Raw genomic sequence first — 144,179 nt, forward strand, 5'->3', positions numbered from 1 at the left:
GGAAGCCGGATTCACTTAGCAACCACATGACTAATTTAACCACGGCGGCAATTCGCTTGACGACGGCAGCAAGAGAGGTCGTGAAATGTAGGCAGAAGTTGGTTCTAACAGCTGTCTCGCTCAGAGACAGAAATGTTGGGCTCGATTGCGGTGGTAAGTTGAGGACTTCCTACCTCAACTCTAGCAGAGGCTGGATTTTCATCGCGCCACCGCGGGCAGGCTGCAAAGGTCGTAAATGTGAAAAGCAGTCGTAAGTCGCTTTTTTCAGGGATACTGTCCTTTCGAATGGTCACTATGCGAATGATTGAAAGTCGAGGACTAGCTGTACTGGAGGCCAACAACAGGGAGAGGAGACCCCACTTTTGAGTTTCCTGAGGGCATTAACCTATTTGTTAATGTGAGGTGGAGAGGAGTCGATTTTTTCTGGAGGTGCCATGATTGGATCCAGCGAGCCAGAACAACCGACACGGTTTCCCCAGGACTTAAAGCTGGATTTTCCACCACCGTTGCACCAGACGTGGGGGGGGGGAGCAGCACGCAGCAAATTCTTTCTCCTCTGTGCAAGGCTGAATGTTCAGGGCCACCAGCATGAAACGGATCTGCAAACAATGAGAGGAGGCTGACATTTGCACAACCATCCTTGCCTTAAAGGTGAGCTGAGGATTTCTGGATTGGGCTTTGTCCAAGGAAAGCGAGCAGGCTGCAGAGAAGAAAGGGAGTCGGAATTGGGAAGCCCGGGGAGGAAGAAGGGAGGGGACTCCTTCTTCCTATAGCTGGCAAAGTTGGGACCACGAATCGGGGTCTTTTTTTCCCCACTGCCATATGGAGTTTTGACAGCCCAGCTTCTGGTAGCAAAACCGGTTGTTCTTCTGTGGCTATTGTCAACATTCTCTTTTTTTCAATGGCCTAAGGCAGGAATTGGCAAATTTAAACACTCAAAGAGCCGCAAAGGTCCTAACCGGAAGCCCCCCCGTTCAATTCTAGAGTTCAATTCCACAAAGTCTCCTCCTAGCATGGCATCCTTTTTCCGCTACCTGTCCTAACCGAAAGGCCTCTCCATTGTGGAGCGGACCGGAGACAGGGAGCCACAGCAGAGGGATGAAAGAACCACATGCAGCTCCAGAGCCGCGGGTTGCTGACCCCTGGCCTAAGGGGAAGAAGCAGGCACTGCCGTTTGGCACAAGAAAATGATCCCTTCCATGCTTCGGTCACAAAGGACGCCTCCCTGCATTCTGTCACAGAAAAAGGAGACCTGGAGTAGCCACACATCCAAGCTAACTTGGATCAGGAGATGCTTGTTTCTTCTTCAGTGCTCTCTCATCAATCCTATGGGTCTAGACTAGAGATGGACAACTATGGCCTTTTTATGACGTGTGGACTTCAACTCCCAGAATTCCCAAACAAGCATGGCTCGCTCAGGAATCCTGGGAGTTGAAGTCCACAGGTCCTAAAGAGGCCATCGTTGCTCACTCTTGGTTGACTCAGGAATTCTGGGAGTTGAAGTCCACAGGTCGTGAAGGGACCCTAATCGCCTACCCCTAGCCTAGATGATTTATCAATGCGTAACAAAACTGGGAACCAATGATAGGAAAATAAAAGCCACATTTTGGAATCCAATACTACAGATAGTCATTGACGTACGACCACAATGGAGTCAAAAGTTCAGTTGCTAAGCAAGACAACTGGTGAGTGAGCTGTGCCCCATGTTATGACCTTTTCGCCACAGTTGTTAAGTGAATCATACGGTCGTTAAGTGAATCTGGTTTGCCCCCCATTGATTTCGCTTGTCGGAAGGTGGCTGGGAAGGGGACACATGGTGGTCACATGAACCTGGAACTGGCACAAATACACAACAGTTGTCAAATGCCCAAATTTTGATTATAAGCCAAATACCACTCACTCATCACGAAATCTCCAGAACTGAATCCTACAAACTTGAAATTTGGCACGTAGGTTCCCTTGGCTTCTGGGTACTCACTAAGAAAGGATTTGTCAAAAATCAGATCATCAGTATTTCTTATACAGTATTATATTAACAAGCTCTGATGCTCAGGAGTTAGCCCTTCTACTCCCCCTCCCCACCTGAAAAGAACTCTGTTCCAACTGTCAGTTGTCTTATATTAACATGCTCTGAGGCTTCCCCTTCGCTAAATCAGAAGTGGGCGTGGCCAGAACGTGACTCATCTGGCCTGCGGGCTAGGAGTTTAGACATTCTATTCCTCCTCCCCACCTGAAAAGAACTCTGTTCCAACTGCCAGTTGCCTTATATTAACCAAGCCCGATAACACGTGGTTTCGTAGCGAAACACAGGTATCCAGCTAGTAGTCTATATTCTGATTATTCAACGCCAGCTCCAATTAAGGATTGTGCCTCCCAGCAGGCATTTACGCTGTTCAATAAATCCGTTCTCCAAAATGTGCCTCCAAAATTAATTAGAGATTCATTTTCACAACAGTCTCCAAACTGAATTCCAGAACCAACTTCCAGGAGTTTTCACACCGAGTCTTTCCCCCCCCCTTTTTTAATGATTTCTTTCATTTGCATGTTGAGTGAAGATGAACTCCTGGCAAAGCCCCTAGCAGAGCTGGCATCAGCAGTTGGCACTGTTGGGGCCTTGCCAAGATGCATTGCTCAGCAGGAGCCCACTATTAAATCTTCCCCCCCCCCCCCGTGGCACCCCTCCCCCCCCAGCCCCACCGCTCTTCTGCTTGATTTTGAGGCCTGGCCTCTTGAGTGAAGAAAAAAGACGGGGAAAAGCCAGTTTGGCCTAGTGGTGAAGTTAGAAACCAGGAGACTGTGAGTTCTAGTCCGGACGTTAAGCATGAAAGGCAGCTAGGTGACTTTGGGCCAATCACGAGGAGGTGGTGAGTTCTAGACCCGCCTTAGCTGTGAAAGATAGATGGGTGACTTTGGGACAGTTAGTCCCACCTTAAGCATGAAAAGTGGCTGGAAATGAGTTGAGGTCCAATCACCAGGAGACCGTGAGTTCTAGTCCTGCTTTAGCCAATAAAGATGGCTGGGTGATTTGGGGCCAGTCTCTCTCTTTCTCAGCCCAATCCATCTCCCAGAGTTCTTCTGGTAGGCAAAAATATGAGGAGGAAGTAGATATCCACTTCCTTGAATTATTCATAAAAATAATAAAGGTGGGACTTTAAAAAAAAAAATCTAAGTGTATCCAGTCATCTATCCTAACAGCATTTGCAGATCTATCCTAATAGAATTTTCAGGATGACTTACTATAATACATTTAAAGCTACCTCAGCGAATTTACCTTCCCCAATTCTGCCTACAAGACTTCCTTCCATCTTAAACTGCTGTCTTCAGGTTGATGGCAGCCAGTGGTGGGATTCAGCCAGTTCGCACCACTTCGGGAGAACCGGATGGTAACTTTCTAAGCAGTTTGGTGAACTGGTTGTTGGAAGAAATCATTAGGGCAGAGAACCGGTTGTTAAATTATTTGAATCCCATCACTGATGGTACCTGAGCACTGTTATCTGACCACCAGGTAGATTAATGAAGACAAAATGGCAACTGATATTGCTTGACTGTGGCTTTACACCTTTCATAACCTTTAATTGTGGTGTTTCAGCCACCCAACTATGGCCATCCTCTTGACTAATACAAGAGCACGCAAGCCCATGGTTGCCTTTGTCCCAAACATCTGAAAGCTAAGCCTTCAAAGAAGGCCTGGGACAGGGGTGAAATTCAGCAGGTTCTGAACAGCTCTGGAGAATCAGTAGTGGAAATTTTGAGTAGTTCGGAGAACCGGCAAATACCATCTCTGGCTGGGCCCAGGGTGGGGTGGGAATGGGGATTTTGTAGTATCCTTCCCCCAAGAGTGAGGAGGGAATGGGGATTTTGCAATATCTTTCCCCTAGGAATGGGGAGGGAATGGGGATTTTGCAGTATCCTTCCCCCAGGAGTGAGGAGGGAATGGGGATTTTTTAATATCCTTCCCCTGGAGTGGGGAGGGAATGGAGATTTTACAGTATCCTTCCCCTGGAGTGGGGAGGGAATGGAGAATTTACAGTATCTTTCCCCTGGAGTGGGAAGGGAATGGAGATTTTACAGTATCCTTCCCCTGGAGTGGGGAGGGAATGGAGATTTTACAGTATCCTTCCCCCAGGAGTGGGGAGGGAATGGAGATTTTACAGTATCCTTCCCCTGGAGTGAGGAGGGAATGGGAATTTTACAGTATCCTTCCCCCAGGAGTGGGGAGGGAATGGGGATTTTACAGTATCCTTCCCCCAGGAGTGGGGAGGGAATGGAGATTTTGCAGTATCCTTCCCCCTGGAGTGGGGAGGGAATGGAGATTTTGCAGTATCCTTCCCCTAGAATGGGGAAGGAATGGAGATTTTACAGTATCCTTCCCCTGGAGTGAGGAGGGAATGGAGATTTTACAGTATCCTTCCCCTGCCACATCCCCCAAGCAGTGCCCACAGAACCGGTAGTAAAAATAATAATAATTTCAACACTGGGATATTGCTGTTGGTGGGGTCTCCCTGACCATGAGTGACCATGTGCAGAGTGCCTTTTCTATCAGTTTGTGAATGCCTCAAAATCTGAGAGAACATGTGACATGATTGCTACTTGCCCCAAAGAAGGCAAGCGCATTGCCCATCCTAGCATTATCTAGGCCCAAAGCTTTAGACCGGGAGGTGTCCAACTATGGCAACTTTTAAGACTTGTGGACTTCAAGGATGGTTGGGGAATTCTGGGAGTTGAAGTCCGCAAGTCTTAAAGTTGCCCAGGCTGGAAACACCCCCCCCCCCCCCACTGTCCTTTAGGCCAAGGCAATAAAGGAGGAACTGCTGTGAGCATCTTCTCCAGCCTGGCTCGACTAATGAGGAAAACAGCCTCTTGGTACCACGTGACTATGGTTGCCAGGCAACCAGAAGCTGCTAACAAGGATGCCACGGTTGCTAGGCAAAGCCATCTGCAGTGCTGCGGCCCTTCCCAACCGAGTTGCCCCTTCTCTCGTCCAAGGGAAGGGAGTCCCTTCAAAGAAGGAGGAACTGGGGCCCACCATGAGGTTGGAGCCAGAGAGAAAGTCAGGCCTTCATTTTCCTCCATTGGCTTTCCCACCCTGTGTCCACCAAGGACTCCTAATGGGGAAGGATGGGGAAATGAACTTCAGGTGTGATTTCTGGACAGACACCTGTCTGGAATGGTATAAGGCAGTGTTTCTCAACCTTGGCCACTTGAAGATGTCCGGACTTCAACTCCCAGAATCCCCCAGCCAGCATTCGCTGGCTGGGGAATTCTGGGAGTTGAAGTCCGGACATCTTCAAGTGGCCAAGGTTGAGAAACACTGGTATAGGGTCTCCTGCTTGAGCAGGGGGTTGGACCAGATGACCTCCAAGATCCCTTCAGAGTCCGTTATTCTATGTTCTGTTTTTCTCTTTATCAGCCTTCAAATTTGGCCCAAATTCTATAAGAAGTTCTAGAACAGTACCTTTTTTGGCGCAGGTGCCGAAAGTGTGCATGCCCACGCCCATAATTCAATCCCCCCCATGCGCATGTGCACACGACCCCCCCTTCTGAAACCTGGGGAGGGCAAAAACGGCCTCTCCCGGCCCATTTCCAAACTTCCAGTAGGCCCGGTAGGCCCGTTTTTCACCCTCCCTAAGTTTCGGAGGCTTTTCTGAAGCCCGGGGATGGCGTAAACAGCCTCACCCGGCCCTCCTGAGGCCCTTCGAAGGCCAAAAATCAGTTGGCCGGCGCGTACTGGTTAAGCATGTGGCCTAGAAACCGGGAGATTGTGAGTTCTAGTCTCAGCTTATGCATGAAAACTGGCTGGGTGAATTTGAGCCAATCTTCAGGAGACTGTGGGTATTAGTCCTGCCTTAGGCATGAAAGCTGGCTGGGAGCTTTGGCCCAATTGCTAGGCGACTGTGAGTTCTAGTCCTGCCTTAGGTATGAAAACATGTTGGGCAATTCTGGGCCATTCACCAGGAGGTGGTGAGTTCTAGTCCCGCCTTAGGCATGAAAGCCCTGCTGGGTGACTTTGGGCCAATCAGTAGCTGACTGTGAGTTCTAGTCTTGCCTTAACTATGAAAACCTGTTGGGTGACTTTGGGAGCCAATCACCAAGAGACCGTGAGTTCTAGTCCCGCTTTAAGCATGAAAAGCAGCTGGAAGACTTTGGGCCAATCAGTAGGTGACTCTGAGTTCTAGTCCTGCCTTAGGTATGAAAACCTGTTGGGTGACTTTGGGAGCCAATCACCAAGAGACCGTGAGTTCTAGTCCCGCCTTCAGCATGAAAAGCAGCTGGAAGACTTTGGGCCAATCGCCAGGAGACTGTGAGTTCTAGTCCTGCCTCAGATACGAAAGCCTATTGGGTGACTTTGGGCCAATCACCCTCCTTCACCTCAACCCACCTCACAGGATTATTGTTGTTGGGGAAAGTGGAGGCGGAAGGAGTATCAGGTCCGTTCGCCACCTTGAGTTACTAAGGCAGGATAAAATTCAAACAAGCAAGCAAATAAATAAATATAAACAAGGAGGGAAGAGGGCAAAGTTTTTGTGCAGGGAAAACAATCTTAATTCAGACTCTTCTTTTATCCTAGTGTTTGGCGAGCTCTCATCCTCGGTCCCCGTGGTTATTCTTATTTTTTTTAGAATTTTTTTAAAGTGATCATCCTGTCCTCCCAGGAGCTTTTCAGATTCGACTAGGCTCTGCAAATTTTCGTTTCCTTCTAAAGGTTTGGGAGCCCTCTGCATACAGCGCCTCGGGCCAGCCTCTGCCTGCAGCTTGGAAATTTGGGGCTCCGTTTTCAGGTGCTGCTTAACGGAATATTTAAATGCCGAGTTCTTCCTCATTGACTTGCATGAGAGTCATTCGTATTCGCAGCACATTTAAAACACACACACACACACACACACCCAGAGTGTTTCCATCCAAAGTTCAAACAAGCAATAGACCCAAGTCAAATGCCTTCCCTCACACCACCCACACCCGGTCACAATCCTCCTGGCAGGTTAACAACATTGAATGCTTAACTTAAGTGCATGTAAACAAGGTTACAAAAAGAAAAAGAAAAGAGAAGAATAAAATAGAATAAAAGAATAGATTTATGGAGCAAATCTAAATACTCCAACCTTCTAAATTCTAAATAATTCTGCCTGCATTTTATCCGCCAAAGGTTTGAGAAAGGTACCTTTTGAACAACCTCCCTGGATCATGCTAACACCGTGTCTGTGTGTGTGTGTGTGTGTGTGTGTGTGTGTGTGTGTGTGTGTATACATACATACATACATACATACATACATATATACATACATACATCGATAGAGATAGAGATAGAGATAGAGATAGAGATAGAGATAGAGAGGTAGGTAGGTAGGTAGGTAGGTAGGTAGGTAGGTAGGTAGGTAGGTAGGTAGATAGATAGATAGATAGATAGATAGATAGATAGATAGATAGATAGATAGATAGATAGATAGATAGATAGAGGAGAGAGAGAGATGATAGATAGATAGATAGATAGATAGATAGATAGATAGATAGATAGATAGATAGATAGATAGATAGATAGATATGATAGATAGATAGATATAGATGATAGATAGATAGATAGATAGATAGATAGATAGATAGATAGATAGATAGATAGATAGATAGATATTAAGCAAACTACACAAGATCAGTGGTGGGATTTTTTTACTACCGGTTCTATGGGCGTGGCTTTGTGGGCATGGCATGGCTTTGTGGGCGTGGCTTTGTGGGCGGGGCAAGGAAAGGATACTGCAAAATCTCCTTTCGCTCCCCACTCCACTAACCTGCTTTCCAGCTCCGTTCTCCTGTTCAGGGCAACAAAAGAAGATCAACTGGGAGGCTGGGAGGCAGCAGGGGCATGGCCAGCCTATTTGCCGGTTCTTCAAACTACTCAAAATTCCTGCTACCGGTTCTCCAGAACCTGTCAGAAATGGCTGAATACCACCTCTGAAGTAGATGGATTCATGCGGCATGGTATGTTTAAGTCTTATAAACCATGCTGGTTAGGTCCAACCAACAGACTAAGCTGAAACAAAACCAAATTAATTCTAGATTGGGGATTTGGTTAAGGCATGATGTTAGAAACCAGTCAACTGTGAGTCCTGTTAGGCGTGAAAAGCTGGGTGACTTTGGGCCAATCGCCAGGAGACTGTGAATTCCAGTCCCGCCTTAGGCTTGAAAGCCATATGGGCCAGTCACTCCCTCTCAGCCGAACCTACCTCACAGGGTTGTTGTGGAGAAAATAGGAAGCGGAAGATATGTTAGATGTGTTCTCCACTTCGAGTTATCGTAAAAATTAATGAAGGTAGATTTCCCCCCCCACACTTTACAATGGGTAAACAACTCTTCGGCTTTCTCTTGTCTTTATTTTAATTTAGATTGTAGTCTTTAATGATGTTTTTATGTCGTCTTTAATTATGTACACCACCCAGAGACACTGTACGGCTATATAAATGTAATAAATAAATTCCCAGAATTCCTCAGCCAGCATAGCGGCTGGAGAATTCGGCGGGAGCTGAAGTTCGTACTTCTTAAAATCGCCAAGGTTGAACAACACAGCTCCAGATTGCGGCTTGATGCAAATATGTGACTTTCCACACAGACAATTGTAGATTTAATCCCAGGAGCTGCAAGCGGGTATGAAAAGGCTCCCTGCCTCAAAACCCACTGTAGCCATTACCGGCCAGTATGGGCGGCACTGGGATCAGAGAGACCTAAATACAGTTCTGCAGAGGAATGATTGAGTCTGTCATCTGCACCTCTATAACGGTCTGGTTTGGTTCTGCAACCCAACAAGACAGACACAGACTTCAACGGATAATCAGAAGTGCAGAAAAAACAGTGGTTACCAACCTGCCTTCCATCGAAGACCTGTTCACTGCACGAGTCAAAAAGAGGGCTGGGAAAATATCTACAGACCCCTCACATCCTGGACATAAATTGTTTCAACTCTCCTACCCTCAAAATGATGCAATAGGGCACTGCACACCAAGACAACTAGACACAAGGAGAGTTTTTCCCCCAACGCCATCACTCTGCTAAACAACTAATTCCCACAACACTGTCAAATTATCTACTAAGACTGTATTGCTATTATTATTCTCATCCTTCCTAATACCTATCTCTTCCCACTTATGACTATAACCATTTTGCTTGTATCTTTACAATTTATATTGTTCTGTTAGTTTCCTAGAATGATTTGATTGCTTCTTAGTAACCTTGACTATCACTAAGAGTTGTATCTTACGATTCTTGATGAATGCATTTTATTTTTCTTTATGTACACTGAGAGCCTATGCACCAAAGACACATTTCTTGTGTGTCCAATCACACTTGGCCAATAAAGAATATCTATCTATCTATCTATCTATCTATCTATCTATCTATCTATCTATCTATCTATCTATCTATCTATCATCTACCTACCTACCTACCTACCTACCTACCTACCTACCTACCAACCACCTTTCTCCAAAAATAAGGCAGGGTCTTATTTTCTTTTGACCCCCGAAATAAGCACTTAGCTTTATTTTCGGGGAGGTCTTATTATTTTTGAGGTGCAGGAGGCAGCGAGCGTGGTCATCTCATGGCTGCTGCTCTTTTGCAATATTTTCGGGGAGGGCATATATTCGTGCATGCGTTCAAAAGCCCAATTGGGCTTATTATCTGGGGGAGGTCTTATTTTCAGGGAAACGGGGGTGTCTGTCTGTCTGTCTGTCTGTCTGTCTATCTATCTATCTACCTACCTACCTACCTACCTACCATCTACCTACCCACCCACCCACCCACCCACCCACCCACCCACCCACCCATCCATCCATCTATCTATCTATCTATCTATCTATCTATCTACCTATCAGCTGGCTAAAAGGAAGAGCAGGTGGGAAGGGGAAATTTGCCATTTTCTCCCCACCAGGCCTGCTATGTCTCCAGAAGCCGCCTAGCAAAAATAAAGTAAATAAACCAACAGGTGTTCTTCACACCAGCAGGACACTGGCGGTGATGAGTAAAATGTTAGATTTTAACTCTTTGCCTATCTACAGGTATTAAAATACGGAAGAATCCCGCTGAGGGAAAAGTGAAACATCTCCACTGGGCGTTAAACAGATACCACGGCATCTGTAGAATTGCGTGCTCTATCCGCCATTGTGTTCTGAATACAATGCGGGGGGTGTACAGGCAGTGCTCGAGTTACGACCGGTTGCTTTGTGAGCGAAGTTACAACGGATTCCCCCCCCCAAAAGGGATTCAAGCATCCAAACAGCTGCCCTCCCCCCTGCTGTCACATGGCTGCGTTTTGGCAACTCGTCCTGCGTGTATAACCTGTTGCAGCGTCCTACAGTCACAAGACCACAATTTACACAATTTTACCATAAAAACCAGCATGTATTTCTGGCTTCGAGCAAAAAAAACAACACCCTTCATAGCGAACCATGATTTAGCTCAGTGTTTCTCAACCTTGGCAACTTGAAGATGTCTGGACTTCAACTCCCAGAATTCCCCAGCCAGCGAATGCTGGCTGGGGAATTCTGGGAGTTGAAGTCCGGACATCTTCAAGTTGCCAAGGTTGAGAAACACTGATTTAGCTTAATGAAAAAGATCATAAAAATGGACGGGGTCATATGGTGATCTGCTTAACAACTGAAGCTGTGGGCTCAATTATGGTCATAAGTTGAGGACTACCTGGTTGGGACAGGGGAATACAGGTAGTCCTCCATTTACAGCAGTTTATTTAGTGACAATTCAAAGTTAAAACATTACTGAAGAAATAACTTTGGACTGTTGTTCACACTTATGACCGTTGCAGAATTCTCACCGTCACGTGATCAAAATCCAGATGCTTGGCAACTGACTCATATTTATGACGGTTGCAGTGTCGCGGGGTCAAGTGATCCCCTTTTGCGACCTTCCAATGAGCGAAATCAAAGGGAGAAGATTCACTTAACAACCATGTTACTAGTTTAACAATGGGAGTGTTTCATTTAACTACCGCGGCGGGAAAGGTCATGAAACGGGGCAAAATTCATTTCACTGTCTCCGTTAGCAACCATGTTGGGCTCGATTGTTGTCGTAAGTCGAGAACTACCTGTATTACCCCACCTTTCGCCTGCAAATTGAAAAGGTGAGATGTTTTCCCCTCTCTCCGATGTTTTATCACAGGGCCAACCACAATCTCATCTGTAAGTCCAACTTTCTGAAGAAACTTTTCCACGGCCCTCCAAAACGGTGCATAAAACACTGGATAAATTCATTGTCCTCACACAACCTTGCAAATCCATTACTAACACACACACACACACCCCTCCTTTTAAGTATTCTAGGTTCGTGAAACAGAAGGACTCCACAAGGCTATATATGGAACGAAACTTAGCCATCTCCACTTTTCAGCTCCAATTTACACATTCAGCAGAGAGTGAAGATTTGAACTGCACCCTTGAAAGTGGCAGGGAAAGTGACTAAAGATTTACTTATGTCTTGTATTTATTCATTTGTGCCCTGCCTTTGTTATTTTTTTACAAATCACTCAAAGCAGTGATTCCAGAGGGACTGGGTGCGTTGTTCTGTTTTCTAATCGTCTGTTGCCCAAGAAACATTTGAAAGGCTGAAAGTAATGTTAATATGGCTAAATATCATACCCCCCCTCCTCCTTCCCCCCACCCCAATAGCCACCTTGACTAAGGTGGGACTAGAACTCCCTGTCTCCTAATGATTGATCCAAGTCACCAAGCTGGTTTTCATTCCCAAGGCGGAACTGGAACTCCCAATCTCCTGGAGGACTGGCCAAAGTCAGTTTTTGTACCTAAAGCGGGACTAGCATTCCCAGTCTCCTGGTGATTGGTCCAAAGTCACCAAGCTTGTTTTCATGCATCAGGCAGGACTAGAACTCCCACTCTCCTAGTTTCTAGGCCAGCAGCTTAACCACTTAACATTCACCCGTCTTTTAAAAAATGGGGGTGGGGAAGCCAGTGTGTCAGATCAAAGGATTCCATTCAATGTCCTGAGGGGGTCTTCTTCCCACACTCCACAGAGGCATAATCAAATTTGCAAACCTCCCTCCCTCCTTCCACCCCGCCTTGCAAACTTGGGAGAGCGAAAGGATGCAAATTCGCACTCTACGCTTTATTACCGGAAAAGAAATATAACCCAACCTACGTGCACGATGCGCAACGACACCCAAATCACAGAGATTTAATTCAGGCCTTGCTTGCAACTAATCAAGAGATTCCCCAGCCCCGGCACCATTCAGGATGGCTGTTAACACAAGCAACAGCCCTCTGTTGAGGCAGGCGGCGAAACCGAGCAAAAAATTAAAAATAAAGAAAGCAAGGATCTGCTGCTATTTAACATGAGTAGGTGGGGAATGAATTAACATTCTTTGACATGTTTGTTTTCTATTTATAATGCACGCTTTGTGGTGCGCCTCCATGCCTCCGCCAAACCGTCTTGGTCTGTATTTATCTGACAGTTCGGCCGTATTAACGGTACTTTTGGCACATCAAATGCTTCCTGGGCAAAAGGAACAATTAGAAAACAGAACGGCACGCTCAGCCTCTGTGGAATCGATACGGAGCAGGGGGAGGGAGAAAATATGAGAATGAAAAGATAATAAAGCTTAACGGATTAGCCACCCCCCTCTTCATCTTACCCCCTTTCTGCAACGCAACAGGACAGACAGAGACTTCAGAGGATATTTAGAACTGTAGAAAAAAACAATGGCTGCCAACCTGCCTTCCATTGAGGACCTGTACACTGCATGAGTGAAAAAGAGGGCTGGGAAAATATCTACAGACCCCTCACATCCTGGACATAAATTGTTTCAACTCTCCTACCCTCAAAACGATGCTATAGGGCACTGCACACCAAGACAACTAGACACAAGGAGAGTTTTTTTCCCAAACGCCATCACTCTGCTATGCAAATAATTCCTTCACCACTGTCAAACTATTCACTGAGGCTGCATTACTATTAATCTTCTCATTATTCCTATCACCCATCTCCTCCCACTTATGACTGCAGGACTATAACTTTGGTGCTTGTATCCTTACGATTGATACTGATGGTTTCCTAGTATGATTTGATTGCTTATTTGTACCCTATGATTATCACTAAGCGTTGTATCATCTGATTCTTGACGAATGTATCTTGTCTTTTTATGTACACTGAGAGCATAAGCACCAAAGAAAAATTCCTTGTGTGTCAAATCACACTTGGCCAATAAAGAATTCTATTCTTTTCCTATTCTATTCTAATTTCTATTCTATTCTTCTCCTATTTCATTCTAATTTCTATTCTATTCTAATTATTCTTTTCCTATTCTATTCTATTCTAATTTGTATTCTATTCTTTTCCTATTCTATTTTATTCTAATTTCTATTCTATTCTATTCTTTTCCTATTCTATTTTATTCTAATTTCTATTCTATTCTTTTCCTATTCTATTTTATTCTAATTTCTATTGTATTCTATTCTTTTCCTAGTCTATTCTATTCTAATTTCTATTCTAATTGCTATTCTATTCTTTTCCTATTCTATTTTATTCTAATTTCTATTGTATTCTATTCTTTTCCTATTCTATTTTATTCTAATTTCTATTCTATTCACCTCCTATTTTATTCTATTCTCTTCTAATTTCTATTCTATTCTAATTATTCTTTTCCTATTCTATTCTATTCTAATTTCTATTCTATTCTTTTCCTATTCTACTCTATTCCTTTCCTATTCTATTCTATTCCCTCTCTTCATTCTATTCTTATTCCTCTTCTCTTCTTCTCTTCTTTCCAACTGCCCTGGGAGCCCAGAGCAGTCTCCCTATCCCTGCTCGATGTCTGGCAGGTGTCCCCAAGGAGAACTTTTTCCCAAAAAAAAAAAAAAAAAAAAGCCGAAACCAAAATAGCTGATTTCATCGAGAGACCTTCAGAGGCAGGGCAAAAAGCTTCCTTAAATCTCTTTCTTCTTGTACAAAGAGCTGATGGAACCCTTCCAGCCTCTGAAGGTTTGGTACACGGGGAGGAAGCAACTGAGGACGCCGGGAGGACTTCAAGGGGGCACTTCGCCCAGGCCTTAACCAACACCGCGGAATCTGCCATGGACACACACAAAAAGCAGTGAAACAGACTCTCTTGGGATCTTCACACTGGCAGGGATGGACCAACGTGCCTTTCAATTTTTTAAAAAAATGCATGATTTCTTTTACTGAAGAAATGTTTGACAAGATAAGAACAGCGCAAGGGTTAGGAGGAAACAAAATACGAAAGAATTGGGGATGTGGAAAGGGGAAAAGGGGATAGGATAAGGAGGAAGGGAGGGGAAAGGAAAAGAAGAGGAGGAGGAGGAAAAGAGGAAAAGGAGGAAAAGGAAGAGAAGGAGTAAAAGAGGAGGAGGAAGAGGAGGAGGAAGAAGAGGAGGAGGAAGAAATGAGGGGGAGGAGGGGGAAAGAAAAGGAAGAGGAAGAGGAGGAAAAGGAAGAGAAGGAGGAGGAAAAGAGGAGGAGGAAGAGGAGGAGGAGGAAGTGAGGGGGAGGAGGGGGAAGGAAAAGGAAGAGGAGAAGGAGGAAAAGGAAGATAAGAAGGGGTAAAAGAGGAGAAGAGGAGGAAGAGGAGGAGGAGGTGGGGAGGAGGAGGAGGAAGGGAGGGGGAGGAGGGGTAAGGAAAAGAAGAGGAGGAGGAGGAAAAGAGGAAGAGGAGGACAAGGAAGAGAAGGAGGAGTAAAAGAGGAGGGGGAAGAGGAGGAGGGGGTGGGGTAGGAAGAGGGGGAAGAGGAAGAGGAGGAGGAGAAGGAGAACAAGAAGGAAAAAAGAGAAGGAAAAGCAAAAGAGGATGAGGAGAAGGAAAAAAAGGAAAAGAGGAGGAGGCATCTTTATCTTTTTTACATTGGATATAAATGCATTTATATTTTATTCCCTTTTTCTACCCCTTCTAATCTTGGTTGGGGTGAGTGGGACACAGTCTAAACCCTTCAGCTTGTACCCCCTTGCTATGCAAATTGTTTTTGTTTTAAATTGGGAATTCCACTAAGCTCCCACGCTATTTAGTCCTCAGCTTATAACCATTCGCTTAGCAATATTACAACATTACAATGGGAAACAGGGAGGGGGGGGGAGCGGACTGATGACCCAAACAGAGCAAACTCACTTAACACCCATTTCACTTAGCAAAACATAGATTCAGGGCTTCGTCGCAGTCGCAACTTGAGGACTACCCATATCGCCGAACCTTCAACCGCCTCTGGATTATGTAGCTGCAGAAGGAAAATCCCGATAATTTAATCCGGGTGCCCAGCAGATTCAACCCAACGGCCAGCTACTTAAGGATGAGCAAACAACAATGATGTGTACCTCGGTTTTCCCGCCCCGCGGAGCAGCCATTGCCCATCCTATTGACTAGGAACTTGGATTATTCCTCCTGTCCTTATGTTTAGCACCAAACCTGTATTACAGCCCTTCTCCGTAGGAATCCCCGATTAGCTGCGGGCAAAGCCTTACTAAGAGTTTAATGGGATCAAAGAACTCCTGCCTACAAAGCCTACGATACCAGCACGGGAAGGGTTGCTGAGATAATCAGCTTACCGAAACGCCGGTTATGCCAGCTGCCGTAGCCTTTTTCCAGATCCAACTCTATCTTCCTCGAGCGAGACAGAGGTAAGAAACTCGCGGAGTACTTAACCAGTCTGCTGCGTGTGATCTGCGTCCACCTGGGGGTTTCCGAGAGGTTGAAGGCTTACTTAGCTTTGGCGCTTTGGCGAGGCTGATCTCCCAAAGGTGTTTCTTTTTTCCCCAAGAGGAAACTGGACTTCCTTCGTTTTGCCTTGAGGACTTCGCTTCTTGTCCAAGAAGCTTCTTCTGTTCTTCAGTCAGAACAGAGGAAGAGCGAAATGTCTTCGAGGAAAAACAAGAAAGTCCAGTGGGAAAAAAAGCATCTTTGGAACAACCATGACCTGGATGGCTCAGAATCTCCACCGATCGCCTTTACTTCCCCTTCCCCGTAGGGGAGGGGTGCCCCCCCCCTTTCTCTTGGCTTCCCAAAAGGGGTTTCAACATGGCTCTGCGCCCTTGCACGGGGAGCCCAAAGAAGCACACCATAGTAAGGTTGGTTGGCGCCACGAGAGCCCCCTCTTTGCCTTTACAAACTATTTTTCAATAGGGTTTAATTAAAGCACTGATGATGTTACCCAGTTGGGTAATGAAACGTCTGCAAGAAAACAACCAAGCTCAGAGAGCACCGAGGACCCTTTCATGCCCACCCTGAGCTACAAATATCCTCCTTTATAAGGGTTTAATTCAGTGTTTCTCAACCGTGGCGACTTTAAGTCCTGTGGACTTCGACTCCCAGAATCCCCCAGCCAGCTGTGCTGGCTGGGGAATTCTGGGAGTCGAAGTCCACAGGACTTAAAAGTCGCCACGGTTGAGAAACACTGGTTTAATTATTCTTGCTTCCTTAAAAACATTGATACTTCTTACGATTTTCTGAAATTTTAACGTCCTATTTAGCTACGTTTTCAAGCCCTGCGCATGCGTGCAAGCCACACGCACGATCAAAGAGCATGCACGGAGAGCCGAACATATGCGTGGACGCTTAAAATTGTCAACCGGTAGGGAAAGTAAGTGAATACCACCCCTGCCTAACGGTCATGTGATCAAAATCCAGGTGCTTGGCAACTGACTCACATTTATGACGCTTTGCCGTGTCCTCGGGTCGTGTGATCCCCTTTTAAGATCTCCCGACACTCAAGGTCAACAGGGAAGCCGGTTCCACTTAACAGCGGAAGTGATTCACTTAGCAAACCGTGGCAAGAAAGTATGTCTATTGTCATTGTGCAAAACAAACAATGAAGTTGGTTGTTAAACGTGGGGGCAAACTCACTTAACAAACCTCTCACTTAACGACAGAAATGTTGGGCTTAATTATGGTTGTGAGTGCATTTCGTTTGATGTTTTATTGTGTGCCACCCAGAAATTGGTGAGATTGAAATGAAGAATTAAATATAAACCCTGGCTGAGGAGCTGAGCATCTAGCATAGTGATGGCAAAGGTTTTTTTCCCGCTGGTGCCAAAATTGTGCGCGTGCCGACACCCATAATCCAATGCCCCCCCCCCCCACAGGCCTCACCCTCTATGCATGCATGCACGAGCCCCCTGCACTCTCTCGCCCCCCAGGCGACTCCCATTTTGGTGCTAGAAGCCTCCTGGGACCACAAATAGGACGGAGGGGGGCGCCGCACCTCCCCAATCTGTTTTTGGTCCAGGGAGGCCTGCTAGCACCAACATTGGGGATGGGGGCACGCTGCATCCACCTCCCCAACCCCATGGATGCGCGCGCCTCTCCCAGAAGACACCCGAAAATCAGCTGGCCTGGCGGGGAGGAGCGCACGCATACGCAGTGGAGCTGACCTGGGCGATGGGCTCCGCTTGCCACCTGCGCCATCACGGATCTAGCAAGTCGAGCAGACGCCTGCTCTTTTCAATCGCCCAAATTCTCCCCCGACACCCCTGGAGAAAAGCAGACACTCAAGGTGAAGGATCATTTGTAGCTCCCCCCATCCTACAGGCATAAACCTATTTCTGAATTGTGCCACGGGGGAAAATCCCAGACAATCTAGTTAACAGGAAGAAGCCAGTGATAAAGCAGAACAAACATTTACTCAGTGCTACACAAGAACTAATGCATTCTGACTGATGGCGGAGGGGAAATGAAAATATCGGGGAAAACATGTGGGACAGCTCATTATCCCCAAAGTCTCCCTTTCCTTGGTCCTTCCAACTAGAGAAGGGCTGAAGAGCATCGGTTCTTCAGATCACACCTGCCCACCAGGAGTTCCATTCTGTCTTTAGATCAGTGTTTCTCAACCTTGGCAACTTGAAGATGTCTGGACTTCAACTCCCAGAATTCCCCAGCCAGCATTCGCTGGCTGGGGAATTCTGGGACTTGAAGTCCAGACATCTTCAAGTTGCCAAGGTTGAGAAACACTGCTTTAGATCATCCTGATACACAAGTCAACGGAATGAGCTTCAAAAAAATGGGGGTTGGGTTTCCTCCCATTTGTAATACAACTCTCAAGATGGAGACCTATAGCCTTCTAGAAATTACTCTCCTAAATTCCCATAATCCCTCTTGGTCTAGTGGTTAAAGCACCAAGCTAGAAAGTGGGAGAGTTTAGCCTAAGCCATGGAAGACAGCTGGGTGACTTTGGGCCAATCAGCAGGAGACAGTGAGTTCTAGTCCCGCGTTAGCCGTGAAAGCCAGCTGGGTGACTTTGGGCCAATCACCAGGAGACAATGAGTTCTGGTCCCGCCTTAGCCGTGAAAGCCAGCTGGGTGACTTTGGGCCAATCACCAGAAAAGAGTGAATTCTAGTCCCGCCTTAGCCGTGAAAGCCAGCTGGGTGACTTTGGGCCAATCACCAGGAGACAGTGAGTTCTAGTCCCGCCTTAGCCGTGAAAGCCAGCTGGGTGACTTTGGGCCAATCACCAGAAAAGAGTGAATTCTAGTCCCACCTTAGCCGTGAAAGCCAGCTGGGTGACTTTGGGCCAATCACCAGGAGACAGTGAGTTCTAGTCCCGCCTTAGCCGTGAAAGCCAGCTGGGTGACTTTGGGCCAATCACCAGCAGGCAGTGAGTTCTAGTCTTGCCTTGGTATGAAAGCTGGCTGGGTGACTTTAAGCCAGTCCTTCTCTCTCAGCCCAACCCACCTCATAGGGTTGTTGTTGTGGGGAAAATAGGAGGAGGAACGTTTATTGAATGTTTGCTGCCTTGAGTTGTTTGTAAAAATGGTAAAGACAAGATAAAAAGTAAATAAATAAAATTTAAAAATCCCTCTGTACAGCAATGTCGGCTGCAGCTTCTGGGAGTTGTGGCAACATCTGGCAGGTTTTAGACTCCCAGTCTCTGCTATATCTAGTCACGCTCAGTGCTGCTTCTTCCCGATTAGATTTCCAGGATAATGAACCATCCTTTGTCACCGTTTTCCTTCTTAACCACACAGACAAATCCACAGACTGGGGTTGTTTTGTTTTTTTCATTTTGACAATAGGAGGATGGTCCTTAAGCAAAATCGGACACTACTGTACACAAACACACCGTGCCGCCATTCCACAGAATCCCAATTGTACGAAGCAGATAGGACATTTTAACTTTCCGCCGGTATTATTCATCTACAATCCCAGAAGTAATGTGGACATGGAAGGCGGCAATACTTATTTTCTCTCCCCGATACCAAAATTCGGGTGCGTGTTCTGAAATATCCTTCTTTTGCTTCAAATGAATGGAAATGTTTGTTTCTGAAACCTTTTCTCCAAGTCCTTTGATTTTTCCGCCAGCAGACTTCTGCTTTTAAAAAAAAATAAATTAAGAGTGTGAACACGTAACTCTATACAGCAGTGACGGAGAACCTTTTCGGTGCACCCTCGTCGGGGCCACAAGCCGGAAGAGGAGTGGCCAAAGGGGTGCCAGAAACCGGAAGACCAGCGGGCCGGTGCACATGCATGTGCCGGAAACTGGACGTTCATTTCCTGGCACGCACGCGCCAGGAAATGAACATCCAGTTTCCGGCACGCGCATACGCACCGCACCGCTGGTCTTCCGGTTTCTGGCACCCATGCGTGCAACAATCAGCTGGCCGGCATGCACGCGCACACCAGAAACCGTAAAACTAGCTCTTTTGGTTTCCGGCACTGTTGCACGCATAAAGGCCAACATGTGCACCAGAAACCCAGAAGAGGAACGGGCAACGCCGCAACTGCCAGACTCCGCTTGTCACTTCAGGCATGCGTGCCATGGGTTCACCGTCATGGCTATATGGCATGGAGTTCTGGGTATTTGAGGAGCCGCGTCACCCCAATGGGACTAGCCTGCCCCACTCCTGCCAGGGAAAGAGGCCTGCTACAGATCCCCTCTGCTAAGGAATTCCGATAGGCAGATTCAAGGAGAAGAGTCTTTTCTGCTGTGGCCCCTGTCCTGCGGAACACGGCACCACTGGAGGTGAGAACTGCTCCCATCCTTGTTGCCTTCCTAAAAGGTCTTAAAACTTGGGTTTGCCACTTGGCCTGAGGCCTTGAGGCTCACCATTGGAGGTGATGGATGGGGTAAGAAGAAGAAGGCCTCAACTCATGATATCTTTCTCTTAGTTCTGTTTTTTTTGTATACAGTGGTACCTCGGTATTCAACTGCTTTGAAACTCATTGAATTTGGTACTCAATGCATTTTGATCTGAACATTTTGCCCCGGTAGTCATCATTTGTTTGGTACTCAAAGCACTAGTTAGAACTTGTCAGTGTGGGCTGCCTTGTGACTCACTCACTACATTATTTCTTATGGGAAAAAATATCTCTGGTACTTGTCATTTTTGATACTCATCGCGCCTCCCGGAACCAATTAATGAGGAGTACCGAGGTACCACTGTAGTTTTAAATTTTTAATTAGAATTAAAACACTTTATTTGGCCAAGTAAGATTAGACACACAAGGAAATTGTCTCTGGTGCAGAAGCTCCCAACGCACACGGAAAGCAACAAAGCCATAATGATACCAATAAGAGACGGTAGTAAAGAAGATGAGAAGAATAAAATTAATACTACAGCCATACATCAGCGTGGAAAAATATATTCACATAGAACAATATTGGGGGGGAGTTTAGGTGCTCAGAAGACTGAGCAGCTGGGTGGCATTATTTTAATATTTTAATTATTTTTGACCTTTTTATAAATCTATAAACCACCTTATAAGGGAGTCACATTGTAAGTGAGATTTGTGGCATAAAAATTTAATAAATAAACCGTTAAAGGGAAATGCGTCTCTTTCCCAAGTGCCTTCCTCCGACCTCCGAACAGACGTAAATGCACTTTGGAGTAGAGAGCCCACCGCACAAAAATTTAACGTCCTAATTATTTCACTAAGTGCTTACTTAAACACGCATCGCCACTTCCTTACAGTCACTGTTCCCCTCCATTCTTCTGGCCTTCCACTAGGGATTTTTTTTTTCTTTTCAAATCACAGCCCACAGTTGCCTTGGCTCTCCTCAAGTGTTGCGTAGGAGATACTCCTTGCACAAAAGGAGAGTTCCTTGCTGCAAGCTACTCCAGCCTCAGTGGCTAAAGACGGCAGCCATTTCTGACACCCAACTTTTTCTTGGCTAATGTCTGAAGCGCCCTTGTGACCTCCAGACTGGACTACTGCAACGTGCTCTACATGGGGCAGCCCTTGAAGAGTATTCGGCGACTTCAGCTTGTCCAGAATGCAGCCGCGCGAGCGATTGTGGGTGCACCTCGGTTCACCCATGTAACACCTATCCTCCGCGAGCTGCACTGGCTGCCTATTGGTCTCCGGATACACTTCAAGGCGCTAGTCGTCACTTATAAAGCCCTTCATGGTATTGGACCTGGGTACTTGAGAGACCGCCTGCTGCCAATTACCTCCACTAGACCGATCAGATCCCACAGACTAGGCCTCCTCCGAATTCCATCCGCCGGCCAGTGTCGACTGGCGACTACCCGGAGGAGAGCCTTCTCTGTGGCTGCTCCGACCCTCTGGAACGAACTCCCCGTGGAGATTCGTACCCTCACCACCCTCCAGGCTTTCCGCATAGCCCTTAAAACCTGGCTGTTCCGACAGGCCTGGGGCTAAAGATTCGCTGCCCCTATCTCGAATGGTATGATTGTTGCGCTTTTTAACTATGTATTGTTTTGTGTTGTTGTTAAACTGTCTGTATCCCCCTTTCCCTTCTTTGAGTTGTGAGCCGCCCTGAGTCCCCTTAGGGAAAAGGGCGGCATACAAATGAAATAAAACTCAAACTCAAACTCAGTCTTATTTCTAGAAAAAGAGTTAATTTCACACACGCGCCAGTTACAAAGATACCCTTGGTGGATGCAGCCCCCTGCAGAAGCCAAAATCAAAATGGCAGAGCAGCTGCCTAACGCTGCCAAGGTTCTTTAACTAGCCTGGTTTTTCCACCACCACCCCTCCCCAAATGGTGTGAAGCTGGCTTTAAAAATCAGCCTCTGAGCTAAATGACACTTTTTAGAAGTGTAGATGGATGGCCCTGTAATCTGCCGTCAGCCAGATCCTTTTTTGCCTCCTACTTTTCAAGCCGTGTCACCGCGCAGACATTAAACAACAACAACACCGCACAGCCCAAAGGAATAGAGCAACCTCCTCTTCCCCACTCTGGCTTCACTCTCCCGGACAGCCCCAGGACAACTGTGACACCGAGGCCAGGCTCAGTCTGCTGGAACTGTCACACCAATTTGATCCCTGACTCGGATCCCTCCGCATCTTCTCTGTGGAGCTGGGTGTCCTCCCCGGTGGGATAGAGAGAGAGATTAATCCAAGCTAGCAAGAACACAACTATAACCTTCGGGGGGGGGGGGGGGAACTGACAACTGGTGGCCCCAACAGCTGCTCCTCAGCTGGATGCCCTTGGGGTGCTGGGTTCAAAGGGGAAGGTGCACAATTTGGTCCAGTGGTCAAGGCACCAGGATAGAAATCAGGCAACTGTGAGTTCTAGTCTCACCTTGGGCATAAAGGCTGGCTGAGGGGCTTGGGCCAATCGCCAGGAAATGGAGAGTTTTAGTATTGATTTAGCCATGAAAGTCAGCTGGGTGACTTTGGGCCTATCACCAGGAGATAGTGAGTTCTAGTCCCACCTTAGCCATGAAAGCTGGTTGGGTGACTTTGGGCCTATCACCAGGTGACAGTGAGTTCTAGTCCCGCCTTAGCCGTGAAAACCAGCTGGGTGACTTTGGGCCTATCACCAGCAGACATTGAGTTCTAGTCCCGCCTTAGGCATGAAAGTTATCCAGGTGACTTTGGGCCAATCACTAGGACTCTGGGAGTTCTACTCCTGCCTTAAGCATGAAAGCCAGCTGGGTGACTTTGGGCTAATCACCAAGAGACCCTGAGTTCTACTCCCACCTTAGCCATGAAACCCAGCTAGGTGATTTTGGATCAATTCCTCTCTCTCTCCCAGCCCAATCCACCTCACAGGATTGTCATTTTGGGAAAACAGGAGGAGGAAGGTGTGGTGGATATGTTTGCCACCTTGAGTTATTTGTAAACATGATAGATGATAGATAGATAGATAGATAGATAGATAGATAGATAGATAGATAGATAGATAGATAGATAGATAGATGGATAGAGAAGATGGATGGAAAGAGAGAGAGGGAGGGAGGGATGGTTTGGATGGATAGTGAGAGATAGAATGGATAGAGAAGATAGATGGATGGATGGATGGTATAGAGATAGATAGATAGATAGATAGATAGATAGATAGATAGATGGATGGATGGATGGATAGAGAAGATGGATGGAAAGAGAGAGAGGGAGGGAGGGATGGTTTGGATGGATAGTGAGAGATAGAATGGATAGAGAAGATAGATGGATGGATGGATGGTATAGAGATAGATAGATAGATAGATAGATAGATAGATAGATAGATAAGATAGATATAGATAGATAGATAGATAGATAGATAGATAGATAGATGATATAGATAGAGATAGATAGATAGATAGATAGATAGATAGATAGATAGATAGATAGACAGACAGACAGACAGATAGAGGATAGATAGATAGATAGATAGATAGATAGATAGATAGATAGATAGATAGATAGATAATATAGATAGATAGATAGATAGATAGATAGATAGATAAGATAGATAGATGATATAGATAGAGATAGATAGATAGATAGATAGATAGATAGATAGATAGATAGATAGATAGATAGATAGATAGATAGACAGACAGACAGACAGACAGATAGATAGATAGATAGATAGATAGATAAGATAGATATAGATAGATAGATAGATAGATAGATAGATAGATGATATAGATAGAGATAGATAGATAGATAGATAGATAGATAGATAGATAGATAGATAGACAGACAGACAGACAGATAGAGGATAGATAGATAGATAGATAGATAGATAGATAGATAGATAGATAATATAGATAGATAGATAGATAGATAGATAGATAGATAGATAGATGATATAGATAGAGATAGATAGATAGATAGATAGATAGATAGATAGATAGATAGACAGACAGACAGACAGATAGAGGATAGATAGATAGATAGATAGATAGATAGATAGATAGATAGATATGATAGATAGATATAGATGATAGATAGATAGATGATAGATAGATAGATAGATAGATAGATAGATAGATAGATAGATAGATAGATAGATAATTGGAGGGATAGATAGATAGATAGATAGATAGATAGATAGACAGACAGACAGATAGATAGATAGATATAGATGATAGATAGATGATAGATAGATGGATAGATGGATAGACAGACAGACAGACAGACAGATGATAGATAGATAGATAGATAGATAGATAGATAGATAGATAGATAGATAGATAGATAGATAGATAGATAGAGGCTAGATAGGTAGCTAGATAGCTAGATGGCTACATAGCTAGATAGATAGATAGCTAGATAGGATTCCTGATGAGAAGGTTCCAGGCCAGCCACACACTGTAACAAGGCAACCTTTCAATTAAACCAGGAAGAGGGGATGGTGTGGGATGATGTGAGAAATCCTAAATGCTGGGAAAAGCCCGATGACAGCTGAAGGAAATGTGGCTCTTCGTTTCCACCCACTGTGGAACCTTTAAATTACCCATCATTTTCATTGGTCCAGTCACGGCCCTTAATTGGCTGTTTTACATCAGCTGAAATAAAAAGCCAGCTCTGGCAAGCGAAAGGGAAATTATCTTCCACAAAGAAAACGAGGCGTGCAGAAAACGGCTTATCCCCGGAGAAAGACCACAGCCGTCTCCCCGAGACGGTCGGACATCGCCTATCATGGAGCAGATGTAACAGAGATTGCAATGGACGGCGTCGTCTTTCCCCCCATGGACGATCGGAGGAGGAGGAGGAGGAGGAGGAGGAGGAGGAGGAGGAGGAGGAGGGCAATGAGGATGAAGGGCTGGCTCACAGCAAAGGAAGTCACCCACCGGATCCGGCTGAGAGCCAGAAAGAGATGGAATTAGGATGATAAGGACAGAACGGTATCTGGAGGAGGTAATGGGAAAATAAACTAGCATGCCTACTGCAAGAAAGAGGTCCAGGGAAGGCATGAAAAGATAGCTTATCGACTGGCGCAGAAAACATCCACCACTCAATGGAGGTGTGCATTTGGCTGATGAGCTACAGGATAACCAAATGTAGAACAGGACATGGCTCCTGCTGTGCTTTTAGTGAGGCTGCAAAGAGGACATTCACCCCATTGTCCTAGGAGAAAACAGGGGGATAGAAAAGCAGCAAGCTGCAGCAAGCAAGCAGCTAAGATTCCCTCTTCCAGAAATTTAATTTTTCATACAAAACCACAGCCCGGAGCATAGAATCCCCTTCAGGCAGATTGTAAAAAGACCGGAGATGCGCTTTTACAGGCAGAATAAGATCGAGAGAACGGTTCAGGTGGAGGACAAGAGATTAGTTGACAGGGAAACGGGAAGGAGAAACGGGAAGGATCTCCGGTTGGAAAAGAGATCTGGTGGCTGGGGGTGTCCTCAAGAGGCTTGGTTTTCCTAAGCCAGCTAGGGTGGAGATCCTGCTGAGTTCAAGCAGGCAGGTAATCTGTTCAAAAGATCCCAGGGATTCGTGCAGGGCAAAATCCTGAGATGCAGCTGTCATTATTCTTCAGCGAGAGATTGAAGAGAGCAACAAGTTGCACTCCAAGTGTTTGGAGAGGGAGTGGAAGAGTGTGTGTATCTGCGTGCATGTGTCTGTCTGCCTGCCTGCCTGCCTGCCTGTCTGTCTGTCCTCTCCGGGGCAGGAAGAGGAATTGTAAAGCAACAATTCCAGGTTTTTTTTGGTTCAATTGGAAACGCGGAAAGCAAAGGGAAAGTAAAAGAAAGAGTGGCAGGCTTAAGAGGAAAAAGAAGGAAGCAAGGACTTGGGCAGGAGTGTCCAACCTTGGAAATTTTAAGACCTGTGGACTTCAACTCCCAGAATTCCCCAGTCAGCCATGCTGGCTGGGGGAGGGGGTTTCTGGGAGTTGAAGTCCACAAGTCTAAAAAGTTACCCAGGTTGGACACCCCTGGAATAAGGCAAAGGAGCTGAGAATAGGAAACATACCCAAAGCCCTGCTGATCTAGAAATGCTAATTACTGTACTACTGTTAGTAAAGCAGTGGCAGAGTGGACTATGGAACTCTGGGAGTTGAAGTCCACGCATCCTGAAGTTGCTCAACAGGGGAAACACTGCCTTATAGTGCGGCTGTGAAGACTGACAAAAATAATAGAATCTATGGAATATTGTTAGAAAAGTTTTAAGGACATAAGAAAGAGTCCTATCAAATCAGCCCGAAGGGTCCCTAAAATCCCGCAATTAAAAATAATATCAACACTATGATTTTTGAGAAGCCTATAAGCAGAAAGTCACACCTTGAAGGTCTACAATATATAGCTAGCATGAACTTTCCCCACACACAAAAAAAGGCATTTATCAGCCTCCCATTCACAGAGGAACACAAAACTAAGCATAGTTTATCTAGAACAGGCGTTGGCAACCTTAAACACTCAAAGGGCCATTTGGACCCGTTTACCACAGAAAAGAAAACACCGGGAGCCACAAAACTCTTCCCGTGCCTATTTCCTGAGCGCCCACAGAACTAGCATTTGTATTTGAATTAAAGGTTCTTTTTTCCTTCTGAAGCTTTTCTTTTCTTGGATTTATCCCTAGTTGGCCTACTGGGAGGGTCGAAAAGCTCAATAAATTGTGTGCTATTGGGTGTCGCACATTGGCAGTTATGACACACATATTGAGCGACAGGGAGCCACAGCAGAGGGATGAAGGAACCACATGCGGCTCCGGAGCCGTGGGTTTGCTGACCCTTGATTTAAAAGGATCCAAGGATTGCCTCTCTTATTTTTAATAAGCAAACTAAGTCGGTGGCCATCTCTCGCATCTTGTACGCATGGCCATTTGTGGGAAGGGGCAAGTGTCCCTCTGAACCTCACAACTCCACTGATCCCACGGCACGAATCCTGCCATTTCCATCATGTGTGTGATGGTATCCTAATATAAGTGGTTAATACTGGTTCACGGTTAATACGTCCATGGAAATCACTTCCTTGGCTTATATAGGCAATGCGTGATCAAATCCTTCCCTTTAATTAATCAACTTGAAACCCTCTCATTTAGATTGATTGGATCAGCCCATTTTCTAATATTCTGAGAAAAGGAGAACATCTTTTATGCATCCAGATTCCCCATGCATCATTGCACGCATCTTTTATCAGGTCTCTTCCTTAAACAGGTGACAAATAAAAACAACTTTCCTAAGCAAAAAAAAATATTTTTTTTTGCTTCAGGCCCTGAACAACTCTCTGGTGGATTTGTTAATACGGAGACTTACTTCTCAAATCTGTTTAATCATGATTTGCCAAATAAACCAGAACCAGATTCAAAACAATACACGGTCATAATATTGTGGTTTAGAAACACATAGATACACCAACATCAAGGAAAGTGCCTTAATGGGATGAATGAACCCCAGAAAGATTCCCAAGAGGTACAAAAAAAAATGGATAAGGGAAGTGGGAATACATAGACAGCAATCAAGTGCGGGGAGAGTTATTCTCCTAGGCTAGGAGGGGGAAAAAAGTTGTAATCTAGTGCTTTGGAACAAAAGTTTTGCAACGTGAATTCGCTTTTTCTTTTCCTCCTAAAGCTTTCCAGATATATTAAGGGATTGGGGGGGGGGGATGAAGTGAAGCCATAAAACAACACATTCCCACCCACCCTTCCCCAAACGTAGCTAGTAGCTTATGTTGATTTGCTGAAGAAGAGTAAGGAGGACTGTGGGAGAGGTTTGGGGGGGGGCAATAAAGAAGATAAGGATCTAAGAATTGCAAAAGAGCAAAGGCCTCGAGGTGGCAAAAAAGAAGGTTTTTGAGGTGGGGGGGGAGAGATTTGAATGAGGACTGCTCCAGCAAAACATTAGGCCCAGAAGCCTAAATCCAACAGCCCGTTTCAAGTATCCCTTTTGAACCTTCACAGGGGACCTGATTTATAAACCCACCCACCCCAATCACAGTCTTGGAGTCTGCAACCTTTCTGACGACCAAGGTAGGCCGGTCAGAGGATGGAGGCCCAGTTCAGGCTGGCAGTGTGGCACGGAGGCCCCAGAAGATGCTGGCTAGAGCTTAGGCCAAAAAGGTTGGGGGGGGGGTGGAGAGGGGGAGAAAAGAGAATGGCTCCTTGGCGTTGATGATGGTGGAGCCGGAAGGCAGGCCAGGTGATGCAAGGGAGAGGAGAGCTAGAGTCCTTAGGGTGGAAAACGCCACCAAGCAGCTCCTTTTTCCGAGGCTGAGCCTTATGGCTCAAGGATGCCCATTCGCAGCGGCTGGCAAGATGAGGAGGGGATGGGGAAAGCGAGGCACGGAGGGTGGGGGGGGGGATGGCGCAAGAGGGTGGCCAGGCCGAATGGCATCTGCCAGGCTCCCCTTCCACCCTGCCTTTCTCTCCTCTCTGCAAGAAATCATTTCGCCCACTGCCACCCACTCACCCTTCCCTCCCTCCGAGCGGGCCAGGGATTTTTCCCCCATCCAGAATCACTTCCTAAATCTGCCCCCCCCATTTCCACAAGGAGGAAGTCAACCCTCACTTCCTTCCCATCGCCCCCCCCCTCCCTCAACCCTACAAGCAAAACCTCCCTTAGTTAAGGCTGCACCTGTACAGTCTTTTCACATCAATCCAAGCCCCAGACGCTTCCCCATCCTTCAACACCCCCCCCCCGCCGCCCCAAAATAAAGCAAAAAGTATTCCAGACTTACGGAATCCGTGAACTGCGCCACCCCCCCACCCAGCCTCCTTCTCCTTGCAACTCCTTTCTCGGATGGGGGGTGGAGGGGGTGGAGTGGGGGGGGGGGAAGAAGCCCCCTTTCCTTCGCAGCTGGATTCGGAGAGGGGGGAGGAGGGAGAAGCCAAGCGGTCCCGCCTTGCCTCCGTCTTCTTTTGGGGAGGGGGTATTTTTTTTTTTTACCGGGAGGGGGGTGGTGGTTGTGCTTTCCGTGGGAGAGAAAGCCGTGACGGGCCCCCCCTCCCCCCTCCCCACGCCAGCACACTCACTCACTCACTCCGTGGCGCGCGCGCGCGCAGGCGAGGCACACGCGCGAGGGCCCACGCGCGCGGGGGCGCGCGGCCGCATCCGTGCAATTCCTTCTCTTCAATGGAGAATCCACGAAGAACTCCCGGCTTTTTCCTCCATCTGGAAAAGTCCCCCCTCCAGACGCCGCAAGGCTGGTGGGGGCGGGGGGAGGGGGTAAAAGGGGGTGCTGGAGAGGAGGGGAGGGAGCCTTGGATCGGTTGCCGGCGGCTTTCGGATCTTTCCTTCTAGCCTCTTCCCCTCCAGGCCGCTTAAGAAGGGCCAAAGTCCGTGGGGCGAAGCGAGTTCGGGGAAGGGGGGGGGGGGAGGCGGTCGGGAAGGCGGAGAGAGAGTGGGGGGGGGGGGCTGATCAGATGTCCACGGAGTCAAAGCGCCAGAAGCCCCCTCCGGTCCAGGGGGGGGAGAACTCTCCGTACAAAAGGAAACTCCCCATGTCCGACGGTCCAGAATGCTGCATCGCCTCCTTTTTCCTGGGGGGGCACCGGCAGACGCCCCCCCCGCCGCCGCCGCCTCCTCTCCCCTTGCCCTGAATTCAAGGCGGTCGCCTTTTCTCCCCCCCCCCTTTTTCTCTCTCTCTCTCTCTCTCTCTCTCTCCTGCTGCTGGCGAGAGCAAATGTTGATCTTCTGCAAATTGGGTGGGGAGCGACGCAGCGCCCCCTCCTCGCCCCGCTCTCTCTCTCTCTTTCTTTCTTTTCCCTCCTTCCTTCTCTCTCTCTCTCTCTCTCTCTCTTTTCCTCCGCTCCGCCGGCCCAGGTCCTTCCTTCCTTTCGGCGGCTTGGCGAGCCGAATGGCGAAGCTGTTTAATCCGCGGCGGCTCCCACGTCGGGCTCGCCCGGAGCGGCTGGCGGGAAGGAAGGAAGGAAGGAAGGAAGGACGGGAGGTTGATGTGGCTCCGGTCGCCCCTCCTCCCCCTGCCTGGTCCTACCCCCCTATCTCCGACCCGGGCGGGGGAGGACGGAGGCTGGCAAGACGACCGGCTGCCAAAACCGCAGCAGCCCCGGCGCTCCTCGCTTTCCGACGCCCCGCCAGCAGCATCCCCGGCCAGCTGCGTCCCCGGGGAGAGGCAGGGAAAAGGGGATCGGGGCGCGCGAGCGGCGGAGGGGGGAGGCGAGGGAGGGTCCCTGCCGGGGAAAGGAAAGCGGGGGGGGGAGGCCGGCTTGCAATAGGCGTTGGCCGGCGGCAGCCTTGCTCTTTTGCATCCGGCTCCCGCGGCGGGGCGGGGCGGGGGCGAAGGGGGGGAGCGCGGCGGTGGCGGCGGCGGCGGCCGGAGGGCAGGCGGGGAGGGCGAGGAGAGGAGAGGCGAGGAGCGCATTGGCATGCGTTGCGGTGCTTCGCCGGTGCGCACAGAATCCTGATGAGCCGCCGCCGGGCCGCTGCAATCCGGAGTCACTCCGGCGGGACTCCCCGAGAGCGGCTCGGGCTTGGGGCCAAGCAGCCACCTGTCGGCTGGCCTTCCCCGAACAGCGGCGAGCAAAGAGCGCTTTAGACTTTATATACCGCTTGTGAGGGCCGTCCGAGAGGATTCTTCAGCGCTTGAACAAGACTAGCATGCCCCCCCCTTCTCTCTCCCTCTCTCTCTCTCTCTCACACACACACACACAACACAAACACAAACACAGGTTTCTGTTTTGCCTTGGCTTTTTCTTTTAAATAAAGTTTAGTTTTTTTATTTTCCTTTTTGAACTCCAGGCTTTTGCCCATTCCTGACCTGAAAGGCAAGATAAAATATATACATAAACCAAATAGAACTGAACTTGCAAACTTAAAATCAATAGCAATAGCAATAGCAGTAGACTTATATACCGCTTCATAGGCCTTTCAGGCCTCTCTAAGCGGTTTACAGAGAGTCAGCATATTGCCCCCAACAATCTGGGTCCTCATTTTACCCACCTCGGAAGGATGGAAGGCTGAGTCAACCCTGAGCCGGTGAGATTTGAACCGCTGAACTGCTGATCTAGCAGTAGCCTGCAGTGCTGCATTTAACCACTGCGCCACCTTCTGCACCAAGAAGGGATGGAATTAAAATCCAATAAATGACATCGATAACTGTTTGGAAACTCGAGTTAGGTTAAACAAGGCCGCAAGGCGGTTTTGCTCTACACACAAAAAAAATTCCCCTTCATGGGCCCTCTTTGGCTTCCATGGGCCCCGGAACAATGTACCGGCTGCACCCCCCTCCCCTCATTCTTGACCTCTTTGCAGGCCTCTTTAAGCGATTGGTAGAGTCAGCCTGTTGTCCGTCCCCCCCGCCCGCAATGATCTGGGTCCTCGTTTGACCCACCTCGCAAGGATGGGATGAAAGTTTGGCCCCTAGGGATTCTCAGTCATCCAGGCCATAGTTGTCCCACCAAAAAGCACCTTAGGAGCAGGAGAATGGATTTCCAGAGGGAAAAAATACGGCAGACTACAGGAACCAGGAGCGCCACTCAGGTGACCCTTGAGGACACAGATAAACCTCCAAGTGGCCTCAATGACCCTCTAAAAAGGATGCAAATGACCAGCTGTCTGCAAGGAAGATAAATCCTTCCATTCCCCACTATCCTGTCAGAACTGAAGAAGCTCCTTGGATGAGAAGTGAAATGTCTTCAAAAGAAAAAAAAACTAGAAAATCCAATTGCCTCCTTGAAAAAGCACCTTTAGAAAGTTGGGCCCGTTTCTAGGGAAGGATCATGGGGGTGGAGAGAGAGAAAGAGAGAAGGGGCTGGAAGCAGAGCGTGCCTCTGAGCATGTGCAAAGCTTCCCGGCATGGCTTTGTAGAAGCGCCTTGGCAGGCTCTGTGGGAAATCTGCAAGATTAAAGAGCGGGAGAGAAATGAATTAGGGTTCCCCCGGGGTGGGGTGGGGTGGGAAGCCGGGGTGCCCTCTAAATGCTGAACTACAGCTCCCAACAGCCCCAAGCAATATGACCGATGGTGAGGGATGCTGGGAACTCTTCCTCACCTGATAGTCTAAATGGGGGTTTCTTTATTCTCAATCCCACCAGCTTTAAAATGGGTCAGAACTCCTCTCTCTCAGACCCTGCATCTGAAAACCCCCCGAAACCATAAACGCCACGAAAGTCCCGCTAAATAAAAACATTTTGCAGATTCTTGAAAAGAGCGCATAACGAAAACCCATCTGGCTTCAGGGGACGAGAATGGCCCTACCTGAAATCCTGGTTCTTCATAAGCAGTGTTATGGTGACCCTGGTTGCATGCAATGTAACAGCCAAGAGACAAATACCTTCTCCAAGGCCGAGGCTTGCTCAAGACATGGAACAGGGGTGTCAAACTCGATTTCATTGAGGGCCGCAAGCAGCATTGTGTTTGACCTCGGAGGGCCATGGTCGACGTGGCCAGCTCGATGTCACCAGCGTCGGGCGCGCCTGTGGCAGCCCGAGCACTCTCCTAGTGAAAACGGGCTCCCAAGCTTCGTTTCCGGCTGTGACGGCCTCCTGCAACCCTCTGCCAGCAAAAAATGGAGCTCGGGAGGGCTGCCCAGGCCCCTCACAAGCTGTTTCCAGCTGTGACAGCCTCCTGCAACCCTCTGCCAGGAAAAATGGAGCTCGGGAGGGCTGCCCAGGGCCCTCCCAAGCTCCGTTTCCAGCTGTGACAGCCTCCTGCAATCCTCTGCTAGCAAAAATGGAGCTCGGGAGGGCTGCCCAGGTCCCTCACAAGCTCTGTTTCCAGCTGTAACAGCCTCCTGCAATCCTCTGCCAGCAAAAAGAAATGAATTAGGGTTCATTGCTATTGGTATTGGACCTGGGTACTTGAGAGACCGCCTGCTGCCAATTACCTCCCAAAGGCCCATTAGATCCCACAGATTAGGCCTCCTCCGGGTTCCATCTACTGGCCAATGTCACCTGGCTACTACCCGGGGGAGGGCCTTTTCTGTGGCTGCTCCGGCCCTTTGGAACGAACTCCCCGCAGAGATTCGGACCCTCACTTCTCTCCAGGCCTTCCGTAAAGCCGTTAAAACCTGGCTGTGCCGGCAGGCCTGGGGTTGATGAGTTCCCTTCCCCTCTCGAATCGTGTGACTGTTGATTGCCTTTTAAATTCCCTTGTACCTTCTTTGTTGTATTTCCTATGTGTTTACCTTCCCCCCCTCCTTGGGTTTGTTAGCCGCCCTGAGTCCCTCAGGGAATAGGGCGGCATATAAATAAAATAAACCTTCAAACCTTCAAAAACAGAACTGCATTAAAAAAAAAAAAACAGAGGCATCGCGGGCCGGACCTTCATTGTTTCTAGGTGGTCCCATGGACCAGATCTGGTTAAATGCAGCACTGCAGGCTACTTCAGCTGACTGCTAGATCAGCAGTTCAGCGGTTCAAATCTCACCGGCTCAGGGTTGACTCAGCCTTCCATCCTTCTGAGGTGGGTAAAATGAGGACCCGGATTGTTGTTGGGGGCAATATGCTGACTCTGTAAACCGCTTAGAGAGGGCTGAAAGCCCTATGAAGCGGTATATAAGTCTACTGCTATTGCTATCTAAGCCCCCCGCGGCCAAATCCAGCCCCTGGGGCCTTGAGTTTGGCACCCCTGACATGGGAGAATAAAACCCACATCGGAAATGGTCAGATTCAGTTATGAAGCCTTTTTTGGCTGTTAAGGTTTACACCAGTTTTTGCTAACTCCGTGGTCCAAATGAAGTATGCAATTGAATGTCTCCTGGGGCCTGGCAAATAGCCTGCTCCATCACTTTATGCTCCAAGGCCTCTCAGTGTACTATTAGAAAAAAAACATTCAGTTCGGTGGCTTTGGGCCCTGATCACAGTGGGATTCTGCTTGGGCTTTCTGTGTGTCTGCTTTATAAATTGCTACTTGGCTAATCATAATGAGAGGGATCCAGTTACCCCCTCAACCACCCATTGCATCGTGCACAGTCTAACTACATATTATGGGAGTTACGGGTTCAAACGGCAAGAGAATTAGAGGTGGCAAAAGTGGAAATTTAGCCAACGTTGACCGTGGGTTTTTAATCAGGTAGGTTTATATCTAGGGCTGCTTTTACAATTTTAACCTCTTGCAATCCACCCAGGGGATTTTGAGCCGGGCAAGGTATAAAACCTGTAAAATCACTAAGAGCAAGGGGCTGTGATCTATGGACTGTTTGATCATTATCCTTTGTGATCTTAGATCAGCCATTGGTGGACATGACCCCTGTCTTTCCTGGCTGGTTAAAGCAGTGTTTCTCAACCTTGGCAACTTGAAGGTGTCCGGACTTCAACTCCCAGAATTCCCCAGCCAGCGAATGCTGGACACCTTCAAGTTGCCAAGGTTGAGAAACACTGGGTTAAAGGGATGGGGCAAGAAGATGGGTCTAGGCTGGGGGGTCTCCAGACTTGGCAACTAGTGGGCTTCAGTTCCCAGATTTCCCCTGCCAGCATTTGTTGTTTTTGCTGTTCACTGCAAAGTCGTGTCCGACCCATCGCAACCCCATGGACAACGTTCCTCCAGGCCTTCCTGTCCCCTATCATCCTCTGGAGTCCATTTAAGCTCACACCTATTGCTTCGGTGACTCCATCCAGCCACCTCCTTCTCTGTCGTCCCCTTCCTCTTCTGCCAGCATGAGGCTCTTCTCCAGGGAGTCCTCCTTCCTTCTCATTAGGTGGCCAAAGTCTTTTGAGTTTCCTCTTCAGGATCTGGCCTTCTAAAGAGCAGTCAGGGTTGATCTCCTCTAGGACTGACCGGTTGGATTGCTATGCAGTCCCAGGGACTCACAGGAGTCTTCTCCAGCACCAGAGTTCAAAGGCCTCCATTCTTTGGCGCTCAGCCTTCCTTATGGTCCAACTTTCACAGCCATCCATTGCAACTGGGAAAACCATAGCCTTGGCTATGTACATTTTCTGCCACCATGCTGCTGGGGAATTCTGGTGCTTGAAGTCCACAAGTTGTCAAGTTTGAGATCCCTGATCTACACCATCCTAAAGGCCCATCCTAACCTGCTCTTCCTGGTTAACTACCATCCTATGAGCGAATGTCTCATTTCTGAGGAATATTATGGGGGGGGGGGGGATGTGGTAGAGTGATAATTAAAACAAGAGGAGAAGACTATCTGGACCTACTGTGATCAGGTTTCTGAGCCAGTTCTAACTCCACTGGCCTCATGGATGGTCTTTGATGGGACTTCGAAGGAACATTGCTATCTCTGTTCTACTGGATCCTCTGGGGGCCTTGAGGCTATCATTCACAGCATCCTTCTGATCCAGATTTGAACACTGAGAGGACATGGTGCTGAGTTACAGCAGTTCGGCTGCTTCCTTTGTGGACCAACCCAAGCAGTGATTACCGGAGGAAAGACGTCTGTCCCTCACTCGTTGCTTCATGAGGTGGTCCAGAGCTCACCTCTCCTTCTCTTTTACACTCCTTAATGTTCTGTGTGAAGCGACTAGGAGAGGTCATCCACCAGTTCAGTGAGATTCAAGATGCCATCTATCAAACTGTCTGCCCTGGAGAGATGCTGCCCACGCAGCCTCAGCAAATCCCGAATGCCCGCTGAAAATCCACCCACAAGAAATGAAATACAGAATCCAGAAGAACAGAGTTGGAAGGAACCTTGGAGATCTTCTCGTCCAACCCCTTGCTCAGGCAGGGAACCCTATACCATTTCGGGACAAATGGTTGTCCAGCCGCTTCTTAAAAGCCTCCAGTGATGGAGCTTTCATGGAGGCAAGTCCATTCCACTGTCAAGAAATTTCTTCTTAGCTCTAAGTTGCTTCTCTCCTTGATTAGTTTCCACCCATTGCTTCTTGTTCTGCCCTCAGGTGCCTTGGAAAATAGTTTGACTCCCTCTTCTTTGTGGCAACCCTGAGATATTGGAAGACTGCTATCATGTCTCCCCTAGTCCTTCTTTCTATTAAACTAGACATTCCCAGTTCCTGCAACCGTTCTTCATATGTTTTAGCCTCCAGTCCCCTAATCATCTTGGTTGCTCTTCTCTGCACTCTTTCTAGAGTCTCCACATCTTTTTTACATTGTGGCAATCAAAGATGGATGCAATATTCCAAGTGTGGCCTTACCAAGGCATTATAAAAAGGTAAAAGTTCCCCTCGCACATATGTGCTAATTGTTCCTGACTTTAGGGGGCGGTGCTCAGCTCCATTTCAAAGAAGAGCCAGCATTGTCCAAAGATGTCTCCATGCTCATGTGGCTGGCATGACTAAACGCCAAAGGTGCATGGAACGCTGTTCCCTTCCCACCAAAGGTGGTCCCTATTTTTTTCTACTTGCATGTTTACGTGCTTTCGAACTGCTAGGTTGGCAGGAGCTGGGACAAGTCACGAGAGCTCACTCCATTACGTGGCGCTAGGGATTCGAACCGCCAAACTGCCGACCTGTCTTAGCCACTGAGCCACCACATCCCCTTTATAAAATGGCATTAATATTTCACATGATCTTGATGCTATTCACGTGATTTGGGGTCTGTTCCCATTATCTTGATTCTATGGAAACGGGGCCCAAAACAGGCACATACACCCCTTTTCCCCTTCTTTGCAACAGCCTCCCTTCAAAGACAAAGGTGTCTCCCTCCCTCCCTGCCTGCCTGCCTCACATGGCCCTCAAAGGCTGCTAAAAACAGCTGTCCAGGAGGCCTTTGAGAGTTGTCTGCCTCACACTTGTTGGTGCCAAGCGTAAGTGTTATTATTTCTATTGCATAAAGTTATGCTTTGGTTTTACGGCCCGTTGCTTTGGCTCTGGCGCCTAGGATCCTTGAGATAAAGGGTAAATAAATAAATCGGGGGGACCCCCAGAGTGGTCCTTGTCACGAAGATGGGATGTTTACTCATAAGTGTGCTGTTCAAACAAATGACTAATAGAACAAATAGCAAAGTAATTTGAAAATCCTCCCCTTGTTCAAGGCTTTTTGTATGCCATGAGAGGAGCAGGTATTTATATTTGTATTTTATTGGTCTTGTATGCCGCCCACTCCCGAAGGGCTCCGGGCAGCTTACAATAAACAAAGGAAGGGGATAAATAGACAAATAGACAAACAACAATTTAAAATACACAACATTCATAGTTACAGTGGGGCTGGCTATTTCAACAGCCCCCCAGCCTGCCGGAGCAGCCAGATCTTAGTGGCTTTGCAGAAGGCCGGGAGAGTAGTAAGGGTCCGGATCTCCACGGGGAGCTCATTCCTGAGGGCTGGAGCTGCAACAGAGAAGGCTCTCCCCCGGGGAGTCGTCAGCTGACATTGGCTGGCAGATGGGATCCGGAGCAGGCCTAGTCTGTGTGATCTGATCGGTCTATGGGAGGTAATTGGCAGGAGGCGGTCTCTCAGGTACCCAGGTCCGATGCCATGTAGGGCTTTATAAGTAACGACTAGCACCTTGAAGCGAGTCCGGAGACTAATGGGGAGCCAGTGCAGCTCGCGGAGGATAGGTGTAACGTGGGTGTACCTGGGTGCACCCACGATCGCTCGTGCGGCTACGTTCTGGACTAGCTGACGTCCCCATGGGCAGCCCCATGTAGAGTGCGTTACAGTAATCCAGTCTTGAGGTCACAAGGGCGTGAGTGACTGTCTGAAGGGCCTCCCGATCCAGGTAGGGTCGCAATTGGTGCACCAGGCGAACCTGGGCAAAGGTCCCCCTGGTCACAGCCAACAGGTAAGGAAATGGGTTAGTTCAAAGGTTAGCAAAACATGGCTTTTGAGATTTAATTAGCCAGGTTGCTGAAGGGGCAGGTGACAAAGGAATTGAATTTGAAGCCGAATTGTAGCTTTGGGTTGAACTGTGGGGTCCTTGGAGCTTGGTGGTTTCCTGCAAACGCTTTGTTACCAAATGTTGTGGCCAGCCAGCAGCCAGTGGAGCTGACAGCAGAGTAGGACAGTGAGGAGGTTGGGGAGGAACATGGGCCAATCCTGGAGGCTGGGGAAGATTCGGATGAGGGCTCTGCGTTGGAGGCAGAGACGGGATCAAGGCCATCTGACAGTGATCAGGTGCCTTCAGAGCTAGACGGCAGTGAGGCAGAGGAACAGCTGGAGCCTGTTCCCAGTGTGATCATGCGCAGAGCTGCTAGAAGAACAGCTAAGGAATCAGGGTCGACTTGGGAGTAAACCACAGGTGGACAGTGAATGGCCCCTCCCATAAGATACAAAAGAGGAGCAAAAAGGGAGGGGGCTTTTGCAGGAAACAATTTGTCCGTTCATTTCAGGAGTGTGAAGATCTGTCCGTGAATCTCAGAGACTCTGTGCCAAGCCTTTCCTTGCACAGCGCCTCATTTGGAAAATATTTACATGGCAGCTTTCCAAGCTAGATAAGGTCTGTGGTCATAAATCCACCTTTGAAAGACTGTTTACCAGGCCTTTGTTGAATGTGAATGAGAGGAATTCACATTAGTTTAATAAAAGGGGTTTTGTCGGGACCAGGAATCTGCTTCGTGCTTTCTGGGGAAGACTAGGTCAGAACACCAAATTAAATGACATCATCAGTTCTGATGATGTTACCGAGTTTGGTAACGAAATGTCTACAGGAAAACCACTGAGCTCAGAGAGCATCAAGGAATGAATTGATGCAATAGCAGTGTTTCTAAGGGGGGAAAAAAACCTATGCGAACCAGCTGGGGCATTTAAAATGTTTGGCTGAGACACCCAGAGCTAAACTGAGCTTTCGGGAATGAAATTTTATTCCCAGCAGCAAACTGACAGATTTAGAGACAAGAGACACTTTAGACAAGCAAGTGACGAAAAACGACATTGTAGTGTAGTTTAGTCTGACCCTAGAGAAAAACCAGTTTTATCGCTGGCAGATGGGCAGATGATTACAGAGGAGTTAAACAACTGCCGATTTGCTGTACTTTTGTGAGGGAATTAGAAGGCCAATAGTGTACAAGCGTTAAGACATGCAATGATTTAATGGCACTTTTGTAAGTTCTTAAGTGTACGACGATTGTCAGAATGATGTACATCAAACCGAGAGCTTAAGGCAGGGGTGTCAAACTCAAGAACTGAGGGCCAGATCTGGCCCATTGGGTGCTTAGATCTGGCCTGCGAGGCTGCCCTGGAAACAGCAAAGGACGAGCCCGCAGTGCCTCTGCCAGCGAAAACGGAGCTCAGGACGGCTCCATTTCTGCTTGCAGAGCGTTGCAGGAGGCTGTCGCAGCCTAAAACGGAGCTCGCGAGGGCTGCAGGCGGCCCTCCCGAGCTCTGTTTTCACTGGCAGAAGGTTGCAGGAGGCCATCGCGGAGCTCGGGAGCTTGGCAGTCTTGGGCCACCATAGGTGCCCCTGACAGGAGTAATGTTGAGCTGGCCACACCCACCCAGACCATGCCCCTCCCAGCCCCCCCAAGATCAAACACAATCCTCTCAATGAAATCCAGTTTGACACCCCTGGCTTAAGGGAAGGCACATCCTGGTGTTTTTCAAACTCAGCCACTTTAAGATGGCGGACGTATCTCCCAGAATTCCTTATCCAGCATGTGTGGACTTCAACTCCCAGAATTCCCTAAGCAGTCTTCCGGCTGGGGAATTCTGGGAGTTGAAGTTCACACACCTTTGAAGTTGCTGAAGTCAAGAAAAACTGGTCTAAATTAATAAACACGCAGAAAATGTAATTCCTGAGAGAGGTTTTAAATATCATATCATCAACCTCTTGTTTACTTGTATCTGATGAGTTTTAAATAGAACCAGTTATATGGTGTTGGCTGACTGACGTTCATATATGTAAATATATGTGTGGCCATGAATATTTGGTGCTAAATAAGGCTCTTTAACAATGGCTAAGTGGAAGGGAGGAAAACTGTGGATTGTTACCTAGGGTTACAGCATCTGAGCATTTTTCATTTAACCAACTCGGTGTAGTTTCCCAAGAGTTTCATATCTAATTAAATTCCAGAGTCTAGACAGCCCTTCTGACCAACTGTTTGGTCCAGCAGGGAGAGAGTTTTATTTTTTAATCTTTAAATACTTTTTCATAGAGTACCAAGTGGCATCCCTCCACGGAAGAGGTAAGAATGGTACCTATCCTGATTAAAATCTGTACGTATTTACCATCAAGTGGTTTACAGCTGGCGCAGTTAACCTGTGCCATTTCATTAGCATCATTAATTTAATAGGTGGCACAAAGGCAGAAGGCTGGGGAGATTTAAAAAAAAAAACCATCAGCCTTCGTTGTTATATAATGCCTTTAGATATACAGGCAATTTCTGCTACTCTGCTACTTACGACCACAATGGGGGGCAGCATTTCTTCTTTTAAAAAAAAATTTTTTTAAATTAATTTTCTATTAATTACATTTCTTAGTGCTTAATATACATTGTGCTGTCTGGGTATTCAATTTGCTTAACGATACAGATTCCATTCTTACTTCCCACCCCTTTTTTCCAACCACTGATAAAATAAGTTCCATGTTTGATAATATTCTGTGTCTTCTTTCTGTTTGATTTTCAATGGAAGTTTATCCATTTCTGCACAATCTAATCTCTTCTTAATTATCTCTTCGTCCTGGGGTATTACTTCATCTTTCCAATATTGTGCGAAGATAATCCTCGCTGCTGTTAAAACATATAATATTAAATCCATGCTTTGCTTGTCAAATTTTTCTATCATCCCTTGTAAAAACAGTTCAGGTTTGAAATCTACTGTTTCCCTATTATCTTTTCTATCCATCTGTGTATTTTTGCCTCTCTCTTTTTTTGGCTTTTTAACACAAGTCCACTACATATCAGGCCAGCATTTGAGTAGTTTGCCCAATTTTTTTGTCAGGGTTAAGTGAATCGTTGAGGTTGTTAAGTGAATCACGTGGTTGTTAATCGAATCCAAGTTCCCCCTATGCTTGTACATAGCTGACTGAGGAGGTCACAAAGGGCGATGGCATGACCCCTGAAACTCTACATGCAAGTTGCCAAGTGCCTGGAGTGCAATTACAGGCAATCCTCGACTTACAACAGGCCGTTTGGTGACCATCCGAAGTTACCAACGGCACTGAAAAGTGACTTATGACTGTTTTCCACACTTGTGACCACTTATGCGGCACCCCCATGGTTATGTGATCAAAATTCAGATGCTTGGCAACTGACTCGTATTTATGACGGTCACAGTGTCCCGGGGTCATACGATCCCCTTTTGCGACCCTGTCTCACTTAGCAACAGAAATTTGGGGCTCAATTGTGGTTGTAAATCAAGGACTGCCTATGCCCATAGTCAACACACCTTGGGAAGTTCCACATTGAGGAAACTGGATTGCATCTTCAATGCTGAGTTTATGCAGTTTTGTTATGCCAGGACTACACAATTTTGGGAGTTCTAGTTCAGTAAGGATGTAGCTAAACTTTACTCCCTATTCTTCTGCAGAGTAAAGGTTCCCCGCTAGTCATTCCCGACTCTAGGGGGCGGTGCACATCTCCATTTCCAAGCTGAAAAGTCAGCGTTGTCCGAAGACGTCTCCGTGTTCATGTGGCCGGGATGACTAAATACTGAAGGCGCACGGAACGCTGTTCCCTTCCCACCAAAGATGGTTCCTATTTTTCTACTTGCATTTTTTACATACTTTTGAATTGCTAGGTTGGCAGAAGCTGGGACAAGTAACGGGAGCTCACTCCGTTACGTGGCGCTAGGGATTCGAACTGCCGAACTACCAACCTTTCAGATTGAGCCACCGTGGTCTTAGCCACTGAGCCACCATGATCCTTTGCTGCAGAGTAGGTCTCTCCAAACTTGGCAACTTTAAGACTTGTGGAGTTTGACTCGCAGAATTCTGGGAATCGAAGTCCACAAGTGAAAGTTTGGAGACGCCTGCTGTAGAGTAACCCACATATTTTGACAGGCAAAATGAGACCACATGGTGAGGAAGCCCATCCAAGGTTGCCCTAACTCAGTGGTAGTTTCTTGTCCTTTTGAGGCATGAAGCACATGAAAACTGAAGTGTAAATCCAAAGAGAGTTTGCTTGTAGGGCACGGCCCCACCAATTTTGCATCCTCAATTTGCTTTTTGCAGCCCCCCCCTCTCTCCCTCCAAATGCCATCCAGCATAGCTACCGCCCAGGCTTATCCTTGCCCTAAACAGAAGGAACGATGAGAAAGTCAACTTGCCTGCAAAAGAAAAGAAAGTGAGGGAAAAAGAGCATGTCATATTAGAATTCTGCCTTTCATTGATCTGGGTAATTAAAGCCAGTTGCAGAACGCTTGAAATCCATGTTGTACAACATCTCTGACATGTGCAAGCAGACGCCACCTGGGGATACCGCATTAAAAGACCAGAGCTATCACTTCACTGTAAGTCTTTCCACAGCTATTAATGTCGCAATGATATAGAAACCCAAAGTCACCGTGCTCCGAACAGTCGTGTTTTATCCCTGCCTTCTCCCGATTTGATTTTGCAATGGGAAAAATGTTCTGTCCTAGGCTTCCCAAGAGCATGAAGCAGACTCATTGTCCCAGGGGTGGGTTTCGACCGGTTCGCACCGGTCCCTGCGATCCAGTTGGTCGCCGAACCCGGAAGTAAGTAACTTCCGGGAACGGCGAAGCCCCCCCCCCGCGCCCGCACGCGCCCGCACACCTGTGCCCGCTCCTTACCCGTTTTTTACGAATTCTGCGCTTCCACGCATGCGCAGAACACATACAGCGCCTGTGCGATCCTCCAGGAGCAGCTGGAGCATCGCGCAGACGCTAGTACGCATGCGCGCGCCGCGTGCGTGAGGACGCCGTGTGCGTGCGCGAGGACGCCGCGTGTGTGCGCGAGGATGCTGCGTGCGTGAGGATGCCGCGAGCGTGTGCGAGGACGCCGCGTGCGCGCGCGAGGACGCCACCGGCCTCGTTCCAACCGAACCGGTTGGAACGGGGCGAGAAACCCACCCCTGCCTTGTCCCGACAAAAAAAACCCCATTTTATTAACTGACTGTGAATTCTGCTCGTTTGCAGCCAGCAAAGTCTTTCAAGGGAGGATTTACGGTCACAGACCTTATCTGACTTGGAGAGCTGCCAGGGTGATATCTGCAAAACTTGCCAAGGAGTCTCAGAGAGTCACGAACCAATGAAGCAAACTAATTGCCTCCTGCAAACTCCACTCCCCTTTAGCTCCTCTTTTATTTCCTCTGGGAGGAGCCATTCATCATCCACCTGTGGCCTTACTCCCAAGTCGACCCCTGTTCTTTAGCCGTTCCCTTCATCTGACAACTCTGTGCATGCGCACACTGGGAACAGGCTCCAGCTGTTCTTCTGCCTCACTGATGTCTGACTCTGAAGGCAGCTGATAACTGGCATATGGCTCTGTCCCCCTCTCTGCCTCCAACACAGAGCCCTCATGAGAGCCTTCCCCAGACTCCAGGACTGGCCCAGGTTCCTCCCCAACCTCCTCATTGTCCGAATCTGTCTCCACTGTTCGGCCACAAAAAAAGAGGGAGGAAATAAGGCTACAAGTCTTCCCCCACTACCACCATTTTTCCTGCCTCTCCTTTCGGCCATACCTCCCCTCTGTCTCTCCCTTTGCCAACTTTTTTCCCCCTCTCTGCCTTTCCAGCCTCCTCTATTTGCGTATCTGGAATGCTTGCAATTTTTTTCCAATGTGCAATATTAGGGGAAAGTGCATATTTTGCACTCTTTCCAAATATTGCATATTTGGAGAAAAAGTGCAGAGAAAGAGCAACTAAAGGCCTGGAGACTAAAACATATGAGAAAGACTATAGAGAAAAGGACTATAAGCGACAGTATTTCAATATTTGAGAGGCTGCCACAAAGAAGAGGGGTGGGCAACTTATTCTCCAAAGCTCTGGAAGGCAGGACAAGAAGCAACAGATGGAAACTAATCTAGGAGAGAAGCAAGCTGGAATTAAGGAAAAAACTCCCAACAGCGAGGACAATTAACCAGTGGCACGGCTTGCCTTCAGAAGTTATGGGTTTCGAGTTTCGAGTTTAATAAAATTTGTATGCTGCCCACTCCCATTGGGACTCTGGGCGGCTCACAACAAGACAAAAGAAACATTCAAAATTTAAAAATAGAAAATACAATATTAAAATTCCACATCATCCATTCCATCTAAGCGGGGCTGGATATCAATCAACAGCCCCAGGCCTGCCGGAACAGCCAGGTCTTGATGGCTTTACGGAAGGCCGGGAGAGTGGTAAGGGTCCAGATCTCTATGGGTAGATCGTTCCACAGGGCGGCACCCAGAGGAGGCCCAACCTGTGCGATCTTGTTGGTCATTAAGAGGTATGTGGCAGGAGGTGGTCTCTCAGGTAGCCAGGTCCTAAACCATGTAGGGCTTTAAAAGTAACGACTAGCACCTTGAAGCGCGTCCGGAGACCAATGGGGAGCCAGTGCAGCTCGCGGAGGATAGGTGTAACATGGGTGTATCTAGATACACCCCATATCACTCCAGCTTCATCACTGGAGTTTTAAGAAGACTGGATAGTCATTTGTCTGAAATGGTATGGTCTCCTGCTTGAGCATGGGGCTGGACTAGAAGATCTCCAAGGTCTCTTCCAGCTTTATTCTAAACTGAAACTGAAAGACGTGAAGCTTTAACCTGTCCATCAAAGACTCATCAAAAGGGAGGAGCCCTCAGAGTCAAACATAGGTTCTTCCCTATGCCTTTGATGCCTGGGCTTGTCTCAAAATTTCACGCATCATAGAAATATGCCTTTTGTTTTATAACATAGGTAGTCCTTGACTTACAACCACAATTGGGATCAGAATTTCCATTGCTAAGCAAGGCAGTTGTTGCGTTGCACCATATTTATGACCTTTTTTTACCATGGTTGTTAAGCGAATCACTACAGCTGTTGTGAATCATGTAGTTATTAAGTACGGATAGCCTTCGACTTAACAGCTATTCATTTAGCGACCACCCAAAGTTACAATGGCACTGGGAAAAGGGACTTGTGTGAAAAAGAGTCCTGAACGCCATTGCTTGCTGGGGAATTCTGGAAGTTGAAGTCCACGCATGTTCAAGTTGTCAAGGTTGAAAACCACTGAATTGGATTCGCTCCAAAGTCCCTTCACAGCTAGATTCAATGATTTCTCTAAGTTACCAAGCATATTGCCTGATTTTGAGGAATAAAGAGTACTTCAGCTGGATGTTTGTAAATCACAGGTGGACCAAACATCTAAGAACCCCATTCCTCTCATGTTCTCAATTATGTGATCAAAAGGAAAACATCATGTACTGTCTGTGTGCGAGAGTGTAATTAATGCACACACAGTCAAAAAAGAAAACTAATGCATTGAAAGAAAACTGTATGAAGAAAAAAAGAAACAAATGCAAAGTCCTCAGAGAACAAACAGATCTTTAAACAAAAAGATTTTTTAAAAAGAAAACAACGAACTAAACGAAAGGGAAATCTCATTCCAAATAGAAGCAGGGGGGGAAAAAAACCAATTTAAAAACCAATTTAATCGTTATTAAAATGAAGTATCTTCAATTTTCAACGCAATTTAGCTTTTAGACAACGCACTGAACCCAGACGAAATGGAACCATATTGTCCAGTCTTATATCACATTTAGTACAAAACGTATTCAAAGCCTCCGAGAGCTGATAAATTTGGGGAAGCCAACTTTTCAAATATGGATCACCTGCATTCTGCCAGACCGTAAGTCACCAGTTCAGTCTTCATCTAAAGTCTTTCACAGCCTCAAGGACTTCAAGAGTCTCTGGAATACTTTTTTTTTTTAAATTAACTTCTTTAACGCTTGAACTGGCAAGGTTGAACAAGTGTGGAAGAGCTGCTACCTTCCTTGAAATGAAAGGAAGTTTTCCCCCAGGCCCTGAATATATTCATGGACAACTTTGCTTCAGTGTCTGCTTCTAAAGCCTGCGTGGCAGTGATGACGTTACCTAATTGGGTAATGTAACGTCTGCAAGAAACAACCAGAGAACACCAAGGACCACTACATGTCTATTTCTTTTGTAACATCATCTATCGTCCAGCAAAGAGAGCTTTCTGATTCCCTAAAATCTATCTCAATACCCGTGTTTCCCTGTAAATAAGACAGGGTCTTATTTTCTTTTCACACCCAAAATAAGCATATAGCCTTATTTTCGGGAAGGTCTTATTATTTTTGAGGTGCAGGAAGCGGCGAGCGTGGTCACCTCATGGCTGCTGCTGTGTTACAATATTTTCGGGGAGAGCTTATTTTTTGGGGGGGAGCGCTCAAAAGCCCGATTGGGCTTATTATCTGGGGAGGTCTTATTTTGGGGGGAATGGGGGTATTGGGATACACAGTATTGTTGTATTATTTATTTATTTAATAGCCCCCACATAGGGATTCTGGGTAGCATGCAGCATTACAAATAAACAGTATAAAGACTTTAGAAGCAACCCCCCTCCCTTCCATGGCAGCAACAAGCCACTTGATCTGCTCTGAGGCCCACTGAGAAAACCACGCCTTGAGGGTTCATTATTATTATATTTACTATGTTACTATCATGTACGGTAACATGCCTTCCTGTGTGTCTACATGAAACATATGTACGTTTTGTGCACAAAAAAAGAAGAAGCTTCTACGTAATGGAGAACAGAGTCCTTCCTTCCAAGCTCAGTTAACATCTGCTCCAAGGCATTCCTTTCAAAAAAAAAAAATGTTAATGTGTTCCACTGAAGTGGAAGATTCACAGGCAAGTGGAAATGCATAGAAGCATCAGCTTAGGGAGCAACAGCAGGAATGAGAAAAATTACCAGAACAGAAACCTTCAGCAGATTTGTGACAAAACCAAAAAATGCATCATCCAAAAAATAAAAAAAAAGCACACTCTGGGAGAATGGAATATTTGCTATATGAAAATCCAAAGGCAAATGTCATTTGATCCGATCTATATGTACCAGGTTGGGCCTTCCTGCCTGATGCTCTCAGCACCATGGCCAGCTCCTTAGCCAGCCCAACCACTGAAGAGGAACTGGTCAACCGCTAAGATTTCCACCTTGGGGCATCTCATGGCATGAAGCTTTCTCTACTATTCTTGCCATGCAAGACTCAGAGGTCCTTCTCCTCCCACTCACCTTGTGTGCGGAAACAGAAAGGGGTAGAAAGGGGGGGGGAACTGCTCCAAAAGCAACATAGCAATCTTCCAATATTTGAGCGGCCGTGTCAAAGAGGGGGGGTCAACTTGTTTTCCAAAACACCTGAGGGCAGGACAAGAAACAATGGATGGAAACTAATCAAGGAGAGAAGCAACTTGGAATGAAGGAGAGACTTCCGGACAGTGAGAACAATTTATCGGTATAACAACTTGCTTCCAGAAGTTGTAGGTGCTCCAAACACTGGAGGTTTTCAAGAAGAGATTGGACAACTATTGGTGTGAAATGGTATAGGTCAGGGGTTGGCAACCTTAAAACACTCAAAAGTTCCTAGCCAGAAGACCCCCGTTCAATTCTGAAGCAGACTGGAAGTCCAGTTCCCCAACCACAGTCTCTCCTCCTAGCACAGCGTCCTTTTTCCTCTACCTGTCCTAACTGAAAGCCCTATGAATTGTAGAGCCAACCGGCGACAGGGAGCCGCAGCAGAGGGATGAAAGAGCCACATGCGGCTCCAGAGCCACAGGTTGCTGACCCCTGGTATAGATGTTCCTGTTTGAGCAGGGGGTTGAACTAGAAGACCTCCAAGGTCCCCTCCAACTCTGTTGTTCTGTTAAGGACTGCAGCTGGAAATCTAGATTAGAAGAGGGAAAATTGGAGAAAGGGAAGCCGGGATTTAACTGACAGTAACCAAAATTGCTTTGCAACCTAGATCAATTCTCCCAAAAATATTAGGTTGTAAAAAAAAAAAAAGGTTTCTGGCGGTATTTTGGACTTTTATTTAGCCTCTCAGGGTCCATTTCATCTTACTTGAAGTATGGCTGAGCATTTCTAATTTAAACATTCTCTCTGTATCCCATTTCAACCAGGGCCCCTATCCTTTCCATTTTTTTTAGGAATGGTTATGGTGTTGGAATTTTCAGTGGGACAATAAATAGCATGAACGGTAATTATATTCCAAATGAAATTCCCTCATTCAAAGTTTGTGCCATTGGGAAGACAATGCCTGTCCTGCTTTGAATCTTTTCTGGGCCACTCAGGCGGACTAATATTGGAAGCAGATTGCTGGGCCCAACCATTTCTTAGTCAAATTCAAGGAGAGAATTCTGGCCTACAGGCCCACCTAGTGGACGTTATACCAAACTGCCCTCCTCCCCAAATAACTAAGGAAGGCCCTTCAAGGTGCATTCACAACAAAAATTTTACCACTCTTAAAAAAAAACAACCTTCACAACAACTAGACATATCTTTTACATTTGTCATGCCTCTGTACTTTCTGTTAAAGCCAAGACTTTCTGGCTAGCTAATTAACATTTGAGCCCATTATATCAGGAAAGTTGGGGGGGGGCATAGATTGTTTCATTCAAAATTTTGTGACACACTTTAGTGTTAACCCTAACTCTATTATTTCCTTCTCAGAGTTAATGACAGTTTTTGTTTATTGTTATTTAAAAAAAAAACATATATTAGGGCTGAATGAAATTTCTGCAGCTGGAAATCTTTTATTTGATTAATCTCAACCAAGGATTTCTTCCTGTTTAAATAAATGTTATGACAGGCACTCTCTTTCAAGAGTAAGGTGGAGGGAAGTGTTTTTCAAAATGCTATGCGTTTAAAATAATCAGTTAATCAAGCACACTTCCCTATTTAATGAAGCATTTCTCATCAAGTAACTAATCAGATAAATATATGTGGCTGGGAAAATTTAGGTGATCAGTTAACATAGATGATTACCAAATTAACTCAAAGGTTGGTAGTTTCTTTTTATATTCAACCTTATTTGTTCTTCATTACCACATTTCACTCACACCGGGATCTTCTTCCCAAGCCAGAAAAAAAAAAAAACCTCAATTGGAGGGGGGAAAAATCACAAGTGCTTTCATTTCTATTTTATTTTCGTATGAAATAACAAATGCTCCCACAGCCATGGGAATGAGCTCAGTTAGCAAGAAACAAAATAATTAAAATAATTCATATCATGGATCATGAAGAGCAGGAAACCAACAGCAAAACAGGGAGCAAATCCAATAGTGAACAGAGCAGATTCAAGAGATATTTACAACCCAGTTCAGTCCCAAGCAAGAAGAGGATCAACAACAACACCCCCACCCACCCCACCTAACACCCCCAAAATAGCATTAGAAGGACTCAACTGTAGAGAAGGTTGCCATGGGCATTGCTAGGGCCAAAGGTTGCTCAAGTTGGAAGGGGCAATCGGTTCCTTCTGCTGAGAAGGGAGAAAAAACAGGCCAATACCAACCAGAAGGGAAGGGGAGCATCAGACCACAGGATGGCATGGAGTGTGCCCAGCCATCAGTACGGCTATCTGAGTGGGAAGTGGGTGGGGCAAAGCGACGCCTGGCTCATTTACAGAACAGGTGGGAAAATGAAAGGATGCGATCTCATTCCAGGGATGCAGAGAGCAGCAGAAGTGAGGAGGAGGAGGAGGAGGAACCGTTTCGGCAAACACCAGAGCCTGCGAAGGGGGAGCCAAAGAGCAGGAGCTCCCAGTCTACCACAAGAGACCAGCTGCCCCTCTTCACTCCCCCCAGCCTGACTCAAACGCCCCCAATCTGGACATTTTCCACCTGGATATTCTCAAAGTGAACACCTCCATCCGTTGGGTAGATCTCAATGGTCTCCACTACGGGGATGGTTTCCATAATGGCCACCGTGTTGCCATAGACGGGTTCGCTCGAGACCACCGAGGCTGAGGATGTTGCTGATGCAGCTGCGGCGGCTGCGGCGGCAGCCATGGCCTCGGCCATGACTTCCTGCTCGTGCAGCAGCCGCTGCTGCTGGTGCATTTTACGATGCTTCCAGAGGTTGGAGAAGGAGCGGTAGGCCTTCCCGCAAGCATCGCAGTGGTAGGGGCGTTCCCCCGTGTGGATGCGCTTGTGCTCGGCCAAACCGCACCGCGATCGTAAAGGCCTTCCCACACTCTTCACATTTAAAGGGCTTCTCCCCGGTGTGCAAGCGCCGATGATCCTTGAGATGGGTGGACTGCCGGAAGGCCTTCCCACAATCTGGGCAAGGGTAGGGACGCTCCCCGGTATGGATGCGGCGGTGGACCTGCAGGGACGTCTCTGTGCTGAACAATTTCTTGCAGTCACTGCACTCAAAGGCCTTTGGGCAGGCGGGCGGCGGGGACGGGGCGGAGGTGGTTCCAGCACCGGCAGTTCCTCCTCGACCCCCCCTTCAGGGATCGGATGTCTCCGTGCAGCCGTTCGTGGGCCCTCAGCTGCACCGTTGAGCCAACCTTCTTGCCGCACACGGAACACTCAAAGTGGCGACTCATCTTGCCACACTTGTGTTCCTTCAGCTGCTCGGCTGTGACAAAGGCAGCCCCGCAGCCAGAGGTGCAGCGATGCGGCTGCTGGCCAGTGTGACTCAACTGGTGAACCTCCAGCAGACGGCGAAGCAAGAAAGAACGGCCGCAGGTCTGGCACTTGTAGGGATACTCCCCAGTGTGGTGATAGCGGTGCATAAGCAGGCGGTAAGGCCGGTGGAAGACACTGCCGCACTCCTGGCATTTGTAAGGATAGTGGCGACTATGCACCAGGAGATGCTGCTGCAGCGTGGACGACTGTGTGAAGCACTTTTGGCAGATGTCACAGCGGTAGGGACGCTCGCCCGTGTGCGTCAAGCGGTGGCGCTGCAAATTGGCCGGGGAATTGAAGCTTTTGCCGCACTCCTTGCAGTGGTACGGCCTTTCCCCTGTGTGCGTCAAGAGGTGGTTGCGCATGTGGGACTTCTTCTTGAACATCTTGCCGCACGTCAAGCATTTGTGGCGGCGCTCCATCTTGTGGGCAAAGCGCTGATGGCGCGACAGCTGGGTCTGCTTGGGAAAGGCCTTGCTACATATCTGGCACTGAAACTCCACCGGTTTTTTCTCCTGGGCGCCGCCCTCCACAGAGGCGACGCTGCTGCCCACAGAACAAATGAGGGCCAGAGGGACAATTTCTTGCTTTTCTTCCGGTTGCTCTGAGGCTTCTGGGGGCTCTTCCTCGAGGGGCTGGTCCTCAGGGGGAGAGGAAGGCAATTCGTAGATCTGTGCTGAATTGGCGCTGTGGGAGCGCCGATGATAGAGAAACTTGGTCATGTTGATAAAACTCTTGCCACAGGTGCAGCGGTACATGGGGTTTGACGAATGGGTGCGCCGATGGGACAGCAGCACCGCCTCAGTGCCAAAGCCCAAGCCGCATTCCACACAGAGGAAGCGGGACTCGCCACTGTGCTCCTCCCGATGTTTCTCGAGAGCAGCTGGAGATGGCAGCACCTTACTACAAAGTGGGCATTTGAAGGCACCCTGCCGGTGACTCCTCATGTGCAGCTGCAGCTTATGGGATGATGGGAAGAGCTGGTCACACTCGGTGCACAAATACTCCTTCACGGCCTGCTTCGCTTTACGGGGTGGCTGCTCCCCGGGGTTGTTTTTCAGTTCGTAACTGTGATCTGTGGCTGTGACGCTAGTCTGGATTTGTGCCGGCACAGCCCCGTTTTGTATGCCCATTAAATTTGGCGGCAATAACTCTTTTGGCTCTGCAGGGCAAGAAGCAGGCAACTCCCTAATCTGTGCCCCTGGAGTTGGCTGGATCACTTGATGTGAGGCCTGATGCTCTAGGAAGTCTGTGGTTGACTGGAACAGCTGGAAACATTCGCCACACTCGTAGAGCAATAACTGCACAGTTCCACAGGAATCCCCTCCTTCCTCTGGCTTACGGTAGGAATGTTCCAGGTTTACAAGGGCCTGGCGCTGAAGAGGAGGAGGTGGTGGTGGTGGTGGAGGAGGAGGAGGAGCAGCAGCTACTGGTTCTGGTGGTTTGCGGTGGGTCTGACGATGGGCAAGCCACACATCCTGACTGGTAAACATGGCTTTGCATTCTATACACTCGTAGTGGATTTGACTGGAACTCAGAGGCTTGACCAATGGTTCTGGTTCATGAGTAACCATCTTCAAGTGCATCTCCTGATGTTCAAGCAACTGACTTGGAGACATGAGAATCTGTCCACACTCCAAACACTGGTACTGGCTTTCCTGCACAGTCACTGCTTGATAGAGACCAGTCTCGCCACCTGCCATCAACCCGGCTTCTGCCAACCCGACTACTTCATACTGCTGCTCCTGGGAGCACATGTGGCTCTGCTGGTGCACCAAAGCATCCTCTAAGGAACTAAACTGCTGGCTGCACTCTGAGCAGACATAACGGTGCTCTACATACAACAGAGTTTCTTCCGCTGATTCGGCCATCACGAAAGATGGCTCCCAGTGTACTGGGAAGAGAAAGAGAGAGGAGAAAAAATTAGGGAGCTGATTGGTTGAGACTGTGCTTGGAACATCTGTTTGATTGATGAGAATGAACACTTATTTTAAAAGCGCCCTCAGACCTTTTAAAAGGTCCATCAACTCCATGGGTGGCAGGAAGCTACTCAGAAGCGTTCTTTTCAGACAGAATTGCAAAGTGCTGTGATAAAGGAATCTATCCTTTTTAAACAAAACAATAAAGCTTTCTGTTCAATTAATAACCATTTTTTGGAACGGGTAACATCTCTCTCCTAAATATAACTATTATGAAACAGTCAGTCAAAAGCTCCTTGGGCAAATTCTGCAGCAAGAAATTTGGGCTGTAAAGCAAAAATTGCAAGCAGCACCATCCAATGTAGACTTCCCACTGGAGATTACTGTCAAATAAGGGTGTACAGAATTCTAGTCTTCATCAATCAACTACAGGCTGCATGTTGTTTAAAGAAGAAAATGTTAATTATCACCTGGTTTATTTGAAAGCGTTGTTTGGTTTATTTGATTAGGTTTGAAGGCTTACTTCTATTTATTATTGCTTCAGATTGTGAAAAATTAAATATTAAAGATGTCACTTCTTTGTAACAACAAGGACTTTCAGAAAACATGCAATTAAGAAAAGAGAACAATGATTCCTGTTCAGATAATTTGTCTGCTTTCTCCCATATTATCTACTGTCTCTCTCACTCTCATTACACATATTGTTCTTTAGTTTGGGATTCTCCCACAATATTTATTTGATTTCTACAGCCACCCATCTCACTAAGTAACTTGTGTACATCATGAAGCATAAAGCAAATAAAACATTACAAAATAAATATTCATGGCACCAAGTAAAAAACCAATTTGAATGCCAATCCGATTTCAGGATGGTACTAAATTATTCAGGATGATAAAAACTCATGGAGGCATAGCACAAAGCTGCAAAAAGAAATTTCTAAATTGGCAAATGAATTTAAATAGCTCCATTTAAATGGACAAGGTTCTCCCCTCCCCTCTTCTGCCTTTATTTTCTCTAGCCTCAGAAAATCATAACCTGAAGAGAAAGTTATTAAATGATCTCAGGCAAATGGGAGTCCCCATTTGACAGCTGCTAACAAGGAGGTCCCTAGCACTGCTCTGGAGTCGACTAACTTTTCTAAACCCTTCTTACAACACAGAAATTATCTCTAATTTCAGAATCTAATGTCAACCCCTCAGTCTTTCTCCTATTCTTATTTTTTTGGGACACTGCATCCTTTAAAATATTTGTTCACCACTCCCTCATCTCCCTTTACTGTATGTAATATTTTCTTCCAACTAAACCAACCCAATTCCTTTTAAACGTTGGTTTCCAGATCCTTATCAACTTAATAGCAATTCTCTGGCAGCCCACTTCAACTTCTCTATGCCCTTGTAAAGAACAATTCCCAGGCACCCTGCCCAATGCTCCAATGTGGTTTAACCAATACAGTTGATCTAGTTTTCTCTCACATACCTTCCAGGCCTAAATCCAAGGACCTTTAGGCCTCAGAAACTCATCCGGTCTGGCCTCTGTCAGCCACATGCACGGCGTTTCGGAGCAGAAGATCCTTTTCTGAAAGCTTGGAGTTAAAAAGGCTACAAAGAAGACAGCAGAGAAGGTTGCAGGTAATTTCATCCACCTCAGGTCCCAGGTTCTGACCCACCCACCCACCCTTGAGAAGGAAGGGGCCCCACTCCTCCTTCAAGCCTTTAAATCTTAAGCTGCAGGGTGAGGCAGAAGTCCTACCTCAGGGGTCCCCTTCACCCCCACTTTCCCAGACAAACCTCCTGGCTTCCTCTGCAACCAAAAACACCCCCTCCACCCCCCACCCCCCCAGATCCCATACAATGGAGGTCCCTCATTTCTGGCAGGGAAAATTCCAGGGATGCTCAGATGCAGCACCCTCTACCCCCCCATCGCGCCCCTGTCCTGGGGCCTGCACCCCCCCAATACACCCCCTCTTTTTCACCCCACCCCCACGGAGGTCAGCCCCTCCCATGCGCCAGGAGGGCCTCCCCTCCCACAGCATTGCAAGTTGGGAGGGGGGCACACCTACCCCAATCCCCAATTCTCTCTCACATCCTCTCACGTTGCGCGCTCCGGGCTCCCCTCCCCCACCCCGGCGGGAGGGGGGGGGGCGGCCCATCTGCTCCGCCGTGCCCCCCCCCATATAAGGGAGGGGAGGGCTCCAGCCTCCCTCTTGTCTCCCTCCCCCCTTTAGCTCCCCCCTGCACTAGGGGCGCTCTCCCCCAGTCCCCCTCCCCTCACCTTTTTTTCCTCCCTTCTGTCCCCCACAGCCCAACCTTCTCTCTCACCCTCCTGGTCGAGCAAACCGTCTCTCTATTGGGTGATAGGGCGCAGCCAATCCGGAGGCGGGTTACTCAACCGCCGGCCAATCGGCGGCCCCCTTGGTGCGCGGCGCGCGAGCCCTTGCCCGAAGCCGTCGGGGTTCGCATAGGGCGACGTCACAATGACGTCGCGACGAGGCGCGAGCCGGGCGGCTCCCTTTCCCCTTGAGAAAGAGGGCGGGGGGAAAAGGAAAAGAGAGGGAACCGGCCGGCTGGGCTGTACCAACGTGAGCAGGCGGGGAGGGGGGGGCGTATAAAAGGAGAACGAGAGTGGCAGTTGGACCGAACCAAAGTGCTGGGAAAGTGTGAGGAGGCTAATGGCTCCCTCAGCGATGGGAGTAACGATTGGGAGATTATCTATCTATCTATCTATCTATCTATCTATCTATCTATCTATCTATCTATCTATCTATCTATACACACACACATACATACATACATACATACATACATACATACATACATACATACATTTAGAAAATTTATCTCGTCTCAGAAATTCTCCTCAGACCTCTTGACGCCTTCATGCTTCAAACTAATGTTTTATTATGATTTATGAATTTGTTTATTCGTCTCAGAAGCATCACAATTAACATAGGGCATACTATATATGACATAAAATATAAAATACAAGAATAAAATAGGTACAAGTTAAAGAGATCTTGAATAATGAACGGATGAATCGCTACATCTGTACTGTGCTGCCTTGGAAAATTCTGGAAGTTGAAGTCTGCACGTCTTCAGGTTGCCAAGATTGAGAAACACTGTCTTGAAGGAAAGAAGATAAATTCCATAAAGAAGACCTTTGGGCAGGATGTTTCCCCTCTTCTGTTCTCCAGCTGCAGATCCGAACTTGTGGGGGGAAAGGAAGGAAGATCGATTCAAGAGGGTCCTTGGGAAGATGTTGTGCGCCTCTGAATTTGGAGGAACAGGGAGAAGGAAAGGAAGAGAGATTCCTCTACAATATTGTTTTCTCCCAGCTTGGTTGCCCGCCCATCACCCATCTGAGGTCTTCTTGATAGGCATCATGAGAAAGATGTTGAAGCAACAAAAGAGGAAGAAAAATGATTGGTGAAAGAGAAGACGAAGGGAGAAAAAAAGCTCGCTCTCAAAAAAGAAGAGACGTCGTGGCTCAGCGGCTAAGATGCTGAACTTGTCGATCAGAAAGGTCGGCAGTTCAGTGGTTCAAATCCCTAGCGCCACATAACGGAGTGAGCTCCCGTTACTTGTCCCAGCTTTTGCCAACCTAGCAGTTCGAAAGCATGTAATAATGCAAGTAGGAAAATAGGAAGCACCTTTGGTGGGAAGGTAACAGCGTTCGGTGCGCCTTTGGCGTTTAGTCATGCCGATCACATGACCACGGAGACGTCTTTGGCACGCTGACTCTTGGCTTTGAAACGGAGATGAGCACCGCCCTAGAGTCGGGAACAACTAGCGCATATGTGCGAGGGGAACTTTTACCTTTACCAAAAAAGAAGATGGAAGGAAAGTGAGCAAAGGGACTGTTTAGAGAAGGAAAGATTAGGAAGAACTGCCTTGGGGAAGAAACGCCATGAGGTTGTCCTACTAATTGCAGACCTTCTAAGGCAGAGAAAGAGATACTTTGCAGTTGTTTCTTGCCAATCAGCTAGGATATATTAATATATTTCTTAAGTTTATTTGCCATCCACCTTGTTTCAAAAAGGCCCTGGGCACCTAGAGACTAGATTCATTCCCCTACCTCTTGATGGTTTGGGATTTGGGTAAATTGTCATGGCCACTATTCTGACTTTTTGATCCCAATCTTGGGGCTACTTCCGATTGAGTTGGCGAGAAAACTTCCACTTATTGAAACTTTGCAGGTTAGCTATTAACATCTTCTTTCTTTTGATCCAATCCATCTGTCTATATTTTTCTTTCTTTCTTGACGAGTAGGAATAGTCAATCCTTCATTGTTCGTATTTTGAACAAAAATGTTCCCACTTCTTTATAAATATTAAGATGCAAGCATCTTTTGATTTTGGATCAGGTGACTGAAAATATGTAGTATTAAAATAGTAATGTGGAACAGAAGTTGGATCTACACACACATTGTCATTATCAGTGTGTTAACTCTCACTCACTCCTGGTATAGATGATGCATGCTCCAGCTTGTCCTCCTGGCACTGCGGTCTACCACACCATCACACTACTGTGACTCTGCTGCTAAATACACACATTCCAGTTACAAATCTCCATTAGCAAGCCAGCATGGCACTTCAGAAACCACAGGAAACATCAATTTCAGACACAGCAACCTTATTTCTATGCTCTCATTATATGCTTCACAAGCCGGTGGAATGAAATTTCCTGTGCATTCCTCCATGGTTGTAGATTGTTTTACTGGAAAAAAATCACCCTATTTCCCACCTCATTCTCAAGCCAGCCTCTAGAAAAACAGTAACAGCAAGATATGCAACTGCTATGTTACAGCGTACTTAGAATTTGTTGGCTTAACAGATAAGGAGGCTTGTCTACCACGGTCCTTGCCAGCTTCTCTAGCGCCTTGGCCTCCTGATACATAACCCAACCCGTTAATCCTCTGTTGGTGAAAACCGTCTACAAAAAAAGCACATCGGGTGTGGAGGATTTATGAATAACTTGCAAATTACATGCACCGGGTGTGACGGTGTTGACTCCTTTCCCTCCGAAATCCATTTTTCTCTTCAAGTGCTTTTATGGTGAGCGGTGCACTTGATCATCTGTTCCTATTTGCATACTGATTCAAAATGTGTGTCTCCCCGTGTTCTCAATCTCAAACAGATCCTCAATGCATCTACGGTAGGTCTTATTTGGTGGTGGGGCAGGAGATGAAATAGGGAGTGATTGCTTGCACTTAATCAGCAGTCCCCAACCTCTGCAGACCGGCAGTGGTGGCAAAAGGGGGAAGAGAGGTGATGGTTTTGCACACATGTGTATTGATAGCGTGAATGCAGCTTTGTGCACTCATGTGCTTGCCTACTGCTTGTGCGGCCCGGATCCCAAGGGGCTGTGACCTGGCATCCGATCTGCCGCCAGAGCATAAGAACACAAAATAGTAACAGGTTCTCCATGAGCCACTAGGACTGTTTGTTTGAAATTACCCCCTAACCAGACGGCAGCCAGTAAAACAATGTCAGAGGTGTGTCCAGCATGAAAGTGTGGCACCTGATCACTGCCCGTCTGGTAGGGTTCAGTAGTTCTTTCTGGTAATTAGAATTTACAGATACTGAGACACTGAGTATTACTTGATTGAAATCGAAGAAAGTGAATTGGCAAAAATGATAGGAAACTGTGTTAGAAATTTTGTTTTTGAAGCCAGGCAGTTGAACCCCAAAGTCCTCGTGGGCAGACACACTTGGGGGAAACGTCCAACCTGGGTTGCTTTTACAGCCAGCTGCAGGTTGAATTAAAAATGACTGCATAGCCCCAACCTTTTGGGTACCAGTTTCGTGGAGAGAGGTTTTTCCAGAGGACCGGAGGGGGGCTGATTTTGTGTGCTGCCTGCATCCTATGGATGGGGCTTCGGTTGTTTGCAAAGCCTGGTTTCTGCATGCTGCAGACCAGTGCCAGCCCATGGGCCAAGAGTTGGGGACCTCTCTGACCTACAGGATTTAAAATCGTTATCATGTTAACCTCCTAATGGTGCTCCACAGAGATGAGATCTCTTTTTTTTAATGTTTACTCATCTGCAAGCACAGTTCAGCAAAGGTTCCCTGCAATTAAGTTTCCCCCTTGCAGGTTGTTCCTGTTTCATTGCTCTTCTGCTCAGTTTGTTGAGGGATTAGTGGTGATTTACCACTTAATTAGAGTGCTTCTGCTCTCCACAAAGGGGGAGATGGCAGCTTTAATTACTTGTTTCTCTTATTTTCCCCTCTTTGTTTTATAATGAAAAACTGCCTTTTCACAATAAAGGTGGGGGGGGGAGAGTTAAAGGAAGCCAGTTATTAATCCCCAACCCTCAGCAGGAAAGAGAAATTGACTAATTGATAAACAATGAATTGCTAATCTCTATCTAAGCAATAAAACAAGAAAAAGGCTAGCTATCTAAGGAAGAAACTTTTAAAATTAAACACAGACTAATCCTTGGTATTTAATTCATACAGTACAAATGCCAATGCTACAATTGGAGCTTACTGTAAAAGATTTAAAAAGAGAAAAGCTTATAAAACACTGCCATGTTAAAGATTTAGCAGTCACTAACTGGGTTTTCTTTAAAGGCCAAAAAGATGGTAGGTCAGGAATAATATGAAAGCCTTTGTTATGCCCTCAAAGGTCAGATGGACCACTGAAACTGCAGCTAGAGTAAGACGTGGGATTGAAAAGATGATTGTTCAGCACAATCTTTCCTACAACGAGAGACAGAAAAAAAATGTCTATGCTGTATATAGAAAGCTCTGCCTTAATTTTGTACAAATCCATTTGTACGCTTGCATAAAGGACATTTTTAAAAAGTTAATATAAGGGCATAAGTAGTGAAGTATGCACATGATTTTAATACACACACACACACACACACATGCACACACACAAAGCTTTTGAGTCAATTTTGACTCCCGGCAATTGGTTTTCCTGGAAAGATTTTTTGGAACTGGTTAGCCATTGCCTCTTTCCTAGGGCTGAGACAGGACTACTGGCTAGTTCTAGGTCTAGAACTCACAGTTCCCTAGTTTCCTGATGCCTTTAACTACTACACCAAAGTGGATCATCAGTTCTTGAAACAGTGTATACTAATGGGAACCGTCTACAATATAACATATAAAATCCAGCAACCACAATTTGGGTTTCTAGAAACCGGGATATGTAATTTATGACAAATGATTTAGAACTGGGTGAGATGGTGAATTACAAAACCTGTTTAGAGAGCCCTCTAAACAGTTAAACAGTTAGAATGCTACGGTGGTGCTTGTATGCTTGTTAAACAACTTTTGAATTTATCATATACCAACATGGCATCCATATGCCAAAATGGAAATTTGACTTGGGTATAGAATTTGGTAGAGATTTAGAAAAATAATTTGGCCTGTTTTTTATATGTTATATATTTATATATTTATATTTATATTATATATAAAAGGACAATCTGAAATATCGGGAAAAATAACCAAGAATATAGACAATAATTTTATTTCTATCTCTGTTTTCTTTTGTGGCCAACAGCTGTCCTTCTAAAATTTTAAATTCTTTTTCTGGACATTTTTACAAAACCACAGTTGTTATATCCTAAATGCTGAGGCCCCTTTGTTAAGGTCCACCCTTATCCCAATACAGGTGTTGCAAGAACTCAGAATAGCCAAAGAGCCCTCTCTCCCCCGGTACCCAATACAGGAGTGCCAAGTCAGCCTCCACCCTTCAGCTCCGCTATCTATCCTCCGTTGGTTTTGCAGCAAAAAAAGGAAAAGGACGTCACGCAAAGGGCTAGGGGTAATGCTGCCAATGGCTTAATGAGAACATTTGGATAGAGCAGCATAGCAATGGAGAACGTCAATAGTTAATTATGGGAGGTAAGATTGGCAGCCTTTCCCTCCCCCCAATACTTTTGATCTTTTAGAATAGGGGTCCAGAACAGTTTTGGACAAGTGACCATAATTGGAATGTGGAGACGTTATAAGCACCATTGTTGCCACGAAAAGATCCATCAGAGTAATGGAAGTGGTAAATCACAATATACATTATGCAGGAAGTCCTCAACTTACAACCATTCATTTAGCAATTGTTCAGTTATGACAGCACTGAAGAAGAGAGATGCCCGGTCCTCATCCTTACAACCATTACAGCATCCCTGTGGTCACAGGATCAAAATTCAGGCCCTTGGCAACTGGCATGGATTTATGACAGTTGCGCCATCAACACTTGTGAACTTCACTGCCCGCCTCTGAAAAGCAAAGACAGTGGGGGCATCTAGATTCATTTAATGACTGTGTGCTTCGAATGATTTGCTTAATGACCATAGCAAAAAAAGATCATGAAATCGGCACAATTTATTTAACTTAGTAACGGTCTCAATTATGGTTATAAGTCAAGGACTACCTGTGCCCTTATCTTAGAAGGCAAAGAAAGCAATTGGCTGTAGATCACGTTATCTTCCAGTAATACCTTTGGAGCCTAACTGGGTGGCGAAGACGCACCAGCAGGAAGAACATTGTTTTCAGGTGCCAGGCTGCTGATCCACATTTTTTCGCTTTCCTCCTATGGTGTGCAAGTTCTGTGCCACAAATAAGTCACCATAACAGATTCTCAACTTCTTTTCAACTCATCTTTGGTTGCAAGATTTTTATTGTGTTTTTTGTTTTTAATTTTAAAAAAAGACAGGGAAAAAAACACAAAACCACGACAGAACCAAATGAAAGAACAAATTAAAAAAGCACTCAGAATATTTGTTACATTATCATCATCATCATCATCATCATTTTTTTTTCAAGTCACTTCTAAGCCCCACAGTTACAAATAAATTAACAAGACAGGATCAGACCCCGGAAGATTAAAAATTTTAAAAAAAATGAATACTAGGAACTAACTACCTTTGGCAAAGTTATCACACGATTTTCCCACTGCTCCCAGGTCGGCTACAGCAACAGGCCAGTCATGTTGGGGTGGTGTCGGCAAGAAACTGGGTTCTAGTGCAGCATCCTTCATGCAAAAGGCCAGCCCATTGGATCCACTCCTCTAGGCGCTATCAAACTGACCGACCTTCCTGGACATATCAACAAGATTCCCTTTTTCACATTAACCTCAACACCGGTCAGAGTTGATAAGAGAGCAACCTGGAGAAGCCAGTTCAACGGAAGGCAGAGGAAGACCTTCCAATTAGACCCGAACGTGGTCCCAGTCAAGGTTTCTAAAGGAGATTCGCGTCCAACGAGAAACGATACAAAAAAATGCTCTTGCATCACAGCTGAATTCCAGCTATCCTCCAATTTAACCCTGATGTACAAAGTGCCAGTTACATCGGGGAAAGTGAGGCCCTTAATGTCCAGCCCCTAGCGTGTCTTTTTTTTATTTTTTTCTCCTTCTCTCTCATGTCTTTGTGGATGCAGTCTTCAGTCCTTGTCACGGTTCCATCCTAACCACGTCGTCGTCCTTTTCCAGATAAAACGTATCTCCTGGAACCCTAGAAGCTTACAATAGATCAGATTTCATTGGACCTGGGCTGTCCTACTGATTTCCCTCCATGGGGGCGAGAGGAATGCTGCGCCCGATCCCCCACTGCCCCAAAACAGACCTGTACGGCACACACCCTTAATAAAGCTTTTCTATTTGGTTTATCATTAAAGTATATGAGGTATATGGCGGGCTATCTCCAAAGAGCCTTGTGGTGGATGTCTTGGCACTGTAAGGAGAGGGAGGGGGTGGCTAGCCTGTCTCCCTCCCTCGTGCCCTCCCCCCAACTCTGGGACAGGCACTGGCACGGAGGCATGTGAGCAAATATTTGGTTTGACAGCTTTGGTTTTACTTTATTTCCTTCCTCGTTCTAAAACTCCTAGGAGTGGGAGAGCTCAGCAGAACAGAGAGATGCAGCTATTTTTCAAGCATCTTCTTTTTTAAACCAGCCAGTTGAAGAAGTATGTGGACTAGAGAGGTACAGTTGCTTATGGCCTTTGACCAATCAATTAAAATCATCCGCCAATTTGAAACTAAAGATCAGGCCGTCTTGCTCTGGATCCATCAACCTCAAGCTTCCCTATAGCAAAATTAGTTTTACGTTTCACGTCTTATATAATCAGCAATTTGGAAGGGGAGATAGTGATGTCCCTGTGATTTAGATGTCTCTCCCACATCTCCTTTCCTAAAGCTAAAGCTAACCTTCAAAAGAGGCATCATCCTATCTACAACCTGCTTGTGTATATTTTCTTCTGTCTCATTCCGGTCAAACATTTGGCTGGTTTTTGAAGGCTAAAAGAGGGAGCAATTACCAGCCACCCCCTTTTTCATCTTTCTGAAAAAGCTGCTCCTCCTCATCTCCAGATTGACAGCAATCTAACCTACTTCCCAACATCCTTACTTGCCCTATAAAATCTTGAGAGTTTTCCCTCCACGCCATTCAACCACCACTCAGCTCCATGCATGGAGATAGGGTCATTTTTGGTCTAGAATCAATTCTTTTTTTTTTTTTTAATTAAAAAAAAACACATTTTGGTTTTTGGTATTTTTTTTTTGTTTGTTTTTTGTTTCCTTTTTTTCCCTTTTTATCTTTTTTTTTGTTGCAAACCTTTAGCGTTTGTTTTTTTGTCTTTTTTTTCTTAATACAGTAAGAAGCGATAAAGCGGAACATAGAATTTTCTCTATTAAAAAAAAATAGATACCCCCCCCCCAAAAAGTCAAAAGGAAAGGAAAATAACAAAGATCACTAAAACAGTTACATTCCACCTAGAAACACGTTCAGTAGCACATGAGAGAGAGAGAGAGAGAGAGAAAGAGAGAGAAAACGAGAGAAATATTTCTCTCCAATGTTTTTTTTCCCCGCCCTCAGATGTCCACGATTATACCATAACTGAAATCTGAATAAATACTTGGCAGTTCTCTCTCACTCACGCACAGAATGGGATGAAAACTTTTCTTTCTTTCAAGTCTTTTAAACTAGGTGTTTCCTGGTTCGTTTGTTGTTTTTTGTTTGTTGTTGATTTGTTTCTGTTTTGGAAAGTTTCACAGTATTTTTTTCTCTTCTTTTGTTATCTCAAACCCACCTGAACGTTAGAGCACAGCAAAAGCAGGAGATAAAATGAGGTTGAGGGTTTTTCTTTGTTTTCTGTCCTTTAAGAAAGGTTCAAAGTACTTTTTTTTTTGTTTGCTTGTTTATCTTTTTTTTTTTTTTAAACTCTGTCCTTTTGTTTGGTTTTTCTGTTTTCTACCAGATCGCAGTATGCCATGGCTAACTTCCTTCTCTGCAACAGCAAAACTTTGGTTCGCAGGAGTTGAAAATAAAAGACAAACATTCAGTAGAGCCCCCAAAACATCAATTAACCCACCCAACGTGTTTTTTTAAAAAAAAAAAAAGATCCCAAACCATCCAGTTAAAACGAAACCAAAGACGACCAAGTAAAGAAACGTACAAAAGAAGTTTAAAAACAAAACAAATAAAAAATAAGTGTTTTGAGAAGCCATTTTTAAAGCTTTCCAGACTTCCGGGAGAAAGTCACAGGATCTTCTGATCTCGCCCTCCCACTTCAGTTGATTTGGTTTACTTTATTTGTCTCTTTGCCCATTTTATAAAATCTTGGCTTCTCAACACAACTTTCCATGAGGTATTTTTCTTTTTTTTTTTTCAGGACAGAGAAAGACGGTTGAGCCATTTTGTCTTAAACAGAGAAAGTAACGATGTCCCCTTTATTTCCCCCCACATTTCCATCCTTTCTTCTTCGTTTCAAAGTTTCTTGTGGTTACCTCTTTTTCCTTCTTTGTGTTTGATTCTTTTTGGTTAAAAGTTTCTCTCGCCTCTTGAGTCTCTGTGATACCCACTTTCTGAGAAGAATTCTTTTTATCCCTCTTCTTCTGTCTTTGCTTTTATTTATGTTCCCCCAGTGGTCTTCGTTTTGTTGTTTTCTGTAGTGATGTCTATCAATTTTTGGTTTGTTTTTTTTCTGAAAAATGTAAAGAATGCTGAAATTCTCATATATATTTTTTTTGTTTTGGTTTTTGCCAGGCACTGGAATATGAGTATTTATTTTTCAGAACACAGCTATAAAAATAATAATAACAATAAAAATAAAAAACCGCACGTCCCGTTTTCAGAAAAATAACCCCTGATACTAACCCCAGGCAAAACCAATTAAAAACAATCCCCCCCCCGCTAAGCTCAATAGAAAATTAAAGCTGGCAAATAAAAAAGATTCAAGCCGATAGAAAAAAAGCATAGATTTAGTGCTGCCCATCCTTAAAAATTTGAAGACTGTGACTTTCAATAATGCCTCTTGTCCTGCAAAAAGTACTTACATTATATGCCCTCTGAGTAGCCCTGCTAATAGTTATGCTGGACATTTCTTCCAACATAATAAAGTAATTCCAACCGGACGTAACCCCTTCATCCTTATTGTAGGAGTGAGGGAGGTTTTTTTGAGAGGGACAGAAACAGGCATTGCAAATATCCGGGCTTTGAGGCACCAAATACTTGCAACGTATCCGTATCTCAGGAGGATCTTCAACGAATAAATTTTGTAAAATGGTTCCCCACCTCCTTGCTTCAAGCCCCAGAGAACTACTGGTAATATAGATTTTTGGCTGGCAAGTAATCTGAATTTTGTGATCACAAACTCCTTTGGTGGAGCCTATTCCCAGGCTGATTAATCAAATAACCTCTTTGCAAACAAGAAGCAGCAGAAATAATTTAAAAAAAAAAATAACTCATTGCAGGACATCAATCAAGAAACCAGTTTCCAGAGAAGGAAGCCGGTGTCTGATATTCATTATTGCCTTTGAAAATCCTAGCCTTCATTTCTTATAAGAATCCCCCTATTTGTATAAAGCTTCTTATTTGTTTCATTTCAGGAAAAATAAAAAAGCAAAAAAAAAGAAAAGCAGAAACATTTGTTAACCATTTAAAAAATAAAGAAAATATTTATAGGAAGATCCTGAAATTAAATCAATCCATTCTTTTCCTGCCCAAACCCTTTCCGGATCTAAGGAAAAGAGAAAGAATAAATAAGAATAAATAAAAGCATTTTGAAAGACATTCGACCAGACACTGAAGATAGAAAAGTTTGTAAAAAGCTTTGGGTGAAGCTAGAACTGGTGATTTTTGGTGTGAGATCTGTATTCCCCCTTAAGGGTTTTTAAAGGTTCTTTTAAAAGTTTTTTTTTTCTTTTTCTTTTTTTACAAAAAAAAAAAATATCCCCATTTATTGGTTTCCTTTCTGATACTGTCCAGGAAACGAGCAGATGAAGAAGAAGAAAAAAAGAGACAAATCATTAAAAATCAAACAGACCATCGACTGTCAACCTTCTGCAGAGGGGAAAAACAAATGAATGCCAAAGGTTTGGGGAACTTTTGAATTTTTGGTTTCTTCCTTTTTTTTCCCTTTTTGCTTTGCTTCTTTGCTTATTTTTTGGTTGTTGGGTTTTTGTTTTGTTTTTTTCGTTTGGCTGCTGCTGATATTTCTATGTTTGGTTTGCTTGGTTTTGGTGTTTTTTTTTTTTTTTGGTTTCATGTGTCGGTTTTGTATGTCCACTCCTGGCTACCCCCCGCCATGTCAGAAAAGGCAGCGTGGATGCGCCTGAGTCCTCACTCCGTCTTGGCATCCGGCTCGGTGGATCCTGGTCCAACTTGCCCCATTGTCTGCGCCATGTCACTGGAGGAGCTGCATGAGGAACAAGAGGAGGAGGAAGAGGAAGAGGAGGAGGAGGAGGAAGTCAGGGTAGGGGACTTGCTAGGCATAGAAGCAGCCACGGCAGCAGCTGCCGACACCAGCCCCACGCCTCCGGGGGCAGCACTCAGCAAAGGCAGGCCCGCGTGGTTGAGGAAGAGCTGCGAGGTCACGATGCTCTGGCTTCCAGTTGTGCCCGCAGTGGTACCCAAGATTAAGTTACCACTGGCATCAAGGCTGGTAATTGGCAGGCTTCCACCACTGGCCAGGGCTACACGAAGAGAAGAGGAAAAAGAAGTTGGTTAGACCACACCTGCAATGGCTTCTCGTCCTTGGCCTTGGGATCAATACAGAATTGGCCCAAAGGAGAGACAGGGCCAAGGCTGCCCTCTTGGAGGATAATCTTGCAGGAAAACCATTCTTTCAACGACCCCATAATCCCTTGCCGGGTGGAGTCTGGACAACTGAATGGAGCGGAGTATTTACATAGCAATAGCAATAGCAGTTAGACTTATATACCGCTTCATAGGGCTTTCAGCCCTCTCTAAGCGGTTTGCAGAGTCAGCATATTGCCCCCAACAACAATCCGGGTCCTCATTTTACCCACCTCGGAAGGATGGAAGGCTGAGTCAACCCTGAGCCGGTGAGATTTGAACAGCCGAACTGCAGAACTGCAGAACTGCAGTCTGCTGAAGTAGCCTGCAGTGCTGCATTTAACCACTGCGCCACCTTGGCTCTTCTTTACATGCCGGATGCCCTTCTCTGTTGCCAATGCGGAGTTTTGTTCAACAGATATATTCTCATTATGCCCAGAGAGAGAGAGAGAGAAATATCTGCCTCTACCTAGGATCGAACTCACAGCCTCCTGATGGTGAGGCGAGAGCTCCACCTCTAGGCCACTGCACCACTCACAGGAAACCATGGTTATCTTTGTAAAGAAAATATTTTTAGAAGCTTCCTCTTCTCTCATGTCAAAAAGACTGGTATGATTGAAACGGCTCTTCCTTGTCCCCCGACAGCTCTGTCATTTCTCTCCCCCCCCCCGACATGATTCACACGGAAAAGACGCACGGTGTGAGAAGACAGGTTGCACAATCAATGGTTAGCATGTATGACGTGAAGGATGCATGTAATGGAGCGTGAAGGCTTCTGCTAGGTGCAAATTCAAGATGGAATGGAGAAAAAGCCCTCAAGATGGATGAGAGGAGGTTGTGAGGGACTCCACCGACTGGCTGCTGCACTCTCACACACTCTGTATTCTTACACTTGCACACCGGCTCACAAGCAATCTCGCCTCATAGGTCAGGCCAAGAGGCGGGGAAGAGGCGTAATCCAGTAAATGCCTCCTTGAAAGAGGAAATGGTGCGTGCTCTCTTGAACGCCCCGGATTAGACAATTTCTACCTGCACGCTCACAAACAAGGGCCAAAGATCTTAAGTGAAGCAGTTTATCTGGGTTCTTTTCGATCAGGATTCATACCAAGGTCCTCGCTGGAAAAAAAGAACCCAGATAATCAGCCGTCCCACACCAGGGGTGAGGATGGTAGAAATGGAATTGGCCCCTCTTGTGGATGATGCTGTCATCACCCTGCCTTGCCAAGCTCAACCTCCAGCCGTCACATCATGATCTCCAGATCTTCTCCTGTTTGATTCCAGGTGGAGAGCCACAACTGGGATCATCCTTGTTATTTGTTCGTTTGATTTAAGGACCACCTGATTCCAAAAATGACTCTGTTGGTTTACAATTATAACCCAGCGGGGAGTTGGGGGGATTAAAAACAACCAATGGATTTGCATAAATTATACATGTGGAGGATACCTTACTCCAAACTGATAGATAACCTTCTCCATTGGCTTCTTATATGAGGTACACCTTAAATACGGATAGCATTTATGCATTTTCTTTTGTCCTGCATCTTTCAGCTGCTTCTAACATCTATTTTAGGCTGGTGGGGGGGATAAACAGTCAAGTCTATGGCCCCTTTCACAAGGCTTGGTCCTTACAGATGGTCCTCAACTTACGACCATAAATGAGCCTGGAATTACACCCATAAGTTGTTGCAGTCTAAGAGACCACCTCCTGCCGATTATCTCCCATAGACCAATTAGATCTCACAGGTTAGGTCTCCTCCGGATTCCATCTGCCAGCCAATGTCGGCTGGCGGCTTCCCGGGGGAGAGCAGCTCCAGCCCTTTGGAACGACCTCCCTGTGGAGATCCGGACCCTTACTACCCTCCCGGCCTTCCGCAAAGCCACCAAGTCCTGCCCGCTCCAGCAGGCCGGGGGGCTTGTGAAATATCCAGCCCCACGGAAACTGTGAATGTTGTGTATTTTAAAGTGTTGTTTTGTTTATTTATCCCCTTCCCTTGTTTATTGTAAGCCGCCCGGAGTCCTTCGGGAGTGGGCGACATACAAGATCAATAAACTCAAACTCAAACTCAGTCGTTAAGAGGATCCATAGTTATTTTACACACACATACCCAACACACAAACAGGCCTCTTCCACGCTTTGCCAGACATGCAGCAATCCGCAGATGCTGTGCGCCCAACATGCGACCTCTTACAAACTCACAGCCGTTCCTTTGCATATTTTTTCTCCCACGCCAGCAAGCCAGTGGAGAGGATGGCAGCCACGACACCATGGGTTGGGGTGTTTTTTTTTTTGTCTTTTCTTTCACAAACCTTGTATGGTGGCCAGTGGGTTGGTGGCCATTAGCGCTGGGTTTAACCCTGCATTCACCCCTAGCACTGTGCTTCTGCAATCAAATCAAAGGCAGCGAGTTAAAGTGGGGGCTTTGGGGTGGCAAAGATGAGCATGCTCTTTTCACACGCACACACACACACACATACCCATTTTTTCCTCTCCGGTGCGTCCAGGAATTATCAGAAGGATCCAACTTAGAATGGTTGAGTCAATGTAGATTTTATATCTTATCCTCTAGCACAGAGGTGGGGAACTATGGCTCCTTTATGACCCGTGGACTTCAACTCCCAGAATTCCTCAGCCAGCATGGGGAACTATGGGCCTTTTAGGACCTGTGGACTTCAACTCCCAGAATTCCTCAGCCAGCATGGGGAACTATGGGCCTTTTAGCACCTGTGGACTTCAACTCCCAGAATTCTTCAGCCAACATGGGGAACTATGGGCCTTTTAGCACCTGTGGACTTCAACTCCCAGAATTCCTCAGCCAGCATGGGGAACTAGGGGCCTTTTAGCACCTGTGGACTTCAACTCCCAGAATTCCTCAGCCAGCATGGGGAACTAGGGGCCTTTTAGGACCTGTGGACTTCAACCCCCAGAATTCCTAAATGAAGGGTGGAAAGGCAGGGCATGTTACAGGTCCCACTGATTAGGGATATACATCTGGTGGGACTGCAAAAAGGGCCTTCATGGTGGAGGCCCCTGCTCTATAGAATATCATTCCCTTCAACGTATGGTTGTCTCACACCCTGAAAAGTCCTAAAAACGTAGTTCTGTCAGTGGGCCTGGGGATCCCCAATGGAAACAGGGCCGACCAACTTGATTTGATTGTGTTATTGCTGTCATGCAGGGTGGGGCGGGGGGGGGGAGGTTATTTGATGGATTTTTAAATGTTGTAAGCTGCCCAGCATCATCTCTGTACGAGTTGGGTGGCTATATAAATGTGTTAAAGAAAGAAAGAAACCCAGAAGTTAGTCCCCCATGACTCAAATGACAGCCGTCTTCCAATATTTGAAGGGCTGCCCCCAAAGAATCTATTCCCCAAAGCCCCTGAAGGCAGGGACAAGAAGCAACGGGTGGAAACTAATCAAGGAGAGAAGCAACCTAGAACTAAGGAGGAATTTCCTGACAGTTGGGACAATGAATCAGTGGAACGGCTTGCCTCAAGGAGTTGTGGGTGCTCCAACAGTGGAAGCTTTTAAGAAGAGATTTGTCTGAAATGGTGGAGGGTCTCCTGCTTGAGCAGGGGCGTGACCCGTCAAAACCGCGGTCCACAAAAGCGCGCTCGACGAAAGTGCGCATTTGACGTCATCACAGCGCGACGAAAAAAATTAAAAATTGAAATAAAAATAAAATTAAAGCAAGCCGATTCACATAAAGGTAAGGGTTAGGGTTACGGTTACGGTTAGGGTTAGGTTAAGGGTTAGGGTTAGGTTTAGAGCGTTAGGGTTACGTTTAGCGTTAGGTTAAGGGTTAGCGTTAGGTTTAGCGTTAGGTTAAGGGTTAGGTTTAGGGTTAGGTTTAGGGTTAGGTTTGGGGGGGTTAGGGTAAGGTTTTCGCTTTATTTTTACATTTATCGATCACAGCGCGATGTTTTCGTTGCGCTGTGATGACGTCACGTACGCACTTTCGTCGAGCGCAATTTTGTCGTCCGCGGTTTTGTGGAACCGAGCAGGGGTGTTGAGACTAGAAGACCTCCAAGGTCCCCCCCCCCCCCAACTTTGATATTCTGTTAAGGGGCCGTTAAAGAGGCTCCACCGAGGATCGAAGTCCAACCTTTGCGAGAACTCAACCCTCCAAAAGCTTTTCCAGTCTTGCCACTTACCCCGTACTGGGATTCAGGCCTTGCAAGCTGAGAGCTGGATGGCTGCTGCTCTGAGGACTGGGATTTGTGCTGTTGCTTGGGGGCGGCGTGGCCGAGTTGAGGGTGGTGCCCCCTGCTCCAACCGCTGTCCGACTGGGGGTTAGGGAGCAGATTGCTGGGGACAAGGTAGTAACTGTCCCAAAATAAGAACAGGACGTTAACATGAGAGCTTTGGGCCGAGAAGCCCAGAGAAGCTAGGCGTTCTATCTCCCCAGGTTGTCCTCCACTTATGGCCACAATGGAGCCCAAAATTTCGCTAAGCAAAGTGAGTGAGTTATAGGTTTCTTTTATCGTGACCCGACAAAAGCGCGAACGTCATAAGCGCGCCGACAACACCGCAGCGCTAAAACCGCGATGTCAAAAGCGCGCCGACAACAGCGCGCCGAGAGAAGCGCGATTTAATTTAAGGTAAGATTTACAGTTAGGTTTAGGGTTAGGTTTAGGGTTAGGTTTAGGGTTAGGTTTAGGGTTAGGTTTAGGGTTAGGTTTAGGGTTAGGTTTAGGGATAGGTTTAGGGTTAGGTTTAGGGTTAGGTTTAGGGTTAGGTTTAGGGTTAGGTTTAGGGTTAGGTTTAGGGTTAGGTTTAGGGTTAGGTTTAGGGTTAGGTTTAGGGTTAGGTTTAGGGTTAGGTTTAGGGTTAGGTTTAGGGTTAGGTTTAGGGTTAGGTTTAGGGTTAGGTTTAGGGTTAGGTTTAGGGTTAGGTTTAGGGTTAGGTTTAGGGTTAGGTTACAGCGCGCTTCTGTCGGCACGCTTTTGTCGGCGCGCTTTAGGGCTAATTAGTCGCTCATTCGTCACGCAGTTTTGTCACCGCGCTTTAGACACCGCGGTTTAGTCAGGCGCGCTTTTGTTGTGCGCGCATTTGTGGTGGAACCTCTTTTATGATCTTCCTTCCTTGCCATGGATGTTAAACGCATCCTTGCATGTTTTTGTTTGCTAATAACGCAGTTGTTAAGGGAGTCTGGCTACCCCACTTACTTTGTGAGAAGATTGCAAAAGGGGATCACATGATCCCAGAAGACTGCAACCAAGTGCCCCCCTCCCCAATTTCAGGCGTCCAATCCAAGGTGGGTTCCTACCAGTTCGCACCTATTCGGTAGAACCGGTTCGTCAAATCTACCGAACCGGTTAGAAGAGGTTCCACCAGTGGACCCGGAAAGCAGGTTCCAAAAATTTTTGAAACCCACCACTGCGTCCAATATGATCAATTTCTGATGTTGCCCTCTTATCATCCAGAGTCCCAGCAATCTCAAAAATCCCTCAACCAACTTGGTGAGTCAAAGATCAGGCTGTTCTTATATTCCTGTGCTTAAGAAGGTCAATTTAATGCCCCCAGTCCTAACAAGCTCTCATCACTCCCAGCCCAGTAAACTATTCCGAAGGGAAATAAAGGAAAGGGAAATAAAGGGGGAGCGTGTACCTGTTGTGCTCAGACTACTGGAAGCCTGGGAGAGGGGCAAACCTGTGCCGGTGCCTGGGCTGGTCACCTGAGGAAGAAAAATATAGACAGGAATCTGTCACCGACACTGATTGATGTAGACACAGGTAGCACGCTTTCTCTCTTCCACCACCAGGGGGCAGGAAAGGTTTTCCCTTAAGGGCTACCTAGGGACTTGTTAAATGGAGGGGATGGCATCAGCCATAGTGGACCGGCTGTTGAGGACAGCCAACCGTATCTCTGGACCCCTGGCTGACCAAGAGACACTGCCAAGCCTTGTCCCAGGGCCTGGAAGCTGTTGGCGTCTGAATGGAGAGGCACATTTGGCTTAGCCACTATTTCAGCATGATTAAGTAGCTGCAGGTTCATGGACCAGTCAATACTGAGGATTTTCCAAGCTTAGTTCTCCAAAGGGTTGCATTTCCCCAGATGGAATGGGTATGCAGTTTGGGGGGGGGGGGTGCTACCTGCACTGGTTTACTTGCTCAGTGTTGAACACTGTTATGTCTATAATTTGAAGATGCTCCTGACACAGATAAAGAACTTGCACTGATAGGTCCTGCTTTATGACTCTATAGCCCCTAACTGGGGCAGAATCGGGACGACTGAATGGAGTTGAGCATTTACTGGCCAGATGCCCTTCCTGACACCTACGCAGAGGCCACAGCAGATATTTTTCCTTCGCGCCTCAGGAGAGAAGTACCTGTCGCTACCTAGGATTGAACTCTTAGCCTTCTGAGTGGGCAAAAATAATGTGTCCCTCAAGGGGACTTTTGCAAACGTCGGCGTCCCCCTTGGGAAAGCCACAAGAGAGGCCAACCGAGATGGACGGTCACGCGGGAGGCTAAAACTGGGAGTTTACCAAGTGAGGGCTGTAGCCAGGAGGCTTGCTCTGGGCAGGCAAAATGGGAGCAGAGCTGCAAGGGTTGATCCGTTTCTCCTTCTGGCGGCGGTTGCAGAACCAGACACGAATCACCTCCTTCTCCATGTTCAACTGTTCGGCAATAAGTAAGATCTCCTCTGAGGTAGGCTTCTGGTTCTGTCGGGGGAGATAGAAGCGTAAGAGCAACATCTGGTCCTCGCGAGAGGTGAAGAGCAAACAGCAGGACAGGGAACTATCCATTGACAGTCGGACAAAATGGATAAAACTGACTGTACAGCCACCTGTAGTGGGTTTACAGGTAGTCCTTGACTTACAACCACAATTCCGCCCAAAATGCCTGTTGCTAAGCAAGACAGTTGTTAACCAGGATTTGGCCCACTTTATGACCTCGGGGAGGGACAAGGGAGGGAAACTTTTTTTTTTTACCGCTAGAAAGCTTTTTTCCAATGCAAAGCGGACGTTGGTCTCAATGCTCGTCCGTTTCTTGCGGCGTCGGCCCGGCAGCCCATCAAAACCAAGGTTGGGACTGTTCAGCTGATTGGGGCTGGGAAGCGTGGAGTCCACGGACATTGTCTCTGCAACGTATGGAGGAGGAACATTTTATTCGCCTCTTGAGTAAGGCTCATCAGGCACATCTCCTAGACCAGGGCTCTCCAACCTTGGCAACTTTAAGACTCATGACTTAAAGTGGCCAAGGTGGGAGACCCCTGCCCTATACGACCCGACCCCAGAAATGGCATCACTGACTTTACAGTGGTAGAGACTAACTTGATTCTGTACCTAATAATGTCAGCAAGACTGTTGGTGGCGCAATACTGGAAGAAGGAAGACTTGCCTACAACTCAAGAATGGACATTGAAAGTTACAAACTTAGCCGAGATGGCTAAAATATCGGCATATCTTAAAGATCACTCAAATGAGAGATATAAACGAGACTGGAAAAAATGGATGGACTATATACAAAATAAATACGGGACCAAGAAACTCCAGTTAGCCTATGCTTAAGATCAGAAATGATTTAAATTGTTTAAAGTTAGTTCAGCAAGAAGAAGCTAAGGTCAATGTAGAATGTCATTAATTTTTTATTTCTTTTTTCTCAATAGATTTTAGACTGTGTTTGTTAAAATCCATACCGTGTACGGGTTATGGGAAGTTGGGGGGGGGAAGGAGGAGGGGGGCTAGGGGGGAGGGAGGGAGGGGTATACATTAGGCTAGACAAGAATTTGGTGGTAAACTAGAACTATTTTGACACACAAAAAATTGTACTTCGATGTCTTACTGATTGAGGAATGATGAAATGTTTGTTTTAAAAGAAATAAAACTTTTGAACAAGAAAAGACTCATGACTTAAAGTGGCCAAGGTGGGAGACCCCTGCCCTATACGACCCGACCCCAGAAATGGCATCACTTTTCTCCCCCACTTAATCGGAATTATGTAGGAATGTATCCTGTGTTGATGGAGCAAAGAAGAACAAAGTTTCTCCAGGGGTGGGATTCAAAGCTTTTAGCAACTGTTTCCAGACTTCCGGGAGGCCTGTTTTTCCTCCTCCCCAGGCTCTGGAGGCCTTCTTTGAGCTTCCGGGGGGGGGGGGGGGGGCAAAAATCCTCTGGAGGCTGGAAATGGGCCTATTTCCAGACATCCGGGACTTCCAGGTGGTTTTTTTTCTGCCCTCCCAGAGCCTCCACACAGGTCCTGCATTTACCTGGCACCCAAAATGGGCCACGAGGAGAGTCCAGGGAGGGGAGGGATGGGCGGGGCCAGCCAGTCCTTGCAAGTACCGGTTCGGCAAACCAGATGTAAAATTAGCATCCGGTTTGCCCGAACTGGTTCGAACCAACTGAATCCCACCCTTGAGTTTCTCCCTGGAAGGTGCCCTATTTCCCACCACTCAATCCTGCTTGAATTATGCTACCCCATCTTCCTTCTGCCAGGCTCAGCCACAAAGGCTGCCACTTGGCCCCTACATCACGCTAAACTATGGTTTTTGAATGAGCCATAGTTTACCGGCTTCCCACGGCATGCTAAGCTTGTTTACCTGGGCTACCAATGGCAGGAAAGCCCTTTAAAAAAAAAAGGAGTAACAGAATAATAGCACTGGAAGGTTACCTCGGAGGTCTTCTAGTCCATCCCCCTGCTCAAGCCTATACTTGAAACCCTATACCATTTCAGACAAATGGGCGTCCAATCCTTTTTTAAAATCCTCCAGTGATGGAGCATCCACAATTTCTTCAGGCAAGCCATTCCACTGGTTTATTGTTCTCACTCACTTAGAATTTCTCCTTAATTCTAAGTTGCTTCTTTCCTTAGTTAGTTTCCACCCATTGCTTCTTGTTCTGCCTTCAGGTGCTTTGGAAAATAGTTTGACTCCCTCTTCTTTGTGGCAACCCCTGAGATATTGGAACACTGCTATCATGTCTCCCCTAGTCCTTCTTTCTATTAAACTAGACATACCCAGTTTCTGCAACTGTTCTTCATATGTTTTAGCCTCCATCTCTCTCACCTTTGTTGCTCTTCTCCGCACTCTTTTCAGAGTCTCAAGATCTTTTTTAAAAAAATTGTGGTGACCCAAACTGGAGCAATAGCTTATGTGTGAATGCAGCTGGCTCTTTCCTGTTACCTTCACTGCAACTTTCACAATAGTCTCCTTGACCAAATTCTCTTTTCTTCTCTGGCATTCTTAACATTATCCAACTCCCAGACCGGTCATCCTCAGCTTGAATACCACCCCGCCGTCTTTCCTTACCAGCGTCATTCAGCCATTTCTCCAGAAGAGGTTTGAGTTTGCACATGTTCTTGAAGCTGAGGTTCAGTGCCTCAAAGCGCGAGATGGTGGTTTGGCTGAAGTCATTCCCATAAAGCTTCCCCATAGCCAGCCCCACATCACCCTGCGAAGGATGGGAGGAAGAAAAGGGAGACAAGCAATTATGAAGAGAATGCCAAGGCTACGTAGATTTCACGATTCAATACAATAGCAGAGTTGGAAGGGACCTTGGAGGTCTTCTAGTCCAACCCCCTGCCTAGGCAGGAAACCCTACACCGTTTCAGACAAATGGCTTTCCAGCATCTTCTTAAAGACTTCCAGTGTTGGGGCATTCACAACTTCCGGAGGCAAGTTGTTCCACTGATTAATTTATTAAATTTCTCTTTAGTTCTAGGTTGCTTCTCTCCTTGATTAGTTTCCACCCATTGCTTCTTGTTCTGCCCTCAGGTGGCCTGGAGAATACCTTGACTCCCACTTCTTTGTGGCAACCCCTGAGATATTGGAAGACTGCTATCATGTCTTCCCTGGTCCTTCTTTTCATTAAACTAGATTCATTAAACTAAATTCCCCGCACATAACTCTTCTTCTTCCACGAGGGAGGGTTCCACCACAAAACCGCGGTAGAATAAAGCGCGCTTGATGAAAGCGCGTACGTGACGTCATCACAGCGCGACGAAAACAGCACGCTGTGAGCGGTAAACTTAAAATTAACGCGTAAATCTAAACCTAACCCCCCCAAACCTAACCCTAAACCTAACCCTTAACCTAACGCTAAACCTAACCCTAACGCTTAACGTAACCCTAAACCTAACCCTAACCCTTAACCCAACCCTAACCCTAACCCTAACCCTTACCTTTATGTGAATCGGCTTGCTTTAATTTTATTTTAATTTTAATTTAATTTATTTTTTATTTTATTTGTCGCGCTGCTGATGACGTCAGGTACGCGCTTTAATCGGGCGTGCTTTAGTGGACCGTGGTTTTGACAGGTCACACGAGGGAGAGCTAATGAACTGACTCTTCCTCATCTGAGCCCAGCGTTCTGCGGTGTACCTGCGTGAAGCCCAGTTTGATGCGCCGTTGTTTGAAGGTGCGGGCAAACTGTTCCAGCTCTTCCAGGTCGCTGGGCTCCTCGGGGTGAGAAGGGGTCTCCAGGCATTTGGGTGGCTGTGAGTGAGTGAGGTGGGACTCGGGGAGGCCAGGCCGAGTCACTTGCTGGAGAAGAGGAAGAAATCAAAGGAATGGGAATCCAAGAGACTCAGAAGAACCACCCACAAGTCCAGGCAGGCTGCGTTACCAAACTCAAGTGGAAAAGTACTCTCACTAATTTATTTTTTAAATATATTTTTATTATTTACATACAAGTATATCGAACACAGTGTGTGACATTTCATCCGCAATAGAAACCAAAGTGAAAGACAAATAACGTATCTACTACTTACACAGTGCAAGTCTTGTACAATTATTTTTGACCAATGCATTCTAATACGTATAAAGTGTCTCATTCCAGGTCTACTTAGCCTAATTTTTTCGTCTTCCAACTCCCACCTCCTATTTCCAACCATTGACCAAACCTGTTCCAGATGTCATAATATTCTGTCTCTCCTTTGTTTTTTTAAAATTCTAACGTTAGTCTATCCTTTTCTGCACAAGTTAACATCTTCCATATTATCTCCTTTTCTGAAGGGGTATTTTCACTTTTCTATTGCTGTGCATAAAGCATTCTCGCTGCTGTCAGGACGTGAAGTATTAGGTCTATTGACCCTTTGCAATAGCCTTCTCTTATAATACCTCATAGAAATAGAATTTATCCATTTATTTAATAGCGATTGCTATGCCTGGGCCAAGATGGGAGTCACTTCCCTGCCTCCATGAGTTGCAAATGTCATTTACTTCTTTCAGTATTTGGCGGGTTAGGAATGGACGAATTTGCTCCCTGAGATTCAGGGCTTAAATGCTTGCAACTGATTTAATACTGGAGAAAATGAAGCAGTTATAATCATCTAAAAAGAAAAAAAAACCAGGGGGAAACCAAAATATCTGCATGGTGTTAATTTCCTTCTTTTACCTCAATGAATGTTTTACACATGTTCTTTCTTTTTTTTTACATGACCCTCCTTTCCTTCCTTCCTTCCTTCCTTCCTTCCTTCCTTCCTTCCTTCCTCCCTCCCTCCCTCCCTCCCTCCCTCCCTCCCTCCCTCCCTCCCTCCCTCCCTTCCATGCTCACCTGTGCTGGGAGTCCTGCACGAGGCTGGTTCGGCAGGAGGCTCCCTGGATTCTGCTGAGGTAGCTGAAATAAATTTGGTGTCGGAAGCAGCCCTGTGGGGAAGTGAGGGAGGAAAAGACCAAGTTTATTTCTGAAGAGACCCAACATATTTTTGTCCTTTGTGTGCCAAGTTACAGCCCAGTTAAGCCATAAGCAGCAACATCTTAACATTTAGCCCCGCCTTAAGCATGAGAGCCGGTTGGGTGACTTTGGGGCCAATCACCAGTAGACGCTGAGTTCTAGTCCCGCCTTAGGCATCAAAGTTGGTTGGGTGACTTTGGGCCGATCACTAGCAGACAGCGAGTTCTAGTCCTTAGACATGAAAGTTGGCTGGGTGACTTTGGGGCCAATCACCAGCAGGCGGTGAGTTCTAGTCCTGCCTTAGGCATCAAAGTTGGCCGGGTGACGTTGGGCAATCACTACCCTGTTTCCCCAAAAATAAGACCCAACCAGAAAATAAGCTTTAGCATGATTTTTCGGGATGCTTGTAATATAAGCCTGTTGTGGCCCAGCAGGTGCCGTTGGAGCTGCCACCAGACTCCGACCGCGAGGGGACCTCTGAGTCGGCTCTGGAGGATGTGGAGGACCCTGGACAGGGTTCCGACTCTGAGCAGGGCGCAGAGAGGCTGGTTGGCCACCAGGAGGCGCCTGAGCCTTGGACCAGTGTGGAGGAGACAAGGGAGAATGAGCCGGATGCCAGTAGTGAGTTGTTCCTGGATGCATGGCATCAAAGAGCTACTAGGCGTCAGGAACAGTTGCGCAGTTACAGGAGGTAATTGCACTCAGCTGGTGGTCATTAGGCTCCTCTCCAGACTATAAAAAGGCTACTTGTGCACACGCCCCTCTTTGCAGAAGTCAACACAGAATCGAATGTCGGAGAACTTTGTATGAGCTGGGCAGGCTGGATTGCTGCCAACCCTTATCTGTGTTTATTGCTGCCCAAGCTTGTCTGTGCTGGGTTGCTGCCAAGGACCTGTCTGTCTGTTAATTAAATGCTGTAATTTATCTCTGGCTCGGAGTGTGCTTTGGTGTGGAACGAGGGGGGTCAGAACATAAGCCCTACCCCCAAAATAATCTCCAGTTAAGATCATCAGCCAGATGGATGCAATTAAAACCATATTTCCCCCAAAATAAGAACCAACCCAAAAATAAGCCCTTATGCATCTTTTGGAGCAAAAAAAATAAATATATGACCCGATTTTATTTTCGGGGAAACAAGGTAGGAGACAGCGAGTTCTAGTCCTTAGACATGAAAGTTGGCTGGATGGCTTTGGGCCATTCACCAGCGGGCGCTGAGTTCTAGTCCTGCCTTAGGCATGAAAGCCAAATGGGTGACTTTGGATTAATCTTTCTCTCTCAGTCCAACCCACTTCACGGAGTTGTTATGGTGTGGGGAATAGGAAGAAGCATTAGGTATTGATTGATTGATTGATTTTATTATATTTATATGCCGCCCTTTTCCCCCGAAGGGGACTCAGGGCGGCTCACAATTCAAATCAGGGAAGGGGGTACAGACAGAAAATAAAAAAGACGAAACATAACAATGCATAATTTAAAAACACACAACAGTCATACCATTCGAGAAGGGGGACAGAAGCTCTTTAGCCCCAGGCCTGTCGGAACAGCCAGGTTTTAAGGGCTTTGCGGAAGGCCTGGAGGGTGGTGAGGGTTCGAATCTCCACCTGGAGGGTTCCAGAGGGTCGGAGCAGCCACAGAGAAGGCTCTCCTCCGGGTAGTCGCCAGTCGGCATTGGCCGGCGGATGGAATTCGGAGGAGGCCTAATCTGTGGGATCTAATCGGTCTATTGGAGGTAATTGGCAGCAGGCGGTCTCTCAAGTATGTCTGCCACCTCGAGTTGTTGATTAAAATAAGGAAGGAAGGATGCTTTAAAAAAAAAGAGAGATCTCACCTTGCTGTCCCTGCTGGGCCTGTGGCAGCAGGAACTGTGCAGGGGACTGGAGAGGGTGCCCTGGGACGAGGACCAACTGCTGGAGCTGCAGCAGCTGCTGGATATCCTGGAAGGAAAAGAAGCGGGAGGAGAACTACGGTGAAAACATCTCCACGTGGTGCAGAGGGACCTGATTTTCAAGGCGGTTGAGCTTCTTGAGAGGTTCCTGAGAATTGTACCTGCCCTGAGACCACCGAGAGCTTTTCTCCCCTGGAACCACGGCTCCCGTGAGCTGCCCGGAAAAGAGGCGATGGCCAGGGGACCACTTTCAATGGACAATGCAAGGCAGGCCATGTCCCAGGCCATCCGAGAACCAGTTTTTTCCTTTCAAACATCCCCCCAGGAGGGAGCGCCTTCCCTTCCGAGGGCAAGTGGCCTGGCAATGCGGAGAACCTCTGGTGGCTGGCCCTGCAAAGCTCCCTGCTTCGTGCACAAGCCCTCCTTACCTGTGCCGTCAGCTGGATTGGCTGGGACAAGGCCAGCTGGGGCGCCTGGGGCTGGCTCTGTGGTGCTGGCAGTTCAGCCCCAGGTTGCTGAGAGGAGGCGGCGGCGGCGGCAGCAGCATTAGACTGCTGTACGGCAGCCGCCAAAAGCTGTGCTTGCGCCTGCTGCAGGAGCAGTTGCTGTTGAGCAGGCATCAGGGCAGTCAGCTGTATGAGAGAGGAGCAGGCAGGGCGGGCAGCAAGCAGGAGGCAAAGGGAGAGGAAGGAAGGAAGGAAGGAAGGAAGGAGGGAAGGAAGGAAGGAAGGAGGGAAGGAAGGAAGGATCAGGAAAGAAAGAAGGAAGGATCAGAGAACGGAGGGAGGGAGCAAGCAGGAGGCAAAGGGAGAGGAAGAAAGGAAAGAAGGAAGGAAGGAAGGATCAGGAAAGGAAGAAGGAAGGATCAGAGAGAAAGAAGGAAGAATCAGAGAAGGGAGAGAGGGCGGAAGGAAAGCAGGTAGGGAGGAAGGAAGAAGGGAGAGAGGGAGGGAAGGAATGAAGGATGGATCAGGAAAGGAAGAAGGAAGAATCAGAGAAGGGAGGGAGGGAGCAAGCAGGAGGCAAAGGGAGAGGAAGAAAGGAAGGAAAGAAGGAAGGAAGGATCAGGAAAGGAAGAAGAAAGGATCAGAGAAGGGAGGGAGCAAGCAGGAGGCAAAGGGAGAGGAAGGAAGGAAGGAAGGAGGGAAGGAGGGAAGGAAGGAAGGAAGGATCAGGAAAGAAAGAAGGATGGATCAGAGAACGGAGGGAGGGAGCAAGCAGGAGGCAAAGGGAGAGGAAGAAAGGAAAGAAGGAAGGAAGGAAGGATCAGGAAACGAAGAAGGAAGGATCAGAGAGAAAGAAGGAAGAATCAGAGAAGGGAGAGAGGGCGGAAGGAAAGCAGGTAGGGAGGAAGGAAGAAGGGAGAGAGGGAGGGAAGGAATGAAGGATGGATCAGGAAAGGAAGAAGAAAGGATCAGAGAAGGGAGGGAGGGAGTAAGCAGGAGGCAAAGGGAGAGGAAGAAAGGAAAGAAGGAAGGAAGGAAGGATCAGGAAAGGAAGAAGGAAGGATCAGAGAGAAGGAAGGAAGAATCAGAGAAGGGAGAGAGGGCGGAAGGAAAGCAGGTAGGGAGGAAGGAAGAAGGGAGAGAGGGAGGGAAGGAATGAAGGATGGATCAGGAAAGGAGGAAGGAAGGATCAGAGAAGGGAGGGAGGGAGCAAGCAGGAGGCAAAGGGAGAGAAAGAAAGGAAGGAAGGAAAGAAGGAAGGAAGGAAGGATCAGGAAAGGAAGAAGGAAGGATCAGAGAGAAGGAAGGAAGAATCAGAGAATGGAGGAGGGAGGGAGGGAAGGAAGGAAGGAAGGAAGGAAGGAAGGAAGGAAGAAGAAGCAAGTTAGTCAACTGCATTCTCTGTCCTCAGCAAAAAGCCAGAAACCTTCCCAGGTTGGCAGCCATGCAGTTCTTCTTTTGCCAGCGACTGGACTCACACACACCACAGAGAGAACTTGGCCAGGTAGGAGAGAAGCAGGTGTGTTGCTCCTTGTCACGTGTGGAGGTTCAGGGAAAGGTGTACCTGTTGGATTCCTCCCTGTCTGCTGGGAAAAGGCCCAGGAGGGAGAAGGGAGGGTTGCCGCTAAGAGGGGAGCAGCCGCCGAGTTTTACTCTGCAGGGTGGAATTGCATCCCCTTCCCCAGAGACCTTTGGAGCAGAGGCTGAGACATCGCCATCTGCTTCCCCGGCCTCCGTCCATCCCAGGAGAGCCCTAACATGCGCAACCGAAGAGAACGTGGGGCTCCAAAACTACCCATGTCCTTCCCTTCCTTGTGTGGGGCAGACAACCCCTCCCAATGTGATAGAGACCAGTTGTTTTGGCGGATTACAAGTGGTCCTTGGCTTATGACCATTTCTTTAGGGACCAAAGTTACAACGGCACTGAAATAAGTGACGTAGATGACCGTTTTTCACAATTACGACCGTTGCGAGCATCCCCTACAGTCTCATGGTCAAAAATCTAGACATCTGGCTCATATTTATGACCGTCATAGCATCTGGAAGGCCACCCGATTCTCTTTGGCGATGAGCAAAGTCAACGGGGAAGCCCAGTTTGCTTCACAACAGTACGGCTATTTATTTTATTTATTTATTGGAATTTGTCAAAAAAACCAAAAAAAAAACGAGAACAAGGATAAGAGAATGAAAATACAACGACAGGGATGATAGGCACGTCTCCTCTACTGACCCCTTAAGTATGGAGTAAGGTCCACGCAAGTCAACGTGTGACCGAAACTGTGAAGATTTGTAAGCCGAGACAAACTGAATCAGGGAGGGCCTTCCAGACTTCGACAACTCTGACTTACAAACGGCAGCGACTCACTTAACAACTGTGGCAAGAAAAGTTGCAAAAATGGGGCAAAAGCCACTTAACAAATATCTCACTTAACGACAGAAATGGTGGGCTCAATCTGTTCTCCTATGAACATCTGTGTAAGTAACGTCTAGATAACAATAAACCACTTAAGTTTGCTCAGCACTTTCTTTCCTTTTAGGAGAAAGGGCTGGTTGCCCGTATGGTGCGCAGTGGTTAGAATGCAGTACTGCATGCTAATTCTGCTGACTGCCAGCTTCCAGCAGTTTGACAGTTCGATTCTCAGTGGCTCAAGGTCCCTTCCTTCCGAGGCGAGTAAAAGGAGGACCCAGATTGTTGGGGGTAATATGCTGACTCTGTAAACCGCTTAGAGAGGGCTGTAAAGCAGCGCGAAGCGGTATATAAGTCTAAGGGCTATTGCTAATCCTAGAGTGAATGTTTGAATTTTGCCAGCATGGATTGCAACTTCCCTCCTCCACTTTCCTCCACCCTTGGTGGCAATACTCGAGGTAGAAATGATTCAACAGGTTTCAATACCCTTCTGTTCCACCTCTCTTCAGCCAAAGGTGAATTGCAGAAACTGCCCGTTGCACTTACCCCAGCAAGTTGGCTGCCTGCTAACATGAGCTGAGCCTGGGGTAGGTGCGGCTGCTGAGCTTGGGGGGCTGGGGCTGGGGCTGGGGCTGGAGCTGGGGCTGGAGCTGGAGGCATTTCTGTAGAGTCTTCAGCTTTGATCTGGAAGGGAACAATAATAACCTTGAATGGAATTCTGCACCAATGATTAATTACTATGTATTGGATTGTTGAGTTTTCCACCAGTCTTAAGACTGTGAATCTAACTGCAGGTTACCCATATGGAGTAAGAGTAATAGGCACCTTGCGTGCAATTATGAAGCCTCTGGAGCAACACTTGAACTTCATCCGGCACTGACAAAATCGCCATCAGTCAATTGCAAACAACAGCTTTACTCAGAACCAGTGATGTGCAGTCAGTTGAGGCAGGGGAGGCACAGCCTCACCACTCCCATCATGAAAAGAAAAAAAAATGTAAAAGGAAAAAGGCGAGAGCTGAGGTCAGGCTGAGCTAGTTGCTCCCTCACCATGGATGACTCTGCTTAACTGTTTAAAAAAGCCCCTAAAAAAGCGCCCTCTACTATGAGGCAGAACTCTGTGCCTCATCTAGTCTGACTTTAGGTGTTTTATGATCACTCAAGTAGAGTTAAGCAAGGGTTAAAAGCCTAAAAATTCCTGATGTAGGTGAGGCACGCAGTTCTCCTGCCTCACAGTAGAGGGCGCTCATTTGGGCGGGGCTTCTTCAGAGGACCCGAGGCAAGAGCAGAGTTGAAATCCTCTCTGAAACAACTGGAAAAGGTACGTGTGGGTCAGAGGTAAGGGGGAGTTGAAGTCCACAAGTCTAAAAAAATTTGAAACCCACCACTGCGTCAGTGCCTCACCAGCCATAAACCTCACCGCACGTCACTGCTCAGAACAGCTTCCATCCTGCGACACGGCCTCTAACACAGTCGAACATCTACATCTTGGGAAGGACCAGATAGGCGGATAAAAATGTCAAATCCAGTCTGAACATCTAGCCAAGTGTGTGATCAACCCTAATGTAGATGGTCCTTGACTTACAACCGTTCGTTTACTGATCACTCAAAGTTATGACGGTGCTGAAAACAGGACCATTTTCACACTTGCAACCGTTTCAATAGCTTCATGGTCACGTGATCAAAATTCAGGCGCTTGGCAAGTGACTCTTATTTATGATGGTTGCAGTGTCCCGGGCTCATGTCATCAACTGTTTCTTTGCCCTGTTGCTGGGTGGGCGTGGTCATGGGGGCACGGCCTACTTGGCCTCCCGTACCATGGTGGGGAATCATTTTTGCCCTCCCCAGGCTCCGGAGGCTTTCTTCGAGCCTCTGGGAGGGCGAAAACAGTGCCCCCTGGGCTCCGGAGGCCTGTTTCCAGACTCCCAGAACTTCCGGGAGGCCTGTTTTTTGCCCTCCCTGACCCTCCACATGGGCCCTGCACTTACTGGCATGATGAATGGGCCACGGGGTAGAGAAGGGGTGGGCGGGGCCAGCCAGTCCTTCCAATTACCAGTTCAGTGAAGCAAATGCAAAATTAACATCTGGTTCACCCAAACCGGCTGAATCCCACCCCTGAGATGGCTCCTTTCTTGTATTTTTTTTTTTTAAACGTGAAGCTCGCTTCTCTGAACCGAATAGTGATGTCTCACACTAGAACCAAGGGTCAGCTGTCAGAAGGATCCTGTACTGGAGAGATTGAGCCCTCTGTCCCAGCAGGGAGATGAAGGGGCTGATTCAGTGGAGACCCTCCTCCACTGCAGCCAAGATCCTGTGCAGTTCGACTTGAGGAATTCCGAGCAACGGGATCCAAACCAAGGGTGGGTTACTGCCGGTTTTACTACCGGTTCACAACCCTCACGCGCACCAGACGCATGCTGTGCACGCATGCACTGTTCAATGTAAATTGTTCTTCACGCATGTGCAGAACAACTTACGGTGAACTGTGCATGCGCAGTTACTAAAAAGCAAAGTGGCGGTGGAATAACGGCGGCAAGGGAACCAGTTCAGGGGGTGTGGCAGACCTGGGTCGTTGCCGGTTCTGTGACCCAGACCTGAATTCCCCTACCAGTTCAGCCTCAACTGGGCTGAACCGGGAGCAACCCACCTCTCTGATCCAAACCCAGCAAACTTAAATCTCTGCTACACTGCAGATATTAAGTAAGGAGTTCTTTGTAGGGATGAGAAATAATGCAGTGCAATACATTCACATCCCGCCCACTGACCAGTGCAAGATGATTTATCGCTACTTGGCTTCCTGTTTTTCTGCCAGAGTTGGGGCGCAGGGAATTCCCCCCTTAAACCAACCTTGATTCAAAAGTTCCTATCAGGTTGATAACAAAAGCACAGGGCACTTCCCATTTTGGGGAGGGGGGGGAGGGGGTGTCTTTCTTTGTCAGCGTGATTTTGACCTGCAATGTCCGGCTCTGGCCTTTGTTGGGAGGGGGAGTTTCAGGATTTCCAGGAGGGGCAGCCAGAATTGTTTGCAATATTGCAGAAAGTGCAACTTTTAAAATTACGTTAAGAGCTGAGCTGTTGAAGTTATCTAATTCTATGTCTCAAAAGAGAGAGAGAGAAAGAGAGAGAAAAAAAGGGAACAGATTGTGGTTTGGGCAATATGCAAATTTTTTCTGTGCAATCAGTTAATCAAAATGCAAGTGATTAATCCAGCTAAACAGACACGCACAGAGAGAGTTTACAGGCTTCTTAATAGCATCATTCAAGCCGGCGTCAAGAGTTTTGGTCTCATTTCAAAGCTAAACCCAAACAGACAAGGATAAAGACCCAGTTTAAAAACAGGGGTGCTGAATTATGGGCCATGAGTACCTTACATCATACCTCCAAGATTTAAAAAAAAAAAGATTATGTATACAATCCTTGACAAGTGAGATGTTTGTTGAGCTGGTCACCAAGACTTAGTACACACAGTTTTAAAGCATTAGCCTAGAGCCGTGATGGCGAATCTATGGCACGCTTGCCAGAGGTGGCCTGCAGAGCGCTCTCTGTGGGCACCTCGTTGCCAGCTGCTCTTCTGGGCCAGCTGATCTTTGTGTGTGTTGGAGGCCCGGAAATGCAAAGACCAGCTGGCATGCGCACACCGGCCATCTGGTCTTCTGGTTTCTGGGGCTCCGGCGTGCGTGAAAACCAACTGGCCCACGGACATGCACTCACTGGGAACCAGAAGACCTTCGGGTTTCTGGGGCTCACTTATGCATGCACATTCCGGTTTTGGGCACTCGGTACTGAAAAGGTTTGCCATCACTGGCCTAGTCCAGTGTTTCTCAACCGTGGCAGCTTGAAGATGGGTGGACATCAACTCCCGGAATTCTGCAGAACAAAAGATGACCACGCCTATTGTCTCATCCCCAAGAATGCACCCTTTTCTTCTGTCCTGGATGGAAGCTAAAGCTCACCTCAACCCAGCTTCTGACCCCAAGTCAGTCCAAGCCAGTGGTGGGTTTCAAATTTTTTAAGAACCTCTTCTGTAGGTGTGGCCTGCTTTGTGGGAGTGGCTTGCCGGCCATCTGACTGGGTGGGAGTGGCTTGCCAGCTATGTGACCAAGTGGGAGTGGCCTGGCAGTCATGTGACTGGGTGGGCGTGTCCAACTTGCAAAATGTGGTGAAACTCGCTTAACAACGCTCTTGCTTAGCAACCAAAATGTTGGCTCAGGAACTCTGGCACTGAAGTGTTCAAGTCTTAAAGCTGTCAAGTTACAAGACCCTTGCGCCCCTAAACCTTTAGAAAAAAACCCCAGGGTTGTTCAAACGTGACAGCTTTAAGAGTTGTGGACTTCAACTCCCAGAATTCCTCCTCCAGTCGTGTTGGCTCAGGAACTCTGGCATTGAAGCACGCAAGTCTTAAAGCTGTGAAGATACAAGGCCCTCGCACCTCTAACCCTTTAGGAAAAAAAACCTCAGGGGTGTTCAAACTTGACAGCTTTAAGACTTTAAGGTTTAGATAGGACTCTTAGAGGCGGGGGGGCAATTGGTGAGCCAGCCAATCAATGAGTGGTGTGCGGGGCAAGCGTGGTGCAGAAGGGCAGGGGGAGGGAGCTGGAACCGGTTCTAAATGGCACGGTAGATTTGTGGAACCTCTTCTATAGAAGAGCTTAGAACTGGCAGGAACCCACCCCTGGTCCAAGCCAATCTGAATGCCAGATGCCTTGAGAGCGACGTTTCTCAACCTTGGCGATTTTAAACGATGTGGACTTCAACTCCCAGAACTCCCCCAGCCAGAAATGCTGGTGAGGAATTCTGGGAGCTGGAGTTCCACCCATTTGAAAGTAGCCAAAGGTTGGGAAACGTGGGGAATTCTAAGAAGAAATGACACCACCTCGTTGGTTCCGTAGGTAGTCAAGAGGCAAAGTGGGACTTACCTTGGTGCCCGTAATGGTTGGGGATGGGGAGAACGGGGAAGGTTTGCTCTGCTGAGTCTGGAAGGGAGAACACGAAGCAACTTCAGCACAGGGAGTCTTAAGACTGGGGCCCACCTCAAGATATAACTATTTCCTTACTCCCACTGCTCCTGCCCAAATGTCCTCACCTGATGGTTTGTGTCAGGTCCATTTCTTTCTGTATCTGGAAGCAAAAAAGTTACATTCACCACATAGGGTCCATACTAAAAGGGTCTCAAGAACCCCCAACTTGATCGAACAATCCACCCATCTCCCAATCTCCCCAACAGATCCTCAGAGGCTGATCCATTTCTTTCTTTCTCCCTTTATGGATCCTGTGCTTACTTCTGCAGCTTATAGTGACTGGAAGAATTCCACGTCTGATGAAGATGTTTCTACAATTCTGCAGTGTTATATCAATATCTGAATCACTGACTCTGGGCCACGGATAACCGCTGTACATGGGGATAGATAACAGACTCCAGAGCGACACATCAGAAAGGAATAAAAAATGAGGAAATATGCCTAGAATATAATGGCATTGCCTAGTCATATTTTGAGTTCACGCTCTTCGTTTTCCATAAACAAGATCAGTGTGTACAAGCCTTGTTATGGCCCTGATAGTTTTGATAGTGCTGATAAAGAAATGGAAGCAATCATTATTTTTGTCACCTACAACCATTCTCAGTTTATTTACATTATTTTTATTTAGATAAAAGATAGATGATCCTTTAAGACTGGTCTGCGAAAGTATTAAATAACTGACGGGTGTGTGATCGTGCATCACTGTTCATCATTCACAAGTTATTGGTGTGGTCTTGTTAATGTTCGGATTAGTTTAAAATTCATTCTGAAAATGTGGTACTTCTGCGACAGCAGTAATAGCAGTGGCCCGATCTCTGAGAGGCTGCCACAAGGAAGAGAGTGCCAACCTATTGCCCAAAGAAAACTGAAGGCAGAACAAGAAGCAATAGATGGAAACCAACCGAGAGAACCAACCTAGAACGGCGGAGAAATTTCCTTGACAGTGAGAACGATTAATCAGTGGAACGACTTCCCTCCAGAAATTGTAGGTGCTCCAGCACTGGAGGCTTTTAAAAAGAGAGTGGACAGCACTTCGCTAAAATGGTGTAAGATTTCCTGCCTGAGCTGTGGGTTGGACTAGAAGACACCCAAGATCCCTTCCAACTCTACTATTCTGTTATTTGTCTTTTCTCTAAAATAGAGTGGGGCAGTGGTGAGTTTCAAATAATTTAACAACTGGTTCTCTGTCCTAATGACCAGGTGGGTGGGTGGGGCTTGGTGGTGATGTGACCGTGTGGGCGTGGCCAAATCAACATTACTCAGGTCGATGGGCGCTTCGCCTTAGCTGTGACAATGTAATAAGGGTTAACCGGAGAGGCTGTTTCTGTAAGCAGGGCAATAAAAATTAAGCTAGAAACAACACCAGAATGTTTCCTTCCTGCCTTCCTTACAGGATTAGCCCTGTAAAGAGGAAAAAAACCAAAAGAAGATTTCTTCCAACAACCGGTTCTCTGAACCTCTTAGAAAGTTAAGAACCGGTTCTTAACTGAACTGGCTGAATCCCACCACTGGAGTGGGGGATATTTTCCAGCTGGAGGAAAAAAAGTGGCTCTCCAAACCATCCTAATCCTCCCCTAAATCCTCCCCTTCAATGCCTTCTTTTGGAGCAATCTCTATCCATCCCGCCTTCCCAACCAGAGATGCAAAGCTGTTAAAACCTGGCTGTTCCGGCAGGCCTGGGGCTGTTGACCTTATTGTTAAGGTCCAGCCCCGATTAGAATGAATGCATGTTGTGAATTTTAAACTATTCTTTTTATTTGTCTTTTTTTTTCTTTTTTCTTCCTTCTCTGTAAGCCGCTCGGAGTCCTTCGGGATTGGACGGCCTATAAATTTAATAAATAATAATAATAATGATTCTCGTGCCATCCAGAATTGGGACAATCCCATTCTTGGCAATCCAAGAGTCACAAAGTGCTTGCTCCAGAAGTGGGTTGCTCCCGCTTCAGCTTGGTTCGGCCGAATTGGTAGTGGTGGCGGTGGGAGGCTCCGCCCACATGCTCGGACGCTTCTGTGCATGCGCAGAAGCATCGTGTGCACACGAGTGTACGCATGAGCGAACTGGTAGCGACGGGATTTGAAACCCATCTCTGGGTTTGCTCCCATCTTTCCTCTGCACACAAGAATGGGACCACCCAATGGAGCAGAATTGCCTTATTTTCTTCAACTTGAATAGAGATGAAAGGGATCTTGGAGTTTTTTAGAGTTTTTTTAGAGTTTAGAGTTTTATTGGGATTTATATGCCGCCCTTTTCCCTGAGGGGACTCAGGGCGGCTTACAACCACAAGGGAGGGGGGTGCAGTGTCAAAAACAGAACAGTATGTGAACAAAGAAAAAATAGTAAAAACACAACTTTCATTCAGCAATCAAACACTCGGGCGGGTAAATTGGGAACCTATCCCCAGGCCTGCTGGGAGAGCCAGATCTTGAGGGCTGCGCGGAAGGTCTGGATAGTGGTGAGGGTACGGATCTCAACGGGGAGGTCGTTCCACAGGGTCGGAGCTGCAACAGAAAAGGCTCTCCTCCGTGTGGTTGCCAGTCGGCATTGACTGGCAGATGGAATTCGGAGGAGGCCCAGTCTGTGCGATCTAATTGGTCGATTTAGGGAGGTAATCGGCAGAAGGCGGTCTCTCAAGTACCCAGATCCACTACCATGGAGTGCTTTAAAGATGGTCATCAGTACCCTGAAGCGCACCCGGAGACCAACAGGTAGCCAGTGCAGCTCGCGGAGGACGGGTGTAACGTGGGCGAACCGCGGTGCGCCCACTATCACTCGCGCGGCTGCCTTCTGGACTAGCTGTAGCCGCCGGATGCACTTCAAGGGCAACCCCATGTAGAGCCCGTTGCAGTATTCCAGCCTAGAGATCACAAGGGCTCGAGTGACTGTTGTGAGAGCCTCCCGGTCTAGGTAGGGCCGCAACTGGCGGACCAGGCGAACCTGGGCAAATGCCCCCCTGGTCACAGCTGACAGCTGGTGGTCAAAAGTCAGCTGTGGGTCCAGGAGGACTCCTAAGTTGCGGACCCTATCTGAGGGGTATAAAATTTGACCCCCCAGCCTAAGCGTTGGTGTATTGGCCAAATTATTGGGAGGGAAGCACAACAGCCACTCGGTCTTGTCCGGGTTGAGTACCAGTTTGTTAGCACTCATCCAGTTCCTAACGGCCTCCAGACCCTGGTTCATCACGTCCACCGCTTCATTGAGTTGGCACGGGGCGGACAGATACAGTTGCGTATCGTCCGCATATTGGTGGTATTTTATCCCGTGCCTCCGAATGATCTCGCCCAGCGGTTTCATGTATATGTTAAATAGTAGGGGGGATAAGACCGAACCCTGCGGCACCCCACATGTTAGGGGCCTCAGGGACGATCTCTGCCCCCCGACCAACACCGACTGCGACCTGTCCGAGAGGTAGGAGGAGAACCACCGTAAAACAGTGCCTCCCACTCCCACCTCCCGCAGACGTCGCAGAAGGATACCATGGTCGATGGTATCGAAAGCCGCTGAGAGGTCAAGGAGAACCAGGATGGACGCATAGCCTCCATCTCTGGCCCTCCAGAGATCATCGGTCAATGCGACCAAAGCGGTTTCTGTGCTGTAACCAGGTCTGAAGCCGGACTGGAAGGGGTCAAGATAACTAGCTTCCTCCAAGGCCCGTTGAAGCTGGAAGGCCACCACCTTCTCAACAACCTTCCCGATAAAGGGGAGGTTGGAGACAGGACGAAAGTTGTTTAGAATGGCTGGATCTAAGGATGGTTTCTTCAGGAGGGGTCTCACCACCGCCGTTTTCAGTACGGCGGGGAAGTGCCCCTCCCGAAGAGAGGCGGTCACAACCGCCTGGATCCAGCCATGTGTCACCTCCCTGCTGTTGGCAACCAGCCAGGAGGGACACGGGTCCAGAATACAAGTGGAGGCACTTACAGCTCGAATGGCCTTGTCCACATCCCCAGAGGCAACATCCTGGAACTCAACCCAGAGATGGTGTAGCAAGTGGTCCTCCTGTGTCTCGGCTGGATCTACTGCGGTGGAGTCCAAGTCCGATCGAAACCGAGCTACTTTGTCCGCCAAGAATTGAGCATAGTCCTCAGCTCTACCCTGTAAGGGGTCTCCCGCATCCCTCCTATTGAGGAGGGAGCGGGTTATCCTAAACAGGGCGGCTGGGCGTGACTCGGCGGACGCAACCAAGGCAGAGATGTATGATCTTTTTGCAGTTCTTAGTGCTCGGACATAGTCCTTGGTGCAGGTAGTTAAAAGTGCTCGGTTCGACTCGGACTTATCGGACCTCCACAGGTGCTCTAGGCATCTCCTCCGGCGTTTCTTCTCCCGGAGCTCCTCGGTAAACCAAGGAGGCCTCCGGGATCCACTGACCCGTAGGGGCCGTAGTGGCGCGTAGAGGTCTTCTAGTCCAACCCCTTGCTCAAACATGAGGCCCTATACCATTTCAGGCAGGTGGCTGTCCAGTGTCCAGCCTCTTCTTAAAAACCTCCAATGTTTGAACGCCCAAAACCTCTGAAGGCAAGCTCCTTCACTGGTTAATTGCCGTTACTGTTAGTTACGTTTCTCCTTAATTCCAGTTTGCTTCTCTCCTTGGTTAATTTCCCTCCATTGCATCTGGTCCTGCCCTCTGGTGCTTTGGAGAATAGCTTGACACCCACTCTCCCTTCTTTGTAGCACCCTCTCATTTGAATTTTTTTTTTTAATTTTATTTATTTGGTAATGGTGTCTCAGAGGGAGATGTTTCATTTAAGGCGTCAATGGTGGAAGTGGCACCCAAACCAATGAATAACAATTTGTCATTTGGCTTCTTTTTAACCATTTAGTCTTGATGACTTTATAGGCAAGTGCTGTCCATGCTACCCTGTCAATCACGGCTTCTTTCAATTGTTGGATGTTCAACTTTGCATCAGATTTGGTATTATCAAGCCAGTGGGTTTTTTGCTTGCCCTTCCTGAATAACAATGCTTTATGCTAAACATTGCCTGATTCTTCTACTTGGTCCATTCTCCTTTGTTTAGGTCCTTATTTTTCTCAGGACAGTAACTTTTAAAAGGTTCCCCCCCCCAATGCTTTGTTTCTCAGCGCACCAAGAAGTCCTCCTCCCATTCTCTTGTTCCTCTTCGTCCACTACTTCGGATACTAATTTTGATTCATGTCCAAAACTGGCTAATGCAATACAGTAGCACCGACTTGTCTCAGGAGTATATTAATACTATTTATTAGGCCTAATGACTCCTTTATATCTTGAAGATGACTGGGGGAAAAATTATGTATAAAAAAGCCAATTTCTGGGCTCCTGACTTTTCTATTAAGGCCCTACAACGGAAAGCTGGAATCTGACCCTGCAGGGATCTCCTTTATTTATTCATTCACTTGCATTCTGTATTTTTAATACCTTCTTAAATTTAAAAGGGGGAAAAGAAAATGAATTAGCTTCAAAGAAGCCATCGCTGCAGAGAAAAGTGCGTTCTCATTTCAACCGGCCTCCGCAACAGCCTTTCTGCTAATGAATAAATGCATCCTTATTCTTCCCATCAAACCAACTTACCTGTGTGGTCTTCTTGCAGCTCCAGGTGCACCTTCTCCAGTTCCAAGGGCTTAGACATTCTTACTTCTGTGAGAAAAAGGAAGGATCAAAAAAAAAGGGAAAGGAAAATGCAGGTGAGTTTTAATAAAGGTACACAGAAGATAGTGGGGGCAGAAATCAATGCCAATAGCAATAGCACTTAGACTTATATACTGCTTCATAGTGCTTTACAGCTCTCTCTAAGCCAGGGGTGTCAAACTTGATTTCATTGCGGGCCCCGCATCAGGGTTATATTTGACCTGGAGGGGAGTAAGGGGGGCTTGGCCAGCTTGATGTCACTTGTGTTAGGGATTCCTGTGGCCCGAGCTCTGTTTTCACCTGCAACACCCTCCTGAAACTCTCTGTCATCAAAAACGGCGCTCAGGAGGACCGCGCACGGAGCTTGGGAGCTCTGCTTTCATTGGCAGATGCTGCAGGAGGCTGTCACGGCTGAAAACGGAATTCATGAAGGCTGTGCACAGTCCCCCACCCCAGCTCCATTTTCGCTAGCAGAGGTACTGTGCACCAGATCTTCGTTGTTTCCAGAGCGGTCCCACGGGCCAGGTCTAAGCACCCTGTGGGCCAGATTCAGCCCACAGGCCTTGAGATGGACACCCCTCTCTAAGTGATTTAGAGAGTCAGCCTATGGTAAGGTGACCAGATGTCCCACTTTTGGCGGGACAGTCCCGATTTTTAATAATTTGTCCCACGTCCCACGGCATTTTAAATAAGTCCCGATTTTGTTTTTTAATCAACCCCCCCCCCCGGTCAATGGTGTCCCGCTTTAACCAATGTTAAAATCTGGTCACCTTAGCCTATGGCCCCCAACAATCTGGGTCCGCATTTTACCGACCTCGGAAGGATGGAAGGCTGAGTCTACCTGGAGCTAGTTAGGATTGAACTCTATCCACTGCTCCACCAGGGCTCTATTATGTGCCAAATCTGTGTAACGTGACTTGTACCAAACTATCAAACAAAAAATGGAGAATTGGAGAAGAAACCAACACTGATGGATTTAAAACGAAAGAAATGAAATGAAAGAAAAAATTTAAATTATCAGGCTAGCTCATTTCTAGGTTGTAATATGACACGGCAGAATTCAAACCATATAAAATCTGAAAATAAACGCCTCGTAGATGTCAACTGATTCTAACACACCATAACTGAAACTTCCAAAACTATTGCTTGTGAGTTCCCAGTGTTGTAATCTTGGCAAGCTGCCTGGAGTCACTGGTGTGAGATGGGTAGCTATATTAAAAAAAAAAGTGGGAAGGCTATTGCCTGCATATATATATATTTTTAAATCTCCTCCGAGAAATAAAATGGTTTAATCTTGGTTTTCTTTTAATGAAAACTGTAATTCAGCAAAGCAGCTGGAAAAAAATCCCTGAGAAGTCTATATTCCTGCTTGGAACCAAGAAAACTTCTTTCTTTTACACCCATTAGAGACCCTCACCCAGTGGTGGGATTCAAATAATTTAACAACCGGTTTGCTGCCCTAATGGCCAGCTGGGTAGGCGTGGCTTGGTAGTCATGTGACTGTGTGGGCGTGGCCAATTCAACAATACTTAGGTTAAGGGGCGCTTCACCTTAGCTGTGACAATGTAATAAGGGTTAACCAGAGAGGCAATTTCTATAAGCAGGGTAAAATAAAGATTAAGCTAGAAACAACACCAGAATGTTTCCTCCCTGCCTTCCTTACAGGATTAGCTCTTTAAAGTAGAAAAAAACAAAAGGAGATTTCTTCCAACAACCGGTTCTCCCAACTGCTTAGAAAGTTAACAACCGGTTCTCCCGAATAAGTGCAAATTGGCTGGATCCCACCACTGCACCTAAATCCAAACCTTTTGCTGAGCACGTCACAACAGATACTTAAAAGATTAAACGTTTCAAAACATCTGGGCAATGAATGCATGGATGGATAAATAGGAAAAAGGGGGGGGGGAAACAGAAACGAGGTAAACATTGGAACTGCAGAAATATGGATGGCTGCTAGAATTCGCCATTCAGTAATTTTCCAGATTTTTGCAGGGCCCTTAACATTTTCAAGAATTAGCTTTTTTATATATATATTCATTTTCCCCCCAATATCTAAATACCTCCTCCATGGTGGGCAGATAACAATGCAAGAAAATAATACAAAACTTCAATAAATAAAGTTAACATCCAGTGGCCTCAGAAGTCACCAAAATCAAAAGAAGTTGAAACCAAATAATGCTCAGGTTTTTTTTTTTTGGTTTTTTTTGGTGAAATGCAAGCAGGGATAGGGACCATCCAAACTTTGGCAGGAGAGTACCCCAAGCCCCTGCATACCAGACTAAATGGGCACATTCTATTCTAGAAAGCACTGCCTGCTGTTGAGAAAACTAATCTGATACGGGTTCCACCACAAATCCGCGGTAGACTAAAGCGCGCTCGACGAAAGTGCGTACGTGATGTCATCACAGCGCGACGAAAACGGCACGCTGTGAGCGGTAAACTTAAAATTAACGCGTAAATCTAAACCTAACCCCCCCCAAACCTAACCCTAAACCTAAGCCTAACCCTTAACCTAACGCTAACCCTTAACCTAACCCTAAACCTAACCCTAACGCTTAACGTAACCCTAAACCTAACTCTAATCCTTAACCTAACCCTAACCCTAACCCTAAACCTAACCCTTACCTTTATGTGAATCGGCTTGCTTTAATTTTATTTTAATTTTAATTTAATTTATTTTTAATTTTATTTGTCGCGCTGCTGATGACGTCACGTACGCGCTTTGATCGGGCGCGCTTTAGTGGACCGCGGTTTTGACGGGTCACGCTGATATGTTGCTTCCATGGTTGAGAACCAGGTTTATTCACCTTTTGAGGCAGGAAATTTGTGCCAAGTAAGCCTCTTTTAACACTAAGGTCTCCTCCTAATCTCAGTGGATAGAGATAAAAACCCCTATCAGGGACATCAACTCGGTGACACTTTATTTAGTGATTTCTTTCCAAGAAATTATGCTAACTGGTTGTTGATATTGTTCATTAGATAAAGTAAGACAATGGTCTCTGGTAGCAGATGCTGTTTTGTTTATTTTGTTTGTTTGTTTTATTGGATTTATATGCCGCCCTTCTCCCAAAGGACTCAGGGCAGCGTAGAACATTTTAAAAAAAACACCACATATTACAAAAGTTAAAAAGGAAATTAAATAAAGTATCCAAAAACAAACCCAATTAATTCTAACAATACAATTTTAAAAATTAGATTAAAATTAACAATTAAATTAATCGTTTATTTTATTCTGTTCAGGCCAGGCCGGCTTGCTAGAAAAGCCAACTTTTTAGGGCGTTCGGAAGGAATGGAGGTCGGGGATTATGCGAAGCTCCGGGGGCAGCTCATTCCAGAGGGAAGGCGCTCCCATAGAGAAGGCTCTCCCCCTGGGGGTCGCTAGCCGACACTGTCTGGCCGACGGCACCCTGAGGAGGCCAACTCTGTGGGATCGCACTGGACGGTGGGAGGCTACCGGTGGCAGTAGGTGGTCTCGCAGGTACCCTGGGCCTAAGCCATGGAGCGCTTTAAAGGTCATAATTAGTATCTTGAATTGCACCTGGAAAACAACCAGCAACCAGTGCAGGCCGCCTAAAAGGGGTGTAACATGGGAGCACCTATGATAACCCCCATGATAACCCGCGCGGCCGCATTCTGGACCAGCTGAAGCCTCCGGGTGCTCTTCAAGGGCAGCCCCATGTAGAGAGCGTTGCAGTAGTCTAGGCGAGAAAGGACGAGGGCATGAGTGACTGTGCACAGAGCATCCCGATCCAGAAGGGGCACAACTGACGTACCAGGCGAACTTGGTAAAAGACCCCCCTGGTCACGGCCGTCAGATGTTCTTCTAAACTAAGCCACGTATCCAGGAGGATTCCCAGATTGCGGGCCCTTTCTGAGGGGGCTAAAGTTTCTCCCCCTATCATCAAAGATGGAACAAGATGCACAAATCGGGATGACGGAAACCACAGCCACTCTGTCTTGGAGGGACTAAGCTTGATGCTGGAGGTGGCCAACTCTGGTTATCCAGCACCTTGGATTTATTGGCCCTTCTTCTGTTCCAGATATTGCTGCAGTTGTGTGCTAAATAACCTATTGTAGTCTAATCTAAACTATGAATGGTAATTTAGTAGAACAGGGATTGGAAAAGGAGACCATCCTACCACTAGAGTCCACCATACGTCTGTTCAAGATCCACTGGAGGCAAAAGAATCTACTGGTTAGTATTGTGACATCATCATCCACCAAGATAATTCACTCTTTCCATCCATGAGGTTCTGCCATTTTATAGTTTTTATAATCACTTTTTTAAAACCTAGCACAATATGGGAGGGAGGGAGGAAGGAAGGATAGTAAAGGAGGGAAGGAGAGAGGAAGTGTAGAAGGAAGGAAGGAGGAAGGGAAGGGAAGGGAAGGAGGAGGGAGAAGAAGGAAAGGAAAGGAAAGGGAAATGGAAGGGAAGGGAAGGGAAGGGAAGGGGGTGGAGAAGCAGGAAGGGAAGGGAAAGGGAAGGGAAAGGGAAGGCACTTGTTCAGTGTGATAAATCCTTCTCTGTTTTTTCCTATTCCTTCAAAACTATCGGAATCCCACTTGGTCCGTAAGCAAACCCTGAAAGCTATCACTTTTTAAAAAACCGTACATCAGAGCAGGAGTTCAACCAGCATCACCGCTGATTTTACCTTCATATAATGAGAAGGATAAATCCAACATGCACCTATTAAAGACACAGCAGGGAAGAAGGAAAGAGCCCTTTTCAGCATCTCCCATGACATTTCTTCATCTACTTCGTCATCAAAAGCGATCTTTAGGAGGGAAGGCCATTCCTACTCTCCACCCCCACCTTCTACCAGTTTTCAGGGCCTGCCATGCAAAAAAAAAAAAAAAAGGAAAAGCAAAGTATTTTCAGAACTTGCAACTAAAGTTTGAGATTTGTAACTAAATGTTGCTAGATAAAACTATTCTCATCCAGAGCCTTCAAAGTGACAATGGTGCTGGGAAAAAAGTCATTTACAGCCATTTTTCACACTCACAACTGTTGCAGCACCCCCCAGGGTCACGTGATCAAAATTCAGATGCTTGGCAACTGACTCGCATTTATGACGGTTGCAGCATCCCAGGGTCATGTGATCCCCTTTTGATTCCCTTAACACTTAAGTGGTAAAAAAAGGTCGTAAAAAGCGGCAAAACTCACTTAACTGTTTTGCAATTATGGGCTAACTTATTCTAAGATATTCAGATTTATTCCTTTTTCTGTCTGGTTTTACATTTCATAACTCTTCTGAAAGCTAGCAGCTGCTCTATGGGCCATTTCTGCTCTTCTCCCCATCAGAATCCTACCTACAGTCTCAACGTCACACCGTTTTTTTTAGCATAATTCATAATTACCAATCTGGTAGTTCCCAAAGCTTTTGAGAGAGAGAAAAAGAGGGGAGGGAGGGAAAGGGAGAGAGAGAAAGACAGAGGTCGGCTATTACAGGTTCGCCCAGGTTTGGGAGAACCCGTAGCTAACATTATGGCCAGTTCGGAGAACCTCCAAATCCCACCCGTGACTGGCCCACTCCTCCCCCCCCCTGTCTTGCCCCTTGCCCCTCCCAGGAGTCTCCATACGGCCTGTTTTGGATGGAAGGTAAGTACAAGGCCCGCACAGAGGCTCAAGAAGGTGGGGGGGAATGGGTCTCCTGGAACTTCCAGAAGGCCAGAAACAGGTCTCCAGAGCCCAAGGGAGGCAGTTTTCGCCCTCCCAGAGGCTCAAGGAAAACCCCCAGATCCTGGGGAGGGTGAAAACGGGCCTCCTGCCATGGTGTAGGAGGCTGAGTAGGCCATGCCCACCCATGGCCACGCCCACCCAGCAATCGGGCAGAGAACCCATTGCTGAAATTTTTGAAGCCCTCCCCTGGAGAGAGAGAGAGAGATTAACACATCTAGAAGTTGGTAGGTTTGCAAAAAAACGTAAATTTGTGCAAGATTGATGCCACTTTGACTAGATGAGAGTTGGCTGTTGGAGAACTTAATTCCCATAGTAAAATGAACTTTAGCAACTAAAGGAATTAGGCTTGCGATCTTTTTAGCTGATACCAATAGAGAATTAGCAAACAGAGAACCTTTTCCTGGTATAGTGAAGGTAAAAGTTCACACCCAGTTTCTGCCTATCAAGCCCACACTAAAGACGTAGTGTATGTAATGCTGGGCAAATGGCACTCTCTCATATATCCACCACAATCTGCACAGCTAGCATTTAATGCTGCAAGCATTTTGTAATACGGGACCGATCATAGGTACGATAACAGCTGGTGAAATAACCCAGAAATGTCAATCTATAATCTGTGATCAAAGATAATAGAGAGGCGTTATGTACATAAGAATCAAATTGGATTTTGAGACCGAATAAAAGCTGAACAGGAGGTTTTTTATGAGAGATATGAAAATACCTCTTAGCTGTGAATATTGTTTAATGCAGAGTCAACATATAATGGAGGTGGTTTTCAAGTTAAATGCATCTTTTCATCAACAATGTCCCTGGCTATTAATTTTTTTTTCAGAGCTAAAAGAAATCCGACGGTGATTCCCGGGATCGCTTGGGATAAAAGCACCTGGCGGTGGATTTTCTGAAGCAATTTTTCATCTGGAACTGTATGTTTCTTCATTTGTCTCTAACAAGATTTCTGAAGCATGCAGATATTCAACAGGAAGAAGCTTTTCTTGACACACAGAAAACTAAGTGAGAACTAATTCTTGATTCTTGATTGAAGGTCTACATCCCACAGATGTAGAAGAGGTAGCATGGAGAACACCGTGGCACGACAAAACCGCGCTCGTCAAAATAGCGGTGATAAAACCGCGTCGCTAAAGCCGCGACGTCATCACCGCGCGTCATCACCGCCGCGACAACAGCGCGGCGACAGAAGGGCGCTTTAAAACAGCGCGGCGGCAGAAAGCCGATTTAAATTAAGGTAAGGGTTAGGATTAGGTTTAGGGGTTTGCTTTAGGGTTAGGGTTAGGGTTAGGTTAGCGTTAGGGTTAGGTTTAGGTTTAGGGTTAGGGTTAGGGTTAGGTTTAGGGTTAGGATTAGGTTAAGGGTTAGGATTAGGTTTAGGGTTAGGGTTAGGGTTAGGGTTAGGTTTAGGGTTAGGGTTAGGTTTAGGGTTAGGGTTAGGTTTAGGGTTAGGTTTAGGGTTAGGGTTAGGTTTAGGGTTAGGTTTAGGGTTAGGGTTAGGTTTAGGGTTTGGTTTAGGGTTAGGGTTAGGTTTAGGTTTAGGGTTAGGTTTAGGGTTAGGTTTAGGGTTAGGGTTAGGTTTAGGGTTAGGTTTAGGGTTAGGGTTAGGGTTAGGTTTAGGGTTTGGTTAGGGTTAGGTTTAGGGTTAGGTTTAGGGTTAGGGTTAGGTTTAGGGTTAGGGTTAGGGTTAGGGTTAGGGTTAGGTTTAGGGTTTGGTTTAGGGTTAGGTTTAGGGTTAGGTTTAGGGTTAGGTTTAGGGTTTGGTTAGGGTTAGGTTTAGGGTTAGGTTTAGGGTTAGGTTTAGGGTTAGGTTTAGGGTTAGGTTTAGGGTTAGGGTTAGGGTTAGGGTTAGGGTTAGGGTTAGGGTTATGGTTAGGTTTAGGGTTAGGTTTAGGTTTAGGGTTAGGTTTAGGGTTAGGTTTAGGGTTAGGGTTAGGGTTAGGGTGCTGAGTGCTTCGGAAGGCGCGGATTTGCCCTCCGCGATTATGTCGGCGCGGATAAGGGCTTCGCGGTTTTGTGGTGGAACCGGAGAACACTGGTAGCAGTGTTCCAGTATTTGAGGGGCTGCTACAAAGAGGTGGGGCTCGACCTGTTATTTTCCAAAGCCCCCGAAGGCAGGACAAGAAGCAACGGATGGAAACTAATCAAGGACAGAAGCAGCATGGAATTAAGGAGACCCTTTCTGACAGTGAGAACAATTAACCAGTGCAACAGCCTTCAGAAGTTTTGGTGTTCAAACATTGGAGGCTTTTGAGAAAAGACTGGACAGCCGTTTCTCTAAAATGGTATAAGGTTTCCTGCTTGAGCAAGGGGATGGGCTAGAAGACATCTAGGGTCCCTTCGAACTCTGTTATTCTGCTACAGCTGCTACCAGCTCTTCGAGCAAGACCTATCAGTGCAGGTTTCTTTATTCGTGTCAGAATCCGCTTCAAATTGTTATTCTGTTAAGGATGGCTCGGTGTTAGAACACTGAATTTGGGATGCGTCTGAATCTCTTGTTCATTTTTCACTAGACTCTGCAATACAGCACTATTAAAAGTCAATGTACTAAATTTTAAAAAACAGAAATGCGGCAAAGGTTCACTCCGGCTGCAATGTTTCCCCCCTGTATTCTGGAATTCCCAGAATATTTCAATCTCTGTCTTTGTTTGCTGTAGTACTGTCGATTTAAAAAACAAAATGCAAAACAGCTCATTGTTTTCATTAGAAGGACGTTGATTGGATTCAGGAAGGTCAACAGCAGCCACTTCTGGTTAAAAGTGATGCAAAAATGAATGTCATTATTTTTGTGTTATAGATGCTCGTATTGTGGATTTCCTTCATATGTTATTATTTCTAGAACTGTTTTATCCCTGAACTATGAGCATTATTTGTATTTTCATGTGTTGTAAGATACCCTGTGAAGGTGTTTTGTTTTGTTTTTTTAAAGGAGGAATCCACACCATTTAAATAAGCAAATGGTAGGTTAGGGTTAGGGATGCAGTGGCTCAGTGGCTAAGACGCTGAGCTTGACAATCAGAAAGGCTGGCAGTTCGGCAGTTCGAATCCCTAGTGCCACATAATGGGGTGAGCTCCCATTACTTGTCCCAGCTTCTGCCAACCTAGCAGTTCGAAAGCACGTAAAAATGCAAGTAGAAAAATAGGGACCACTTTTGTTGGAAAGGTAACAGCGTTCCGTGCGCCTTCGACTTTTAGTTATACCGGCCACATGACCACGGAGACGTCTTTGGACAGCGCTGGCTCTTCAGCTTTGAAATGGAGATGAGCACTGTCCCCTAGTCTGGAACGACTAGCATATATGTGCGAGGGGAACCTTTACCTTTACCTTAGGTTAGGGTTAGTCCCTGGGTTGAACCTGGGTGGAGTGATCCGATTGCAGGCACAGAGGAAGGGGAGGAAAGATAGAAAGAAATAAAAGGAAAAAGTGATAGCAAGCAGGAGAAGTAGAGGCAAGAAAACATGGCTAAATTTGCAATTTTCGCTAAGCCATAAAGTATTGTATGTTATTTGTATGTTTTAGAGATCCAATGTGGTATCATGGTTAAGGGGCTGGCCTAGAAACCAGGAGCATGTGAGTTCTAGTCCTGCCTTAGACATGAAAGCTGACTGGGTGGCTTTGGGACAGTCCCTCTCTCTCAGCCCACTTCACAGGGTTGTTGTTAGAAAAATAGAAGGACAAAATAGAATTACGGGCGTTTATTGGTTTGCATTACTTATAAAGTAATAAAATAAAATAAAATCTAAAAATCAAACAAAAATTTGAAAAGCTATTGTATTGGTTCCAAATAACAATGGCTCCCACAAGATGTGATGGAACAAATCAAATTATAGCTTCTTTGTAAAATATCTAGTGTAAGTGAATAATGCATGCTCCATATTTTTAAAAAAGTAAGTTGAGTGTTAAGAGCCTGGGACTGAAGATGTATCCAGATTCAGCACCGAAAAAAGCGACATCACCATTTTTCACACTTGTGACCATTGCAGCATCCTCATAACCACATGATCAAAATTTAGATGCTTGGCGACTGATTCATATTTATGAACTCTGCAGTGTCCTGGGGTTATATGATCCCCTTTTGCGACCGTCTGACAAGCAAAGTCAATGGGGAAGCCAGATTCCCTTAACAACCTTGTTGCTAACTTGCCAACCGCAGTGACTCTTTTTACAACTGTGGCAAGAAAGGTCGTAAAACAGGGCAAAGCTCACTTAACAAATGTCTCACTTATCAACAGAAATGCTAGGCTCAATTGTCGTTGTAAGTCGAGGTCTAACCTGTAATTCAGATCTGCTGCTTTTACTACGTCGTTTTTGCTCTGCTCCTGAACCTTTAACAGCAGCTGGTCTTACAGGCATAGACTAAGTGAAATGTTCTCCATTTTTCCCCGCGCAAAAAATCCAGATGAGGAAATTTAATACGTCTGAGAATCAAGTGGATGTTCCAAACCACGAGCAGGGAGGGTAAAAGAAAGCGGCAACTTCTCTGATGAAATTCAGAGTTTCTGGAGAGATTTAAGTACTGCAGAGAATGAGTTTGGATTATTCTTGGTGAAATACGCCATACGTTGGAAAAATTCTAATCTGGTGGGATTTTCTTTTTAACGGGGGGGGGGTGTTAAGGAAACACAGGAAATGCTAGCCAGTGTATCAGGACCAGGGATTTGCTTTCCCCCACCCCCTTTCCAAACTGCTGGCCACTCTTGTCGGCTTTCACTTCTGCTTCCCTTTCACATTTTTAGATGGTTTAAAAAAAGCCTCCAATTTACTGAAACTCAAACTAAAAACAGAAGCCCCCAAACCAGCCCCCTTGCCAGTTCTGGGTAGAGCTCCTCCTTCTCTCCTCCTCTTCATTTCTGATCCTAGTTCTCCTGCCTTGCTTTCTATGGCTGCCCAATGACGGAAAAAAGCTGGGATTAAAAACACTGGAGTGGCCTGTGGGGGGGAAAAATGGAGGTAGGTTCTCATGTCATACTTTGCAAATTTCAGGGGGGGAAACTCCACTTTTACCTGAAATATACATTGCACACCAGAAAAAGCCTACTGAAATGATTTACCTTCTAAACCAGGGGTCTCCAACCTTGACAACTTTAAAACTTGTGGACTTCAACTGCCAGAAATCTGGGAGTTGAAGTCCACAAGTCTTAAAGTTGTCAAAGTTGGAGACCCCTGTTCCAAACAAACAAACTAACCAACAAAACCTGGTTAGCAGACTCACCGCTCTCCAAAACACTAGCCATGGTTTGGTTACAAGGCAGCTTGCTCTAGAGACCAACATCTGACTTGGCGATACGGCCCTTAACAAACTTCGACATCTGCAGAGATCAGCAGCAAAACTTCACAGCAAGGAAAGGAACCATGATTGTGTGTCGCACCGCTGTTTAAAGCACAGTGACGGTGGCTGGCTCACAAGCTAGTCCAAAAAAAACCCAACACAACCCCTTGCCACAGCTCCTGGTTAGAGGATCCTTTTTTTCAAAGATCCAATGACTTCGATAGGAATCCAGTCGATGTAGCTTGCCCTCTTGCTGAGTGGGCAAGCTTTCCTCTTGAATTGATCCTCTAGCTGATCTTTGGTGTAAGGTTGCTCCATGCCTCCCAAGTCCTCCTGACCTCCTGCATTACTGAATGGTGCAATTCCCCTTACATGCACTACTTCCTACCCCGGTGCCCCCCCACCCAATCTCAGGCTTACTAGCCCCTCCCCTAACACTGTCTCCTCTTCTCCCTCCACCCCATGCAAGGCAGGATCGGAGGCAGGCAGAAATTTGTCGGGACACACTCCGCCACTCTGTAGAGAGAGGGGTTTTGCCTTAATGAGTCCTGAAGCTTAGGACAGAGCAATCACGAGCCTCAAAGCAGGAGAAGCAGCAAGAATAGGCAGCACTGCTTCCGTTACCCGTGCCCTGCCTTTTTTGCCAGCCCAATCTACAATCAACTTTTTGCCGGCATCAAGGAAATCTCAAGATGAAGATGGCAATGCATTCCGGAGAAGGAGAAAGAGAGAGAGAGAGTCAGAGAGAGAGGGAGAGGGAGAGGGAGAGGGAGAGGGAGGGAGGGAGAGAGAGAGAGAGAGAGAGAGAGAGAAACGCAGTGAGATGCCTCCAAGTTGCAGTATACCTCTTATCGCTTACCTGTTGCCCACAGGCCGGAGTTCACCATGGCTATAATTCTTCTGATGTGGAAGAGACAGACCCAAAGGGGCCTGCCTGCCAGTGACGGATGGTACTTGTTCCAGAGAGGAAAAAGCAGGTGGCAGGACAAGGAAGGGCCTCTAAGCTAGGGGCAGGCCTGGGGAGTCCCCAGGCGCTTGAGAAGCAAGAACAGTGAATGTGGCAGGAAGCAGCTGGGAGGAAGAAGACATGGCAGGGTGTGTGTGCGTGTTCTGGGGTGGGGGGGGAGTGAAGAAGACTGCAAGGGCTGACAGACAGAAAATACAGAGATACGTGTGCAATTGCCACAGTACCCACAGGTGCCCATGCTTCAGTCTGTGGTATCCAGAGCTCAGGGCGGCCCATGGCTGAGTTCAAAGGATTGGCATGGCACAGGATCTACGGAAGGTGTATCTAGCCTAAAATGTGATTGGGCATTTTATGGTTCAGTGAATGGTCTTAGCATGTTGTGAACGGCAGGTGGTCCTCGACTTACAACCCATTCATTTAGCATTGGTTTGAAGTTATAACGGCACCGGAAGCTGTCCTTGGACTGAGGACCAGTGTGGCATCCCCACGATCGCATGATCAAAATCCAGGCGCTTGGCGAATGGCCTGTCTTTATGACCATTGCAGCGAATGGCTTGTCTTTATGACCATTGCAGCATGTGATTCGCCCTCTGCAAGCTTCCAAGCCCCCTTCTGAGAAGCAAAATTAATGGGGGATGGCATGTTCGCTTAATGGCCACAGGAGCTTTCATTGAGCAGCGGGATTTTTTTTGAGGGGGGAAAGAAGGTTGCAAAACTGAGAGCAACTTCACTTAACAACCAACTTTCTCAGCAGTGGAAATTGGGGTCCCAATAGCCTAGCCTAGCATGCAAACCTGGTTTGTTTGACTCTGGCTTGGTGTGTTGTGCAAACTCAGCCACTGCAGTTTGTAAATCAGGCTTATGGCTTGGCAAAATATGTGGGTCCAGCCAGTGTGGCTTATTCAACAACCCTCATGACTTGGCACGGTGCATGAACCTACCCAACCACTGTCATCCTGGTGACATCTCGGTATCTGTATTAGCAAACCAGAGTAACTCCATCCATCCCCCATCACTTATATAAAAACCTACTTCATTGCAGGGAACCACAAAACTCACTGCATGTGACCCAAAAGGGATCCAGCTTTGTTAGATCTAAAATATTTATAGTATATAGAAGAGAATTGTTCGCCTGTCTTTGTATCTAGGAAAATCTCAGCGCAGGAAATCTTAAAAGATCAAGTAGGAAGAATCTAGCTGGGCTGGAGAAAAGCCCCCTGTTCATGGTCCATGGGACCTTTTATTACTTTATGCACATTTAGGGCTGATCTGCAGCAACTAAAACATGGTTTGGAGCTAAGTTCCGATAGGTCGCCTTTTAATGTCTGTAAAGTGGGACGCGGTGGCTCGGTGGCTAAGATGGTGAGCTTGTCCATCAGAAAGGTCAGCAATTCAGCAGTTCGAATCCCTAGCATCGGGTAACGGAGTGAGCTCCTGTGACTTGTCCTAACTTCTGCCAACCTAGCAGTTTGAAAGCACGTAAAAAATGGAAGTAGAAAAATAGGGACCACCTTTGGTGGGAAGGGAACAGCGTTCCGTGCGCCTTTGGTGTTTAGTCATGCCGGCCACATGACCATGGAGGCGTTTTCGGACAGCGCTGGCTCTTCGGCTTTGAAACAGAGATGAGCACCGCCCCCTAGAGTTGGGAACGACTAGCACATATGTGCGAGGGGAACCTTTACCTTTAATGTCTGTAAAGACGACCACGGAGAACAGCTGTATGTTAACGATTAGACTTGCATTTTTGTGCACTCAACACTTGGGGGAAGCAGAATGCCACAAATTCTCCAACTCACCTGTTGTGACCATGCAACGCACAACAGCCGGGAGACAGCAATACCATGCTAGCATCAGAGTTATCATCATCATCCCTCAGCATCAGACACGGAGGAGGCCTCCATGGTCTTCACTAATTTTTACTCCTGATCTCCCCTACTAGATGGAGACACAAGAAGTGTTTCCACATGGGAGCATTTCATTCTCCTGTTCAGAATGAACCCACATAATGCCAAAAAAAGGAAAAAAAAGTCTGTCTGGAGACAACCACATTGCAGATGTAACCCAATTCAAAGGTATCTATGGAGTCTCAGGTCACAGTTGTCCCAAAGGTGTTTTTTTTCCAAAAGGCAACTGGATTTCTTTGTTTTTCCCCCCCCCCCTTGAAGATGTTTCACTTCTCATCCAAGAAGCTTCTTCAAATCTCTGAAGGGAGCGTCTTGGATGAGAAGAAAAACATCTTCACGGAAAAACAAAGGAAATCCAGCTGCCTTTTGAAAAAGCACCTTTGGGACAATTCAGAGGTACATTTGAAGGGCATTACAGGGCCAAGCACATTCGTTCCTGCACACACCTTGTCACATCTCAGTGTGGCATATAGAGTAGGGGCTTAGACAAAGCTGAATTTTCTACGGCAGTTGGCAACTCTGGGCTCACATCTAGACAAAGCTGCCCTCTATGCCCACAGCACTCAGATGAAGGGACTTTAACCACACTCACACCTGATAGCACCTTTCCTGTTGTGTCCCTGTGAGGTTGCCATGCTTCGTCCCCCAACCCTTGATAAGCCAGTTTTAAGTTGTCCTTAGCAGTGCCGGTGGTTAAGTTGTTTTCCTCCTCTCCCAGCGTTAGTCAAGGGCAGCCTCGAGGTGTCTAAAATTTGTGAGGCTTTATGTCCCATTAACCTGAAAGGAAGCCAAGTGACTGATGCGACTGGCTACAGAAGCTTCCATCTGCAATGGAAACTCAAATTGTATTATGCTATAATTTTCTGCTGACTCAAGGGTGGACGGAGAGCAGTTTAACTCAGTAACAGGGAAATTTACCAAGCTACAGAATCAGTAATTATCCATCCTGCATAAAACGTTATGTTGTCCCGAGGAAAAAAATATATGTATGATCCATTCTTCCAATGACCACGTCTTCCGGTTTAAAGATGTAAAAGCTTGCAAACTTGGGAAGGAACTCTTATTGATCGCTTAAAGATCCGTTGTTACTTGGTTAAAAGAACTGAACTTCACATGAGATAGCTTCCTATATTTATATATTCGGTTTAATCACTGCAGCCCACTATCTGTAAAATGGGAAGTGCGTCATTTTTCAAAGAAGTGCCGTATAAAAATAGTTTTGTGAGTTTTTAAAAAATGATCCTGGTTCATTTAGGCCTGTAAAATTGGGTCACTGCTGATCTCTACAGGGAAAAGAAAGAAAGAAATAAAGAAAGAAGAGTGAGACAAAGAAAGAGGAAGGAAAAAAGGAAAAGAAAGAAAGAAAGAAAGAAAGAAAGAAAGAAAGAAAGAAAGAAAGATGAAACCGATGTTGGCTTTAGCAGCCCAATTTTAAAATACCTGGAAACAAATCCTTCTAAGTTTAATAAAATTGGTGTCTTCATCAGATGTCTAGGATTGCAATATAAGCCACTGATGGCCACCGAGCTCTATTTTGAGAGAACAATCTAGCATCTAATATTTGAACTCTTCCAACGCTTATTTTAAAACGTTGCTGTGAAGACAGACCCCATGCTGAGATCAGCCTTGCCGCTTTCCTAGCGGCAGACTAAAAATAAATCTCACCAAAAGTTTCTGGGGACTCCTGCGCATGGACCCAACATCCCCAAAGTGCACAGAAAGCTGCCCGAGTTGACTATCAAAAGTTACAGATCGAGGGAATTGTTAGGCGTGGAGCAGTTTGGGAGCTGCGATTTCAGCCGAGAGTTTCCTCTGATCTGCGGTTTGGCTCGTTGGCCTTGCGGTGTGGCCCCTTCTCCATGGGCATCTGCGCCCCGGATCTTGCCTTCACCATTCGGAATTGCTGGCCAACCGAAATATGAGAATGTTTTTTTTTTCCCTGCTTGGTATTTGACTGGTGAGGCAGCTACAGGTACAAGGCAAAAGGGGGAAGATTCATTAAACAACTGGCCATGTTTCCTCCCCACCCTCCCCAGTGCTGCATGTGAGGAACCTGTGGCTAGAATAGCAATAGGCCTATAGGTCAACAGTGAGGTCCAAGAGGCAGGCACCCTGCCCAACCCCGTCTCCCTGTTCCCATGGCTGGCTGAGGCAGGCGGTAATGAGAGGAGACGGCCGGTGTCGCGGGCGCTCCCCCGGGGCTGTGGTTATTGTATGTGACGCGCCAGCTCCATCGCGCTGCTCATATTTCTCCCCCGATCAATACTTTTGACTCCCTACAAGACAATAATCGCTTGTCCGCGGCCGCCAGTCGATCAAATACATTATTAGAGTGCGCTCCCAGGGGACCAAGGAGCAGGGTGGGCAGAAGAGGGAAAGAGTGGGCGGGGGGGGGGTTGAAAGTAGAGAGAATGTTTTGGGGGGGCACGATGGCAGGACAAGTTTGAAACGAGAGAGAGGGAGTGGACCAAGTAGAGAATCTTTGTGTCTTCTCTTGCCTAGGAAGAGAAACGAGTTTTTCCAAGACGGTCCACCAGGACGTAACATGAGTGCACTTCCCGCTTAAACCAGTGCGAAAGTTCCTTAAGTTTTAGCTCCAGGTGTTGAAACATCTGGCCCTCCTTAAAAGTGCCCAACGAAGGAGTCGTGCCCAAGTTTCCAAACTTCAACATTCAAACCTTGCTAAGTGGCAAACTAGGAATGCACTGAAGCCTTGCTGAGAAATTTTGTTCAGCTCTTTGGGATTTTCGTAATTTCACCCCACTCTATGTCTGTGGAGATTCTCAGCCATCCAGGTCACGACTTTCCCACAGATTCTCTTTCAAAAGGCAGCTGGGATTTCTTTGTTTTCCCCTGAAGGTGTTTCGCTTCTTATCCCAGAAGCTTCTTCAGTTCTGAAGTTTCAGTTCAAAACTGAGGAAGCTTCCTGGGTGAGGAGTGAAACGTCTTCAAGGAAAAAGAAAGAAAAGTCTAGCTGCCTTTTGAAAAAACGCCTTTGGGTATCCTTAATATATTTCACTCTAAGGCAGGGGTGGGGAACGATGGCCGCTTGATGACCTGTGGACTTCAACTCCCAGAATTACTGAGCCACGGCTCAGCCGTGGCTCAGGAATTCTGGGAGTTGAAGTCCACAGGTCATCAAGCGACCATCGTTCCCCACCCCTGCTTTCAAAAAACACACTTCAAGTTCTGCTCCAGGTGTGATTGCCGTTCAGTTTTTGCTTCTGGTCCAGACTCCAGAGTGTACGCCTTCGCTGCTCGGACGCCATTTCTGCTTTCCACTGAGCGTTAAGCACAATTCAGCGTGCCATCCCAACTGAGATTGTGATTAATCTTAACGAGGCTCGGTTGAAAGTCACCAGCTTCGCCAAGCGTGGCTTAAAAGTCGTCGTTTCCACAATGCTTAATTAAGATGGACATCGTTCGTCAGCTTCTGACAATGTGGTAAATGTGAACGGCGTGTGGCAGTTTCCCAATGTTTCTTTGAAGCTGTGCCAGAGGAGGAGAAAGAGAGGGCAAGATTATCTGTGGAGATTCTCGGTTGTCCAAGTCATAGTTGTCCCAAAGCTGCTTTTTCAAAAGGCAACTGGACTTTGTTTTTCCTTGAAGGCCTTTCGCTTCTCATCCAAGAAGCTTCTTCAGTTTTGAACTGAAGCGTCACAATTGAAGATGAGAAGCAAAAGATCTTTAAGGAAAAATACAGTCCAATTGCCTTTTGAAAAAGTGCCTTGGAGAAAGGCAGGATTCCAAGATTCAATGGAATTTGGTCTTTCTCCCAAGCCACTAAACTATGGTTTAGCTTGCCTGAATGTGGCCTAATGCTACCCTGTTTCCCCCCAAAATAAGATCTCCACGGATACTAAACCCAATCGGGCTTTTGAGCGCATGCATTAAATAAGAGCCGAAGTGGCGCAGTGGTTAAATGCAGCACTGCAGGCTACTTCAGCTGACTGCAGTTCTGCAGTTCGGCTGTTCAAATCTCACCGGCTCAGGGTTGACTCAGCCTTCCATCCTTCCGAGGTGGGTAAAATGAGGACCCGGATTGTTGCTGGGGGCAATAGGCTGACTCTGTAAACCGCTTAGAGAGGGCTGAAAGGTACATAAGTCTAACTGCTATTGCTATTGCTAAATAAGCCCTCTCCCAAAATTAGGTCCTCCCCTAAAATATTTAAAAACATGCACAGCCGGTCCACGCCATTTCCTGGTGGGAGGGGGGAACATGCCCCATACGCCCCACAATCACTTGCCATCCACGCAGAACAGCCTCACGGAGTATTTTTTCAGCCTGCTCAGCAACAGCTCTCCCTGCCTTCCCCAACCTTCCTAGCCATAGGAGGAGGCGCAGTGGTTAGAGTGCTGTACTGCAGGCTACTTCAGCTGATTGCAGTTCTGCAGTTCGGCTGTTCAAATCTCACCGGCTCAGGGTTGACTCAGCCTTCCATCCTTCCGAGGTGGGTAAAATGAGGACCCGGATTGTTGTTGGGGTCAATATGCTGACTCTGTAAACCGCTTAGAGAGGGCTGAAAGCCCTATGAAGCAGTATATAAGTCTAACTGCTATTGCTATTGCTATATGTCAACCAGAAGCTATTAATGCAAGTTAGTCTGTCTTCTTACTAGTCTTAAGAATGTCTCCTTATATCTATGGAACCAGTTCATCGCCACACTGGCTTTGAGGCCCCAAAGTCTGCCCACAGTTTTGTTGACACATTTATTTTGTGACAGAACATCAGAGGCTGTGAAAAGGGTCACTTTTAAGCATGTGCAAGAACACAGCACTGAACCAGAAAACAACCTCACTGTGCTCTCGCATCGGAGATGGAGTCAGAGGTAAAATAACCATGCCTAAAAAAAGAAGAAGAAGAAGAGGAAATGGGGTGGGGGGGTGGGAATTACGCCTCCTACTGCAGATGTAAGGGTTATCAATATGAAAAAGAAAACTCTGGGCCAGGCACTTTTGAAGGGTTGTGTATCACAAAGGGCATTTGGCAAATGTGTGAGAAGTTGATTAGAGGCAGATCGGAGGGGGTGGCCGCGCAAGCTTGGCAAGTTTAAGACTTGTGGACAGGCTGGCTGGCTGGGGAATTCTGGGAGTTGAAGTCCACAAGTCTTAAAACTTGCCAAGCTTGGACACCCCTGAGGTAGACAATTCCAACTCCATCACAGTGGTCATCAGTGAGTGGCCAGAACCTGGAAATGTGCAGGCGGGGGGAGCCCAAAAGCCGATAAATATTTCATTATTTGAAAAGTAGCATGCAAAACCCTTTTTGGCCAATTCACTTTAGACGTTTCTGCCGTTGGAGTTTCTCCAATAAAGGTTCCTGCACAGAACTACCAGTTGGACTTCACAGCCCAAGCGCCTCCTTCCAAACTTACGATTCCATGATTCTCACCAAAATCCACTTTTCCAAAGAGAGTTGGACTGTGGCTGCTTACTTTTTAAAGGAAGGGGGGGAATGATCCTCTTGGGGCTGAAATAAGTTTGTCTCCTAAACTTCTAGTCTTCTTCTCAAAGCCACCTGCTCATTGTAAAGTTCTAATAAAGTCGCCTGCCTGGATGAGACATTCGCCGAATCTATGCCAATGCCCGCAGCTCACTGGCTGACTTTGTATTTGCATGCAGAATTATTTATGTATTTATTTATTAAATTTCTACCCCACCCACCTCAACCAAGTGACTCTAGAATAATGCAAGCTTAGGCCTAGGCATTTCTGCTCAAAGTCACTGTGCATGAAAGGGTGGGAGATTCATGTTAAAAATAACATGAAATGGAAAAAAAAAATCCAAGCAGCAAAACAAAATGTACTCTACACACTAGGTTTGTGATGGCGAACCTGTGGCATCACTGCCCTAGTCCAACTATCCGCATTTTGCAAGAAAAGCATTTCAATTATCCATGAGGTGGCTCTCCATCCTCTTCTTAAAAACCTCTAGAGATGAAAAAGCCACAATTCAGAAGGACTATTGCAGTGTTGAACGGATTTCACCATCAGGAAGCTTGACCTGATATTCAGATGGGATCTAGGTAGTTGCAATTGACACCTGTTATTTATGGTGCTAGTTTCTGAGGCCATGAAAAACAGTTCACGGTCCATCTTCCCTGGAGTCGTCCCTAAACATGATTTTTATATCTCCGTTTCTGCTAAATCTATGTATCTGACTGAAGATCCCAAGATCCTTCGGCCTTTCCCCATAGTGCATGTCCTAAAGTACTTCGAATCATCTTGGTTGGCCGATTCTTAATGCTCTCCAATAAGTCGATATTCTTCTGGAAACGGAGTCTGCAGAAATCTGAAAGATTCAGCCAGTTACATGCTTCTCTTTATGGTACCCCGTATTAAGTCACAGGAAGATTCATCTAGTTCAGGACAGCCACTTTTCCCAGCCCAAAGCCCTCCAGATGAGGCAGATGGTAATGCTCATCAACTTCAACCACGAATCAACTTCAAACACTTATTTAAATTAACTAAGTAAGCCACTGTAGCTGGACCTGACAAAGTTTCCTGAGCTATTTTGATTTACCTTCACGCCAATTCACAGACTCCTTTTACAATCCTTTTATCATTTGCCACTCCCTCAGGTGGTTACAAAGGGAATCTGGCAAAACTTTCCTGGGCCAGAGGAGGGAGAAACTCCACTCCACCTTCTATCTGTTCCAGAGGTGGGTTATGCCGGTTCAGCCCGGATTGGGCGAACCGGTAGAAGTGGCAGCGGGAGGCTCCACCCACCTGGAAGTGTGCCCCAACCAGTAGGAAAAAAAATTGGCAACCCACCACTGGTCTGTTCCTACGGTGACCAAAGGAGTAGGAGACTATAATGACCTGTGGACAATGGATTCAGTGAAAGGCATTTTGCACTGATCCAGGAAGTAGATATGGCCCTCCTGATTAGCCACTGACAATCACTTTATTGTCTGTGAATATTCTATTTCTCCTTTACTTAAAGCATCCTTAGCTAGTAATTCTCACCAACAGAAACACACCACCTGTGTGAGTTTCTATAGGTTAGCTCTGTGGCTGTCTGTTGTGAAAACAAGTGCCTTTGTCTGTCCTGAGCCTTTCACTATTCAATTTCTGCGGAGGAGTCGGTTATAAAAGGAAGAAAGGTAAACACATCCATTTTTTCCCACCCTCTGCAAAATTTGTATAAGCTTCTATTACGTTTCTAAGATATTATGAAATGTCTACAAAGGAGAATTTTTCTAGCTTCCTTTTCATTTTTTGTGTGTGGCTTTTTTCTCCATATTTTTTTTTTCTGTTTGTTTCGGGGCAGAAATTCTAGAAACTGCAATTCCAGCAGATGTGTGTGTGTAGGGGGGTGTCAACTTAACCTAGATTAGCTGCCTCTGCATTCTTATCACAAGTATATCTCCACTTGAGCAAGTACATTAAGAATGCAGAAAAATTCCCTGACCGGATGACACCAAAAACTACCATACTTGGTCTGGAAGAGTTTCCACTGACAATAAGGCCAGGACTGGTGGGCCTCACAGGCAGGAGATGAAGGTCTGGAGACAGCATTCATTTCTGGCATTAGGCATAATTCCTGAATAACAATAATATCAAGTGGCATTGATCATAGGATAGGATCTATATGGATGGATAGGATCCAATATTTGAAGGACTGCCACAAAGAAGAGGGAGTCCAAAGCATCTGAAGGGAGGTCAAGAAGCAACAGATGGAAACTAATCAAGGAGAGAACCAACCTAAGGGGGGGGGAAATCCAGACAGTTAGAAATTAATTAGTGGAAGGATTTGCCTCCAGAAATCATGGCTGCCCTAACACTGGAGGTTTTCAAGAAGAGACTGGACATCCATTTGTCTGAAATGGTGTAGGGTTTCCTGCCTGAGCAAGGGGTTGGACTAGAAGATCTCCAAGGTCCTTTCCAACTCTCTTATTCTGATGTAGTAGCAAAGACAGAGGGCCAACTGTTTTGAGGTGTAATGACTCATCTATAAAAGCAGACACCACTTCATATACTAAGATGACTGAGTGACCAAGCCACTCTGCATTTAAGCAGGTAGAATCACCAAGTTGGTAGATGTTAGATACAGCACAGAGAAGACCAGAGTCTCTGCCCAAAAATTTTAGAGAGGTAGGGGAATCTAAACGGTTTGTTATGAGATATGCAACAGCAAAGATAGGAGACATGGTTATCGTGATGAGAAAGGAGAAAATAATTGGCAATTAAGAATATTTTAGCTAGAATTGCGGCCCTATAAAATAGCTCTTGGGCTGTTAAAGGGGGATGATGGGAGAAATACATCTTCATGGGGTTTTTTTTCATAAATTGTAATATTTAGAATATGCACACTTTTAATAGCCTCGATGTTGTCTGATGCACTGCAGGTGTGTTGGCTAGGCTGTTTGGGGATGATGGGAACAGCAATCCAAACATTAGGAGTGCATCAGTTTCAGGACAACTGATGCAAGCACTGGCTTTTTCATATCAGGATACCGAAGAATATTAACAATTATTATATTGGCAATAAACCAGCAGTGATGATTCCAGCCGCACACCTATGCCACAGATCTTGGGAGCTTGCTAAATTGCAAAGCAGCGCAGTTGTGCGGGACATAAAACTAATCTCAACTATATTTAGGGATTAATTTCAGTCAGTAAAAAATAGGCCAGGAATGCTGCAGATAATGTCCATAGTCATGTCCCTAGTTCAAGAATCTCACTGTTTAGCTTTCAAAAAGCTGGTTTCTAGACCTCAACGCAACCAAGATAAATTTGAAAGGACTTGTAGAACTTGGAAGAATCTTACCATGAAGCTAAGCAGGATTTTCAGTGCTCAAGAAACAAAGGAAAAAGAAGGAAATATATCCATCTTCATATTACACTTTGGGTGAGTATACCTTATGCAAAATGCTTCGTTTTGCACACATACCCATGTTTTTTTTCACATTTACACTCACATTAGTTCCACCTTTTTCACAAACATTTGGCACACCCATACACACTCATATATTATGCGTTTATACAGGCTTACGTCCACAACAGAGCCCAAAACCTCTGCCGGTATTGCTAAATGAGACAGTTAAGTGAATTTTGCCTCATTTTACAACCTGTCTTGCCGCAGCTGCTAAGCGGATCACTTGGTTGCTAAGTGACTTTGGCTTCCCCATTGACTTTGCTTGTCAGAAGGTTGCAAAAAAAAAAAAAGGTGATCACATGACTCCGGGACATTGCAACCGTCATAAATATGAACCAGTAGCCAAGCATCCGAATGTTGATCGTGCGACAATGGTCATAAGTGTGAAAAATGGTCATGTCAGTTTTTTTCCAGTTCTGTTTGTTAACTTCGAACAATCACTATAAGTGAATGGCTGTTAAGTCAAGGACAACCTGTATGCACATACATGAGTTATTTTTTTACACCTGTCTTAGCCTCTTCTTGTAGTAATAAAAACATTAATGGTCTTCCTTATCTTCTGTCTTGAGTATGCCTAACATCTGGGACAAGCCTGTTCTGTCTCAAGCAATCCTCCCCAAATTAAGGTGGGGTTCCTTCCCGTGCTCTGGATGATAAGGTTGGTAGAGCTTCCGGTTTCTCTTCAAACAGCGGCCCATGATGTATGAAAATCCAGAGCAGGTTTTGTTTGAAAAGGAGTTTTAACTAAGTGGAGAAAAGCTCATTTGTCTTTGAGCCTCTCTTTGGCTTCTCCCCGAGTCCCTCCTACTCTTCTCTTTGTAAAAATACTTTTGATCCTTTCTCTCCCTTTTGCAATATTTTTATATAGTAACGAAAGACCGAAGAAAGAAAAGGGGTCATCAAGTTGCCGAGTGTGTGTATAAATGACATTTATTAGATTTCTTTTTAATCTCCCCCCGCATAATTTTCCCCTTTGCACCTTGTCAATAATTATAAAGAACACGTCTTTTTCTCTCCCCCCACCCCAAGGGTCTTTGAAATGCTCTGTTTATTTTAAAACTAGAGGAATAACAAATAACGAACGTTGACTCCTCGGGGAGACAAATTCTAAGGCTATGTTTGCAGGGTGGGGGGGTATATGTGATGACGGTGAAGCACAGATAATTTGACATTAATCAGAATCAAGAATTGGCACTCTTGTTTCAGGGCACGGCTCAGTAATAAAGATTGAGTCTAAATGTGGACTAAGTGCTTTTCCCCTTACCAAGAATAAACCGCAGCCCCCGTCCCCCTCTGAAATCGCTTGGACCAGTGGGTCTCCAACTCAGCTTATCTGAACCCAGTTCTAGAAACGACCAGAGTGAATATATGACAGTGACTCATTCCTTCTGAGACACCCATAAAATCTCACCCATGAAGACACAATGGATTGGGAAGATTGGGGGCTCAGTACGCACAATAAATTCCATTTAACAAAAAAAAAAGGTCTTAAGACGTAACAATCCCACATTCTTCCTATATTAGAATTCAGGACTTGAGGTTGTTTGCCGATGTCGTAACTATTCACACAAATCCTCAATAGCTTCTTTTTCCTTTTTTTTTTTATTTAAAGGGAGGAAAGTTGTTTTTTCCACATTGTGACGTGTTTCTAAAATGTGATGAAAAATGGGCAAATATTTTTTTAGTAAGTACAGAAATGGTGTGAGTCGAACGGCTGCATACAGGAGAGAAAGAGAAAGAGAGAGAGGGAAAGAAAGAGAGAAAGAAAGAAATCTACAACGTTTGTGTTCGTAAGGAGTGAACAAAAATCATTTTTGTACCTTCTCTCGCGCTGCAAAAGTAACAACGTGATTTGACGACGTGTCTGTGGGACGGTGTCTGTGGAGCTAGGAGAGTGCCAGACACAGACATGGTCTTTGTGTGCTAGAGAATAATTGCCAAGTAAAAAAAAGATGTTTTGACGATGTCATCGGCACCACTGCAAATGAAGGAGGGAACTCAAAAGGACCACCTGTTTTACAATACATTCAAGGGAAGAATGAATGAATGGGGTATGAAATTGGGGGAATGTACATCACAATGAAGGCCGGTGGCAGAATTTAGCCGGACATCATCATCAATGAAGAAAAAGCGCACGGAATACCGTGGATATTTTTTTTTTATGACATTATATGAACTGTTTACATTTGGCTTGTATTTGTTTTGCTTAGAGTTTACCAGCACTGAGACAAATTGTAAATCTTGCAAAGTAAATCAATAAAGATTCCTATGCAGAATTTTTACAAAAATGCTGTGTAAAAGGAGAAGCATGTTTCAGAATCAATTCACACAAGTGCTCTCTGGCTCAAAGGTGACCGCTTTTCCTCCCTCCGTAACTGTAAGGATGTAAATTTCCTGAATTATTTGAAGACTGTATTGTTATCTCATTAAAACAATCCATGCTGAGAACTTTTCTGAAGGTGGAGAAAGATGTGAGCTGACAATACAATACTTATCCCGTCTTTTCATTTCTGTCTAAGCTTAATCACGCCACAAATGAGCTTTAAATAGTTGTATCTCCACACAGTGTGTACCACCGATTGTAAAAAATAACACTATGGGACACGAGCTCTTGTCTCCACATGGACGATCCTTGAGTGTTTCCCTTTTCTTCTCAAGTCCCAAACTTGCTTTTAACAAAGCCTCCATTTTTAATGTTTTCCAACATTTTTTTTCTCCCCAGTCCTCACAAAGCTTCTGCACTCGGTACTCCTTTTTTTAACCCAGGCCTGGAAGCCCGGCGCAATCCACCCCTGAAACTCTACGCATAAAATCAACCCATAAATCTTCAGTCAACTTACATATTCATTCTCACACTGGGCAGGATTAGTACTGGACACTCTATCATATCATCATACATGGTGGGGACGGGGAACATCTCCGCATCTTCTCATGCCTGCCTTCAAGTTAATTTTACTGTGAATTATTTCTTGGTTTTACACTTGTAGACTTGATTAGGATCATACAGGATCTGAAGCATTGAAAGAGTCTCTCTTCCTATCCCTCCCTCCCTCCCCTCCTCCTCTGTGTGTGTGTGTGTGTGTTTGTGTGTAGTTGTATGGGCAACTGCATGTCCCGACCTCTTCACCACTCTTGAATAGCTCTGCTCGGAAGTAAGGAAGAATGCTTAATATGCTCTAAGGAGGCAACTAATTTACCTGAAGGGATCTGGAGGGTGCCCCCAAGATGATAAGGGGAATTTCAGAAACACAGGAAGGACAGGTGGGGAGGGGCGCATCTTACAGTGAACAATGCTTCTACTCAACGAAACGGAGGAGAGGGGGGGGGGGAAATGGAGAGGGACAGGGGAGAAAAAGAAATACAGAGGGGGACCCTGGAATTCTCAGTGAGATATTATTTTGGAAGGATAAAACTGAAGCCAGGATGATAAATAGGATTAATATAATGGGGCGTGGGGAGTCGGCCCCCGAGCTGCAGCATCCCTTTCCATCCCCCCAGCGGCTGCGCTTTGTAGGGGGGGGGGGCATCCGTCAGCCCAAGCGCCTGACAATGAAAATGGTTTCAAGCCACGGCTGCCCGATCGATACTGTGCGGGGGGAGAGAGAGGGGGCTGCTAGCTACGGCAGGGCCAGGCCTCTCGTTCACTTGCTGGCTCTCTCTCTCTCTCACCCTCCCCTCCCCACACCTTTTCCACCCAGCGATTTCTCCCTTCTCCTCGCTTCAGACGCATTTCATTTTCTTTCCTATTCCATTCCCTGGTTTCTGCGTTGCAGCAGACTTGGGGAGGGGGGGTGCTTGGAATGGGGGGAGGTGACATACCCACCCTGTCTGGTCTCTCTCTCTCTCTCTCTTTCCCTCCCTCTCTCTCCCTCTCTCTCTGTGTCACAATTTCGCCGTTCTCAGCATGCCTTGCCAAAGCTATAATAGTAATAATAATTTTTTAAAAGCAATAACAGCAACAAAACCTGGGGGAACAGCTGGGTTTCTTTCCTTTCACCCAACTCCCCCCACCTCGCCCCCAGCCCCATTAAATTAAAGCACAGAGTGGAGAACCAAGAGATAACCCCCAAACCTTCCTTGCTAGCCTTTGTAGGCATTGACAAAGAAATCAGTAACTGCCACCACTGTACAGGTAGAGGAAACCCCCCCCCACCCCCGCCAAGGTCACAAAAATGCCTACAACAGAAGGGTGGCAAAAATGCACCCCGATTCCTCCTTCCTGCTTCCCACAGCCCAGAGACTGGTACCCCTCACCCCAAAATGCCTGCTGACTCCCAAAATCAGCACTGGCCGTTCTTCCACTGGAGAAATCCTTCCGGGCATGCAACGGGCATCATCCCCAAGGGACCCAGGGGGTGGAGAGCAGCCCTGGGCGGGCTGGTTTGAGTTTGGTCCTCTTGAGAAGCCATTTAGGCCCGAGCGAGGCCGCTGCCTAATGCATTCAGCTGTGTTAAAGGGCAGCAGACGGTGATTGTTTAATTTATAATGGCACCGTAACCCCAGGGAAGGATGGGGTGCGATCGGGATGTCGAACCCGAGGCACCAAAAAATACCTCAGCAACTACATTACAAGGTCACTTAATCACGCTGGAGCAGCGGCCAGGGAAGAACCGACTTACAACGGTTTGTTTATAGTGACCGTTGCAACGGCACTGGGGAAAAAAGGGATGTATCGTTGATGAACGTTTTTCACACTTACAACCGTCCGCAGCATCCCCGTGATCAAAAGTCAGACGCTTGGCAACTGACTCCTATTTATGACGGTCACAGTCATGTGATCCCCGTTTGCGACCTTCTGGCAAGCCGAGTCAATGGGGAAGCCGGGTTCACTTAACAACCAGGTTATTAGCTTAACAACTGCGGGGACCCACTTAACAACAGTAGAAAGAAAGATCATCAAACAGGGCAAAAGTCACTTAGCAACTGTCTCCCTTAGCAATGGAAATTTTGGGCTGAGTTGTGATCAAGAGGACTATCCGTATATAGGATGGGGACAGGGGGTCCCCAGAGGCAACTGGGATGGAGAAATGCTGCTTTGGGAAACTCCAGCCCCCAGCATCACCAAGGCCCAGTCCAACCCCCAGTTTTCCCAACCACCAGTTGCTTCTGAACTCTTCTTCTCTCTTCCGTAAATATCTACTTTATCTCTTCGAATGGTTTCAACGGCCCCAATTCCAGGCCGCCCCATTGTCTCTCTCTCTCTCTCTCTCCCCCTTCCCACTTCAACCTCCTGTCCCACGGTTTCCTGCAAGATCTCCCTCCGTTGACTGCAGATATGTTTCCCCAGCTCTTCCTAGCCTGCTTTTATTGCTGTCCAATTAGTGTACAAGAAATCATCGTCATCTTAGATTTATATCCTGCCTTTCCTTCAGGGGAGCTCAAGGCAACATTTTCCCCTCCAACCTCCCCCCCACCCCAGACATTTCCCCTTCCAATTTCCCCCCCAGAACAGCCCCGTTAAAAAAAAAAAAGGTAGGTTGGAGTATGGAAGCGAATGGCGCAACACGGCCCAGTGGAGATTTTACGGCTGAGGTTAAACCAGCCTTTCTCCATTTCTGCTCTGAGGCCTTCATCCCTGCAACGCCACACTGGCACATAGAACTGCACAGGTAGTCCTCGACTTACGACCACAGTTGAGCCCCAAATTTCTCTTGCCCAGTGAGACATTTGTTAAGTGAGTTTTGCCCCGTCTTTCTTTGCCACCGTTGCTAAGTGAATCTCTGCAGTTGCGTTAATAACATGGTTGTTAAGTGAATCTTTGCTCGTCAGAAGGTTGCCAAAGGGGATCACGTGACTCAAGGATACGGCAGCCGTCCTAAATAGAGGAGACAGTTGCCTGGCGTCTGAATTTCGATCACGTGACCGTGGGGATGCCGCAACGGTCCTCAGCATGGGAAAATGGTCGCAGTCGTTTTTCTCACGGCTGTTGTAACTTTGAACAGTCACTAAATGAGCTGTTGTAAGTAAGGACCATCTCTGTACTGGTGAGTTGAGCAGCCGTATAAATCAGTATAAATAAATGAAGCTGTTCACACTTTCCCTGGATTTACATTGGCACCGCAAATACATTTTCAATCAGAGCTTTCTCCTCCTTTTCTCTTATTCAGCTTTTACCTTAATTGCATCCCCATTAATCACCCCAACTGCCCAGAGGGATAAGAGGAGCAGTCAATAAATTTTATAAATAAAATAAAATTAAAATTAAAATTAAAAGGAACGGCGCACCGTTGACATTCCTCATTATTTTAAAAATCAAATTATTCTCCACCCCCCCCCACCTTCCCAGTTGTCTTATCACTTACTTGCGGGGGGGGAGGGTGGGTGTTAACTAAGGCAGACTATGGGTGCCTGTGGGGAGTGTGGGAAGCACGATGTCGCCCAAGTCATGATGCCACCATGCACATCTATGATGTCATGAATTAATTTGTGTCACTTGCGTAATGGCCTCACATGATGTCACGATGGCCTTTATCGGTCACCCAGAGTGGTGGAAAACAGGAGATAAAGACATAATAGCCGGGAGAAATGGGTCACCAAGCTCTGGCTACCACCTGTTGGCTCCTTTCAACTAGAGAGCACCCCACAGGAGTTTTCAGGCACAGCATTATGGAAATCAATAAAAGCCATTCGAGAATGTACTTTTTGCTCTTACATTTTATTTAAGCTGGGCTTGGCTGAGCGAAGCTTGCAAGGAAATTAGGGCCCAGGGTTCAAATGTCCATTTTCTTCTCTCCGCCATCTTCAGTAACCTCCCAATTTTGCTGCCTTGTCAGGATTAAAACCTACAGACCGTAACGTCTTAAACAATTCTCTCTCGCGCGTCAATACAGGGAGTCCTCGCCTTACGACCACAGCTGAGCCCAAAATTTATGTGGCTCAGTGAGACATTTGTTAAGGGAGCTTTGCCCCACTTGACGATCTTTCTTGCCACTGTTGTTAAGGGAATCACTGCAGTTGATAAGTTAGTAACTAAGAAATAATTAAGTGAATCTGGCTTCCCCATTTGGCTTTACGGTTCCACCACAAAACCGCGTTCGACTAAAGGGTGCTCGACGAAACCGCGTAGCTGACGTCATCACAGCGCGACAACAGCGCGGAGAAAAAAGCACGCTGTAAACGCTAAACCTAAAATTAACCCCTAAACCTAAACCTAACCCCTCTAAACCTAATCCTAAACCTAACCCTAAACCTAACCCTTAACCTAACCCTAAACCTAACCCTAACCCTAACCCTTAACCTAACCCTAAACCTAACCCTAACCCTTAACCTAACCCTAACCCTAAACCTAACCCTAACCCTAACCCTTACCTTAACCCTAAACCTAACCCTAACCCTTAACCTAACCCTAACCCTAACCCTAACCCTTAACCTAACCCTAAACCTAACCCTTACCTTAACTTGAATCGGCTTGCTTTCAAAGCGCTATTTAAAGTGCCCTTCTTTCTCCGCGCTCGCTGTTGTCGCCCTGTTGATGACGTCAGTGACGCGGTTTAATCGGGCGCGCTTTAGTCGAGCGCGGTTTTGTCGTGCCACGGGCTTTACTGGTCAGAAGGTCACAAAAGGGGATCATGTGACCGGTCATAAATAGGAACCAGTTGCCAAGCCTCCGAAATTTAATGATGTGATCATGGGGATGCTGCAAAGGTCGTAAATGTGAAAAACCAGTTGTAAGTCGCTTTTTTTCAGTGCCATTATAACTTTGACTGGCCACTAAATGAACTGTTGTAAGTCAAGGGCTACCTGTAGTAGCACTGGTCTTCAGGTGTACTCAAAGAGACCAAGGCTGCGTTGTGACAACCCATTTTAAATCTCGCTTAACTTAACAAAGCACATTCGCTGGCTGTGATTCCTACCAGGCACTACCCAAATCACTAAACCATGTTATGGTTGAATGTGACAGCCCGATTCTACAACATTTGAAGGATGGATGGCTTCCCACAACATGCTGAACACAAATGACTCAACCTCATTTTAGCCTCGTCTAGCATTTGTATAAATGCAGCTGTTTGGCGTTGCAGGAAAAATGCATTTAGTCCCCATCTGGCTGGGGCTTTCAGCTCACTTTGGAGAACCATGGACGAGATTGGGAAGCTCCAAATATCCAGGGTGCTTGTGAGGAGGGCGAGTTTCTGGGTTGGAAACCAATCCAGTGGTCCTCTCAAGCTGCTTGCAATTCCTACTCCCCCTACATACAATTTGCCCAATTGCCAGACCTGTCCATCAGGCCTGCGTCGGCTGCTCGGAGTCACGCTGTGAGGTGAGGATGCTGCACCCTCAGGGGTTCGGGAGTAGGGCTGGGGGGGGGGGTCATGGTAACACCTCCTCCTGTAACAAAGGGGGTTATAGCCTATGTCCCCCCCCCCCCACCCTGCCAGGAGATGTCTCTGTGTTGTGAGCAAAGGAAGGAATTCTTACTTTCAGGAAGTCACCAAGGATGAAGTTCAGGCAGAATCTCTGGATATACAGCATTTTCCTCCCCTGTGCCTTCAAGTCAGTGCTGGTTCCTGGATTCGTCCCTTGGTTTCCCTTGGCAAAAATAAGTGTTTTGCTCTTGTCTCTTTCCTAGCGGCAAGAGAGAAGGACTGGCTGCAACTCACCCAACTGTCTTTGTGCCTAAGTAAGACGGGACTAGAACTCCCGGTCTCCCAGTTGCTATGACTATACCAGACTTATTAAAGGCTCTTGCCACAGGAAAGAGGTCTCTTCAAAAGTTCTTCCTTGTGGTGTCATTATGTCTTATCTCGTCTTTTTATTTGCTTTTAGCACATCGCTCTTTTGCATTGATATTTTTCACTTTGCATCATCTGCTTGAAGAATGTAAAGTGACTGCATGCTTATAATAAAGCTTTTTTCAACAACAACTCAGTTCTGAATATAATGCAACAGATTGGCATCATCTCCCAAGTGTAAAAAAACAACACAAAAACGTAGTTGGATTCAGAATTTCCAGTCCCACCTGCTATATAGGATCAGATCATTTGGTTCAAATGTTCTTTAATTACAAGGCATTTGAATCCTGATTCTCATATCATTTGTACCTTGATAGGACATTCAGTTTCAACGTAACCATGATCCATTTTTTACAAAACAACCACTTCAACTTTAATAGAATTTCGCTGGAATAGATGTGGTTTTATGACGGAATATGCCTCCCCATGTTATTAAACTATAAAACTGAGGCTAAGGGGAATTCTTCTAATTTGGACCAAGGGAAAATGAATTCAGTATTCTGGGGCTGGTCTTAAAAGTTGTCATTTCTACCTGACACAGACAGGTGGAAGTGACACTGACTGTAGATTGTGAAACTCTCCTTAACATTTATCTCTGATGGCAATCGAACGTTGCCTGCGATCTTTATACATTCAGATGTTGCAGAGCAGAAGGATGGCTTCACCTATTATCTCCTCCCTCTCCCACCCCCAAATCCATCATTTTCCTCTGTCCTGGGCCTTAAGCTGTGTGGACTTCCGCTCCCAGAATTCTTCAGCCAGCCGGAATTCTGGGAGTTGAAGTCCACACATCTTAAAATGGCCAAAGGTTGAGAAACACTGCTCTGGCGAAACCAATAAAATGGAAGCTGTAAGGGAGAACAGATGAGGGCAGAGGAAGAACATTATTTGCTTCATATCCCAAATTCTCTTGTGGCAGCTTTTTCTACAACTAGGAAGGGAGCTGCACCCCCATCACCCTGCTGGAAGTCGGTCCCCACTGAGTTGCTGGTAATTAAAATCCTGTTAAACTTCATTAAGCAGCTTCACTTCCGACCTCATTAAACAGCGAGGAGAGAGAGGGACTAAAATATGACCGCTTGCCAAATCACTTTAATTTTCTTTCTCTCTTCTCCCCCTCCCCTTCCTCTCTTTGTCCGGCTGGAGGAAAAGGGTGAAATGCAATTTCCCAAAAACTCTATAGGTTTGATTTGGCTGTTTGCTTTTTAAAACAAAAATCTGTAAGCCAGCCCTGTGTACCAATACACAGTCAACTGTGCAGTCAACTTTTTTTTTTTAATAGATGCTTATAATCACCAGACAGGCAAAAGGGGACACGGAGATTTATTTGCAACAAGTTAGATGGGGATGATCAGCATAGACAAGTCTCAAACTACACATCTACTCAAAATCAGAGCTGCAACAGCTGAGGATGGGATGGAACGAGAAATTTTTGCTGGGCGTGAACATTCAAAGTAAGAAACCACTGCTGGTTTATGGCAAATCTTCCAGTGATCTCTTACTCTGTTCCCAGCTAAAATCTTTCCTTCTTTCCCATCTAACTTGAGTCCCCTTCGGGGAAAAGGGCGGCATATAAATGCAATAAATTCAATTCAATTCTTTTCTTCCTTCCTTCCTTTCTTTCTTTCCTTCTCTTTCCTTCCTTCTCTTTCCTTCCTTCTCTCTCTCTCTCTCTTTCTTTTTTTCTTTCCAGGATGGAGAAAGTCACCAAGGAGGATTTCTGAACTCTGTAATTCTGTATACAGGTAGTCCTTGACTCACAACATAAGCCCAAGACTTATGTTGCTAAGCAAGACAGTTGTTAAGTGGGTTTTGCAACATTGTATTTGACCTCTTTTGCCACCATTGGTAAGTGAATCACTGCAGTTAAGTGAATGATACAGTCATTAAGCAAATTTGGCTTCCCGCATTGACTTTGCTTGTCGGAAGCCAGCTGGGAAAGTTACAATGACTCCAGGACAGCGCAATTGTCATAAATACATGCCAGTTGCCAAGTGCCTGAATTTTAATCACGTGGCCATGGGGATGCTGCAGTGGTTGTGAGTCACCTTTTTTCAGTGTTGTTGTAATTTTGAATTGTCGCTAAACAAATGGCTGTAAGATGAGAACTATCTATAGTGGTCTCCCATCTCTCACCAAATCAGTTTAGAAGCATTGATTTCTTACTATGGAAATGCTAAGTATGTAATTCCCTTTGCATTCGGAGCTCAATGTTCTCAGCTAGGATAGGCAATCTAAAATCCAAAGATGTAGCCATCTGCAGACATTTCCTTCCCTGCCCCTTTGCCTACACCAGTGTTTCTCAACTTTAAGAGATGTGGACTTCAACTCCCAATATTCTCAGCAGGCTAGCTAGGGAATTCTGGGAGTAGAAAGTCCACTTGTCTTAAAGACGTCTTAAAGACATACCAGCCTATTCAAAAGAGACAATGGCTCTTAAGACATTACTTAATTGCTTCAACTACTAAGCAATCCCGACACACAAAAGGTTTTAACACACTCAAAATAATGTTGATGTGCTATATTTCAAGCTTCTAGTCTTTCCTTCCAATTATGGCCTAAGCTTGTATGTAGCACCAACCGTGTTTTGTTTGTCACCACCAGAGCTCTAGTGGTCATATTTATGTTCTGCCAATGGATATGGCCTGCAGGGGTGTCAACCTTGGCAACTTTAAAGCTTGTGGACTTCAACTCCCAGAATTCCCCAGTTTAGTCCACAGGTCTTAAAGTTGCTAAGGTTGGATATCCCTGGTGGCCTGGTTTACTTCAGTTTCTCCCATCCACTCCTTGCTAACAACCTATCAGGGAATGTAGACTGAGATTGGCTCAAGATCACCCAACGTGATTTTATGAGTGAATAGGAGTTTGCAGTCATGTTTCTCCATGCAAAGAAATAAACAAAAACCCTCCCAAAAGCAATAATTAATATAATGCACTTTCTATTTCTGCAGTTTTCAAAATGAAGACTGTTTAATTTTCCTTTCTTTTAATTATCGGGCACTATTGATGATATAGACATTTAACAAAATGCAATGACCCTCAAGCCAAGCATTTGTTTAACGACCCTAGCCAGATTTACTGCAGAGTGGAAGGGGCCAAAAAGGCAATTCACTTGGACTTGACGACACAGAAATGTTGAGGTGCCACAACTACATTTTCCCCCCTGTTCTTTCCTCCAGGTTCCTCCAGCAGATGCCCTCTAAATCTGACCAAGTTACCAATTCCCAAATCTCTAACTAGCATGACTCTTGGTATCTGATACATCTGCAGGGCATCAGATTGGGGGGAATCTGTCTCTTTTTTTTTCTTGGCTCAGGGTGACAGCAATCAATTTCTCCATGTTGTTCAATCATTAGGCTTCCATTGCATTCCCACTCAGATAAATCTGAGCGGTTTGGAGGACAGGGGAGGACAAGCAGTTACACATAAGAATGGGAGACATTTTAATTATGCAGCCACAAAGCCTTCCAACTTTAGGCAAGACCAGCTAGAGAAGTTTCTTGCCTCCAGCACACCCAGAGCTTCCATATCCTCCTGGGCCTTCCCCCATCGTTAGCTTTCTAGTTGGGGAAAACATTTTTTAAAAAAAAACATTTGAACAGCATTTAAAACCACCGTTACGTTCCTTGGACCTTGTTTGTCACCAAGTAGCATTTTATTTTATATTTTTTTTACTTGCATATTTATGCGATTTTACACTGGGTTGTTTTAGGTTTTTGTAAGCTGCCTTGAGGGTCTACTTTGATGGAAAGGCCCAGGGTATGTTTTAAATGAATAAAAAAAAAAAACCCTAAATAAATCCTTGCTGTTTCAATTTAACAGGCCAGATAGAAAATCTCAAGGGTTTTTTTTTCCTTCCACACTTGTACATATCCTTCCACTGCAGCTTGTGAAAAATATTTCCCTTCTCTCTCTGGCTTCTTCTCTCCCGTGGCACGACAAAACCGCGCTCGTCAAAATCGCGGTGATAAAATCGCGGCGCTAAAGCCGCGACGTCATCACCGCGCGTCATCATTGCCGCGACAATAGCGCGGCAACAGAAGGGCGCTTTAAAATGGCGCCACGGCAGAAAGCCGATTTCAATTAAGGTAAGGGTTAGGATTAGTTTAGGGGTTTGTTTTAGGGTTTGTTTTAGGGTTAGGGTTAGGGTTAGGGTTAGGTTTAGGGTTAGGTTTAGGGTTAGGTTTAGAGTTAGGTTTAGCGTTAGGTTTAGCGTTAGGTTTAGGGTTAGGGTTAGGTTTAGGGTACTGAGTGCTTGGGAATGCGCGGATTTGCCCTCCGCGATTATGTCATCGCGGTAGGGTCGCGTTTTTCCTTAGCGCTTAGAACGGCGCGAATTAGTCTTCGCGCTTATGTCTCCGCGGATAAGGGCTTCGCGGATTTGTGGTGGAACCCTTCTCTCCATCCTCTCATTGTCCTTCCCACCTAGGCTGGTTTTTTTTTTAATGTCTCTGAATACAGATGTATATTTGAAGAAGATTTAGGAGCTTTGCAACGAGTTTAGCATTGATAAGTTGAGTTCACAAACATTTTTTTTATCCTAACATACAGTATTTTAGGAACCACTAAAGTTAGTTGGATATTCTATACTGTGCAAATCAGAGGGTGGGGTGGGGGGGAGTTATCAGGAATAAGCAGGTTTCCTGAACCCAACCACTGAAAGGTTTCACCTTGGCATTTAAACTGCCTTTGCTGAAATAAAAGGGCCAGTTTTGTCAGGGAGAACTCTTGAGTCAAAAATGCCCCTGCCCTTTATTTGGGGGTCGGTTGGGCATGGATATGAGTAGATGGGAGAAAGGTGGGCTAAATATGGTGGGGGCTGTTTTAGAGGGAACTGATGAAGAGTACAAACCCTGCCAATATGTCTATTTCGCTCTGAAAATATATTTCCGCTCTACACTATTCTATATAAGGCATTCATAACTTTCATAACATGTAGGGTCAAGTCTGCAATCCTTTGTTTGCTTACTTAAGAATCTTTTCCATTCCACCGGTCAAGCTTTATTTTGAATAAATATACAAAGGATTTGGGTGAAAGTTACTATGGAGATTCCAGACCATTAAAAAAATTGCCTTTTTGGGGGGGGGGGCACGTCTGAAGAGTAGCCACCTGTTTGTGCCACTGCACGTCTTGTGTTAGACCTCACAATCTGAATTCTTCTCCAACATGACCTGTTCCCGTTTGATGACAACACCAAGCAGTTACAAAAGTTGGCATAGCTAACACTGCTATTTATGTGGGATGGTCAAGAAACAAAACAGTTCACAATTTTAATCCTGGCCACACTCGTCCCATTGCTTGTAAGACGGGTTATTCTCCGCATTTCGTGGAAATGCTTTGGAAGCAATGGATGGATGGAAAAGTGACGACAAATGACACATGACACATGTGTGCCCACATTGCATACGTTCTCTTGCTCTGAAGATTCTTGGAGGAAGGGAAATATTCAGATGTCATCTCTAATAAAAGTTATTTCGTACGCTAACCCTAACCAGGATGTGGAGTTGAAACTTTTGGCCATCTTGGGTGCAATGGAAGATGCAACCGGTTGATCTGAGAGGGACAGCTCCAATTTGATAAAATAAATAAAACACTGTCTCTCAGGAACAAGAAGACAAACCAGCATTACAGTTCAGCCAAAGAAACAAGCAATGCTAGGCTCAAACACTCGTCCCTTTCTCCTTCCCCTTTCTTTTCTCCACCTTCCTGTTTCTTTGAGTACAGGTAGTCCTTGACTTACGATCAAAATAGAGCCCAACATTTCTGTTGTTGAGTGAGATATTTGTTAAGTGAGTTTTGCCCCATTGTACGAAGTTTCTTGCCACAGTTGTAAAGTGAATCCCTGCACGTGTTAAATTAGTAACAGTCTGCTACTGATGCTAAGTTGTTAAGTGAGCCTTGATTCCCCATTGTCTTTTGCTTGTCACAAGGTCACCAAAGAGGTTCAACAAGACCCCAGGACACTGCAACCGTCATAAATATGAGCCAGTTGCCAAGCACCCAAATTTTGATCACATGACCATGCGGATGCTGCAATGGTTGTTAAGTGCGAGAAACGGTCCTAAGTCACTTTTTTTTCAGTGCTGTTGTAACTTTGAAAGGTCGCTAAGTGAACTGTTGTAAGTCGAGAACTACCTATATTGTGTCCCTCAGGCAGTGGTGGGTTTCAAAAATTGTTGGAACCTACTCTGTGGGTGTGGCCTCCTTTGTGGGAGTGGCTTGCCACCCATGTGACCGGATATGAAATTATGAATTAGTACGTAGGTCGGTCCAAGTAGCTATTTAGAAGTTAGTGGTTAGAAGCAATCGTAAAGCAAGATATGGAATTAAAACCAGAAATATTTTGTTGGCTATTTGAAAGGGAGTATAATATATATTTAATTTTACACATGTTAGCAGCTGCTGGAATTGTGTTTGCACAACAGTGGAAAAACAGAGATATGTAAATGAAGAAATTTTACAATGTGCAGGAATAGATAAATTGACAATTAAAATCAAGAAGGCTTTGAATACTTTTTCACGTGGGATTGGTTTTAGCAACTGCCAACTAACGGAAACAGAAATTATAAATCCAAAAGCATGAAAGAAAACACCAATTATGTAAGGAAAGGTCCCTAAAATGTATAAGGAAATATTACTAGATCATTATTAATGCATAGATAACTGCGGGACATTACACACCCACCAGTGGTGGGTTTCAAAAAATTTTGGAACCTCTTCTGTAGGTGTGGCCTGCTTTCCGGGTCCACTGATGGAACCTCTTCTAACTGGTTCAGTAGATTTGATGAACTGGTTCTACCGAATAGGTGCGAACTGGTAGGAACCCACCTCTGCCCTCAGGGGACAGAAACTACAATCAAGGATGGTCTTACGCTACAATCTTTATACTCCACTTAGAAAATTTTACCTGCCCTTAAAGAGCTGTATAAGAGTAAGAAAAAGATTTATTGTTGTGTTCGTCCTTGTGCTTTTCCTAGACATTTGGGATATTTCATGATTTTTTCCTTCTTCTCTTTTTACTATCTTTTGCATTTCATATTTATAACATGATCCAACCAGGGAAGCAGGCAGGCCCTAAATTTAAATAAACTAATAAATAAACAAACTGAAGCTAGAACAAAGCTAGCATGCAGGAACAAAGTCAACGGGGGAAATCAAACTTGCTTAATGATGGCAGGATTCATTTAACAACTTGCAGGGATTTGCTTAACAACCTTGGTGATAAAGGTTGTAAAATCCGGTACAAGTCACTTAACAACAGCCTTGCGTAGCAACATACATTTTGGGCCCAATTGTGGTCATAAGTCAAGGATCCACCTGTGCTTGTTTTCATCTGTTCATCTGTTCTTATTGGTGGCAAACTGGGAAAACAATATTCAGCGGCCAGAAAGCCATAGGCACGTAGGGAACCATTTCCTCTTTCTTGCATCGTATCCTTAGTAGGTGCTATTAGTATGTAAGGCCTTCCTCCAGAGATATACAGCATTAACGATGGGGCATTCTTCCCCACCAGCAGCTTCCAGTCTCTGATCTGAGATCTAATTCCTTGGCTCAAGGAAGCATTTAGAGACATTTTTGAAAACCGGAAACTATGTTCTTCAGCCAGGCAGCCCGTCTTCATGGTCCCCGGCAAATTCCACCGAGGAATTCTTTTGCTAATAAGGCTGAAACATCCACATAGCTTTTCTACCTGCTTTTTCTCATTTGGGCTGGTTTCACATGTGCCATTGTTTTCTTTAACATAAACCTTGGTTAAAGCATTTGCCAGTCTAAGAGGCCCAAAGGTGCTTTTTTTTTTTCCAAAAGGCAACTGGACTTTCCTTGTTTTTCCTTGAAGACGTTTCTTCAGCTTTGACTGAATGGTGAAAGGGTTCGTATTCCTTGCAGTCATCTGGACATTAGCACTCTTTCTGAGAGTCACTGAGTCAGAACTGAAGAAGCTTCTTGGGTGAGAGAAGCAAAATGTCCTCAAGCGGGGAAAAACCCAAAGAAATTCCAGTTGTCTTTTGGAAAAAGCACCTTTGGGACAACCATGACCTGGACGACTGAGAAGCTCCATAGACATCTATTCTAATAGGCACAACCACCAATGGTTTTCACAAAATCATGCCTATGGTGTGTCGTGCAAGAAGGACCGGATGAAAATGCAGGACAGGAAAGTACCATGCTTGTCACAACAAGAAAAACTTAAGAGAGTGTGTACCAAGCGTGGATTGGGCAGATAGTGTTATCATCAAGGCTGGATTAAATGTAATCTATAAACCATCGTGACCCGTCAAAACCGCGTTCCACAAAAGCGCGGTCGACGAAATCGCGTATGTGACGTCATCACAACGCGACGAAAAAGATCGAAAAATTGAAATAAAAATTAAATTACAGCAAGCCGATTCACATAAAGGTAAGCGTTAGGTTAAGGGTTAGGGTTAGGTTAAGGGGTTAGGGTTAGGTTTAGAGTGTTAGCGTTACGTTTAGCATTAGGTTAAGGGTTAGCGTTAGGTTTTTCCTTAGGTTAAGGGTTAGGTTTAGGGTTAGGTTTAGGGTTAGGTTAAGGGTTAGGTTTAGGGTTAGGTTTGGGGGGTTAGGGTAAGGTTTTTGCTTTATTTTTACATTTTTCGATCTTTTTCGTCGCGCTGTGATGACGTCACATACGCGCTTTCGTAGACCGTGATTTTGTCGTCCGCGGTTTTGTGGTGGAACCATAAACCATTACTTACATCTTCAGCATCTTAAAGGGACACTCACTATATAATTTGTCATCATCGTCCCCCGCATACACAAAAACAGCTCCACCATAAAGTCTGTATATATGGTTCCCTAACAACCTACCACCACACCTTTGAGTTAATATATTATCCTTATATTTTGCTTGTAAAACAGAAAAGCTAGGTTTTATACAAAACGCCTAACTCAATACTTGGGTTAAGAAACATAATTGGACCGTTCGTATCCAATAACAGGCTACATTCAGAGAATAAACCATGCTAATATGATGGCTTGGTTCATATCACACCGTGATATGCTGTCCAATCCCATTTTAGCCAACTGATAACAACCAGGCTTGGCCATAAGAAATAGCACACAACGATAGCAATTTGTAGGTACATACAAACTCAAGTCAACCCATTCAGCCAATCCGTTGCTATGCAGGCAACTCAACAAAGCTTCCATTTTCCTGGATCTTAGATTGGCCTCTACACCAGGCATCTCCAACCTTGGCCACTTTAACCCTGATGGACTTCAACTCCCAGATTTCCCCAGGCAGCAGAGCTGGCTTAAAGTGGCCAAGGTTGGAAACGCCTATTCTACATGGATCTGACCCCATTCCTGGTGGAGAGCTCTTACAATGGCTGTACTGAACTGACACAGAATGAATTCTGCTGCTGGTCCTCCTAATGTTATGTCTTTTTAAATTAATTGCGGATCATTTTTATAAGTTGGTATGTTGGTTTGTAACTTGTTTATCCCAACTGCTTAGGTGAGGTGGGTAGCCATACAAATCAAACAATTGTAATTGTAATTGTAATTGTAAGTTTATTTATAGGCCGCCCTTTTCCCTGAGGGGACTCAGGGCGGCTTACAAGTTATGGGGAAGGGGAAACAAGTAATACTTTTCTATAGAAATTCACACGCATTCCTATTCCAAGGATAGAGGTATAGGCATTCTGCATGAAAATTCCATGGACTTCATCACATGACTGCAGGGCACATATTGAAAGATGCAATGGATGAATAATGTGACTGGAATCGATAGGGATCATATACCCCAGGACGATTTGCAAATATTTGTGTGCCGGGAGTGACTTTGCCTTTTTCTTTCTGATAAGCTTTCAGCATCTGTCTTGATCAACTAGTTATGAACTTTCTATAGTATTAAAGTTTTCTTTATGCGCGTGTACCCGATGTTCTTGAAATCCAGCTGCCCTCATACGCAGCCAGCAAACAATCATAAAGAAGGCACTGGCGATATTTTCAATGCTTTTTTAGCTCACCTTTATAGTTTTTAGACATAATTCAAGGCAATGAACGTATCTAAAACTCCTTCCTTTTCCTACTTTCTCCACCACAACAACTCTGTGTGATGAGTTAGACCAGAGAGAAAGCGAATGGGCCACCTGGCTGGCTTTCATGCCTAAGATGGGACTAGAACTCACAGTCTCCTGACGAATGGCTCAAAGTCACTCAGTCAAAGTTCATGCCTAAAATGGGACTAAAACTCACAGTCTCCTGGTGTCTAGCCTGGTGCCTTCACCACTAGACCAAGATTTAGCTCACTAATTCCAACCTCCGGCTTAGTGAAGAAATCCAGATGCTGGTGTAGGCCTTGGGTGATGGAAACTAAAGTCCACACCGATCTGGAAGCTTCTTGGGGCTTTATAAAGAAGCAGTTTTGTATTTAATGGCTTCTTGCCACTGGTTTGTACAAGCAAGAACAAATGGCCTGCAATCTGAAGCAGCTTCATTTAAACACCTTCGTGAAAATTAAGCCACTGTTATCTTTTTACCTATTGGGGGGGGAACAGCAGAGGTGGTATTCAGGTGGTTCAGACTGGTTCGCCTGAACCAGTAGCAGAAATCGCCTCTATGCCGTCCTATTTAGGCCCATTTTTTAGGCCAGGAGGACGCCAGAGGTGGGTTCCTGCTGGTTCACACTGGTTCGGGTGAACTGGTAGTGAATTTTGCGACTGGGTCGCCGAACTAGTAGGAATGGCTGGCTGGCCACACCCCCGAATCAGTTTCCCAGTTGCCTATGCCGTTTCTGGCATGTTTTTTGCGCCTTTTCTTAATGTTCTGCGCACGCGCAGAGGGATTTTTCAGCAACCGCGCACGCATGCATAGCACGCAGCGAACCGGCAGTAATTCATTCCTGGGGCATGCGCGAGCAAAGCACATGCGTGGAAGGCCAGGCGCATGTGCGGAAGGGGCGTGTGCGCCCATGAAGCAAGTGGGTGCACGTGCGACAAACCAGTGACAACAAAATGTGAAACCAACCGCTGGGGGGCAGCATATGGTAAGCAGGTAAGTAGCTTATCTCGTTTTAGCTAGTCATGAATATGGGCAATCAGGTACAAGTTGGCAATGATGGGTTTGATCTCTAACGCAACACGCTCATCAAGATCCTTTCCTCCCTGCCAGCCTCTCCTTTCACTCTCAGGAGCCTTGAGACAATTCCGCTTGGCCTCTGTCCACGTCAGGAAAGCAGCCATTTTACCTTTGCTAACCAACGTGAACCCACCTGGTGTTTAACTGCCAGGGGGAAAAGGACATGTTGTTTTTTTAAAAAAAAATACAGAGGGGTAAATTTGGAGACTTAAAACTCCAAAGAAGGAGACTGAAATCAGATGGCAGAAAAGTGCAAGGGTTAGCTTGATGGGAAATGCAGATACTCAGATCAAAAAGGATTTCTTGCACTGAGAAAGATGTGTAGTCAGCAAAACGGAAGGCAAAGCAGTGGGGACGGATTCGAAAGGAAGGCAGAAGAACCGACAAGCCTTTGCTCTTGGGAATTTCACAACAGTTGCTGCTGCCTCCTAGCTTCTTCCATCTTTCCTTGGTTAATTGGCAACGCTCATACAAAATTCTCAATGTTGCCTACTCAAGGGCTCGGTGTAAATCCTAGGAGCTCCGAAAAAAGGAGACGTCCAGAAACTTTGATTTCTAGTGGGACTCGGTTAGAATTAGGCAGGACAAAAAGTAAGGGGTGGAAACTAATCAAAGGGAGTACTAAGGAGAAATTCCCTGACAGTGAGAACCGTTAATTAGTGGGACTGGCTTGCCTCCAAAAGTTGTGGGTGCTCCATCACTGGAGGTTTTCAAGAAGAAGTGACCAGTCGTTTGTCTGAAATGGTAGAGGATTTCCTGCCTGAGCGGGGATTGGACTAGAAGACCTCCACGGTCCCTTCCCTCTCTGTTATTCTGTTATTCTCTAATGGGGAACAGTCGGCCATCATGCAGGAGGTGTTTTGGGAAACGGAGCGTGATAAAGAAAGGATCAGGGTATGAAACGGAGAGGAAGAGAAAGGAAGGAAGGAAGGAAAGAAGGAAGGAAGGAAGAAAGGAGGGAGGCAATAAGGGAGGCAGGTGGGATGAGAAACACAAGGTAGGAAGGCATCGCAGAAGGAAAAGGGACAACATAGAAGGACTAAAAACTTCAAGCTAAGAGTCACACATGTCCAAGGTGCCTGCTTGGTATGTCTGGGGAGGATCAGAGGCACCCCCTTTGTCGGCATTGGCTTACATCCTGGCCTACGCCATTTCTGGTGACATCTGGACCACTTCAATGGTGGCAAAAAGGTCCATCATCCATATGGATGGAGGAAGCTGGACCCAGCGACGGAAAGAGGCGAGCAGAGGTTGAGGGTTGTGGAGACTTGGAAAAGCTGCCTCGGTAAGAGAAGATTTTCTACCCTGCCCTCATTCCCCTGCTTCACACACACGCACACACACACGCACACACACACACACACACAGCAGCTTCAGCACTGACCCCCTCTCTGCACCATCACCAAGGCCGGTCCCTTGGGAAGACTGTCCTCCTCCCCTTTCCTCCCCCCAATCCTGCTGACCCTGGCGCGTGGCTGTGCCCGGAGGCTCGGCTGGAACAAAGGGCCCAGAGCTTGGCCAATCAGGGTGTGCAGCTCTCCTGCCGCTGACCTTTTTATGATTATTATTTAAGGGAAAAAGCAGAGGCAAGGAAAGGAGGAGGAGGGGGAGGAGGAGGAGGAGGAGGAGGCAGCAGGAGGCGGCAGGGGAGGGGGAAGAGGAAGGGAGCTTTGCAAAGGAGAGCTGGCCTCTCAGCAGCCACTTTATGGAAAATACCCCTACATGGCTCACGGTCGCCCAAACTCCCTGCCCGGCCTCTTGGGAGTCCATGTTGCCTGGGATCAACCAGGCCGTGACCCAACAGGAGAGCGTTCGTGTGTTCAGTAGCCGTAAGAAAGCCCCTGGCGGCCTCCTCACTCAAGAAGGTTGGAAGGGATGAATATGTTGCCCCCCCCCCCAGCTGTGCTAGCAGAAGGGAACAGATCCCTCGATTTTCACTCAGGACTGTTCCTTGGTCTGTGTAAAGGATCGCCACCATCTTACACTGGGGTCAACTGGCCAATTCAAGGAATATTTCACTTCTGGAGCAAAGCTAGAGAACCTTTAGGAATGACCCTCTCTGATTCCTCATCGGCAGAAGCCCAAGGTTGAGCAATACCGTTGTTAAATGTAGCCATCTTTCTTCCCTCGCCCCCCCCCATAAAAACCAGCTTATATATCTACGTCCCTTGACCACGCTAGCTTGTGTCCTCCATATATTGACCAAATCCTTTCTTCTTTTTTTTTTAACTCCATGGCTTGGATATCCACTCTACCCCTAAAATATCAAAGATTGGACCAAGAGCTAGCACCAATAATAACTGACAATTGCAAGGTGTACATGAAACACACATATAGAATGTTTCTGTGCTAACAAGATCTTGTGGATCTGAGACAGCAGAGAACTATCATCATCATCATCATCATCATCATCATCATCATCATCGCAACAGCTTTCTTGACCGAGTTATAGGTAAAAATAGGCATGTGGAAGAGATCATGGCTTTCCAGTGCTGTGAATGGCCTATCAGGGTATGAATTTAAAACTCAATGAACCCTTCTCGTGGTTTAAGACACTTCTGGGTTCAATTCACACAATGCTTCTGGTTAAGTTAACTGGGATTGTATAATTTGGGAGAAATATACCCAAAGTCAGCTTTGGGCCACAGACTGGTCGTTCAGTTCAAGAATTCTTGTCACAAGAATTGAGCTAGTTTGGTCTAGTAGTTAAGGCAACTAGGAGAGGGTGAATTCTAGTCCCACGTTAGGCCTGAAACCAACCTGGGTGACTCTGCGCCAGTCCTTCTCTCTCTCTCAGCCCACAACCTCAGGCTCTGGAGACAAGCCCTGTCAGTCAATTCCTATGGCAACCAAATGGATCAGCCCTTGGCAACCAATTTTGTTGTACTGTATTGTATGTAAGTACAATGACAATAAAGATTATACTTATACTTGATTGGGGGGAAAAGCAGACCCTGCACTTGTGGGGAAATGCTAGGAAGAAAAAGACAGGTTTTGGGAGATGTTACTATTTTAAAAAATACCATCATAAAACTATAATACGGTTCATTTCTTTGAGCACCAAACATGGTGGCTGTGTTCCCCTCACCTGGATCTAAGGCTTAGTGTGTTGTGTAAACTCAGCATCACAATGTTCCCTGAGCATTCATATGTGAATTCAGGAAGTATAAGGCATCCACTGTTTGGTCATGTGGCAGTCATGCCGTGGAAATGGTGGTGCGAAGCAAATATTATCACCATGTCTTTGAACTGTTCAGCTGGCTTTGGTGTACTTTATAGCTTCTAAGTACCAGGAGCCTCTCATAAAGCATTGTGTAGAATATAAAGTTTATATTTCATTATAAAATAGCATAGCAAAATCCCAAGCAACCCATGTTCACCCAATTTCTCTCTGCGTTTGGAAATTTGTCCTTCAAATTCACAAAGGTTTCATGCTTATAGAAGACTCAGTATGTTATTAGCAAATATATTACTTGCTAGTGTCAACTGAGTAGAAAGGAATTCAAAATATAACTTATGTTCGGAATTCCCCCCCCCCCCCCAATAGAGACATGTTTTGATTTTAATCAGTCCTCAAAGCAAACAAAACAAAATTTCCGATGCAAAACTGTGGAACCCAAATCAAAGTTTAGTCAAATGAAAAATGTAGAGGTGAAATTCAAATTTAAATCTCAGCAGCTGCCAATAGGCATGGTTGCTCAAATCTAAAACTGTACATTTAGGGAGGATTTTAGAGGCATGGTTTTAATCTGATGAAAGTATATCGAAGGTGGTCTTTTAAATTTTTATTCTTTTGTAATGGACATACGGATTGTTTTATTTTCTACTGCAATACCTTTATTCTTCTCGCGCTCTTTCTCATATTTTGGCCATTTAATGTACACAGACAAGATACTAAAAACGATTTGAAGTGCACATTTGTCTAACTTAAAAGCTTTCTACCTTATCCTATTAGTAAACCAGGCAATAAAAGCATTATCCAATTATGAACACCTGAAGTTTTAAAATACAGCATCGAAAAGGACATTTTAGTATGTGGATTTTTTTTAATCTACCAACTGTTATTTCTTTAAAAACATCTCAGGGGTTTTCACTGAAAATAAAGATAAGAGGAAAGAAAGCCAAATCTTTTAATAACACTTTTTTAAAAGGACGAAGAAAAACACATATGAATCACAGCATAAAGCCACTATGCAACATTTAAGGAGATACAATCTTATGAGAAATCAGTGATATGCACACACACACACACAGCAACACAAAAGTGACATAACCCCAGCCTCAGCATATCTGGCTGGCCATCTGGACTTGCATTTCAGATCGAATTCTCCAAATAGGTTTACCAAAACCAAGAAACTACCAGGTCCTCCTAGCATTTTGGGAATCTCAACTGCCTTCTTGATTGTGTTTTTCCTTTTCCCTCCTGTGTGTAATGCGAACATTGATCCCCAAAATAAAAATCATCTAAAAATGTGGTACTCAAAGTCACAGTCATCTTTCGCCTCTCCTCACCTCCCCCTTTTTCTTGTGTAAAGAACACTCAAGTTTCCTATACCTCATTGCAACAACTTCAATGCTTGGTTGAGGTTTTGGGATTACCCCCATTTCCAGCCCTACCTAAGAAGGTACCAAGGGCACAGACATTCATACATGTGCGTGTACACACACACATTTACTACTCTGCCCAGCGAAAGAGAGAGAGAGAAAGAGAGAAAGGATGTGGGGGTGGAGGGGGGCAGTTACTACAGGCTGGAAAATCGATTTCTGCTTCTGAACAAGCTTCACTTCCCAGACCTCCAGGTTCATTAGCACGGACTGGGCTTGACACCAATACAATTTCCACACCAAGCTGGCTGCAGCAGAGCTGGGGGAGGGGTGTACACAGAGGGCCAGCTCTGCAGCCACTTCTCTGAACCCCCCCACCCTGCCAGCCAAGGAGGAGGAGGAGGAGGAGGAACATGTCAAGAGCAGATTCTGCAATAGCCTCTTGGTTTGTATTCGCCCAGATCACATCCCAGCCTGCCTTTTGCACCTTCTTATGGTTCTTTCCCCACTCGGCCATGGATGTCCCACTGCCCATATTTCTGACCCTTCCCCATTCCTAGCAACTCCTAAATCTCATCTGTCCAATCTATGAGGAAAGATGACTCTCCCAGGATCAGCTGGGTAATAGTAGAAGCATCCGTTATCCAAATGCCTGCTTCTCCTCTTAACTTTGGGAAGCAGGAGGTAAGAGAGTGAAGAACAGGAGAGGCCACCGTGAATGCCAATGCTGGCATACTGCATCCATCAGGCCCCATCCAACCCACCACCTCATAATCTTAAGAGACAGAAGATACATTCTCCCCAAGGGCACTTAAAAATGTCTTTCGTAGATTCAAGAGACTCCAGCTCCCAAATAAATCACCCCTGTTGCTTTTTGATCTAACCACTAGTCTCCCATCAACCATCCTTCCCTGCAGGGTCGGCCTTGCCAACCCACTCTGCTTATCTTTTGACTTCAGTGCCCATGGTTGGGGCAGTACGGGAACACAAAAATCTGTTTAATAAACCACTTAGATCTCTGTGGATGATGGGGGTGAGGAAGAGGAGGAGATGGTGATAGGCATAATGTTTTGAAGCAGCTGAACAAAAGGAAGCAGAGCAACTTCCTATCAAGAGTGGGGATTAAACCCCTGGATTGGGGGCCTGAATGTTTGAAAACTGGGGGGAGCAAGAAGCCCAGAAACATTCTGCAAAGTGGGAAGGGGAAAATAAGGGTGTTTTTTTTAAAAAAACCACCAACCAGGCATATTTATTGCCCCCACCTAGAGAAATCCATGGGGACCAAGAATGGAGGTTCACAAGTCCAGAATTTACTTCAAAGTAACTAGAGGAGGACTCTGTGGGAATCATTACCATGGAAGGAACTTGCTCAGTTTTAAACAGGAGCATGTAAACTAAAGGTATCTGATTAAACAGAGTGGTACCCGGTGGGGAGACGGGGTACCACTGACAACTTAAAACAGAAATTACTGGATGGCAGTAACTGTATGATGGAGGCTGTACCTGAAATTCCAAGCAGGTATTGGGGGGAGGGGGAGGCAGAATTTTGATGTGCTGAGACAAATGAGAATTGGGGGGGGGGGTCTTGGGGTTTCTGTTAGCATCTCACAGGTGCCTCCTCTCTACCCCCCACCTCTGCCCCCCAATTCCCCTTGGTCCCGGAAAATTCTCCCCCTCCTCCAAATTTCCAAAAAAAAAAAAAAAAACCTCCCGATCCGCCGATCAGTCAAAACCTTGGTTTGTTTTCCAACCTTCGGAACCTCGCAGAACAATTGTGCGGGGGATGCGGGAAGCTCTTTTAAGGGGGTGGGAAACCACCGCGGTTACATTTCTGAGGCTGCTGCTGCTGGGATCGCGACGGCTGGGGGGGGGGGAGGCAGGAGCCAGCCGGTTCTTTCGCCCCCCCCCCACTCTCTCCTGGCCAGCCAGAAGAAGGGCTTCCCTCCCCATCCCCGCGTTTGCCGGGTCCTCTTCCGACCGGCGCCTTCGGCCGGCAGCAGGCTCTTCCCGCTGCTGTTGCTGCTGCCGCCGCCGCCGCTACCATCCACCCCCTCTGCCCCCCACCCCCTCCGTCTATCGACCGCAGGATGCCGGCGCCGGAGGTTCGATACGGAGCAGTGACACTCCGGATCAATACCGCCTGAATAAAAACCCGCTCGCCCCTCGCCACTTTCCGCTTTCCCCTCCTTTCCTCTCTCGCCTCCTCTTCGGCGGCCGGGCGGGAAGAGTTTGGGGGCGCCTTTCCCCGCCTTGGCTAGGCTTCAGCGGCCGGGCCGGGTGGTGGTGGGGGGGCTGTCCCGCGCCCTCTTTGGGGGGGCTCCCTTTCCCTCTCTCGCCCGGCTTTCTTCCTCTCGCTTCCCTCCTTACCGTTTGCAGAGCGCAGGGCGAGCGGCGATTTGAGGCGCCATCCGTGCTCCGGGCCGGCGGATCTTTGGAAGACCAAGGGGACCGGTAGAGGGATGAACATTGCGAGGACCTGTGAGTGACACTCCGCATAACCCCACGGAGGGAAAAAAAATATAAAGATAGAGAGAGAGAGAGAGAGAGAAAGATAAGGATGGGGGGGCAGGCGAGCGGCAAAGGGAGCCGGGCGCGGGGTGGGGGGAGACACACGCCGGACGGGGGGCGCTCTCCCGAGAGTGACAATCGGCGGGGGTGGGTGAGGATGGGAGAGAGGGGGTGGGAACGGGACAGAGCTCGCCCTTCTCCCCCTCCAGCAAGGCTCCGCTTTCGGCGCTTACACACGTGCGGGCAGGGGTCTGGAGCCAGACCAGTCTGTGAGTGTGTGTGTGTGTATGTGTGTGTGCGTGCGTGCGTGTCCGCCTGGCAAGGCCGTGTGGGCTTCGGTCACTCGACCGGGACCCTGCGGATCATTTTAAGGCTTTTGCAACAACAAAAAAAGAGGGGGGGGGAAGGAAAGGGAAGTGGGAGAGCATGCATGCGTGCGCGTGTGTAAAACACACCGATAGCCCCCCACAACGCCTGTGAATGCGTGTTTGTCTTGCCCCCGTTCAGAGACCACTGCTCTTCCCCCCCCCCCCACCTTAGCCTGGTCCGAATTTCTCCTCTCCCCTCTTCGCCTGGCCCCCTCCCATCACTCCCAGCCTGCGATTCCCACTTTATTGTCTTCTCCGTTATCTCTCGCGCGCTTCTCCCCCCCCCTCGCCCCCTCCCTCCCTCCCTCTCTCCTTCCAACCACCCCGCTTTGACAGATGACATCCAAGCGGGCGACTTGCCGTCCCTCGCAGTCGTCCCCCCCCCCGCGGGCTCCTCCGCTTCCAATATCCCCCCCCCTTTTTTTTTTTCTTTCTTTCTTCACTCTTTGCACAAGTACAGTCCTTACCCAGACAAAAGCAATTACTCCTTAGGTGTAAGCTTACTGTGGGTGTAGAAAAAGAGGAGGGGGGAGCAGAATTGGGGAAAGGGAGAATTAACAGAAAAACACACACACACCCGCCCCTCTCCCAGCAAATAATCTTTCTTTTGCCTGCCCTTCCGTCTTCAAAAATTAACACCAACACACGCGCGCGCGCACACACACCTGACACCTTCTTGCGGGTCAAACTCCGCTTTGGTGGCGCTAAAAATAAGCCGCGTTAATCGCCGCGGAGTTTCTCCTCCGGCTTCCTTAAATTAACGTGTCACCTCCAACACCCCCCCCCACCTCACCGCCAATCGCGGCTCCTTTCAGGTTTATTATTACGGGAGAGATTTACACGGATAATCACTGCAAAGCACCGCGATAATAAAGGGGTG

At 46.3% G+C, this 144,179-nt stretch overlaps 2 protein-coding genes across 2 annotated transcripts; both read right to left on the reverse strand.

Annotated features, from left to right (window-relative positions):
- Positions 1-48,582: 48,582 nt before the first annotated feature.
- Positions 48,583-54,692, reverse strand: ZNF574 (zinc finger protein 574). The gene is given in 5 exon segments (XM_032228460.1): positions 48,583-49,959; positions 49,961-50,231; positions 50,233-52,324; positions 53,827-53,948; positions 54,669-54,692. Coding segments are annotated over 3 exon segments (2,691 nt in total). The 5' UTR covers positions 52,302-52,324; positions 53,827-53,948; positions 54,669-54,692; the 3' UTR covers positions 48,583-49,608.
- Positions 54,693-65,794: 11,102 nt separating this feature from the next.
- POU2F2 (POU class 2 homeobox 2) lies at positions 65,795-105,184 on the reverse strand. Its single transcript, XM_032227668.1, has 16 exons — positions 105,157-105,184; positions 93,282-93,347; positions 87,807-87,841; positions 87,640-87,696; positions 83,271-83,408; positions 80,300-80,503; positions 79,815-79,920; positions 77,867-77,958; positions 76,693-76,854; positions 75,622-75,763; positions 73,304-73,452; positions 72,857-73,033; positions 71,977-72,043; positions 70,521-70,692; positions 68,677-68,750; positions 65,795-66,266 (listed from the first exon to the last, which is right to left on the reverse strand). Exons 1-16 carry the CDS (start codon positions 105,182-105,184, stop codon positions 65,914-65,916), a joined length of 2,022 nt encoding a protein of 673 aa, XP_032083559.1. The 3' UTR covers positions 65,795-65,913.
- Positions 105,185-144,179: the final 38,995 nt, after the last annotated feature.

Source organism: Thamnophis elegans, chromosome 12, assembly GCF_009769535.1.
Source record: "Thamnophis elegans isolate rThaEle1 chromosome 12, rThaEle1.pri, whole genome shotgun sequence".
In the NCBI taxonomy this organism is placed as follows: domain Eukaryota; kingdom Metazoa; phylum Chordata; class Lepidosauria; order Squamata; family Colubridae; genus Thamnophis; species Thamnophis elegans.

Excerpts from the sequence above, each read along its gene's own strand:
- POU2F2 (XM_032227668.1), bottom strand. The coding sequence starts at position 105,184 with ATGGTGAACTCCGGCCTGTGGGCAACAG. Across the intron at positions 87,697-87,806 it reads GACCTGACACAAACCATCAG|ACTCAGCAGAGCAAACCTTC; the intron begins GTGAGGACATTT and ends TCTCCCTTCCAG. Across the intron at positions 68,751-70,520 it reads GGCCTGAATCCCAGTACGGG|AAGCACAGTGCTAGGGGTGA; the intron begins GTAAGTGGCAAG and ends ATTTGATTGCAG.